The sequence below is a fragment of the Erythranthe guttata genome, chromosome 8 (assembly GCF_056151865.1).
Source record: "Erythranthe guttata isolate IM_541 chromosome 8, IM_541, whole genome shotgun sequence".
NCBI classification, from domain to species: domain Eukaryota; kingdom Viridiplantae; phylum Streptophyta; class Magnoliopsida; order Lamiales; family Phrymaceae; genus Erythranthe; species Erythranthe guttata.
In genome coordinates this window covers 8,796,517-8,940,695 of record NC_142540.1, presented here as the reverse complement: position 1 = coordinate 8,940,695, position 144,179 = coordinate 8,796,517, and the positions used below count along the sequence as shown (strand labels likewise).

The window sequence follows — 144,179 nt, the reverse complement described above, 5'->3', positions numbered from 1 at the left end:
CCGTTTTGCACATTGCCCCTCAAACAAATTTTGTTTGCACGTTTTTATCTAAACTCGTTTTTTTGGTGCAAGTTGCCAAAAAGTGGTATTTTCAGGCGGAATTAGGGGTGGTAAACGAGCCGAGCCGGCTCGCGAACTCGACGAGCCGGCTCGAAAAAAGCTCGAACTCGAGCTCGGGTTTTTTGAGCTCGAGCTCGAGCTCACGAGCTCGAGCTTCAGACGAGCTCGAGCTCGAGCCTAAAATTAGTTGTTTGGCTGCTCGCGAGCCGGCTCGCGAGCTGCCTTCTTTTTTTTTTCTTTATATATATATATATATATATATATATATATATATATATATATATATATATATATATATATATATATATATATATATATATATATATATATATATATATATATATTATTCTTATTCTTATTCTTCTTCTTCTTCTTCTTATTATTATTAACTAAATAGTAAATAGTCTATAATAATAAATATATCTAGTATTCTAGTATTTAGATAGAAACAAATCTATATTACTTAAATAATTCATAATAATATAAAATATAATAATAATAATAATAGAAAAAATAAAAAATATATATAACTAGAGTTCATTATTTATTTTATAATTTTTTTTTATTTTCCTATGAATAATTTTTGATAAAAAAATGATTTTAATAAAAACATGATTTTAATAAAAAAAAATAAAAAAAAATAAAAAAAAAATTAAATAAAAATAAAAAAATAAAAAAAAAAAAATTAAATAAGCTCGAGCTCGAGCCAAAAAAAATTGGCTCGATGAGCTCGAGCTCGAGCTGGGCAACATGGGCTCGAGCTCGAGCTCGAGCTGGCCAAAAGAGCCGAGCTCGGCTCGAGCTCGGCTCGTTCCCACCCCTATGCGGAATCCACCGGAAGTGTAAACATGCAGGGGAAAAATTGTCTTTTCACCCTTTATTTATTAGGGTAAATTACACCCACACCGCTGAGGTATGCTTAAATAACTGTAAGGTCCCTGTGGTATCGATAATTACACTCACCCCCCTGAAAGGTAGTTAAAAACTCTAACGGGATAATGCACTGGATACATTATTCCGATAGGGTTCTAATGTACTATTACTTTTAGCTAGTTGTGGAGATAACATAGAGTTATGGGGAGTTATGGGGTGACATGGCTCCCCCAATATTTTTTAAATCACCCATAACTCTTTGTTGTCTTCACCACTTCCTGAAACCAATAGTTCATTAGAACTCTATCGGAATAATGTATCCAATGCATTATCCCGTTAGAGTTTTTAACTACCTTTCAGGGGGGTGAGTGTAATTATCGATACCACAGGGACCTTACAGTTATTTAAGCATACCTCAGGGGTGTGGGTGTAATTTACCATATTTATTTTTTAGTGGGTTTAGTTTAATTTTCCCTTCTCTCTCCCCCATTTTAGTTAATTTATCCGACATTTGCCTTCTTTCCCACTATCTAGTTCTATCTTCCCCAAATCCTCTCTGGTTCGATTATTGTTGATATCACAGAAAGAGAGCGCTTCACATTTTAAATTCATTTAAGGGAAAGGACAAAAACCTTATTCAACCAAAAAAGAAGAGAACGGATCAAAGAAAGAGAGAAGAGATAAGGAAAAAAGATCTGTCAATTTTTTTAACAGCTTTAATCTATTCGCATCTCATTATCCCCATCACCTGGCCGGGAATCCCGTGGTTGACCTGTTGGAGTAGGTGACCAACAAGCCAACTTGTGGCTGTGGTCTTTCCTTTTATCTTGTAATAAAACAATCGTTTTTCGTTCGTAATAATAAATACTTCATTTGGCATTCTATATCTGTTATCCCATGCAAGCAGCATAGATATAGTCCTAACGAGTTACTCTATTACTGTGAGTTGATCTAGGAGAATCGTGAGATAACTCAGCAATGTAATGTAACTGTTAAACCTTGTTCCTAGTCGATGGGTTACGCCAATAATGAGGATACCAGCCTTTCCCTTTTGAGACTAGCACTTAGTGTATGTGTACTGCATCTCATCAGTCCTCGGTGTTGTGACATCGGCATACTTGAGTGGGTGCTCATATTAGATGAGTTCACTGAACTCCCTCGCCCTAGAAATCTATAAGTGGTTCTCATTCATCGAGTAATAGGTTTCTAAGATATAGTTGTACACCATTAGTCCTTAAGACCCAGACATCACCGTGACTTCACTAGAGGACCGATTGTATCGTGACCTGTCCCTGAGTCCCACCGCGGACCACTCCAAGGGCCAACGTTCGTGCAATCCGAAATCTAGTGTGAAGTCTGTGTATTGTAGTAGGGGATTCGAGCGCTTGAGTAGTCATGGATGTCCTGTGTGTTCTGACGGTTTATAATCCATGGAATCTCTGGCCAGAGTTGATAGTGGGGTGATTAGGGAAATGTGTTTCCCTAAGTCACACACGAACGGATTTATAATACCTAGAACGTTCGCACGGTTATTGAACTTTATAAGAGGTCTCGGTGAACCAATGCCTCTAGTTCAATCGGGACATGTGCTGCGAAAGGATCGTACTGTACGCTAACTATATCATAAGGTTCTTGCAGGCACTTCATTTGTATCTAGGGAATCATGATGCGTAGTTGCTAGACGCCAATCTTGATTCGTTGGGCACCGATTTGATCGGGGATTAGGTAAAATGAGTTTTACTCTAATCGGGACTCTTGGGAGGAGTTCGTATAAGAACAATGTGTTGTTCGAATCACAAAGAGTTGTGAGCCCACGGCTAGCATACACCTGAACCATTGAGGGTCACACTTCTCGTGTAATATAGATCCTTGATAACAACAAGCATAGATTAATGTGTTAATCTTTGAACGATTGGATATCGATATGATTGAATCCAAGATTCCTAATTGTGAATTGCGAATTGGAATAAACGTGGAGAAAGAGAGAAATGCGGAATTTAGTAAACTTTCTAAATTGGGAAGTTTCCCGATTTAGCAAGTCCACTAAAGTGGAAGTTTCCAATTTTGGAAATTGGAAATTTCGAAGAGGCACTCATATCGACGAGGACTTTGAGCTCGTCACAAATATAATTTTGTTATAATTTTGTGGACGATCGTTTATTAGAAACGAGGCCGACGAGGGAATGGGCTTAATGCATCAGTGGGTCAAGCCCAATGACTTAAACCCACTAGGGTTGAAAACCCTAAGTATAAATAGACCTCAAACAAGAGTTTGAGATCAGATTTTCTGGACCAAACCCTAGCCGCCCAAGCCCCAGCCGCTCTCCCCTTCGGCCGTTGCTGCCCCGCCGCACCACCGCCGACCACCGCCGGCAAACCGCCAGTTTTCTCCTCTCTTCTCCTTCGTTTACTTGTTGTTTATCTAACTCGTTTACATCTAGTGCTGTAGTTCGAGTGGGTCGAAAATACGAGGTGAAACCTAATTGGAGAGGAGCTGCTGCCCCGACGAATCCACGCACCGCCGCTGCACCGCCGCACGCGCCGCTACGCCGCTCACGCGCCGCCGCTGCTGCTGCCATTCACCGCCGTTCGTCGCTTGCTGGATCAGCTTATTCCAGCCGTGAGTTGCAGCCCCGAGGATTGGTAATTTGCAGCTTGTACGTGATTGGTTCTAGGTTTCGATTCGTCGAAATCTCACGCTACAAGAGGTAAATAAATCGAAACTATCGTAAATTAATTCAAGCATGTTTGTATGAATTATAATTTATGATTGTGAGTAATATGTGATTACGTGTTTCGATTTTATTGAATGATGAACAAGCATGTTTCGTAATTTTCGGTTTTACGTGTTTTTCAATTAAATCGATAATTACCATATGTATGGCGGAAGCGTTAAGGTACGTTGACTATGTGATTAGTTTATGCATGTAATCGAAACTAGTTCGATATAAAAAAATTTAAATTCCGCTGCGTATACATGCACGATCCCCAACATGACCACCTAGAAGAAACCCCACTCCGACGAGGCCTTAGTAATCTGCTTCTTGCAGGCTCTGACAACGAATTTTCCGAGCTCGAGCTGCCCCAATTCGACAATTGGCAAATCACATTCCTCCACCGATGGAAGCTCCGACAGGTTCATCTTCTGCGGCGGCACAATGGCGATCAAATTGTTGAAGAGATTCTTTTATGTTTTCTCGAACGGTGGGTCAGCTTGCCCAAATTAACAGTTAGAACAAGAAAATAAAAACAGAGGTCTGAGTGTTAATTCTCACAAAAATCACCATTGAATTCGAAATCAAAATCATGTAGAACAAGAAGAGGAGCAAGACAAATCAACACCACAAGAACCAACCTAGCTCGCTGCCCCATTTGTCCTCAATGATTTTGTTTGCCAGAGAACCGATATAAAAAGCAAAAAAAAAAAAAGGAGAGGGATGAATCGAAGAGAAGATGAATGCTAAAGTACAAGAAGAGGAGGAAGATAACCACTACCACCAAGAGGAGCAACACAAAAAAATGATGAGAATTTTTTACTAGGATATGGGTTGGCTTAGGGAGGGTGGTGGTCTGACGGGAGGACAACTCCTTCTTCTTTATCTTTTTTCTTTTTTTTTTATTTTTTTTTTATTTTTTAATGATTAAAATATAAAATGTAAGTGAAGGGACAAATTTGCCCCTGAAAATCTCATGTGCAACACACGTGTTGTAATATTACGGTCAAAATTGTCGGAATATTCCTTTTAGGAGGCACCGTGCAATGAATTAACGAGGTCAAGTAAAAACGTGTAATTTTTTTTTGTTTGGGGGGCAAAGTGCAAAACGGGCCATAGTTTAGGGGGCAAACTGTTTTTTACTCCTTAAACATTAATAATAAATATGCTATACGTAATAATGAAAATCAAAAAATAATATAATAATAACGAAATGATAATCATGATCATAACTTTTAGAAAAACAAAAATATAAATGAAACATACCGACCAATAAACATCTTAATAAGATTAACAAGATAAACTATAAGTATACATTAAAATTAATTAGACTTTTTTTTTTAACCAAATGTTGCATGAATAAAATGGGGCCTCCTTAAAACCTTATTTGGCCAGCCAAGGAAAGAGTACCCCCTGATGTTTAGTGATCAAGAAGTAGAATATTGTTCCCACAAGGAATGTGCAATTCCATCCCTAAATTGTGCGTGAGCTTGAACCATAGCTTGACTTGGATGACCTCTGTGGTAGAATGAATCCACATCTACGTCTTCCAGTTCAAGTTCCTTGTTGAAAATTTCATCAGCACGACTGAACTTTCGGAAATAATTGTGTAATGCGCAACAAGCAATGACCAATTGCACTTGCCTATGAATCTTGTAGCTTGGCATTCCCCATGCCAAAATTGGAAAACGCTTCTTCAAAATACCAAAACAACGTTCAATACAATTCCTTAAGCGTGCATGTGTATAATTAAATATCTCATTTGGTCCAGTCATTGCTCGAGTTCGTCTATTAAATTCTTCTATATGGCGCCTACAACCTCTATACGGCGCAAGAAAACACATGTAGTTCATATAACCAGCATCAACAAGGTAATATTTTCCTTTGAAACTTTAGACTTAGTATATATATTTTATTCTTATATAATATAAACGACATTATATTGAAAATAAATGAGTACCATGCGGCGGAAAAGGAAACTTTGGATCATTAGCAATGGCATTAGGAAGCACCAGAGCATCATTAGCACTTCCTTCCCATCCGGCATACACGTATGTAAACATGAGATCAAAATCACATATTCCAAAGACATTCTGCAATATGTGTGACTTTCTTGATCTATATGCATTGCGTTTAGAGGCAGGAACCCATGCTGACACTAATGTTCCATCTATTGCACCAATGGCATCCTGTTAAGTATGTATTTAAGGCTTAAATAATCAATATAATAAAATAATTGAAAAAATAATGATAAGATACCTCGAAGAACGCAAATCCGGCTCCTCGGCAATTATTGGATGTATTTGGTTGAAGTTTGGACGAGGAGTTATCACTCCAATTGCCAATTAGTTTAATGCCTTAATCACTCTGGAAATGTGATGATTTCTTGTTTCCAATGAATGTTGAAATCGTTCCATACTATCACGTTGTAGATGATGCATTCCAACAGTACGCAAAAATAAGGCCAACTCTTCGTTAACAGATACCCGAGCGTATTTCGACAATATTAAGTGGCCTCAACTTGTCAATGTATGAAGCAAGGACATGAAAGTTGGTTTGTTCATCCGACAATTATCGTAAAACCTTCTGTCGTGGTCGTGTAGTATCTCACCTACCCAATCATTTCCACGAAGCATAGACGTATTACGTAGAACCCGAGTAGGAAAAAAAATACGGTATCACAACTTCCATTATCAACTTATACACTTGAGATTCATTACTGAATTCTTCATCTGAATTATTTGTTGGACTTCGTGGGCTACTTGGGCTAGGGCTACCTTCACTCCCAGTAGACATTTTCCTTCATAAAATAATGATAAAATTCAAGAAGAAAATATGAATAATGCATAAATGTAAGAACATAAACAAACAATGAATTAAAATAGAAAATAACGTTAAGAATACACAGGCTAAAAATACTCATACAATCCGATGATTAAAACAATACTGGAAAATTTGTTTAATCGACCCTAATTAAAACAAAACCCTTCAACCCAACACTCTTGAAGCCATCACCTTGCAATCATCACCGCTACAAAGAATTCAACCAAACCAGTCTATCCTCACCATCCATGGTCATAAACAAACTCCTCATTGTCACACTTTAAATTTCTATTAATGCCCTCATACGACGCAATGAATTTGTACCAGTAAGCCTCTTGATGGCACTATAACATTCATCCATTTGGTCATTACAAGTCACTTGCCAATTGTTTTTCTTATCCTGCATCTGTCCACCAATTTGTTGCATCACCATGGTCATGGATTGTGTCTTCCCACTCTTACCCCTCTTGTAGTGCTTGTTGCTACGGTTGCTTGGTCCACAATCGGGATCCGTATTAACCATGAAGTCAGCGCTAGATCTTTTGCCTCCAGAATCTATTTTATAGAAACTCCTATAGTCTCAGTGTCATCATCATCACTATCAATGGGCCCCTGACATCCGGACCTTGCATGTGAACCTGTTGCATAAGTTCTATAAAACATCTCGGTGCAATTATCGTAATGGGGAATTCTATTACTAAGCATCTTAGCATACTCTTTGTTTCCCTATTCAATAGACAAAAGAAAATGTTACAAGGCAATTCATTTTAAACTAACAAAATTTTAAATTGAAAATATAAGTAAACTACACTTACATCAATAACTGCAGCCAGGCTTTCCGGCTCACCGGTAATCTTCTTTGTATGTTCATCAATTCCATATCCTGTTTATGTGTTCAACAATTAATAGTATAGTTCCATAGTGACCTTATTCTTGTGAATTTTTCCCGACACTGTTTGACAGTGTAGTTGAACTGGTAATTAGTGGACTCGTTCAACTGACCAGCATGTATACTCCAGATTAGCCCCGAAAAGGTTGAGTTTAATAAATGTCCTTGTAGGTAATACTCATAGAAATTTTGAATTAGAAATTCCTCATTAGCATATGGCCATTGAGCATTTTCAGACCTGGTTTGTTTCTGATTGTTAGTTTCTAATTACTTAAACCTCTATGCATCAAAATCATATAATCAAATAAAATTAGTTATATCAAATAGTAAGACGTATACAGTTAAATAAAATAGGTAAAAGTTTGATAATGGTGAAATACTTGACTATTAATTAGTCAAGTATCAAGTACCACATGTTATCCAATTTATGTTACGGGTTGCCACTGTTATGTACCTTCAAATCAGAGTTGAAGGAACAAAATATGCAAATAATTACGGTAAAGATGCACTAAACAAAACATTAACAGAGAACTTCACAAAAGACGCACTAAACTATACATTAAAGAGAGCATAAACAAAAACACATAGCACATGTAGAAATCTCAGATTAATTAGTATTCGACTGGTAACATAAACAGAGTACATGTAGAAATATTCGCCTGCTAATATTTCAAATTAAATTATATCAAGCTCCCAACATATCATTCGCTCAAGTGTGGAACTTCTCCTCGAAATCCAAAATAAAAAATTATAATTAGAAAAATAATTAACCAAAGACGATTACAGAAACTCAAACACATGTAAAAGGTCTCATGCGGATCTGAAATAATTTAGATATAATATTCTAGATTTAGAACAAACAAGTTTTAGAAAATTCATATACCAACTAAATCGAACAAACAAAAATATCTTCAAGCATCGATTTGAAGTTTTAACGAACAACCCACATCATTTCGTCTACAAACCATAACATAAACATCGATTTGCATAAATTAATTGAAGAACCATTACCTGCGATTTCCTTTTCTTTGAGAATCGATCCATTGGTATACTACTATCAACAGAAAAACAATGGTCGTTGGATGCAGTTTGGGAGTCGGAGTGAACGACAACAAGTGTTTTACAGGGAGATGAAGACATATAACCCTCAACAAATGCAATTCATAAGCATGTACATAAGAGTAAGCACAATCTTTATATATATATATATATATATATATATATATATATATATATATATATATATATATATATATATATATATATTAGAACACAATCATCAATCCCTTACACCATATCTAACATTTTCAAGAGGAAATAGTGACAACACAATACACTTCATAAATACCACAACATAATAAAGTCAATTAATTGAACAATCGAATTCCTTCTTGAATAAGATAATAGACTTTATCAGAAAATGAAGATGGGGAGAGAGGCTGGTATCGCTGCCGACGGAGAGAGAAAGAGATGAACTGTAGAGAGAGAGTGCGGTGGACAGAGAGAAGAATTTGTTTTTTCCTTTTTGGAGAGAGAGAGAGAGGGGAAATTTAATTGCAAATAAAATATTGGTGGACCAAGTCTGAATATTGGGCGGACAATTGGAGACAAAAATTGAATTATTTGCCCAAAAGAATATGAAAATTTGAATTTGAAAAGCGAACCAAACATTCTTGTATTTTCCCGAAATCCTGAAAACAATATGAGAAATTGTCCAAACATAGCCGAAGAATTTTGAACGCAAATAATCTTATCTATACGACAGATATATTTGAAAACTTAGATTAACATTGTATCTCAGGTTTATATGAAATCAAAATAACATAACAAGACTAAAAATCAAGCACCACAAGAATTTCATATAAAAACTCACCAAATAGTATATCAATAAAAACTCACTAGTACTAAATTCAAGAGTCACTTAAATCTAAAGCACTCAATGTCAAATAAAAAAGAACACCACGACCAAGAAAGGAAGACAATCTGACATGGTGAACGAACAAAGTGATCCAAGACGTTTTACGAACATTGATTAAAACATTCAAAGCTAGAACAAGTTGATTAAAGATTTGAACTTCACCCTTTGGAATAAAAATTATTCACAAGTTCATAAAAATGTGAACAAATAGAGAATTTTTTGGGTGGATTCTTTGACGGCTAGGTCTATCCATTAACAACTTTGTTAAATTAATGAGGTATATACTCAAATTTAAAATCCATTAATGAGCAGCATGTGTTAATTGTATTTTCTTGTAGGATGTTTTTATCTACCATGACTAGTATAGATTTTGACGTAGGTGATACCGGAAGTCGTTTTTGGTGTTGCACATTGCATCTTAATATGTTTTAATCAAATGTCAAATGTTTAAACTAGTGAAATAAGACTGACAAAATATTTTTCCATGAACTTCTCGTCATGTTAGCCCATGATTAATATGATAAGTCATTTGTCAAGGTCTTTGCTTGGGCAAATTAGAAGCTGGTTTGAATAATGATCTTACCTTGTTTTCTTAGTTGCATAAATTTGTCTATAGTTTCTGGTATTTATAAGAGCCTAAAATAGTTATCAAACAAATTCGAATATATTAGAATGTGTTGATTCTATCGACATTGTAACTAGACTGACTCATTTTGATTTGTACACTGAAACTTAAAGCCTCAAAATATTCTAGTCATTAAAGGTCAACCAACGCCTACAACAATTTTAGATATGGGAATCCACATTCACTTAATAAAGAAAGGCATTAAGTACTTCACGTGATAACAATCTATAATTTTATTTCTTCGAACGCTTTCAAATAATGAAAACATAGATTGAGTGAATCCATTCTTTTTGTTCTTTCATCCCGTCTCAGTAGGCCGTGGTAGTTCGTGATAGCAATATCAGAAAATAATCGTTAACATACGACAAACTTGTGCCGCAGACTCATTTAATCTAAAGTGAATTCTACTTTTCTGTATAACCAAAGGCCATCAATTATTTGGAGATTCATTTGAGTGTGACCATAAAATAGTGGATGGTTATATGAAAAAAAAAACATCTTGATATATCAGATATTAGAAGCTAGAGATTTCATTCCTCATAGGGATGGCAATTTGACCCGCCCCGATGGATACCCACCCCGAGCCGCCCGAAATTTTCAGGTATTACCCGCCCCGAAAATAAATGGCCGTATGGGGATTGATTTTTTTTTTTTTTTACCGGGTACAGGGACGGATTTGTCTATACCTGCCACGTGGACCCACCCCACATTATTTATATGTAATATATATATATATATATATATATATATATATATATATATATATATATATATATATATAGTAGTAATATATTAAATATTAGCTACAAATTGGGAATTTTAGGTTTTAATTATATAATGAAATATTAGTATTACAATTAAATATTGGTTTGTTTGTTGATAAGTTTTTATATTATAATTAGATTGCATATTTATTTATTAAAAAAAATAGACGGGGATTTTTACCCGCCCCGGGGATTTTATGGGGCGGGTATGGGGATTCATTTTATAAAGTTCGGGGGATTTTGATGGGGATGGGGATGGGGATTTCCATAATGGGGCAGGTATGGAGTTTACAAAACCCGCCCTATACCTATCCCATTGACATCCCTAATTCCTCATGTACTCGAAGTTGAAACAAGTTTGAGTTAATCTCACTAAAATACTTGCTCGACCGGCTATCAGGACCATATTTGTACATATTTAATTCTTTTATTTGATTGTTAAATAATCCAAATACTATATAAAATATTAAGTTAATCTCGATTTTGAGACATCGAAAATAGGTTCTTAGTTATCCGAGGAACTAGCGATAGACTCGAAACGGCGAAAATGTGATAGCCAACCATAAGCTCTCATTTCACCATTTCATGTATTCAGCTAGCGACTCAGATAAATAAAAGCCTTTATTCGACTTCCCAAGGAAATGACGATTTAGTACATGTTTAGCGTTTGGCCTATCTAACAATCAAACAAAATCAAAGATGTACAAAGTGCACTTAATCGAAATAAAATGAAACTATGGCACCAAAAGCGGGTAAAACGTGTAGTTAATGAGTAAGTAATAAGATCTATATCCCCTAGTATATGATTTATCAAAAAACTATTTCATACCACCATCAACTATTTCACCATCACGATTAACCTCTTATGCAAATGAGGTGTGGCCTTGGTTCATACAAAAAAAAATACTCACATCAAACTAAATGATTATGCAACATAACTTTCTTATGTTCATGATTATTTTGAGTTTGTCATCATGAACTACCACGTGCTACTGAGGCATAAATCAATGAAAAGAAAAGGAAACGCTCATGTATGTTTCATTATTTGAAATTGTCTAGAGGAACAAAATTGTATTTAATTGTCACGGAAGTTTTGTATGATCTCCTTATTTAAGGGCTTAATGATTCTTATATTTTATTTTTTTGCAGATATTAGTTGATCTTTAATTACACTAACATTTTGGGTATTTATGTACAAATATACAAATTCAATTGAACGTAAATGGGTCAGTCAGATATCAATGACGTTATTAACATATTATAATATATTTGCATTCTGATGAGATAACTATTTTATTTTCTTAATTTGTTTTCTTGAAAACAAGAAAGCAAATTAAGATCATTTTTCACGAATTCAAAGTCAACTTATAATTCATTTTAAGCAAAATCTTTGACAAGAGGAAACTTATCTACTCGATCATGGTCTAACATAACAAGAACGTCAAGCTCATGTATACGTAACTAATTTATAAATCTTAACCCCTTTAAATATTTGACATTTGATTCAAACATAGTTCCTATGTGCAAATACCAAAAGATTGTTACCATATTAACTACGTCAAATAAATACAAATCGTAAGTAAATAAAAACAGTTAAATGAAAAAAACATTCACGGCATGTTTGTTAATTAATGGATCTTGAACACGAGTAAACCTCATTAATATGAACACTACTATAACAATCTCTTGAAGTTTTCCAAATCGACCAGTCTGAATCGATGTTTGGCCTGCCCAGTACGTCACGAAATAAAAATCGGAAAATATGAAACTGACTAAAACACGGGTTTGACCGATAAGAATCGGTAAACCCGGAAACCGGATGAAGAATTGGGTTTTCGCTCGATAAGGTGCGTAGATGGCCGGATCTATGCGAAGGGTGGTCGTGGGTGATTAGATCCGAGCTGTTAAGGTCGTGGATGGACGGATCTAAGTAGGTGACCGTGATTCTAGTGGTGGACTGTCGGATCTTGGGCTGAAGCAAATAAAGAAAACAAGGAAAAAAGGATGTGAAGATGCAGAGGAAAATGAAGAAAAATAGGGGGAAAGAACGAAGAGGATGTGCGTGAAATGGAGCTCAGAAAGAAGAAAAAGAGGGAGTAGGGAGAGAATGGGGAGTGAGGGGTATGACTGGTGCGTGTGAGGAGGGGATGAAGAAGGAGTGGCGTGAAGATAGGAGCGGACGAAAGAAACATAATATGAGAGTGTGTAAATGAATTCTAAATTATTATAAGAAATAATAGAATGGATTTGGATTTTAAATGAAGAAAACAGGAGGGACAAATTAAAAGATATTGAAAAAAATCTATTTGAATTATTAAATTTAATAAAATAATTACAAAAAAAGTATTATAATCGAGTCAAACTATTCCAACCGTAGATCAGTTGGGGACAATTTTTTTAGGGTCATTTATAAAACGAGTAAATAAAATGGGGTTGTTTATATAGGTGTAAATGAATTAGATTAAGTCGCCGGTCTAGTTGGCGACTCCAAATGGTGTTGGCTCGGTCAATGGCGAATTCAAAGAAAAAATAATAAAATATTGTGAAGTCGCCATTGACGGTGGCGACTTCATACATTTTTTGTAATCTTTTATTTGTTTTTTCTATATTTTTAGTCATTTTTTTATTATTTTGTATTTTTCAAAAAAAACTTAACTTATTGCTATTAAAATAATGCACGTAAAACTCTTTTTGTTATTGTTTTTGTGATAATTATTTTGTATGACTATTTTATTTGGTAAAACACCATTTATTATTGTTTATGTATTTTTAAAATTGTACACTTTTATATTACATTACTTTCATAAATAAGATTTTTTATGGTTATAAATATGCAATGATTAATTTAATGATAACAAACAAAAATTACCTTGATATGTATTTTAACAGTAAGATGTTATGTTTTTTTATTACAAGACAATAAGAAATTGCTGGAAAGAAATGATGAAGTCGCCATTTTTACTGGCGACTTCATAATATTTTATTATTTTTTTCTTTTAATTCGCCGTTGACCGAGCCGACACCTTTTGGAGTCGCCAGCTAGACCGGCGACCAACTCTAATTCGTTTCACTTATCAAAACAACCCCATTTTATTTACTATTTTTTAAAACGACCCTACAACAAAAATTGCCCCGCTCAGTTGGTTCTGTGTAGGGGCATCCACAATGTTGGTTTTTAAATCCACTCTTCAAACTATGGGGACAACATACCACATACTCACATTCATCCTCCTATAACTACTCTCTAAAAATGAGTCTCACTTATAAACTCTCCAAATTATTTTTTGCTCCAATTGGTGCATTTTGATCATTTCTAAAATAGATCTTTAAATATTAAATTATAATAAAATATCCACTATTAACATAAAAATTGAAAAAATAATTATTTTAAACTAATATATTTAATTGATAAATCATATATAGTTCTTGATTAATTTAATTTTTAAATAACGATATCTTATCTAATATTTTATAATGTTTAATTATATTGTGAGTTTCATTAGTTTATTTGTTTGGTCTATTTTCATATACAACTTATTAATTATTAAATGTTATAAATTATTTAAAAAAACATAAATATTAAAAACATAAAATATGATAGCATACAAATGTTGGAACGTCCCTCCAACTATAGGCATAAACAAAATAAAACAAAAATTAAGAGAATGCATGAAAAATAATTATTAGAATCCGTAAATGTTGACTATTTTTTCGTTCACGACATACGATTTCTCTTTCTTGTTCAAGGATCCAAGTTTATTAATCAATAATCCATTTTTTTTCCCTCAAGTGTAGGTGTTGACTCGGGATCCATTATCATTACGTATTTCTCAAATCTTTTCTTTTCTTGTTCTTGCATTGCTACAATTATCATCTGCTCGGTTTCTTTTTTAGCGTGTAGCTACATTTGTTTTGCTTCCATTTTGGCTTGTAACTTTTGTTATTCTCTTGCAGTTCTTCTAATGGCTTCTTCTTCGAACTGACTTGAAGCCTCTTTTCTCATACTAGAAACTCCTCTACAAATAGGTCCATGGAAGGAAAAAAATTATGCTTTCTAGGACCTTTTACAGTTTTGCGACCAGTGGGACGTGCTAGTCCAGTTGAACCGTGATTAGATAGTTCATCTTCATTATCGGGACTCACTGTGGTTGGAGTCGTAGTAGGGGTAGATTGCTCAGTTGATGGAGTTTGTGCATTGGAAGACTCTCCCACATCATTTTATCTAAATTAATATCTGTCATTTTTCTTTGAGAAGTCTTTTTTTGTTTTCCTCGTTAGTCGTTGACATGATGGTACCATTTCTAAGCGTTCTTCAGAATAAGCCAACAAGAATCCCATTTAGAATGATGATTTTCATTATCGAAATATAAATTCTTCGCTGCCCCCATCTATAGATAAAACTTGAAATATAAATATAAATACTTGACTTAAATATATATATATATATATATATATATATATATATATATATATATATATATATATATATATATATATATATATATATAGACACACACATACGTGTGATTGAAATAATATTATATTTTTCTATTTACTTCCATTATCTTCTGCATTGTAGATATTTTTCTATGTGAATGAAATTTACGTGTGCGTTTGTACATTGTTGATTTGTATTTATTATCCACTTATAGGAGTTCGTTCAATCACTCGTAGATATCCCGAAAATTTGTTAACACTTTATTGAATGGTTGACCATCGATTCATTAGCCCACGTGAATTTCTACCAACATCGTGTTTTAAATTATTTATAAATTTCATTCTGATTTGGTCCCACAACCTCCCTCTCTGTTGATCTCTGCCAACTGATGCATTTTCAGAAATATGTAACCAAGCTTTGCACAATTCCTCATCCTCTTGTATACTCCAGTTTGGCATTCTCTCTCTTTGTATCTTTCATTTAGTTGCTTGATGTATTTGGACCAAGCATTTTCTCTTAATTTGGAATTTGAACAGAACATGCAAAAATGAAAGGTTTGAACGAAAATTGTGAAAATTGTAAATTGGAAGATAGAGATTAAATGTTTGAGACTCATTTTGTGGTGGTGGTTGACTACATAGTGGATTTTTATTAGGATTGAAATGATTGTATGGATCCATGATTTAGATGTAAGATGAAGATGAATGGTGAATTTACATCATCTGTATAAGCCTACTATTTATAGTGGAGAAAATAATCCACCCATTATCATAACACTTTGCCCGAAAAATAATATACATATTATCTTATCCTTGCCAAACTCATGGCACTTTTTCCCAAAAATCAATTCAATAAATACTCTACCCCTGCAAAATATTAAATTGCTATCTATCTTTGACTTTGCGGCAAAATAGCTTACTTCCTATGATAACACATTTCTGAAAAATCAATTCAATCAATATCTTATCCCTGAAAAAAAAAATTAAACTACTATCTATCTCTATCTCTGCAATTAAATAATTCGTCCACTATGATAACATTTGTTTCTCGAAATATCAATTAAATTAATATTTTATCCCTGCAAAAAATCAATTTAATCACTATCTACTATACCTCTGCAACAAAATAATTCAGCCACTTTGATAGCACTTTTCCCGAAAAATCAATTCAATCAATATTTTATCCCTGCAAACAATTAAATTACTATATATCTTTAACTCTGAAGCAAAATAACTTACTCCTTACGATAACATTTTTTTCTGAAAAAATCAATTCAATCAATATCTATTCCCTGCAAAAAAAAATTAAATTACTATCTATATTTATCTCTACAATTAAATAATTCATTCACTATGATAACACTTTTCCCGAAATATCAATTAAATTCATATTTTATCCCTACGAAAAATCAATTCAATCACTATCTACCATATCTCTGCAACGAAATAATTTAATGGCTATGACAACACTTTTCCTGCAAAACCAATTCAATCAATATCTTAACCTTGCAAAAAATTAAATTACTATCTATCTTTAACTCTGCAGCAAAATAGATTACTCCCTATAATAACACTTTTTCTAAAAAAACAATTCAATTAATATCTTATCCGTGTAAAAAAATTAAATTATTATCTATCTTTATCTCTGGAATTAAATAATTCATCCACTATGATAACACGTTTACCGAAATATCAATTAAATCAATATTTTATCCCTGCAAAAAATCAGTTCATTCACTATCTACCATATATGTGCAACAAAATAATTCACACACACTATCATAGCACTTTCCCTAAAAAATAATTTAATCAATATCTTATCCCTGCAAAAAAAAAAATTAAAAAATCATGCGCTTGTTCCCGATAAATTAATTCACTCTATAAAGTTTCACACATGGCTTTGTTCCCCATTCAAACCAGTTTAAATTCATTATAAATAGTTTCTTCATGTGAAAATTTATATAAAAAAAATAGTATGCTTCTTCATCTTGATGATTTCCAGAATATAAGTTAACATATTTTCAATCATCAAGTTCTTCATGCACATCCTCAGAGGATGAAGAGCATTTTCCATTCGTATGAGGAAAAAGACTTAAAATATGCTTAATTTTATTCCAATAATATATCAAGCACATGGAAACCAATCATCCCATCGACTGTATATTAATCGTGATCGAGAAAAAAGTCATGAACAATTATGGGAAGACTATTTTTCTGATAATTGCACTTTTCCACCTGATTTTTTTCGCAGACGTTTTATGATGCATAGAGAGTTATTTCTTCGCATCTCGAATGATATTAAAAATCATAACTCATACTTCATCCGAAAGAGAGATGCTCGTGGCCGCCTTGGTCTATTCATTACTCAAAAAATAACTGTTGCACTTCGTATACTTGCTTATAGATTTTTTCCAGATCATTGGGATGAATATTTAAAGATTGAAGAGACGACTTCAATAACGAAATTAAAGATATTTTGTTCTTCAATAATTAAATTGTACGAGGAACAATACATGCGCTGACCAAACGAACATGATATTGCCCGTTTACTTCAAGAAGGTAAATCGCAAGGATTTCCAGGTATGCTTGGTTCTTTAGATTGTATGCATTGGGAATAATGGAAATATTGTCCAACGGCTTGGCACGGCACATACTTATGCCGCCATCATAACCGACTTTAATTTTAGAAGCAGTTGCATCCCAAGACCTTTGGATTTAGCATTCATTTTTTGACATGGCAGGTGGTAAATGATATTAATTTCTTAGATCATTCTCCACGTTTTGACCAACTCATGCATGGTAGAGTGTCTCCAATTAATTATACATGGAATGGTCATTTATATAAAATGGGATATTACTTAACCGTTTGTTACCCCATGTATGCAACTCTGATTCAAACTATTCTTCATCTGACCACTTCAGAAGAAAAATTATTTGCTCGAAAACAAGAGGCTATCCGAAAAGATGTAGAACATGCATTTGGTGTTTTACATATTAGATGGGGCATAACACAAGGACCTATACGCTATAGGTCAAAAGAAAATCTATGTGAGAAATGAAAACTTGTATTATCCTTCATAATATGATTATTGAAGATGAATGAGAAACTGAATACGACGTATGGACACCTTTGCTAGAAGAAAACATTTTTCCTCCCGAATATGGTCTAGATCCATCAATTCTTGTGTCTCACATTTCGGCACGTCTCAGTCGAATTTGCAATCGCCGAACTAATGAAGTTTTGAGATCTGATCTTACGAACCATTTGTGGAGTATCTTTGGAGATGAGGAGGCTTAAATAATGTACTTTTCAATGTTGTCTTATTTTCATATGTGAGTCATAATTTCTTTACTTTTGTGTGCTTGTATCTAATTTATTTTGTAATGCTCCAATGGGCATAATTACAATATATAATTAGCTTAATTTATGACATTTTATCTCTTTTTCTTTTTACTAAATTCAAGTCGATTACAAGGAAAAACAGGGGAAGGGGGACTTGAACCCTAGATCTTTACCATATTGCTAAAGCTAGGTACCAACACTCCTAATAAGCGTTGGTTGGTACTTATCACAATTTATCTAGTAGTTACAATTTGCAATATTTTGTATTATAATAAAATATTCTAAAAGAAGTCATAGAACATTCCAAATTTAGTTTTTTAATTAGTAAATGAATGAAATATGAATTATTTTTTTGGAATCATAAAAAATAATCTTATTTTATTATAATATTCCTATTTTTTCAAATTAATCATATTTAAACATGTATATAAATAATAAAAATGAAACCTTTTTTTTTCTTTTCAAATAATAATAATCAAAAGGAAGAAAAAAAAACAATAAAGAATGACAAGGGAATACATAGCCCCACAAATGCTAGTTAAATGACTCTATAACTGTAGAGGGGAGTTTGACCACTTTCCAACTTTGGAGAGGGATAAGAGCATCCACAATGCGGCTCTCCAAATCTACTCTCCAAACTATGGGGTCCACATGCCACATATCCACATTCATCCTCCTTAACTCCTCTCTAAGACCTGGGTCCCACTTATACATATTATTTTTTCTCCATTGGGTACATTTTGATACTTTCTAAAATACCTTTCTAAATATTAAATTATAATAAAATATTCCTTAATAACATTAAAAATTAAATTAAAAAATCAATATTTATTTATTTTAATTAATAAATCTTTTATAACTCTTGATTAATTTAAATTTTAAATCATGTTATCTTATCTAATATTTTATAATATTTAATTATGTTATGAGTTGCATTAGTTTGTTTATTTTTATATACATAAATTAATTTTTAAAACTTGATTTCATTTTATGGATATATTACAAATTTTATTAAAATTTCATATTTTTAATACACAGATAGACAAAGCTTGTTATTTAATTATTATTATTATTATTTAAATATTATAAATGAAAAATAAGAAAACAATAAAAAATAGAAGGGAACACATGGTCTCATCATATGCTCGTTAAACAATTGTTAACTGTGGCGAGTCATCTAGCAATTCTCCAAATTTGGAGGGTCACAAAGAGGAGCACATTTGATCACTGCAGCACCACTCTCTCCCAAAATTCTGGAGAGGGTTAAAAATCTGACACTAACAATGCATTTAGAGAGACCATTGTGGATGCTCTAAAGAGCGAAAAAATTATCCACTGCGGCAGCTCCTCTCTCCAAATTTTGGAGATCTGACATTAGCAACCCCTTCAACGAAGCCACTGTGGATGCTCTAACTAATGCTAGTTAGATTTTAAAAATGTTGTTGTTATGTAAGGGAAAATTGGGTTTGATTTTTTATTTGTGTATTGTCGTGTTTTCTCGTTTGCAGCTCGCATAACACGGATTTTGCTTGTAAACTTGAACATTGTACACGCATTTGTGTTTAATCTTTTATGATTTGTGTTTATTTCTCTTTTTTATCTGAAGTTTGTATTAAACTTTCCATTAATTATAAATTGGTTGTAAAACTATGAATATTTATCAAAAATAATTCTCTTTTATTTTAACATAACATTATGATCATGTGATTAACCATTTAAAAATATTTTTTTTCCCAATACCATAATATTGCCTAAAGAAAGTTGTGTACCTCTGTGATAAAAAGAAAATTAATAATGCATAATTAATCCCACAAAAATGAGGTGCAATGCAAATAATTATACTCAATTATAATATTAGTGTCTTAGGCTTTTCTCAATGCTATCATAAAATCAGTCACTTTAGTCTCCCTTTTCTGTAAACAAAGATCTAAATCCAAAGCTTTCCACTCCATCCTTCACAAGGTCAATTCTAAATTATCTGGTTCGAGAGCCAAAAAAACTTTCCCAAGCTGGGTGATCTGTGTTAATCGAACTTGTTGTTCAAACCATCCTCTCCTATGTCATAACTGTCAAAAAATGGATGCTAGCATGAGAAATTTTAGCATGGAGAAAATGATAAAGAAAATGCTTTAATGCTAAAATCTTGAAACTTAATCTGTCTCCCCAGTTCTTTAGGAGGATTGGGCTTTAGGAGAATGAAACTTATCAACAAGGCTTTTTTTTCAAAAATCGGGGTACATGGAAGTTGTTAAAGAGTCAACACGGGTTTAAGCTCCATTCTCGTATCACTAGGCCAAAACGCAACACTATTAACGTTTTTTTGTGTCATTTACGGTTTCGTCGCACACTTGCAATGTTTCTTGCGATGAATCAACAAATTCATCACAAGCGAGCGACTGAAAATACAGAAAAGTCGCATTAGTAAAAAAAATTCCTTACTCCGGTTGCGACGATAATTAAGGAAACCCCTCAATAGTTAATAATCGAACAATTTTTAAAGTAAAATATTGCGACGAAATGACAAATACATCGCAAGAATTTTCATAAATTTTAATCCGTCCAAAAGAAACACGATCCGGTGTCACCCCTTGCAAGAGTGAAGATGGTCTGCAAAATAGGGACCGGACTGACGCCGGAGTTAGCACTCTGACGATCAAGTTAGTAAGAGATCAATATGATTCTCAAAGAGGATTAGTTCTATATTATATGTGTAAAGAATAAGTATGTATGTGTATGTGTCTCCCTTTTTGGCAAGTGTGTGCCTTATTTTATAGTATTCTCCAGCTCGCTTCCCTAGGAGTCCGTAAATCCGGGTCGGGAAGTCCCCTCGGTTGTCCTCCGGCATACTTTACCTACTTTTTTTCCGGGCGCTCGGATCATGATGATCCTTCTTGTATCTAGGACTCATTTCCATAGATTAAACAGGGAGTCCTACCCACGTTTTCTCAGTCTTTAAGCCGCGCCCAGTCATTCAAGCATTTAATGTCGTTGTCAGAGCATTTAATGTGCCGCTAAAGGCATAATGGGCATTGTCAGTGTCGTTATGGTTGTCCTTCCATACGCACTCTGACCCATAACGCTCACGACGGGACCCATCGGTCTTCTCCAGAGTGCCATAAGTGTGCTCGGGCAACCTTACAACATTCTTTCCCCGTTGTGGCCCTTAGGCTCCGGGCAGGTGAGCCTCTCCCTTCGCCTTCCTCCATGGGCCTTGTATTCCAATGGGTCATAAATGTGTCCTCCTTAATGGGCCTTCTAATTTAGGACTTTTGGGTCAGATTCTGATCTGGATCAACTAATCCCTCACTTCGGATTCTATACTACCGCCTCGGGCATGTTTGGGGCCCGGGGTCTCTATGACTCCCTCTAATTTTCTCTGCCAGCTGGCAGACATTCCACCTACCTTTTTTCCTTTCCAAGCGCCCCTCCGTCTTCTGCCTTTTTTGCGTGTATACCTAGGTAAGCTCTGTTCACGCGCGGTTTTCTTGTTTTCCGTGCGTATTTACTGTCGACGTTCTTTCGACTCTTGTCGTGGTCCCCTTTGTTTTGAATTATACCCCTTCATTTTCCTTCCTTATTTTCTTCTTCCCTCATACTCTACCTTCTCCCTCTCTCATTCTCCCCTTTTCTCTCATCTGCTTGTGCAAATCTATTTTACCTGGTATTCTCTTTTCCTTGATCTCCTTTTTTCCATTAATTTTTTCTTCATTATTTCTTCGATCATGGTTTCACAAGGCACTTCCGGTTCTTCCTCACAGAGGACAGGTTCTGCTATCGTTTGTGTTTCACCTCCTTGGCGGGGCCGAAATCGATCAGCCCCCAGAAAGGGGTCAGGTCCTTCTTCCTCCATTAAAGATGGGAAGAAGAAAGTAGTAGAGAAACCTGCTCATTCCTTAGTCGATTCCTTTGACCTCGAGGCCCTTTACGCCACCCATGGTGTGGACCCCTCCTTTCATCTTTTTGTTCCCTCTCGTTCCCAGATTCCCTCTAATCTGCCCTTGGGGTACCTCACATAGTACCTCGATCAATTTAGAGTTGGTCTAACATTCCCTTTGCACCCTTTTTATATAGATGTCAGTCGTATCTATAAGGTCCCCTTCATCTTTTCCACCCTAATGCCATAAAATTCATGTATTGCTTCTACATCATTTGCGTTGGTACCAGCGTCGATCCTTGCCCCGACTTCTTCTTCACTCTTTTATCTCACCCCCCCCCCCCCCCCCGGTTATTTCCACCTTTCTACTCGCGTCGGTCGCCTTTTTGCCGGTATGGTGATAAAAATCGATTCTAGCAGTGGAGGTTCTTTTTCGCTCGTCCTCCTTCCCCGTGGCCCTTTGAACCTACTCCTCCTACTAAATCTCCCAAACGTGCCGTCTTAAATGTCAATTACAACGACGAGATTGCCTGTTTTCTCGCTCGCGTTCATCCTTGAGCCTGGAACGTCGAGAAGATCATTAGCACCACCCATTTTTTTCTCCTGCTGGTATGTCGCGGATGCCATCCTTTGATCATCGTTCTTGGGGTATATATATTTTTTCTATTTATGAACTACTGGTCGTTGAAGCTTGATAAATTTACTTTTGATTTGGACTGTTTCTGATGATTTCCCTGTGTTTGCCTCAGTTTTGTCAGCTGAAATGATGCTCGATATGCTTATGAAGATGGTAGAGGCCGAGAAGAAAACCGCCGAGACCTCTGCGCATGAGGCTACTGAGGAGGCAGCAGCCGACATCCCCTCTCACAGCTTGAACTCCTCCATTAAGGCTATGTCCCCCTCCTCCGGTGTACCGCTGCTAGCTCCTGAGATCGTGATCAATCTTTTGGACAGTGAGACGGAGGCTCGTGACATGACCGTGCTCCCAATCCACGGCCTTGAGCTTGAAGAGGCTCAGGGTGAGTCACTAGGGGTGAGGTCGAAGCGCCCTGTCGTGGATGGTTCTGCTCCGCCCTCAAAGAAGGCCCGCATGGACCTGCCCTGTCTTTTCTTCGTCATTGATCCTGATGGCTTGGTAGATCTCATCCCACACCAAATGTCGAGTATCCAGACCTCCTGAGATGCGGTCTTCCTCAACTTTTCCCATTCCTCGCAGTGGGCGAAGCTTGCCCTTAGCTTGGCTCGGATATAGATTCTCCAAATTTGTACTTGTGTGTACTTTTCTGATCTTTGTACTTGCATCTTATTCATTTAATCTTCTCATTTATTTTTCAGGCGAGCTCTCTTGTCGCCTCAGGCTTTGGTGAGGAGGATCCATCTGCTTGCGCCCAGGCCTTTCAAGAGCTGAATGAGCGGGTCACAAATGCTCTTACTGCCCTCGAGCGCGCTTCCTCGTGCATATATGCCCTGATGGCAGAGAATGACACGCTGCTCAAGAGGTGAGATTGCCGAGGAGAAGCTTCAAGATGCACAGGCGAAGCATTGCGAGATGAGGTTGTTCGAGCTAGTAAGGAGCGGGTACGAACCCCGTAGAACTTGTCACGAGACCCAATACCTTATGCGGAAGCAAGATCGAAAACATCCAAAAAAAAAAGGAATCAACGGGGTGGAACCCCAAACCATTGCCTATAAAGAGGCAAGAATAATAGAGAGATTGATTGATAAGTCTGGGGGAACACACGGAATTCTCCAATATGTTCGAAAAGTTCTTAAAGAAATAGAGAGAATAATCTCAAATTTTTAATCAAAATTCGTCCATTAAAATAAGCCAAATCGGCAACCTATTTATAAGTGCTAAAAAGACTCTTTTTTCACAAGGAAAATGACTCATACCTAAAATAAACTTATAAATTAGCAAATCCTAACATAAAAGATTCTAAAATAATAAAATAAAACTAAAAATAATATTAAAACGTTCAAAATTAAAATATAAGCTCTAAAACTTCAAGTCGCTGACACGAGCACTCTTCATAACTCGAGTAGACATTTGGTTGTGCATGTGCAGAAACTTCAAGCTCGATTTCTATCTTTCACTCTGAATCTCTCTCTGATCAAAACAGTAAAGTTTTAGATCTTTAAGTTGGTGTGCCATAGCATTTTGAATCAAAGCAATCCGACATACGATAAGAGACTTATGACTCTATTGACAAACCTCCCACAAAGAAGCGAGAATTCAAATGCATGGAATTCGGCTAGTCCAATAAATTCTCTCTATATTTTTTTCCAATTATACACCATGGACTCTTCATCAACTCTCTGGGTCTGAATCTTGTTATTTTGAACACGAACAAATCCATTCAACTCACGCGCTTTCGCTTCTTCCAATTCCTAATCTTTGAGCTTGTGGGGATCGTATCATACTCCCCCTCTTTAAAAGGATTTGACCTCGAATCCGAACCCTATTTTTCTTCCCCATCGAACTCGACCTCAACATTCTCAATTACTTCTTCCTCAACTAGCGCATTTTCACTTCTGAAATCAGCTACATTGATCTCATTCTCAAAAGTTTTACGAGCATGTTCCTTTTTCAGGTGATGGTAAAGTATCACCCTTTCTTTTCAATTTCACGTAGTCCGACCACAAATTCATGAATGGCCTGTTCAAACAATCTGAAGTAACATGAAGAAAACCCAAACACCAAAAATATTAAGTTTCATAAGTTCTATAAGACTTTAAAATCGAGTTACCTTGTCCTTCCATCTCGAATTGAAGGTCAGTTTTGAATTTTTCCTTTTTGGGTTTTTGTAACGACTCTCCCACTCGGCTTGATGAAAACTCCACCATGAATTTTGACTCGGCGATCTTTTTTTTTTAAGTGAGTACCATAGGATGAATGAACTGAGGACTTTAGTTGATCTAGGATAATCAACCAACGCTCGCTCGTAATACTCGGAATTACCTCATCTAGGTCGATCGAATTGAGCCCTTCACCGCATATTAACTTCTCTTGGTGTTGCAGCTGTCATACCATATCATCCATATGCCTCCTTATCACGATTAGGTATAACAGGTTGGTGAATATCACGACGTACATACATATGGCCCTCGAACATGTTGATCTTTGCATAGTTCATATAATTGGTCTTGAATTCCTTACATTCGATTGTGGAGTCCCTTGAGCGAGTGCTTTAAATAAGGGATGGAAGTGTTTCTCTATTGCCGACATCCGAAGCTGCTCAATTTTTCTCCTTTATAATGGGCCTTCTCGGACATGATCAAAGCAATTTTTTTCTTTTTTACTTTTTTTTTTGACATTGATAAAATCCTAACTTGGGCTCTAAGGAACAGAAAACAACGAACAAAATTTTGAATTTATTTTTCTTTATTTTTTTCTTGGCACTAGAAAAACCTAACTTAGACTCTAAGCAATTGAAAATCAAAAGAACAAAAAATCGGTTTATTTTATTTTATTTTCTTATGGACTCAAAACAACAAAACAAAAAAAGGAAGAAGAAAAGAGACTAGAGACTGAAAAAGGGCACACGAAAGCAACAAAGATAAAGGCGACACAAACATAGACCGACTCAACAAATAACAATTAAGATAAGTGAAACCTGTTTTCTAGGTCTTATAAATAGGTTGCCAATTTGGCTTATTTTAAGGGACGAATTTTGATAAATAAATTGAGATTATTCTCTTTAGTTCTTTAAGAACTTTTCAAACATAGCGGAGTATTCCGTGCGTTCACCCCAACTTATCAATTAATCTTTCACAATTGATTGTGGCATCTTCACATACCAAGTTTCTTGTCTTTTTACAGACAACGGGTTACGGTTCCACCAGTTGATTTTTTTTTTTGGACGATCCGGGAATTAATATCCGAAATATTGTTATCGAACTCGTAACAAGTTCTATGGGGTTTGTTGCGTACTTGATATCCGAAATAATGATAATAGTGTTAGCCACTTTCCATTAACTACCCCTTCACTCAACAACTCTGGTATTTGTCTAAATGGAACTTCTATCCCCCTTATTTCGCACTTCTATTAAAGATTGGATTGGCCTTCTTCTTAACAAATCTCTGGAAAAAAAATTCCTTCAACTTCTATTAGGGTTGGCTTTGTTGTTTATATTGTTATTCTTCTTGACTTTTTGAAGAGCCAAAAGATTTTCTCCTATTAACTTGCATCAATTCAACTGATTTGGAGCATTGAAGAGCCAAAAGATTTTTTGCATTAAACTTAAAGTGATGTTGAATCATTCATGGTGTAAACCCATTCATGATTGAATAAAAGTTAATTATGATGTTTTTTTGTCTAATGGTGAATCTTCATGGGGTGTTACTTTCAGAAATTTTAATAGCTCAATCATTTTTGCTTACTCAAATAAATATTTATGCATGGAAACAATTGTGGTTGAGTCTCGTGCTCTTCTTGAAGCATGCAAACTCCTTACTCAAGCATGTATTAAAGAAGCAATTGTGGAATATGATTGCCATAATGCTATCATCTTTATTTGTAGGTGCTCTTCATTGGATTTTTGGAATGTTCGTTCAATCATTGAGGATAATCTTACATTTTGGGGCATTTGGCCAAAAGCGCCAATTTAATACTCTCAAAGAAACACAAATTTTGCGACTCATAATCTTGCCCGATAGATGGTTAATTAGCTTCAAAAGATTGCGATGGTTTTGTTTCAATTAATTTAATTCCATCTAGTTGGTTTTGCGATGGGATTTTTCCATCTTTGACTCTTACACTTGTTTTTTTGTTAATATACTTGGGCTGTTAACAAGGGGGGTTTGAATCTTAGACCCTAGTCTAAGGGTAAAAGCTAAGTATCAACTGGTCTTCTAACGAGGATTGATAGATATGAAAATAATTAAAAATCAATTGATATTACCACTTAAACAAAATTTTACCTAATTCATATTATATTTAATATGAGTCTTTTGATAGTGATATTGATTTCTAAATAACATTAAAACTTTATATATTGCCTTAAATTTAAATAAGTATCGAAAAATTATATTGGACTAATCAAAATTAAAAGAAACTTTATGATTTTACTTAAATATTAATAGAAGATACTTGGTGTATGTATGAAGTGAACTATGAAAATAATAATAATAATAATAATAATAATAATAATAATAATAATAATAATAATAATAATAATAATAATAATAATAATAATAATAATAATAATAATAATAATAATAATAATAATAATAATAATAATAATAATAATAATAATAATAATAATAATAATAATAATAATAATAATAATAATAATAATAATAATAATAATAATAATAATAATAATAATAATAATAATAATAATAATAATAATAATAATAATAATAATAATAATAATAATAATAATAATAATAATAATAATAATAATAATAATAATAATAATAATAATAATAATAATAATAATAATAATAATAATAATAATAATAATAATAATAATAATAATAATAATAATAATAATAATAATAATAATAATAATAATAATAATAATAATAATAATAATAATAATAATAATAATAATAATAATAATAATAATAATAATAATAATAATAATAATAATAATAATAATAATAATAATAATAATAATAATAATAATAATAATAATAATAATAATAATAATAATAATAATAATAATAATAATAATAATAATAATAATAATAATAATAATAATAATAATAATAATAATAATAATAATAATAATAATAATAATAATAATAATAATAATAATAATAATAATAATAATAATAATAATAATAATAATAATAATAATAATAATAATAATAATAATAATAATAATAATAATAATAATAATAATAATAATAATAATAATAATAATAATAATAATAATAATAATAATAATAATAATAATAATAATAATAATAATAATAATAATAATAATAATAATAATAATAATAATAGGTCATGTTATGTTATACTGATTTTCAAAAATCAAATCATTTTGCTAAGAAAATTTATTGAGAGAAATTTGATTGAATACATTGTATCAATATACATGTTTCAGAAAACAAACTAATATATATATATATATATATATATATATATATATATATATATATATATATATATATATATATATATATATATATATATCCTAGGGGTTAAAAAAGGATGACATGTCAAAGTGGGATTTATTATCGCATACGGAACCCAAGAAGGAGTTGACTGACATGCACGATGTACCCCGATACTGATCTCCAGATTATCGATCTTGAAACCGAATCGAAAATAATGTCCGACAAACAAAAGGCAGATGCCCCGCTATTTGAATACCTAGAAGCTCGAATTCATAGCCTAACTGCAGCCCTGAATGATAAGGCACATGTAACAGTTATCTAACAGCCCGACGACGACTTCGATGTGGATGAAGTTTTCGTCAAGCACGTGGAGAGAGAGAGAGGCCACATCTGTTTTTTCTAGGAGAACAAGGTCCAAACGAAATATCGTGATGCCTTATGAGAAAAACCATCTTCTTAGTACACTGAAAAAACTACAAGAAGTTCGGGGCTTACACGAAGCAGAGCCAGAAAAACCGGCAGTTCATTGATTCTATGGCAAAATCAGAAGAGACAATAAGGTAACAATTTATTATTAGTTTGTTCATATGTATAGTGGATTTTGTTATATTTTTTTTTTATCTTTATGCAGTTTTTTATAAGACCTAAATCTATGTTGCAGTTGGAATTTTTGATTTGTGTTCATATAATCTGAGATCAAGTTTACACCATTCTACATATTGTGGATGGTGTTGACTGATGTGGTTTTGATTTGTGTATGTATGTTACATATGTTATGTGGTTTCTCTGTTTTTTGAAACCCAAAAAAAAAATTATAGGTGGTTCTGAATTATGCACGTATTCTAAATAATTTTGTTTGTGTGGTTTTTATAAACAACTTAACTATAGTTGTTTAAACCACTTAATTTTGTTTTTTTGGCTCTGAATTATGCATATATTCTAAATAAGTTATTTTGTTCGTCCTGCATATACATATTAATATGGCTCTGAATTATTAGTTTGTTCATATGTGTAGTGGATTTGGTATTTTATTTATTTATATATTTATGCAGTTTGTTTTATTAGACGTATACCTATGTTGCTGAAAACATAAATAACATTGGCGTATTACGAATTCGCTTATACTTATTGTTTTACATATATTAATACTTGTGAGTAATGTATTTAAGGATGTACCTTTATTTATTGCAGCAAAGTACTTTGGCAAAACGATGAGAGGACAGTGTGCGGCCTGGCATCTAACTCGTTTGCTTGCATTCAGAATGAGAGCATTTCCAATGGTGTAATTAAATTATACGAGTTTTTGTTTTCGTGTATTCATTTCCAGTATATGTGTGTGTAATTCAACTTGTTCTGTTGTGTTTTAATGCCACAGCTCGTGGACGGCTACTGCCAAATTCTTTCGCTAGATCAGCAACGTTGCGCCGTCAAGAAGCTTGATTATACGAGCAATGATCGTAAAATATTCGTGTTCCCGTCTTGGTTGCCGGTACATATTATACACAGTTGCGTACTCTTTAATCACTTAATGAGAATTGTATAAATGATTTGTGCTTTGCAGGACTCAATCCGCAGAAGAGGTGATGGTATGTTCGATCCACCGGCCGACATCTGCAATTATGATATCCTGATATTCCCAATTCTGCAGATCAATACAAATGATAGGAGGGGTAATGATCACTGGACAGTTCTTGTGCTCGAGAAGTCCGAAAGTGATTATAAATTCTACAATCCCTTGATAGTAAATATGCAGGACGCAAATCTTCTAGTAATCCATAGAGATTTGTTAGCTTAACACAACATTTATGCAATTAAATTGCATTCGTTATCTATGAATTAGTAGGTTTAACCTGATATTTTTATTATGTAACCACAAAGCTACGGTGGATAAGACGGGGAGATATCACAAACTTGATATCGCGTATGACGAAGAAGTGGTTTTAATGAATGATGCTCCACAACAGAAGAGTGATAGTGTCGACTGTCGGGTCGTTGTTTGCTACATTGTGAGGCAGTACTTTGAAAATAAAATAATTATTACAAAAGCACAAGGCGTTAAGGATATTCCAAACACGAGAAAAGAGATCGTCGAGACTGTACTGGAATGGGGCAAAAATAAAGTATACAATAGATGTAAGGGGCGAAAATGGGTAATATTTTGGGATTTGTTTATCTGCATATTGTTTTTGTGATTTTTTGGAATTCAGTTTTTGGGCATACGCTTTATTTATCGTTTAGTCATGTGAAATATAGCCGTGGAGATTAATTAACGTATTGTTTGATTTTCTCGTTTTTGATGGGTTATTATGATTTTATTTTGGAATGAACCACGTTTGTTTTGCGTTATGTCGTTTGTTGATAAGTCCGTGTTATAAGTTCGTATGCAATTGGATTTTATGTATTCATAATAGCGTTATGAGTGTACTGTTATAAACCATATTTGTTTGTTAACTTAACTGGTTTTATTTGTATGATGGGTTTAAAAAAAATGGACACTAAATCCACACTGTATATCAATAATTTTGATATTTAATAGATGTTTTTTTAGAACTAAACCGGTCCTTTTATAGTGAAACAACGGTTTATGTATTTACAATGTTTTCGTGTTTCCATACTAATTTATACCCAAAAAGCTATTGTTTGAAAAAAATCCTCACAAATCGATCGTCAATTTGACGATATTTCGTTGTATAATGTGAGCTGCCAAAAACCACCAATAGTAGTTTTGAAAACACATTGTTGAACAGGTCAGGTAACAAAACAACCATAGTTGTTTTGTTTTGTTAAATTGATGCAAATTAAAAAAGGAGGAACAACAGGATTTGCAACATAATACTTAAACTGTTATAATCCGTTTATTAAATAACTGTACTTGCTGCTACTGCGGGGTATATGTTGTGCTTCAAAATTGTGTACCAAAACCATGTAGTGGTTTACTAAGAATTATTAATAAACAATGGTTTACAAGCTTTTCATGTTTCCATACTAATTTATACGCCAAAAAAAATTACCGTTTGAAATGTAAACTCATCACTGATCAAATGTTGATTTGATGATATTTCATTGTGTACTGTGACATTGATCTAAAACCACTACTAATAGTTGATAACACATTATTGAATAGGTGTGGTTTTAGAACTACAGTTTTTTTGTGTTGTGTAATTAATGAAATAAAAAAAGTACAAAAGTTTGCAACATAATAGTTTATGTTTTATAATCCATTTAGTAAATACCACTACTCACTCTTACACAGAGGTATGTATTGTGCTCATTGTGTACTAACTGAAGTAGTGGTGTAATGAGAATTTTATAGTTGAACGAAATTGGTTGTCTACATATGTTGTGACATGGCAAATGAAACAGAAAATACATCGTAATATAAAATTCCATTTGTTTTCCATGAAAACAAATTACAAATTAGCAGATTGTGCCTGATGGGGGTGAAGTTCAAAGTTGCATTATTGATCCACAAAACGCGTCTTAAACGACAGCATAATTATTAAAATATTGAGATGAAAAGTATAAACAAAAAATATATAGAGGCAACGCATCGATCATTATGCAACCATTTTGCAAGAGTTCTTGTTATGGTGGCCCATCCCCCTACATTTACTGCACATAATAGTACGGGGGACCAATTGGCCCCTACTCGGAATCCTCTTTCTCTTCAGCCTCCTTCGGCGAGTTCGAAGTTCAGGTGGGCCAATGAGTGCATCTACATCATCTGTCGTTGGCTGCACAATGAATGTCAATTTATGAAAACAGTGATCAACGTGTTGGTATGTGCCACCCATATGGTGATTTTTTTTTTTTTGTGGCAGCATGCACACACGGTATACCGTTTATTTGCCACATTCTGCAAGAGCACGTCCCAGATCGAACATCAACAATAGCCATTCGGGTCGTAAAACAGCTCCCACACATAATCAGACGACTTTTTCACCTGCCACGATCTGCCTTTATCAACCAACAACCTCATCTTTTTATCATACGTGTTGCACAACACGGTTGGCCAATCATATGCCTCACCTAGCCTACGTGACATCTGCGCCGTCACCAATATACGAGTACCATCAATTAAATTCGTTATCGGAAGTAATCTCCTCATCCTAATTTGTGAACTCCACAATTCATAATTGTTTGACGTCATCTGACCATACCGTTGTCCCACAAAATATGTGTAGGGCCACTTATCTTTAGGGGCATCTGCCAGAAATTTACAAACTTTGGGTCCGCCCGTTGCTCGCAGCTTCTCCACGTTTCTTCCGAATTCTTGTTTAGTAACAGCGTATGCAGTATTCAAACTATTTGAGAACTGCGTTACGATGATTCTTAGTAGCACCCCTAAATTTATATTTGAGATTCAAAGTTAAATGTTTGTAACAATAACCATGAACACAATCCGGGAACACGTTCTTGACATCTTGAAGAATGTCGTGGTTTCTGTCGGAAACGAAGGCTAGCGTTCTGTCCGTCCCTATTGCAACCTTAAAATGTTTTGAAAACCAATCCCAGTTGTCGTCTGTCTCTTCGCTAACTGTAACAACCCGCATTTTCATAAGCATTTATATATGATTATATTGAACATATAGTAAATACAAATATACGTGCATTTCATGAATCGAGTAGCAATTTATACGTTCTCTATGTGTTTATGTGATTTAGATACATTATAGTATTTTTTAGAAGTAGACATTATTATTAATTGAGTAGTTGATTCTAATTATGTGATTTAATGAATTATGTGCTTTAGTCCATGGATTTTAATGATGTGCTTTAATTGATAATTAATCTAGGATTGAGATGATGTGATTAATTGGTATCCTAATTATAATTTATGAATTATATGTTTTAGTGTGTGTGTATTGGCCGTGTGGCGTGTGTTGTGTGTGAGGGGAAAGTGGATTTCTCCCTAAGTTTATTAATTATTAAGGACTCCCCTCTTCTCTTCTATATTGCTAAGAAGCCCCAAAGGTATGTTCTTCCAAATTTCCAATAAAACCCCAATGTCTTTTATATTGCAAATAAGGGCTTCATCTCCCCTATAAATAAACCCCTCCTCTTCACAATCTCTTCACACCAAAACATCAGCCAAAAGGCCCCTCTCCTCTCCCTCTCCATCGATAAAAAACAGCCCCAAAGAAGAATTCTCTTCTTCCATCACCCCATCAAAGCCTCTCTCTCCTTCCTCTCTTCAATTCCTCTCCAAGAGAAACTCCCTCTTCTGCAATTCTGCTAAAAATCTTCAAGCAACAGCCCCTTCACATCCTTCAAACTTAGCCCCAAAGCCATCCAAGAACATCCAAGCTAAACCCGCCGAAAATCCACCGAGCCTTTGGTTTTCTTACTCCTACATCTTTGATTTGGTTTTCTTACTCCTTCATCTTTGATTTCTTGCTCTTGGGTAAGGACCTTGGTCTTTACTGAAATAATAACCTAATTAATATAAATTATATGGGTTTTAATGAATTATATGTTGTGGTTTTAATTTTGGGCTTTAGAAGATAAAGTTCTTGATGAACACTAATTGAATTTCAGTTTCGTAGCTTCTGATTGTATTGCATGTCTCATCGGGTAATCCCTAAGATAAAATTATTAAATTTTATGGTAGTCTATATCTTTCGGTTAGCTTCATGTGGATATAAATTATGCATAAATCGGATTTGTATTGAGTGAGTTATGAATCGTTTTCTGAATCTGCACAGTTTCGGAGTCATCCACGAATTATGTGTTAAATAGCTTTTTATACTACTCTTATTGAATTGATTTCACTCGAATATGATTATTTACTTATTAAACTAATATTCTACAGAATTGGGTAACTTTTAGATTAAGTGATGAATTATTTGGTATTTTTAAAGTTACTGGATCTGTTCTGAATTTCTGCTTATGTTACTGCACTAAACTGATTATATCTCTTACATAGACGAGTTTCTTCATAAACTGTTTTAACCCTATAAACTAGACTTAGTTATGAACATGTTTTCCAAATTTCATCAGGTTTGGATCTACGGTTTAGGAGATATGAATTTATGAATTTATAGTGCCTAAACTGCCAGATCTGTTTTGATCAAAGATGTAGATATAGATCACTAATGAATTTTCAGGTTTTCAGTCTCGGAGTTTACTGCATGTTTCACAGGTGCCCTGTTTTCCTAAACTCACGAAATTTCATGGGTAACTAGATCTTTCTGTTCTCTTTAATTTGATATATTTTAATCATCAATCGGATTTCAGATGATTAAGATATGAATTATTTACTAAACCTGCACAGTTTTTGAGTCAGCTGAGGATTTGCTTTTAAAATCGATGTTTTCCTAGTTTGGTTTCCTTTATTCCACTTGTAATGGATTTATAACTTATAAAACCAGTTTTCGACAAAGGTGTGCAGTGTTTTAACAAAAGGGTGATTTATTGGGTATTTTTAAAGTGGCTGGTTCTGTTTCTGAAAGTGTGACCATACTACTGTACTGTTTTACTTATTTCTCTTAGGCTACTGGTTATTTTGGAAAACTGTTTTAAAGGAGTCTTTTCCACTGATACAGGAGTATTTTGTTAAAGTTTCAGAATTGTTGGAGTTACGGTTTAAGAGAAATGTATTTTCAAAGTTAAAGTGTCAAAACTGTCCGATTTTCCTTAAAACGAATTACTTTGGATTAAAGGCGTCCTTTGTGGGCATGGTTTAAACTCTTGAGGCATGACTTAACATGGTAATAAATATAGATTACGTTTCTTAGATTATTATGTCCCCTCTAAGAACCATTATTAGAGTAGATATATGTAAGACAAAAAGACTAGTATATATTTAGAACGATACGTTGTTCTTGAAACCTTCTATGTGCTAGTACTTCTAATGAGATTTGATTTTCTATAGTCCCTTGAATAGGAATTATGTGAAATATTGAATTTCATGATGATTATTTGAATAATGTTTTTACTCTTATGAGGTATAAGTATGTATATATATATATAAGTATATATATGTATATCGATAGTTTAGACCTATGATGTTATGGGCGTACTCCCCTCGGGTTGAGGAAACTTATAACCCATAGTTATAAATTAGAGTATATACGTATATGTATAAGTATATAAATACGTATAAGTGCCTATGTGTATATACGTGTAAAAGTATATGTGTCTTTATTACTAATGTTTGATCTATATGTGCTTACTATTGTTTCGGAATTTGCTCCCAATTCATATGATTTGATTATCGAGTGATGTGATTTAACTCCTTTGAAATTATGTGAATGACGTACTTGAAATTATTACTGTTTATTTGAATGGTGTATTAAGATCTTTAAATTACGTGCATTCCTCGAGTCATTAAATGGTTGCATGGTCTAGTATAGAAGAGTCGAAACAGTGACGTTGCTCCGATGAATAGACACGGGATACGGCGGGCCGGTATCCCAAAATGACAAGTTACTATAGACTGCAGGGTGGGTAGCTCTCACCAAAGACCGGGCTCAGTATAAAAACGTCTATTGTCGATGCTTACGTTAGGGTTTTGATAGGGATCCCGTCATACGCATCTACGCATAAAAATGATTTTGGAAGAAAAATGATTTTCAAAAGATTTTAAAAGAAATTCCGTTTGTTTAAAAAGGGGAACTTCGTTCAAAGGGACTTTATGCCTAAATTGGATTCCCAAGTAAATTATGAATTAATTTTCATGAATTATTCCCATAATGATTTTCAAGTAGTTTTCGAAACAAAACCATACTTTTGTTATAATGCTCTCGATTTCAAGAAAAATATGTTATGTGCTTATATGTGTAATTATATGCTTGAATATGTGTGACGTGTTTGTAGAGAAAACAAATTAGTTGGAAAGGACATAGAGGAATACTTTAGGACTCCCATAGGTCGTGAGAGATACGATGAGAGAGGCGTGAGTTCGTCAGACTAAGACTAATGTCCTTACTGAGCCAGTGTTTGGGCTCATGCTTTTATGCAAATTATCTTTTCAGGTTCTCCAAGCTTTTTAGGAGGCCGGCGGAGTGGAGTTTGAGGAATCGCTAGCCTTGATGCCTTGGCTGTTTAACCCGGATTTTTATCACGTCAACGATTTCTAAAATATCTAGCCAAGATATCGAATTTTAATTTTGTACTCTGATTTGGGGAACCCAGTCTATTAAACGGGGGTATTTAAAAATAAAGTGTATTTCCTTCCGCTGTCTTACGAGTGTTTTCTAAACCCCGATAATGTTTTATGTGGATTATTCCGCCACATCAAGATTATTTTCAAAATCCCGTTCATGTTATGGTACACTCTCTATGAAAAATCTTATTTTCCGATTGTGGGTTAGATTTGAAGTAAAAGGAAATGGTTCTAAAATTGTAAAGTGGTTTTTCTCAAAGATCAAATTGGATCCAAAATTTTTCCAAGTCCGTCTTTCAAAATATCTTTCTAAAATTCTTTTAAATCATTGAGGGTGCTACACTAACAACTACGAATGTGATCGGGAATATACATGCAAGTCAATTATATATATGTAGGGTTTTTTATGATAATATTTTTAATAAATGCCGATGACAAAATAAATGAAGATTACCTTCGTCACCATCCTGTTTCACTGCACTTAGTAGAATTCCTTCATGCTTGCTTTTCAAAACCGTACCATCAATCATAACAACGGGATGACAGAGTTTGAAGCCTTCCAAGCAAGCAGCAAATGAAAAAAAACATCGACGAAAGATGTTTTTGACCTCATCGACTTCAAGGTGGAAAACACTTCCTTGATTTGCATGCTCGGCTTCTCGAAAATACGCGGGGAGGAACGAATATGAAAGCCCATGATCGCCAAAAATCTTGTCCCTCCCGCCATCGGTTGATCTCCACGACACGTAGTATGTTATGTCAAGCCCGTAATTTTCTTTTATCTGTGCTTGAATTTGCCAAGGAGTAATTGTCGGCATCGTTCGAATATAACCCTCGATCAGTTCCGTATTACATCAGAAGTGACAAGCTTCTTGCTAGCAGTGCCGAAAAACAATCCACATATGTGGTTATTGTTGTACTTACGAATGTAGAAGTAATTGTTAGACTTGTCTACGGACACATGTATCCTCCACGGGCATTGCTTTTCATCCTTGAATTGACATTCAGCCCGAACCCTGCATGTTTAATTCTTATAATGCACATATTCAAACCCAATCTCCACCGACAACTTCACAAGCGACTTCCTGAACTCATTAGCCCCTCCAGCAAATTCTTGGTCTTCATTTTTAATTATGTTAGCCCATTACGCACTCAACAATCTCTTGCCGTTACCTGTTGATATGTTTACAATGTTTTGTTGTTCACTAACGACTGCAGCCCTATCGTATTCGACCAATGTTATAATCGTCTGCACTGGTTGCATTTGGATACGATCACCAAGATTGGCATCCGCAATTTCCTGTTCCTTTACGGTTATCTCCACACGACCAGCACCAATCTCAAGCATGATGAACAACATTGATGTCAAATCATCGTTGTTCGCAAGGATGCAGTCGTCATACACGTCAAACTTATAAGTCAAAGTGAAGTTACGTCCGTTGATCGCTAGGGGTGGGTTTTTTTTTACCAAATTGCCCTACCAACCCGTTGCCCTACCGATTCTCTACCTAATTATTACCGTACCCTACCGAAATGTTTTCGCAGGGCAACGACACAGAGTATTATTAAAATGGTATTACCCTACCGTACCGAAACATTATAAATAAATAAAATTTTATTTTAATAATTCATTTATTATATATAAAAGGTGAACATAGTATCCTAACTAACTACTATTAGTTAAAATTAATTATACTCTTTAGGTATGTTAAAAATATTTTAAATTGCTTTTATTAATGATGATGTAATTGATGTTAAAAGTTTTTATGTTATAATTTTATTTATGAAATATTTTACATTGGGTAAATTTAGAACATATATTTAGGATACTTATATTTTACATTTTAAACATGTATACCTTGAATTTCTTTCAAAAAAATGATATACAATTTAGACTTAAATAGTAAATAATATAAATTGGTAATTACCATTACTATACCCTACCGTACCGAACTTTCAATATACCGAAGTTTTTGGTAGGACAATGGTAATGGATTTCATAATACCGAAATTTCGGTAATGGTAGTGATTCGAGGGGTTTGGTACGGTTGCTCTACCAAACCCACCTCTATTGATCACGTCCCACTTCGACCAAATATATTTATCAACGAATCAAAATTCATGCGATCAGACCATCACTTTATTGCAACAATCCCTCGAAACCTCAACACAAAGGTCATATTGGAATCCATGAAACTGCACAAATAATAACATGGTAATGTTTTAAAAAAAAATCATGTTATTAACAAGGGAAATAAAAGACATATTACCACGGTAGTGAAAATACAGTATAAATCTGACACATGTACGATAATAATACTTAAAACGGACATGTAACTTTGAAATCCGGCATTATGTCAAAACCACTATGTAATTTGAAAGGATCGATCGACTAGCTGCTAACAACCACTTAACAATAGAGGGGGAAAAATAACATGTGCATTCATATTAACATTATTTCGAATAGTGATCAAACCACGACTAGTATTCACTTACATAGTTTGCGTAAAAGCACGAAAGCCGCTATGTATCTTCTTGAGACGCCTTTTCTGCTCATGCAATGAGATCGGTAATAATGTGGAAAAAATACCGATTACGTTGAAACGGTTCTCTATAATCAAGGGACGGGAATCGTAGATTATTTGAGAAGGTGCGGTTACGGTATAATAGGAAAAAATATTACATATTTTTTTTTATTTTCAATCTTAAAACATACGTTATTTTAAGTTAGGGGTATAATTGTGATAATTTATTACTTTTAATTAATAAATGCTGAAATGGATTTATCTCAAAAAGTTGTAAAAAAATGGACTGATTATAATTACACTTGTGTGATGGGGATTTTGTCAAATAATCATATATATATATATATATATATATATATATATATATATATATATGTGTGTGTGTGTGTGTGTGTGTGTGTGATTTGTAAATTAAGTATTCGTATTGCGATTTAACAATAATGTTATATCACAAAACACTCATTGTTTGAAGAAATCCGATATCGACCACCTTCTTAACTTTTTAGCTTTATATGATTAATAACTAGCATTTTTTTTCTCGTGCGATGCACGAGATCGTATTTTAAAAGTGAAAAAAAATAATCAATTTAACAAATCAAATTTCTATCTTTTTTTTCTTAAGATTTGATATATATTGATGAAAAATAGGAGATTGAAACCGGATTCTTCACGGTTCAGTGTCAATTTTGACAATTGCTGAAAATATAGTAAGAAAATGAGTACAAAAAAATATTAAAAATAAATAATTACAGAAATGTCATTAGGGTTTGTTATGGTTACCCAGCGTTTCTTTCTTTTATATATATGATAGGGGCTTACTATTCGTAGTGCATTTTTTTCCAGTTGCAGTGCAATTTAATTCATTTGTTGAGAAACCTTTAACTTTTTTTTCAAATTCTCTCACGATCGAAGTTTTAAAACTTTGCAAATCGTCATTTTTTACTGAAATGCTATTCATATAATGTTTCTTACTTGCTTGCAGTGCGATTTATTTCATTTGTAACTTTCCCCAAAAAAAAACCCAAATTCGCCCGCTATTTCGTGGGTTATATTACGAAATGCATTAAACAGTTTCGTGTATTTTTACACGAAGTATACGTGTTCATCACTATAGAACTAGGAGGATGAAACTGGGGGATTGAAAACATTCTTTAGTTTTGTGACAAAAAACACGAAATGACAACTTATATTTTGTGGAATTTTACACAAAATTTAAGCTAATTCGTACAAAATAGTACGAAATCATTAATTGAGTTTTTTTTATTTAACCAACTTATTTGTTGACACTCAAATAAATACAATAAATTGACATAAATATTCGTAAACTCAAGTAAAAAAACAAATTGACCTAAAATTCAAATACAAATACAAATTGACCTAAAATTCAAATACAAATACAAATTGAACTAAAATTCAAATACAAATACAAATTGAACTACCGACCAGACTTTAATTGTTCGTACAAGAGTAGTCGGGATTTGAACATTTTGAGTAAGTGCCTCAGGTTTTTAGCTCTATGATGTACCCATGCCGGTTGGATATGTGGTAGAGGACTATTCGCAACCAAATTAACAAGCCTGAAATGATTGTTGTGTAATGTCACAACAATCATACATGATAAGTGACCATTGCCAAACATAGTAAGGTAAGTCATACTCCCTACTTGGGTCAAAAGTACCACCAATGCACTGTATTTGGTAGCAATGCCCAATCTCGTTTCATTCATGTCCATCCAATAAGCTTGTGGACAAGGCCCTGAGGACCAGTCACACTTGCGTATGACATCAACGTATCCAATACTGCCAAACATCGCCGTGTACACATTAGCATGCTCGTATAACTCAATAAGCAACTCCCCTCTCACTTGCGGCCATCTTTCTTGATCCCCGTACATGGCTTGAGCAATGCACCGGTACCCACAGTTGCCATCCGCCATCACGTTAACATAATCTTGAACAAGACGGACCATAAATGTGGGCACGAAAGAATAGAAGTCGATTCATTCATGTGCAGGTATTGTAGGGGCAGCAGATTCTTGTGTGGGAATACGAGAACCACGACCTTTCATCTTCGATTGAGGCATTCCATCAGTGCTTCTATCAACATTTTCTTTAGGAGTTTTTGCACCAGGGGAGGATTGGCGACCCTTGGAACCACAAGACGACTTAATTTTCTCCTCATCAATATGATACTGCCATCCGGAAGGGTCTCTCTTTATCGAGTTATTCTTTGGTCGTCTTTTGGTCTTAGCAAATGATGGCTCGGACAGATGCGACGTAGATGGATAAATGATGCCACGCAATGAGGCCACGACATTTATCTTGGTCGTGTAATTCATCTTCTTTAAATGGTAATTCAGGTCATCAATTTGTCTATCCACAATTGCCTCGCGGTTTACTTGATACTCAGGTAGCTCCGAAGGTTCAACTGCCATGGTACTCCAGAATGGATGCAAGTCTGAACTGACGAACGTGTCATTATCTTCCATTTTCTGCACAATTTTGCACGCGCAAGGGAGCCCATGAGTATTCCAAAGATAGTGTGTGCAAATACTCGGATCTTGTATCGTCGGGGACTCCACCTCTTGATCCAATTTCTCCAATGTCAGATGCGTAGCATAACAAATCAAACCCTGAAAACACGGCTACGCTATATTATGCTTCCTTATCTTGGGTGATAATGAAAAATCCCACTTCAGCTGACTAATTTGGATATAAACTTGGTCCCGAAGTTTGCCTTGCACGTTATCCAGACCTCCGGACGAAGCATTTAACCAACCCTTTGCAGAAGAATGAGCACTCTCTACCCTATCCGATTACAAAGACAATCAAAGTATACAACGACAATATAAATATTATTTTTATACAATATATTTTATCATTTAAATAATATCATTTAAATAGCTAAAATATGTAATACCTGTTGGTGCTCGTGTTAATAAAATGATACACATTGCGGCTATAGGCTCGGACAAACTTCTCCTTGTATATCAACCTCGTATCATTCAAATATTGTATCAGTCTAGGATATCATGCATACCGTCCAACAATTTCATTGTAATTGTAATGATACTCTGCTTCGGTTTCTGATTTCACCAGCTTAGCCCACAGCCCACGTCGGAATATTAGACATCGGTCTTTGTTGCCTCCCATAAATTCGTATTTGCCTCAATATTTGTGTTTATATGGCATATACACAACATATGATACGAAACTGGAAAGACATTTGGCAGTGCTTTTAAGAGACCCAACTCCCCGTCTGTCAAGATCGCATCAGGTTCGACACCATCTAACAACTCTCTCAAACAATTCAAAGTCCACTCATAGGTGTCTGCATCTTCATGCGACATAAATGCAAAAGCAATCGTAAAATTCCTCCCAACTGGAGTTATCCCAATTATTTCCAAAAGAGGCATTACATACCTACATCAATGTTTTTTTTTACATAATTAAACAATACAATACATTATAACACAACTATCATAATTTAAACAATCGTAATTTTTACTTACTTATTGGTTTTGTATGTGCAGTCCATCAATATAACATACGGGAACAGTCGTAGTAACTTAATAGATTCGGGACATGCAAACATAACATCCGTTATTGTGTTGTTCGTTTAACTATCGACGCGATGCCAATATCGATACTCGCCTTGTTGAAAGTTATGCATCAGAAACTGAATAACAGTCATGCCCTCCATTTCCTCAGATTTAATCTTGGCCAACTCATTGTAAACATGCTTCATAGAGGTTTGTATCGTCAAATCACCTTTCCTCAATCTATCCATGATTAGCATTGGCTTCACATGAGAATTTCTCAATTCTTTAATTATTGCTTTCTGTTGTGGAGTTATACGACTAGTCGTACCATGTCCGTGAGAAAACAAAGTCGGAGGATGCCATCGCTGACAGTCAACCGCCATATTCATCAAACCTTGACTTTTTGCCAATATAATCAATTTTGAACGGACAACCAAATTTTTGTGTTCCACTGTTTCTAGGATCTTCCACATCGATATTCGTTTATCGGCCATGTCCGTATTTGTCACACGTCAAATACTGTGCATTCTCCCTTCTAGATTGACAAATCAAACGGTGAGAATGACTAACTGCAGTTGTTTTGGCCCACTTGATTAATTCTTCCCTACTATCGAACACAATATCAACTTGGAAGAAGTGAGAGAAATCTTCATATTCGTTTCGCTCCAAAACTGCGGGATCAAAATACAAGTTGTCTTCATATCGCTGCGTAAAAAAAATATAAATATGTTAGATACTTGCACAAAAAAATAGGGATTTCGTGTATAAGTACACGAACTACGTGTGTACATTTTGTGTAAAATTGTACAAAACACACAATACAAACATTTTACTGTCTGTTTCGTATTATTTTATACGAAATACGAGTTAACATTTTGTAGTGTTTTGTACGAAATTATTGGAAACATGAATATGATGTTAATTTCGTATAGAACACCACGAAACGCGTTGAAGAATTTCGTGATATTTTACACGAAACGACTAAAAATCGAACAATATCAGACAATAACGTATTTTTTTTACCTCATTAACGGGATCGATATTGGTCATCTTGATAATTGTTGTGTTCTAACTGATTGTAACGAAAATAAATCACGATCTACAAAAGTCGGTATATTTGAAGGTTGAGAGGATTTGGAAAAAGGTTAAAGGGTTTCTTGACAATTGAATTATTTCGCACTGTAACCGGAAAAAAATGCACTATGAATAGTAAGCCCCTTTTTTTATGATAATATCAGTTAGAATTACAACAATTATCAATATGGACAAAACCAACTCCGACTATTTGGTAAAAAAAACACGCTTTTGTCGACTTTCATGTTTTTTTAATGAATGCAATGTTGCATTTCGTGTAATGCATTGCATTTTGTGTAATCCTACACGAAATGATTTTTTTAAATGTTGTTCCATTTCAGATTGTTTTGTAAAGATTTACATGAAATCGAAGCATGTGTTTCGTGTAAATCTACACGAAACACATGCTTCGATTTCATGTAAATCTTTACAAAACAATCTGAAAATTAAAAAATTCCTTTATTTCGTGCTACGAAGCACGAAATGAAGAAGTCAATTTCATGCTTCGTAGCGCGAAACAAATGGGATTTTTTTTCTTGTTTTCCGATTAATCATAAACTTATTCTAATGGATGTAATTTGTTAACGAAACAACAATAATAAAACGTTAAAAGTACATAAAGAAGCAATTTTTATCTCAAAGGGTTCGCTTAATTAGCGAGAGTTCAAAGAGGATTTGAGAGGATTTTGGTATTTTTGAACAAAAACTAAAAATGAAATAAAGTCACAAAAATAAATTTACAGCCTTTGGTTTTTTGTTTGTAGATGCATTTGCAAACCCTTTATTTTCGTTTTTAATTAATGAATAAACTGGACAGACTAGATCGCCCTCGAATATCCGTTTCCCCGCAGTCCGCGCTTTTCATCTTTTCCTCTTCTTTCTCCCATTTCAACAATTCTTATATCCATCCCTAAAAATTCAATAATTCATCTTTTATTTTGCTAATTCATTATGCAAGTTTTAACTCGATGGCGAAACCTTTTGATTTTCAACAACACCATTACTCAATCGGCGAGGATTGCCTCACCCACAACGAATTCTGCTCCGTTTCATTCAACTACTGCTTTTTTCGAGAAATGGAAAATTAATTTCAACTCTGTAAGATTCTTTTTTTTTTTTTTTTAAATTATATATATATATATATATATATATATATATATATATATATATATATATATATATATATATATATATATATATATATACCTATGACGGAATTGTATAAGTGTATTTGAACTTCTCGATTTTGTTCTTTAACTCTTTGGGTGTTATTTATGTTTCCTAATTTTGGATGGTAAATGGTAATGACCTTGAAACAAATTGGTTTATTTTTTTTCTATTGTATATATATTAACAAAGATACAGATTTGGATAGTAATGTAGATTGAATCCAAACGTCTGAAAGTTCGAAACTTTGCTCAGGGATTACAATTCGGAGTTAATTGTTCGTAACCGATTTGATGGATTGTGTTATATTCAAATTCATTTAGAAAAGAAACAAAGAAGAATGTTGTGTATGTATATTGATTTGAAAAGTAACTGATTATTAACTAATAAGAATTTATATTGTATAGTCGGACATTTGTTGTTTTACGAACGTCAGTAAGAACTTTGGAACTTGATAATTGATATTGTCCTATTGGTTATACTGAAATAAAAGTTATGACGATATTTTTGGCGGTTTATATTCTTTGTTATCGAAATGCAGTGGTTTAACAATTAATGTATGCTGCAGGATGTGAAACCAGATAAACAACCATCAAAGGTATGTAAGTTGCTATATTTTTTTTCTATGAAGTCGTTTGTCGAATTAAATTTTCATTATTGGATCCTATCTGTTAGATAGATGTTTTTATATTGTTAAATTAAAAGATGTTGCATGTACTCGTTTTTTGTCCAACTAATCAGACATTTCTTTCTAACACACTAGAATTTCTATTGGGCATTGATTCCCTTCTAGCTGGGGCGTACCCATGCCTTTGCCAGAAGGGACTTTTTTTCTTTCTAATAGTATTTTCTATGTAATTTTTTTTTTACATTAGATAAATACAGATAGTTCTCCTACCAATGGTTTTGAGTTTTAACCTTTATCTATTATTATGTTAACATTTTTCTTGGTTTAATTAGATTTATTTGAGTGTTTGAATTCATCTTATTTGGATTGATTTAAACTTTTTATAATTTTTGTATGATTCATTTACTCTATGTAGAAAAGTGTAGAAATATAATTGAGCTTGTGCTCGAGTCAATCTTGAATCATTTAAACAGTTGAAATTATAGGTTATAGTGTCATTTCGCACAATCTTAAAATAATACGATTAAGATTTATATTATTTTAGCTAGAATGTACAAATATTTTACTTGTTTTGGCTATTTCTTAATGAACACTCTCTTGAAAACTTGAAGGGCGTTGCCCCGAATCAAATGAAACCTTTAACTTTTGCTCGATAACATTCTCAACAAAATTCGCCCCCCAATTAAATTATCCTGGGTGGGTCCGCCCCTGCCTTCTAGATTCGTCAACTGACATAGTATTATTGGAACATTGTGTGACGTTTAGTCTTTGTTAGAGAATAGTAGCTTATGCATCATGTATGGTTCATTCTTTTAATATCAAGTATCGTTTAGAACTATATAAAATTTTCGGGAAAATTTCTGATATTGAGAAAATTTGTTCAGAACTATATAAGATATGCAGTACGGCAGAAGCGTTCTGATGCAAAAAAAGCTCTTAAACATATACTGTTCAATGGGGGATGCTCAACGTCGACAGCTGAGGTCTGCATTTTATTCACTAGTACTATGTGTACATGTAATATGCCTACGCCTACGTGTGTCAAATCAATATGAGTCAGCATTATATATATATTTTCATCCTGGAATTTCTTTGGGATACGGTTCTAATTTGAATCTCACTCCAAATTGTTAACAAGGAGAGCTATTCCCCCTCACTCCTCCATTTATAGATAATGGGGAGAGAAATTCCTCTCAGATCAATGCTATTACTTTCATTTATAATTCTAGTTACTTAAGATGTACGCACTTTCAAAAAGAATACATTTGTACCTGAAATCCAAGTTCACTATCAAAAACTTTCATCACTTCTCGAACATAGGATCAACTGCATGCGTTACATAGAATATAACTTCCCATTTTCTCTATATTGAACATAGTTTACATAAAGCGTATTTCGATGGGATTGCACCACACCCATCATACAGAAATATGTCAAGTAATTGAAAAATGAATATCAAGAGTTTATTTTTATTTTTCTCGTAACAAGTAGCCAAGACCTTGAAATAATCTGATTATACTTCTGCTTCTATGTCATGACTAATTAATTTATTTATTTTTGGAATAGACAAAAGTAGGAGTATGTTAGTTACAATTGGATTTGACCAACACATGTCCTTTTTCTTAAAAGGCTTTTCTATTTCCACATAACGTCATGGTTGTTTGAGATCTTTTTAAACTATTTTTATTCAGTTCGGTAGCTTTTGTTTTTCTATTTATGGTTCTTGCCCTTCTCTATGTTGGATTATTATTCCCCCTTCATTTTCTACGTACAGTCGTTCCCAAGGATAAAAGCTGACTACGAAGATCTGCTAAACAAGAAATCTCGAATAAAACCTGCTCGTCAAGCTAGGAGAGCTTACCACAAGAAAATGAAACGTAAGTTTCTCTTCAAACTTTTTTGCCTGAGTTATTGTGTCCGAGATCTCTTTTCAGATCATTTGCATGTTTTACCGTCTTAATGTAGCTATTTCCTTGCATTTAGATCGATGCTACAGAAATCCTGTTTTCCTGAATGTTCTTAAAATCACATAAAACCTCATGCCTTAATTTTGTTATCCTGGAGTATATTTACCATCTTCTGCTGAAAACAATTGTTCACATATCCTCAAATACGTTACTAGATTTTGATTTATTCTGTGATGGATTGCTAATTAGAATTAGCAGAGGTGACAAAAGGCTGTGGTCGAACACTCTACAATTATGAGGATAAGGTGTTGGGTTCGGGTCTTAATTGTAGTGTGGATACTTGTAAAATGTCATGTTGTTTCTTTGTTAAATAAGATATAGACGATCGATTAAATATGATTAAATACTAGTGAAGGCATTTTAGGAATCTCTTGCTTACAAATGATAATACCTGCCTTCCCCCGTCACACACACACACACCCAATAATATAAAAGACGTATAATTTATCTTAGTAATTAGGTTACTAAGATTATCTTAGTAATAATATAAAAGACGTATAGTTTAGCGTCTAAGGTTTAGAGCTAATTAGGTTAGATCGTTCTGTTTTTACTCAAATATTCAAGAAACCCATGGGGTTGTAGGAGGATATTGTGAAGGGTCTTTGGTGACACATGATATATACAAGGAATAGATGAAATCAAGTAAAATGACTAATTTGCCAGTGTTATTAAAAATTGTTGGTTTAATTTGTCTTCTATTCTCGTTTTTCTTTTTGTTTTCTTGTTTGTTATAAGTTTTTCCAATCTCTTTGTCTCCTTGTAACAATCACTGTCTGCCATTTGGTCCACCGTCACTACTCACCACTGCCCCTAAAAATGGCCATTCATGCGCTTTCCAACACACAAATGAACTCCAAATCTGCCCCTATATTTATCTAATACTCGAAGTCCACTGAATTGAGAAAATAGAGAGCAAATTTGGTCAAATGTGCAGTAGCAATTTTAAATTCCTTCCTCTGTTGTCTGTCAACCTTGGAATTCGTATAAAACATCATGGTACCAATTGGTTGAAGGATTGATGTCATCTCCTTAATAAGATTCTCTGAAAAGACATATTGAAGGATGAAAGACGTCGAGTTATATTTGTGCAGTGTCTCTGCTTATTGAAATGACATTTATAAAGATTTAACGTCCATCCGCTTCACTAGAATTCCATTCAAAATGTACGGAAAGATAATTATGATTTTCTGTCAGTAGTTATGACTTATGGGGGTGATTGAATCAATTTGTATTATTTACAAGGCTTCTTTGTATACACGAACAAAGAAGAGGAAATGATACACTTGCCACCAAGACTGGGCAATGCAACTTAAAGGTACATGCATATATAAATCTTAATCGGTTAGGAGTATCAATTTTCCTTTTTGAATTTTTTTTTGGGGGGTGATAGTTGCTGTCGTCATCGTCATTATCCATTTTAAAATCCAAAATGAAGATAGAAATTGGTTCATCAGTGAAATCCTTTTACATGCGATTCGTATTCTTGGGATTATCCTCTAAACATTTCCCCTGAAAAAATAAATGTCGTTCAATTTCAGGTAAGCATCGGAAAGAGAATTTTTCTGAAGATTATGATGTCAACCCTGATAGAATATTCCACGCTGCATTTGGGAATAGAGACTTTACTTGGACCTTCAGAGCCTCAGAAACGGGATTTGATTGGTCACAAAATTATAGATGGAGTAACGGTAGATTTAGTAAACATGGAAGTAGTACAGAATCGGGTGTTAAGTCTTTCACTATAGGAACATATGCTGATAGGAAAATCCTCGGTTTACCGGCAGCTGGTCCCTTGGAAATTGAAGATGTCAAGGCTGCGTAATTACTTTCTTCTCTTGCTTTATTTTATTAACCGGTCGATGGTTTGTAGGAGGTTTCATAATTCTAAGGATTTACTATATGATAATTGTGTTTCTTACAGATTTCGTGTGTCAGCTTTGAAGTGGCATCCTGACAAGCACCAAGATTCTTCTAAGGTAGTTATTCTCCTTTTTTCCTAATTAAAATGTCAAAGTCGACTTTTTTATAAAATTGTCATGATATGCTCAAGTTGTAGTTACAAGAAAACAGTGTCGTATATTTCACCTTAACTAAAAAATTGATATTTCGCACAGTCAGAACAATCGATATTTGATGGCAGTACTTTTGATATCAGTTGAATTTGGTATTAAAAAGTTGTGTATATTTCGTATGGCATTCAGATTCCAAAGTTGAATGAATATGTTTTTTTGCTTGACATATACAAATGTGAAATTTTGCAGGCTAATGCTGAAGAGAAATTCAAGGATTGTGTGAATGCATACAAATCACTGTGCAACACTCTCTCAGCGGCGGCCTAATTTTGTTCGTGTAATCCTCGAGCATTAAACTAACTTATATTTTTAGCCCCTCTTTGTTCCTTTTCGGCTTCAAGCTTAAAATTATTGATTTTTCGTTGTAACTTACAGATGTATGTAAAAAGCTTTCTTATTTTCTTCTTAATAATAGATAGATGCATGAATAAGATTCTTGAAACCCCATCATAACTTATTATATTGTATGTGGAACAATCATTATTCTTAAATTAGACCATCCACTGCTGCTAAGTTTCGGTTAGAAGTTAGTTGCACTTACTTCGCAGATCTGATATCCTTTGCTCGATCAAAAAATTGTCCGACTCTTGGATGTGGAAAAAATGGTTCCGTCTATCAACCCTTGTGATTCTTGCACGGCAATGAAATTTGTTCTTTACATGGCTTATCTTGCCTTCTAGTCATAATTTTTATTGGATCATCGAAGCTCCAATAATATAGTTTAGTTTCATTAAAAAAATAATAATAAATAAATAAATAAAAGGTTGAACAAGAAAATCTTTAAAAGAATCAAAACAACAACACCAATATTGAAGCAGGTCTGAATGTAACAACAAAAAATGAAAGAAATAGTACTGCCAAAACTCCTTCAACCCTATAAATAATAAACTTATCCAACCCACCTTTATTGAAACACAATCAATTACTCAGTGACATATCTATTCATTACTAGCAACAACATTAAACTCGAAACCAACCGATAACACAAGAATCGTTTCCTCAGGCCAAGGGTATTATTCCTCATTTATTTTAGGACATATTATTATTATTAGCAGCAACTACCTGATAACCATCACAACCGCTGACATCATCATCTTCTTGTTCTTGTCGATCGCTGTCACCATCGTCGTATTCTCCCCTTATTAACTGTTCTTGATTTTGCTGTTGCACTTGTCCCATCATTTGCATTAATATCTGTTCCGGCTTCAAATTACAACCACCGCCACTAACATCTGTGTTATTATTATTATCATTATTTCGAGCTTTCTTCGACTTGTTTGCGTAGATTGACTCGAGCATGCTAAAATAAGGGCACGTCTTCGAGTCTTGTGGCCTCTTCTTATTACCGTCTTTCACTCTCTTGTAGTACTTATTTATATTCTCCCATTTTTCTTTACACCTCTTAGCACTTCTCTCAAAACCGAGCTTCTTCATACAAGCCGAAATCTCCTCCCACAAAGGCCCCTTTGGCCCATTTTCTTCGTACTGCATATCAAGATCCGTTTTCAGCAATATCAAAGACTCCACTTCCGCTTTCGGCCATCTCGAAGAACTCGTTTGAACACTACTACTATTCTTCTCGCCGATGCTATTAACATTAACAATAGCATTCTCTTGTTCGTTATTGTCGCAAGGTTTGTTGTTGAATAACGGATCGAGAATTTCCGAAATGTGTGTAATTGGGAGATCCTGGTGAGTAATTTTCTTCAAGAAATCAAGAACATATGCATCCTTTGCCGACGCAGTCGATCTCTCTTGGGCTAGAATTTGCCGTTCTCTTTTTATAGTAGCCATTTCTTGCGACAACCAAGCTTCTGTTCTGGCCATCCGATCGTTCTGGCTCTTTTCGACGGCTTCTAAAAATTTGTTCTGCATTTCTTCTTGCTTCTCCAAAATATCTTTCACCAAACCCTCTAGATAATCTTCTAGCTTCCTCTTCTTCTTCTTCTTCTTCTTCTTCGAACTCCCTTGTGAGTCTTTTCCGGATGAAGAAGATGTCGATGTGGAGTCCGACATTAATTCGGACGGTATCGTAAAATCTTGAAATAAATTGGTTACGGGTTTTGGCAAAAGGGTCGTTGCGATTTGTGTCATTTCTGTTGCGTACGAGGGTATTTGGCTCAGGGGAGTTGATGGGACAGAGAATTGGGAGTCTAGAAGCTCTAATTGATCGAAGAATTTGTAGTTTTTGCCCTTGTGCCGAATGGATCTTCCATCTTTGGTTCTCTTGTGGTACTTGTATATGTTTTCGAACTTCTCTTTGCATTTCTTGGCGTTTCGGTTGTATCCAAGCTCACCTAGTTTCCTGATAACAACATGTCATATTTAACTAATTCAGTCCCTCAATTTCTTTTAGGGTTCATCAAATTAATAAATGAAACACACACAAAACAAAAGTAGGAACAACCCAATTTCAAAAACTGGTCAAACCCACAAATTCAAAAGGAGCAACCAACTCAGTCCAGCAGCAATTACAGATACACAAATGAATATAATTTAGATAAAACCAGAAAAAAAAATATTAATAAAAAGGAAAGTGAAGTTAGAAAATGAGACCTGGAAACTTCATCCCAAAGAGGAGCTTTAAGATTGGAGTCACGAAAAGCTGTGTCCATTTCAGACCTTATCTTCAGTAAAGCTAATGTTTCCTCACGCGGCCACCGCTTCCCGCCTGAATTCCGGCTACCTTCTTCTTCGCCGCCGCCGCCTTCATTTCCGAATTCAGCCGCCGCCGCATCTGAGGCAGAGCCACCACTAGCTCCACCGCCACTGTTTTCCAGGAAAACTGAACTTTCCAACATGACTTTAACTTAAATTGGAATCGGATAGTAAAACTGAAAATCTTAACTTTTTTTTTTTTTGATTTTTTTTTTTTTTAACTCAGTCTCTTAATTTTGAAGTTTTTTAGCAGTTCAGGTAAAAAATTAAAAAATGAAATAAAAAGGTTGGATTGAATTTATGGGCCTTTTGTTACTCTCTCTTTCTCTCTCTAGAATTTTCTCTTAACCCCATGAAATAAAAAAACAATATATGAATTTTAATTAAAGAAAAGAAAAAAAGAAAAGAGGGTGGTGAAGGTGAAGTAGGGCTTAGGGTTTCTTTTGGGGATAAAGATAAGACAGGCTGTGTTCAAGTAGGGTCAACTTGCTAATTATCTCCTCAAAAAAGAAAAACATAAAACTTGCTAATTAATTATTAATGATGTGGAGATACATAATTGGTTAAAAAATTGAAATTCAAATTTTGACTTTTTTTCTGGCCAAGTAAAATTTTGAAGAATGAGAGCAACTTTTTGTGACTATTTTGGAATATTGTGAAAAGTTTGAGGTCAAAAATGGGTGGAGTTAGAAGTCATTGAGGAGGCAACTACAAGTGTAAAAGGATAGGGATGAATATTAATATGAATATGAATTTGAATATGATGAGAGAGATAAAATGACAATACTCGGGTTGCATTGGAACCTAGTGTTTTATTTCCAATCTTTTTGGCTTATTAGTCCAATATTAAATACTTTTTTAATTTTAGGATTTTTTATGAGGAGGTTTGTGCAATTATTTTTGGGGGTCATTACAGAGAAATTCATCAATGGGTACTTATTCATAAATAGATTCACACAAAAAACTCCTTTACCAATAAGTCCATATATGGTCCAGATTTTTGTAAAGGACTAAAATAACCCCTCGTACTTTAATATGCTCCAATTTCATCATTAACTTAATTTAACTTCAATTTGACCCCAAATTTCACAAATTATTCAATTTTGACCCAAACTTTTTTTTTTCAAAAAAAAAAATTTCCAAATTTTTTTTTTTCCGCCGGAGACCGGCGTTGACTTTTCAATTTTTTTTTTATCCGGATTTTTTCGCCGGTTTCCGGCGTTGACTTTTTCGATTTTTTTTTTCTTTCTTTCTATCACTTTTTTTTTCGTTTAAACAGCAATATTGTTGTGATTGACGGTAATATTAACTATATTACTGTTAAACACAGTAAAATTAACTAAACTACAGTTTAACACTGTAATATTGCTATATTAATCTCTAGCACAGTAATATTAACACAACAAAACTCATTATTATTGTGTAATAGAGTAATATTTCTTACTATGTTGACCGTTCAACAAATGTAAACATAATAAAAAGCCAAAAGAATTAATATTATTGTGACTGACAGTAATATTACTATAACAACAGTAATATTACCGCCAACCACAGTAATATTACAATAATAGACAGTAATATTATTACGTTACTCCATGAATAACTCAAACAAACAAATAAATTCAAACAAAATAATAATATTGATGTGGTTGACAACAATATTACTATAACAACAGTAATATTACCGTCAACCACAGTAACATTATTGTGTTTACAATAATATTACAATAATAGACAGTAATATTATTACGTTACTCCGTGAATAACTCAAAAAAAACAAAAAACCAAAAAAAAAAATAATATTGATGTTGTTGACAGTAATATTATTGTGTTTACAGTTATTTTACTGTCAACGACAGTAATATAATTACGTTGACTTGTCAACAAATCAAAAAAAATAACAAAAAATAAAAAATAATAATATTACGTTAATTTACTCTCAACCGCAGTACAATTACATAAATGTATTGTCAACGGCAGTACAATTACGTTAATTAACTGTCATTGACAGTATAATTACGTTAATTTACTGTGAGTGACAGCACAATTACTGTCAACGTTTAGCGGCGGACGTAAAAAAAAAACAAAAAAAAAAGTCAACGCCGGAGACCGCCGGTAACCGGCGAAAAAATCCGGAAGAAAGAAGGGAAAAAAAAAAGTCAACGCCGGAAACCGGCGAAAAAATCCGGAAGAAAAAAAAATCGAAAAGTCAACGCCGGAATCCGGCGGCAAAAAAAAATTTGAAAAAAAAAAGTCAAAATTAGATTTTTGTGGTCAAAATTGGATTTTTGTGGACAAAATTGATTAAATTGGGGTTACAATTAAGAATTGGGTATAAAGGTTTGGGGTAATATTGGCATATACATGAATGTTTCCTTTATTTATAATAAATATTAAAGGGATGGCTTATTGGTGAAAGAGATATAGCCGATAAACCTAAAATAATAAAGATGCTTGGTTGGGGACTTATACACAAAAACACCTTATTTTTATTATTCTAAGTTTAGGCGTTATATTTTTTACTACTAAACTCATCCCTTTTAATATGTATTATAAATAAAAATGTACTTAATGTATATGACAAAATTATGCCCAACTCTTTAAACTCAATTTCTAATTATAATTTCAATTTAATTTCAATTTAATTTTAATTTCATCAATTTTGACCAAAAAAAATTCATTTTAACTTTTTCTTTTATAAACTTTTTTTATGCCACCGGCGTTTACCTTTTTTTTTTTTTTTTTATAAATTTGTTTCCCGCTCGCTGCTGAACGATGACAGTAATATTGTTGTCGTTGGCAATAATTGTACTGTCAACCACATCAATAATTTTTTCTTTCCTTTTTCATTTTGTTTGATTTGTTGACGGTCAACGTAATAATATTATTGTATAATATTATAATATTAATGTGTCTGACATTAAAATTACTGTAAATGTAATAATATTATTGTCAATCACATCAATATTTTTTTTTTTGGTTTTTTTTATTTTGTTTGATATGTTGATCGATCAACGTAATATTATTACAGTCTACTACTATTGTAATATTAATATGGTTGACAGTAAAATTACTGTAAACACAATAATATTATTGTCAACCCCCACATCAATATTAATTTTATTTTATTTTTTGTCTTTTTTTATTTTGTTTGATTTGTTGGCCGGTCAACGTAATAATATTACTGTGTACTATTGTAAAATTATTGTTTTTTATAGTAAAATTACTGTAAGAACAATAATATTACTTTCAAGCACATCAATATTATTATTTTTTTTACTTTTTTATTTTGTTTGATTTGTTGATTGGTCAACGTAATAATATAATTGTCTATCATTGTAACATTAATGTGGTTGTCATTAAAATTACAGTAAACACAATAATGTATTGTCAACCACATCAATATCATTTATTTATATTTTCCTTTTTTACTTTGTTTGATTTGTTTATCGATCAACGTAATAATATTAATGTCTACTATTGTAATATTAATATGGTTGACAACAAAATTACTGTGAACACAATAATATTATTGTCAGCCACATCAATATTATTATTATTATTATTATTTTGCTTTTTTTTTTTTTTTGATTTATTGACTAGTCAATGTAATGATATTATTGTCTAATATTGTAATATTACTGGCAAGAGTCGTCCGAGACAGAAACAAACAAGGTCCATTGGCGTGCATCCAGTAGGAATTGAACCTACGAATTCACCAATTATGAGTTGGGCGCTTGAGAATTGATGTGTATTCGAATCATAGGAGCTAGTAATCGTCGATATGCTCATATCGGTGAAGCAATACCAAACATGCCTCTAGAAAAATCGGAAGTAGTCAGAGTTGAAAATATTTTATCGGCTAGGGGCCGTAGAAAGTTGAGAATTCTAATTTGTTTCAATTCAAAAAAAATTGGCAGTAAAATTATTGCAAACACAATAATATTACTGTCAACTACATCAATATTATTTTATTTTTATTTTTTGGGCTTTTTATTCTGTTTGATTTGTTGCTGGTCAACGTAATAGTATTACTGTCTACTATTGTAATATTATTGTGGTTGACAGTAAAATCACTGTAAACACAATAATATTACTGTCAACCACATCAATATTATTATTTATTTATTTGGCTTTTTATTTTGTTTGATTTGTTAACCTGTCAACATAATAATATTATAACCACATAAAATTACTGTAAACACAATATATTACTGTGGTTGACAGTAATATTACTATATTACAAAATAATTTATTATGTAACATAGTGTTTTTGTGGTGTTCATATTATTGTGCTAGATAGTAATATAGCAATATGACTGTGTTAAACAATAATATGGTTAATATTACTATCAACCATAATAATATTACTGTATTTTTACGGGGCAAAAAAATGTTCAGGAAAAAAGAAAAAAAGAAAAAAAAAAAAAAAAAAAAAGTCAATGCCGCCGGTGATCGGCGCTGACCGCCGGTCCACATTGGCTGCAGCAGGGGAAAAAAAGAAAAGAACAAAATAAGGGGAAAAAAAAAGTCAACGTCGGAGACAGGAGGTCAACATCAGTCGACCGGCGGCGACGGTCAAAATTGGGTTAGGAATCAAAATTGATAATTGGTGAAATCTAGGGTCAGATTGAATTTAAATTGGGTTAAAAGGATATTGAAGCATATTGAATGCGAGTGAGTATTTTAGTCTTTTACACAGCTCTGGACTTTATCAAGACTTTTTTGTAAAATAGTTTTTGATTTGGACATCGTTATGAAGTAGCCCATGACGGACTTATTTGTAATAATCCATTAATTTTATGATACTTCAACTATTGTATAATTCTTATATGTTAATGAAGAATATATATATAATTCCTCTAACATCAAACTATTTTAGTCCTGCAGATGATGGCCTAGCAGCTAGCAAGTGAGCATGTGTCAATTGACTTAGATTCGAATCCCCTTGCCAACGGTCGTTACATCGAATTTGTCAGACATGGCTAGCCTAATGTGGTTTACGTCTCTCGGATGGTTTGCAAGCTATTAAACGAGAGTGTAGGTTTACCTAATTAACCTATATGGTTGGCGACGGGTTCCTTCTTTAAAATAGAAAAGGCGAAAAAAAAAAGAAAAAAACAAACTATTATACATTTTTGTGTTGCACATTTATAGCACCGTATAATTGTTGGATGTGCAAATTAAATAAAAATACTCATATATCATCTAAGTTTTGACTGATATTTGACCGATTTTTGGCACCGAATTTGACCCGCCTTAAAGGTTTGACCGCCTAAAACCGCCTCACAGGCAAAAAATCGATTTTTCAAACATTACACTAAAATCGTAAAGGTTTGGGACCGCCTCCGCCCCGGAGACCGATTGATCGGCCGCCTCGGTCGATTTTTAGAACACTAAAAAATTTATAGTATTACTTAGTTATCAATTACAACGGTAATCCGGAATGGGCTTCTTTTACATAGCCCCTAGAAACCAAATAAATTAGGGATAAATCCAAGCCAAAATCATCCTTTGACATACTCCCCTGGAGAGGCGAAAGTACTATACTACCCTTATATGCAATTTTCGGCCAAACTGCATTCAGCATTTCTGGTCCTGCATTTAGGATTTTCGCTGATTTATTTATTATTATTATTTTTTTTTTATATAAACTTGTTTGTTTAATTAATACTAGTAACCATGGCCCGTGCGTTGCACGTGGTTAAATTCAAAATAGAGGAAAGTAATTATTTAATAGTTGACATACATCTAATTATTGTTATGAGCTTTATTATTTTATGTTCAATATTTGTCTTAAGGAATATTATTTAGTTAAAGTAATTGGTCCATTAAAAGTTATGAGCGAAAATGTATCAATCAATGAAAAACTATAAGGAGACAATAAAATTTTAAAATTCATAATATTCGTCTATTATTAAAAGATAATGATTTTGTAAGCAACACCCCCTTTGATTGTGCTACTTATACCATGCAAATAGTTTTACAAAATAATTGATCGAGTTATACATAAAAACGTAAACTGTCAAATCAGTAAAAGAGGAGGATCATGAAACTCTAAAAATTCATACCAATAGTCTATTCATAAAAAAATTGTAAAAGTTGGCAGGAAATTTTATGTGTCAGTCTAATTTCAAATAGAAGTGGAATGCATAATATTTGAAAAGTATAGAAAATAATAAAAGAATCAATTCGCATCTAATGTCAAAACATGGCATTGAATTTTAATATAATTCAAACAATTTGTTGATGAGGCAAAATCACACGATCATTCTGTTAAGAGAACCTTCGATAAAGCTTTGTTAAAGAAAACAAATAAACATACAGTTCATAGAATAGATTATACATTCACAAACCAAAATGAACTTGTGATAAGTTCAAGAAACTATCTCGTGTATTTTCTGTATTATGGCCAAAACAATTCGATGTATGATTAAGTTTAAATATCTCTATCAAATAAACTTTTAATGGAGAAACCTTACAAATCCATTTTTCTCAAAACATGATTATAATACTTATAACCAACTATTCCCAATGAAATGTACCAATGTACTTGCAGTAATTTCTCTCCGTGTGTATGACTTGGCTTGGAGTTTTCAAAATTTTAAAACAGCAATAGAGGTTTTACCTAACTTTTGCTTCCTGCATAAATACAACCATTAGTGCAGAACTACTTGGGTAACCTAGTATCTTTCAAAAAAGTTGAGGCAAAAAAGTTGGTTACATTCTTAGCTCGGGCTTCAGTTTTCCTTTACTTTTGCATGAATTTCTTTTTCTAAGGAGGCTACTTTGACATCTTTGCTTCTTGTTTTGGGGAAGCACAGAGGAGAATTCTACAACTTCAAATAGCATTTGCGTATCAAATTGTGTCATAAATACAATGGATAAGAATATAAGTAATCTACAATTCTAATTGATTGTTAAGCAGGCCTCTATTAAAATTAGTACACGATCTCAAGTCCCATAAAACAAATTTCTTACAATGACGGCAACGGAATTGAGTCTAAAATGACAAAAATCTCATAGTAGAGCAACAATATAGTAATACTCATGGCCCCAGCAACTGCATTGCAGAAATAAGAATCAGTCATGAAATTTAGACATAAGTTCTATGAATAATTTTTCTTAAGTTGTATGAGTGGAAGTCATTTAGGTCATGTCCAAGGTCCCCTTGCGATGCACGCGACATATACGAAATGCAAGAATCTTGTAACTCAATTTATGGAGACAATCACGAATAGGATATCGGAATAAAAATAAAACTTAGTGGCATTATAAAAAAAGAGTGGTGTTATTTCCACCTCCAAAGTATCTCAATTCACCACCAAAACTATATAAAATGTCATAAATACCCTCAAATTTATAATCCACCACCCTTCCTTATATTCGCTTAATCCTCATATGTTCTAATTTATTTATATTTCTAATTTATTTTTTTAACTTTTTAATTTTTTTTAATTCCTACTATTTTTTACCTTGGGAAATATTTTTCTCTAACAGAAGTATTATTCGCTTGGTGGAGAGGGTGATATTTTGCGGTAAAGATTCCAGTGAAAATGGTGAGGTTTTTTTTATAAATATTTTAATTAATTTAGTGGTGGACGGTTTATAAATTTGTAAAAAATATAGATGAAAGTAGAAGAAATGGATAAAATGGGAAATACATTTAATTTCGTTGTGAAATAAGATATTTTAAGGGTGTAAATAGCACCTCTCGGTTAAATACAGTTTGCACCACTAATTGTACAGGGGGTAAATGCGACAATGGTCATAGTAAATGGGTGCAAATTGTATTTAACCCTAAAACAAATTAGGAAAAAAATCAGATTTACTCTCAAAATTCGATCAATTAAAACCCTGAAAGCTCAGCCCCAGATTCCAATAAAGGGAGGAGACACGAAAATAAAAGAAGAAATCACAAAAAAAAAACTTCCGAAAAAAAAAACTCACCCCTGAGTCATGAGGTACCCGGGATCACGAAAGAGGACTTCGGCTATTCAGCCCGACCCCAGATTTCTTTGTATCGCATCTCATTTTTCTTATGATTTGAGGGGTTAACATATGAGAGAATTGTTTCTAATCTCTCAGAAATTTTTTAACTGTTGAGTAGACTTGCGTTGCTAAGTGGGAGATTATGTTTTTCCGAGAAAGTGAAAAAACGCTACTACAACAAAAAACACAGAAATAGTGAGGTAATTTAAATAAATATCTACAAACTTGTTTAATAATAATAACTGAAACACCACCATATGAGGGTAAAAGCAGTTCGATGGGTTCAAACATTTCTACCTAAATCTATATGCACAGCTAACCCCGCTAAATGAATTAGAACTACAGTGCAAATTTGTGAGGAAAAAGAAATACATTTACAGAGACGGGTACATTTTTTTGGCCGGTTACATAAAAATGAAAATACAGGGAAAAAAGGAAATTCAAGAGAGTGAGAATAAATTGTATGAATTTCGGACAGAGAAATTGTGAGAATCTCTTCTTACTTTTTCTTCTCGGATGTTTTTTCGTACTCTTCTGACAAATGGTTGCTCTTTTAATTCAAGATATACCAAATGCCATAAATCTGCAAATTTTTTTTCGAAATGATAATATATGAAATTAGATTACCTCTTTCGACGGATTCCAGATGTGGTTCCGTAGCTAAACAAATTTATTCAAGACAATTGTTGGAGATGCCTGGATTACTACAAACAACAATGACCATAAATATTATTAATTAAAAAAAAAGTTGAAAACACCCCCCATTGTATTGAATATGGAGACCAAATTTAAGAAGTTGTTACCTTGAGTCTTTACTTAATGATTTGTGAGGAGGAGTTTTTTCTTCTAGTATATGATGGCGGAATCTTCCAAAAACCTGAAAAATATGGACAAATAAAGGGAAAAAACAAACACCGAATATAATCATACAAAATTACGTACATAATGAAGAAAAGTATTTCAAAATTGAACCGAGATTCAACTGTTTTCACCTTTGATAAAAAACGTGTGATATGTAATTTTCTTCCTAATTTTCACCTTTAACCGCCTCTGTCATCTTCTTCTTTTTCTCTAGTTTACTCACAAGTCACAACTGTAAATTATTTGTAAGAGGATGTTTTTTTTTTATTTTTTATGTGAGTTTTTTTATGATAAACCAAATTATTAGTGGAGGATGGTAGTGATAGAGGTGGAAGTATATATGGAATAATCACAAATAATTTATTTATATCGTCGGCGGTTTTATTTTAATTAATTTATTTATTATTTATTAACATAATTTATGAGACAATTGGTTAAGAAAACAAAAAACACGAATATTAAATATAATAATGGAATCAATTTTTATTACCGTAATTTATGAGACAATTAAATAAGAAAAAATAAAACACCAAAACTAAAGATAATTATGGAATCAATTTAATCCCTTATTAATAGGAATCCACTAATCACTAAAAACTTCACCCGTTTAAAATTGGGGAAACTACAGATAAATCCCTAATCCAAAACTTGAAACACAGATCAGTCCCTACGTAGTTTGCCCTAGCATTTCAGTCCCTACTCACACGCCTAACATGCAGATCAGTCCCTAATGTGAATTTTATATATTTTATTATATTTTCTTCTCACTCTCACCCTTTTCTCTCTCCTGCTTTTCTCTCTCCTGCTTTTCTCTCTCTTCATCTTCTCTTTCCTTCTTCTCTCTCTTCATTTCTATCTGCTTTCTTTCTTCTCTATTTCTTCTCCATTTCTCTCCTCTGGTTTCCCCTTTTTTCCGGCGAAAAAATCACTGTAAAACCCACCCACCCCACAATGGCTACAAATGATGTATCTAACGATGTACCCAGTGTGATTCTTGGAAGTTGTCGATACAAAAATCAACTTCACATTATTTCCATAAAAAGTAATTCGACATTAATGGAGATATATGGTGCTATTATCAACAAATGGAATCATATCCATCCAGATGCACTGATCCTCCAATACTTGGCTCCTCGGGAAAGATTGTATGTGACATTGGGCACTGATGAAGATGTGGAGAATATGGTTGCATTGCATCTGATAATGAAGATGAGTGTGGTGGACATTGTCGTGACCTGCAAAGATGAAGCTAATTCGCGTGGAAAGAGGGTTCGCACCGATGGCTGGTAGGTCTCCATCTTTTTCTGTACTGCTGAAATGCATTTCTTTATGGTTGTTAATTATTGTGTGATACATAGTATAAAATATGGCACATAATAGTATCATGCTAATATAAATATGGTATGGACGTATGATACTTACAGTACGTAACCTTGATCTGAGTAGTATGGGTGATAGGTAAATTTGGTACTGCTGGTGGGAAAACATAGTATCATATAATGAGGAAGATAGTACGTTACCTTCATCTGAATAGTATGGGTGATAGGTAAATTTGGTACTGTTAATGGGAAAACATAGTATCATATAATGGGGAAGATAGTACGTAACCTTCATCTGAATAGTATGGGTGATAGGTAAACTTGGTACTATTTGTGGGAAAACTTAGTATTATATAATGGATAAGATAGTATGGAACCAGTGCATTGTTATGATATTTTCATGTACATTGTTATTTGGATTCCACTCTATTGTAATCCATTTTTAAAATTTTTTTGAAACCAAAAGCGGCGATCAATCGATGGAAATCGAGGGTAATCCGCTTGGAAATTCAATTGATGCATGGAGACATTGCATCCGTGGGGAGAATCAGTTTTTTAAAGATCCTGATGATTTTAGGCATATGCTGAAAAACTATTCTATTGCTAATAATCGATCATTTAAGTACATGAAAAATGATCAACAAAAGATCATAGCAGTATGCATTCACGAAAACTGCAAATGGAGGGTTTATGCATCATTGTACAAGTCAGATAAGTTATTTAGCATTCGCAAGTGCAATCTTGAGCACACTTGTGGTGATGCTACTCTTCGTACAAGGGGTCATCCTAAAGCCGATGCTACATGGATTGCCCAAATTATGAAACGAAAATTGAGAACGCAGCCAGCTTACACACCATGTGGTATGTTAGAAGATATCCGAGACGATTATGGTCTGGAGCTTCAGTACTACACAGCATGGAGGGGTAAAGAAAAAGCAATGCGTGATATCCATGGTGATGAGACGACATGTTATGATAAACTGAGACGCTATTGTCGTGCATTAAAAATGCATAACCCTGGTAGCATGGCAGAGTATGAGATTGAACCTGCTACTCAAAAGTTTATTCGAATATTTATTAGTTTTGGGAGTTCTATTTCCGGCTTTTATCGGTGTAGGCCGATGATATGTTTGGATGGGACTCACATTAAAAATAAGTACAAAGGATGCTTGCTTTCTGCTGTGTGCAAGGATCCAAATGATTCCTTATATACATTGGCATACGCAGTTGTTGATGCTGAGAATGATAAAAACTGGGAGTGGTTTTGCATTAAACTGAAACAAATTCTAGATCTTCACAATGACAATAGATCTTTTACCATTTTCTCTGATCGTCATTCGGGGCTTCTTAAAGCCGTCCCGTTGGTATTTCCTAGTAGCCACCATGCATATTGTTTGCGACACTTGGTGGATAACTTTAGAACTCAGGTATTTTGTCACCTCATGTCATACTTTTGTATAACATGTTTCATACTTTTGTATAACATGTTTCATACATTTGTGTAACATGTGTCATACTTTTGTATAACACATTTCATACATTTGTATAGCATGTTTCATACATTTGTATAGCATGTTTCATACATTTGTATAACATGTTTCAAAATAATATAGGTCCTGAGGAAGTACCCATTGCACAACAAGTCATACTGGGCGAGTGTTTTACATAATGCTGCATATGCTCCTACTCGGCAGGAGTTCGATGCAACTATTTCTCGTATAGTGCAATCTATGCCTCTCGCGGCATCATTTATTTCGAATTCTGATCCAAATCATTGGGCGAATGCCTATTTTTCTCGAGAAAGATGGGGAATCGTGAACAATAATCAGGCAGAAAATTGGAATGGTTGGGTTAAAGATGCCCGATCTTTGCCTGTTCCATCCATGATTGATCACATACGGATCAAAGTAATGGAGATGCTAGTTAAACGACAAGGAAAAAGTTTGGCAATGACTGGCATATTGTGCAAGAAAATTCTAAAGAGATTAACAATCAATCATATGGCCTCTCGTTCCTTAAAATATTGTAGATCAAGTAGTACCGCTTTTGAGGTATATGATGAGGACAAGTCGTATAAGGTTGACTTGCAGCAGAAGACTTGTTCTTGTAAAGCATGGCAATTAGAGAAACTTCCATGCAAACATGCATGTGCATGTTTGGAGTCAAAAGGATACTCAGTATATGAGTTTGTGGATCCATGCTTTCATATTGATACGTACAAACAGGTATATCAATTCACGATTAACCCAATTCCCTCGTTTGATGAGGACTTTGACTTGTACGATGCGTGTAATGCTCCGCCCGATGTCTTTGTTAATGCACCTGATTCGAGAACTCGACCGGGACGTAGAAAGACAAAAAGAATTCCTTCACAAGTGCAAACTCGTAAACTGAATTGTACTCGGTGTGGGAAGCCTGGACACAATCGTCGTACTTGCACACAACCAATCTGACTACCAATTTTTTTTAATGTAAATACTGTCTGCATTTGTGTTAATTAAACTAACTAGTCTTGTTTCTAATGTAAATTTTATGTTTTTCATCAGGGAGGACAAGATGGAGGAGAGCTTACATGATTGCCCATTATGTTATTCAAGTGATTGAAGTGAATGAAAACTGGCTGTTTGTACTTTATTATTATGTGATTTGCACTATGTTGTTTTGAACTTTGTACTATGTTTCAATTTGCACTATGTTTTTGCTATTTGTAGTTTGTACTATGTATTAGGTACTCTGTTCATTGATGGTTTATCATTTTCAGTCTAATGGTACTATTTTTATTTACACATGGTATTGGATATGAGATAGGATGGTATGCCTATTGCTGGTTGATGGTTTATCATTTTCAGTCTAATAGTACTATTTTTATTTACACATGGTATTAGATATGCGATATGATGGTATGCTTGTTGCTGCTTGATGGTTTATCATTTTCAGTGTAAAGGTACTGATTTGATTTACGCATGGTATTATCTATGAGATAGGATGGTATGACTTACTCAATTTATGACCGTTACAATATAGCCGTTGCTTATAATATAGCCGTTGCTTATTGTCAGAACTAGTCAAGTCATAATATGACCATAAATGACACATAGGCTCATTTGTTTCTAATTCATGGCTTCTTTTAGTAGCACCACTCAAATGAGTGGGTTAAAATACAAAAAAGGGAAATGCAAGCGTCTTGATTGTGGGAAGAAAACAATAATCATGGTTTCAGAAACTATTTCGAATCCCGGAAGGTTATTTTACTGTTGCCCACACCATGGCTACTCCCATTGGTGTGAACCATTTGAAGTTGGGCAAACTTTTTCCAACTCAAATCGTGAAGAAAATGAAGCTACAAGTGCGTCGATGAACCAAGTCCATCAAGAAAGTGAAGTGAAGAATTGCAATTCTGAAGGTGGAGTAGTTCATAGTTTGATAGTGTTGAATCTAGTAATATTTGCAGTCTACATGCTATGTAAAACCTATGTACTGTTGTTTAATTAGTGAACATAAGAGTACAATGTATAAGCTGGTAAAGTTTGGGTTCTTCAGCATTTATAGTACGCTTTGTCTACCAATTAAGTATAATGTATAAGCTGGTAAAGTACAAGTGAGTCGTGACTACAGTACGATATGTTCACTGATAAAGTATATGTTTGCCATTCATATAGTATTTTTACACTCTATATATTATTGTCGGGCCAATGCATCCATATGATCGCATTTTAAGACACAACTCTTCAGTTTTAGACTATTAAGAATGAATGGAGACAATGTGGGAGTGGATCAACATCGACTATGGTAAGAATTGAGGAAAGTATTAGGTTTACACTTGAGCATTGTAGACTTGTATGAATATATTGTATAGTATATGAGTATCATGTATGAAATTCAACATATTTATGGGATCTTGTAATCCAAACGCAACAATAATGCTCACCTACCTTAAAATAATAATCTAAAACATAATTTATGCATCTCCCGTACTTATTGATCATTAAAACGTCAATGAAATTAGTGCAATTCAATTCATCAAAAAATATAGTACGCTTTGTTCACCAAATAAGTACAATGTATAAGCTGGTAAAGTACAAGTGAGTCATCACTATAGTACCATGTGTTCACTGATAAAGTATATGTTTGCCATTCATATAGTATTTTTACACTCTATATATTATTGTCGGGCCAATGCATCCATATGATCGCATTTTAAGACACAACTCTTCAGTTTTAGACTATTAAGAATGAATGGAGACAATGTGGGAGTGGATCAACATCGACTATGGTAAGAATTGAGGAAAGTATTAGGTTTACACTTGAGCATTGTAGACTTGTATGAATATATTGTATAGTATATGAGTATCATGTATGAAATTCAACATATTTATGGGATCTTGTAATCCAAACGCAACAATAATGCTCACCTACCTTAAAATAATGATCTAAAACATAATTTATGCATCTCCCGTACTTATTGATCATTAAAACGTCAATGAAATTAGTGCAATTCAATTCATCAAAAAATATAGTACGCTTTGTTCACCAAATAAGTATAATGTATAAGCTGGTAAAGTACAAGTGAGTCGTGACTACAGTACGATATGTTCACTGATAAAGTATATGTTTGCCATTCATATAGTATTTTTACACTCTATATATTATTGTCGGGCCAATGCATCCATATGATCGCATTTTAAGACACAACTCTTCAGTTTTAGACTATTAAGAATGAATGGTGACAATGTGGGAGTGGATCAACATCGACTATGGTAAGAATTGAGGAAAGTATTAGGTTTACACTTGAGCATTGTAGACTTGTATGAATATATTGTATAGTATATGAGTATCATGTATGAAATTCAACATATTTATGGGATCTTGTAATCCAAACGCAACAATAATGCTCACCTACCTTAAAATAATGATCTAAAACATAATTTATGCATCTCCCGTACTTATTGATCATTAAAACGTCAATGAAATTAGTGCAATTCAATTCATCAAAAAATATAGTACGCTTTGTTCACCAAATAAGTATAATGTATAAGCTGGTAAAGTACAAGTGAGTCATCACTATAGTACCATGTGTTCACTGATAAAGTATATGTTTGCCATTCATATAGTATTTTTACACTCTATATATTATTGTCGGGCCAATGCATCCATATGATCGCATTTTAAACAATAATGGAGACAATGTGGGAGTCGATCAACATCGATTATGGTAAGTTTTTCGTGAATACACATGTGAAGTACGCTTTGTTCATCAAATAAGTACAAGTCTATTGTTGACAAGGTATCTTCGAATGGACTAGAAAGTATTTGTTGCTCAGTTTTATGGTACGCTTATATTCTTTATACAAACTAATTAATCGCAAAATAAAGTACCATGTGTTCAAAAGGCAAGTACATTTCATCGAAACATATAGTACAATGTATACAATGAAAAAGTACGAGTAGAGCTAATCAATAGTATTATTAGCTCTACAACAAAAGGACAGATTGTTTATGGCATAAAAACACATTCACCTGTTCATTAATTAATTACAAAAAAACACAAGAACCCCAAAACACTTCCACTCCCAGTTTTTTCACAATAACGCCATATCTATTTCATATTTAGCTTCCACTTCTACTCCCCGATGCCTCAGAAAGATAGCTGCTAGTTTTGGGCGAAGTATTTTGATATCGCAAGTTTTTGCCTTAAACCAAATTTCTTCACTGTTTACAGCATGACAATATGCCCACATGCAGACAAACAAGCCGCAATCAAGGTTCCCATCCTGCTGCCTGCATCCATGAACCCATTTAGCTTCCGATTGTATCTCCAACCCAGACCTTCTTTCAACCACCTTGCTGTAAAACGAGGCCTACGAAAATAAAATATTATATTAGTCTACAACAATTCGCAAGAATAAAGAATAACTAATTACAAGAATATGGGCTTACGACATAATCCGCAATTCCTGGGAAATTCGGAGAATAGTCTATGGAGTTCCAATGGTAAATACATTTATCTATTGGGTTCAGAACAAGCAGGAACCAGTGTTCACTGGAATTGATAGGTATCATGACAAATGTTTTACTGAAGATATTTGCTGTGTTTAGCTTGTCAAAAGCCATCGTTCCAAAAATAGTAAAATCATTGAGAAGACGATCAAACATGGCATCGCTCATTCGTTCTACGTCCACCCGAGGTCGCGACATTAACTCTTGCTACGAAACATAATAGAGAATATTAGATAAACATTGTAATGTATGCAAAATTATTTGTTAAACCACTATATACCTGGGCAGGGGAGTCAAGGTAATCAATCTCATGTCCATGCTGGTTCATGATAGCTTCGGAACATAATAGATTCAAGTACAAATCTATGTGTTCTGCACTCAGCATTTCATCAAATAAAAGTTCGCACATATGCCTTCCCGTCAGCTGATGTGGGCCTCTCTCCACAATAATTTCACTACAGTAAGACATAACCACGTACTATTGGATAAGTAAACTTGTACTATGTACAAAGTTAATACATACTATAACATGTGGTCAACATATACTATTGGATAAGTAAACTTGTACTATGTACAAAGTTAATACATACTATAACATGCAGTCAACATGTACCATTGGATAAGTAAACTTATACTATGTACAAAGTTACTACATACTATAACATGCAGTCAACATGTACTATGTATTCACTTGACATATACCATATATGAAGGTGGTTGTGCTCTTACCCTAAATCAACACTTTCCAAGAACTGATCCAACAATATCCTATCTTCTTCGGATATTTGGTCACGACGTACGTAGTCCTTTCTTCCCCGGTAATAATCGGCATTCTATATAACGAATAAATCACACCAATTATGACAAAAAATAATAATAATGTAAAACTAATATTAGATAAAAATACCTTGATCCCAGGGACTGAAACAGGGACTGAAACCGGAACCTTGGACACAGGAACTTGTTTACGACCACGTCCTCGTCCTCGTCCTCGCACGCGTGGAACTTTGGCCTTTGACTTTGGCCTTTGACTTTGACTTTGACTTTCGTCTCCTTGATTTCTCTCTCTTTCTTCACTTCGTTCTCCTTCACCTTCCATCCCCTTTCCTCCTTCATTTTCTCCTTCCTTTTCCCTTTCCTCTATCTCTGCCTCTATCTCTATCTCTTTCTCTGTCTCCGTCTCTCTCTCTTTTTCTGTCTCTGTCTCTTTCTCTTTCTCCTTCTCTTTCTCCTGCTCTTTCTCTATCTCTATCTCCTTCTCTTTCTCTATCTCCTTTTCTTTCTTTCTCTTACTCTGCATTTTTTTTTCTTTATTTTTTTCTTCTGTTACATTCCCCCTCTTCCTTTTTAAGTTATTCATCATCTGCTGCAACTAAAAAAAACAATAGTACGAAACATGTTATACCATAGTATTATATTAGTTGACATATAGTATGTTCCAATGGGAATGGAAGTATGAATTTTAGGGTTTATTGTATTAATGACTTACAGATGTTGCTTCCACGTCTCCAATCTCATCTTCACTACTCTCAGAACTTATTTCCACAAATCTGTCAGCACTAATTCCAACAACTGGACCAGAAATTACTTCCAAAACCGGAGAAAGCAACGCTTTCTCTTTCGGGTACACAGAAAATGGTATAACCTAATAAACGTAAAAAATTTGTTAGCAAATACCTAATACATTATATATTTTGTAACTCAAAGTGTTACCTGCACTTGTTTTATCTGATCAAAAAGCAACCTAGCTGCTTCTTCATCGATTGGGATTTTGCTGTCTTGCCACCGGAAGAACCGGGGAAATTTGTAAACACTGGTGCTAACCCCTAGTGACGTGATCCTTTCATGCACCCATGCCTGCGTATTTTGGAATCAATATTAATTGGTATATTCAATATAACATAATATATATTCACTATTAGATATCACTTACCAATAAGCCGATAGTGCATCCATCAAAATACTTCAACCCCCCCTTCAGATACCCCTCCATATTCTCAACAAGAATATCATACACCAACTTTCCCCATGCAAAAGACCCTAAAACCTCCAAATCTTCTACATGCGGATAAACCCACCTTTCTAACGTTTTGTTCCCCTTTGGCAGTAGAATAGTATTTAACAGATAAATAGTGTACAATCTGCTGAAATCTTCAACAGATTGTTGATCGGTCATAACTGCATAGGCCTCCAGTTTATAACCAATATATGGCCTCGTCACTAAAGATAACTTACCATCAAAAATACGTGTGATGAAATCAGTGTCTCTACCATCCATATTCACATCCACCGGTACGCCTTCGTACTGCAGCCCTAATACGATAGATAATTGCTGCGGAGTGAATTCCAAGCGTATAGTATTTCCCCCAAACCAGAAGGCCCGATCTTCTGGATTGTACGCTTGCATGAGAGACACAACCCTATGGAAGCTGTGGTTTATTTTAGGCATGTCCATGTAGTGATAGAAGGGATTTTTCTTCAGTACTTCATGATGTTGTTTCTTCATCACTTTTTTCACACCTTCCATAGTTAGGTGAAAAGCGATCGGTGAGCACCTGCAGCCTATTGATAGCTTGCTGCAATCTTCTTTTACAACAATTCCTGCAATTACATACACATAAAACAAATACAATTATAACAAATACAACGTACTATAAAGTTCCACATGTCAATACCATCCGAAATCACTAGTAATACCATTCAAAGGCACTGGTAATACTATTATGGCATATGACTTATACTACAGGACCATCAAACATTATACTTCTAGTACCACAAGTCAATACCATCCGAAGTCACAAGTAATACCATTCAAAGGCACTAGTAATACTATTATGGCATATGACTTATCCTACAGGACCATCAACATTATACTTCTAGTACCACATGTCAATACCATCCGAAGTCACTAGTAATACCATTCAAAGTCACTGGTAATACTATTGTGGCATATGACACATGCTACAGAACCATCAAAGATTATACCATCTAAATGCACTATTAATACCATTACTGCGCATGACACATACTATAGAACCAGTACGAAAAATACAATAAGCCTCTTTCCCATATCCTATATGAAACCCTTGTTAGGACTCAAAATGCTTTGGGGACATGCTAATGTCACCGAAGAATAATACCCATGAGAAAACTGTTACAAAATCATGAAATTCGACAACAAATAAATGATCTTTGCAAACCCAAACAACAGAACAACAAATATTGGAACCGATTTAATGATTAGGGCAAACACCGAATAAAGTCGAGGCATAATACCCATGAGTGGATATGTTCAAAATCATGCAATTCTATAACAAATAAACCTTTTTGCCCTGCTTAAGCAACACCCAAATGGGTCTGTTTCCAAGAAAATGAAAAAAAATAAAAAATCAAACCTTGTTGTTTACCCTGCTTCACCATTGTTTATAAATGGGTTTGTTTATACTATTTTTCTGCGGTTTGTTGATTCTTCGTGTTTCGTAATTTCTTCCTTCTTTGTTGTTTCTCTGTTGCGTTTCTTCTTCGTTTCTTCTTCGTTTCTTCTTGGTCTGAAAATGGGTATTACTGAACGGTGGTTTTTTCTGCGCCTTTTTAGCTTCTTTTTTGTTGTTTGATTTTTGAAATGTAACGGGCAAAGAGCGTGTAATACAAACGGCGCGTGGGAAGTTGAAAAGAAGTTATGTAAAATTAGTATAAAGTAAAGGGTATTTTCGTATTTGCACATTTTATTAGGGACTGATCTGCATGTTAGGCGCGTGAGTAGGGACTGAAATGCTAGGGGAAACTACCTAGGGACTGATCTGTGATTGAAGTTTTGGATTAGGGATTTATCTGTAGTTTCCCCTTTAAAATTCCTTATCTATAGACAACCACTTTCATTAAAAATTTAAAATAAAAGAAACCTTTAAATTAAAAAACAAAAAAAAAAAGACTTTCATTACAATAGAGAAAACCAAAATCACCGAGAAAAGAAAAATTGAAAGTACGAAAAAAAATAAAAAATAAAAACAATTAATATAAGGAAAAGGAAAAAAAAACTGTCAAAATAGAAATGGGGAAAATTACAGTTTATGTCCCTAAACTTTACCACTAAAATGATTTATGTCCTCAAACATTTCAATCCACGAAATATGTCCTTAAACTTGCCACTTTTTATCACTTTATGTTCTGCCGTTAACGTCGGCAGCTAACTTGGACGAAATAGCACGCGTGGCTCACATGACATCTATGTGGCCGTTAAATGTCGAGCTGTACAACACCCAGTACATACTTGGTCGATGAAACATGATGTGGAGCGACACGTCATTTTATTTTTTCGGAATTGGTTCAGACATTTTGTCGAACACCTTCTGGGCAGGTTCTGAATCTGCTGAGTTGGGTAGAATTTGTGCCATCTTCACCATCCTTGTGCTCGCTTCATCAAGACCACAAGGGGCACAAACATCAGCAGGCGAAGAATCACACGACCCCAATGTTCTAGAGACAGAGTTGGGAGAAGAATTAAAGCTTACTCTAAAATATTTTTCAGAACCAGAAGAGGAGTCGCGTTTACCTTCTTCCTCTCGATTGCAGGCATGTGTTTGCACGTGAATCTGTTGTTCTTTGAGAAGGATAAAACTCTTCAAATGTGAGAATGTTTGGATTTTTTAAGGGTTTATGACTTCGATTTTAGTATGGGTTCGAACAAGAATGCAGATTGGATTGAAAATTTGGGAATGGGTTGACGTGATTGAAATTCTGGAGTGTGGGAAAATTAGGGTGTATGGGAATGAAACGTGATTTGGGATTTGGGATTTGGGAGAGTGTGTTAGAGAAAATTAGTATATTCTTGTGCCACGTCAACATTTAATATTCAATATATTATTCCACGTCAAATTTAATGGCCACATAGACGTCACGTGAGCCACGCGTGCTATTTCTGTCAAAGTTAGCTGCCGACGTTAACGGCAGAACATAAAGTGATCAAAAGTGGCAAGTTTGAAGACATATTTCATGGATTGAAATGTTTGAGGACATAAATCGTTTTAGTGGTAAAGTTTAGGGATATAAACTGTAATTTTCCCATAGAAATGTCTAAAATACCCCTAGGTTTAGGTTTAGGGTTATAGTTCAAAATATCTTCCTTTTATATATAAGATATTTTTATTACTTTTTTTTTACTTTTTTTTTAATTAATTTTTTTAATGTTTTTTAAATTTTTAAATTTGTTTTTATAATTTTATTTGTAAAATCAATATGTTTACTGTACTGAAAATAACTACATGTAACTGTACTAAACTATAGTAATTCGTGGTTATATTTTTTTTTACCCCACATTTTTAGTCGATCAATTATATATATATACGAGTATTGACTAATACAAAAGAAATTCATAAACCCCAACAACAAAAAATTACAAATTTGAATATTTATATTATAAATCACCTCAGACCCAATAAAATACAAATAGAAAATACACAAATATATGCATATGTAACTACATGTTAGTATATGTAACTAGTAATGTATAGTAATGTACAGTAATGTGTACAGTCTGTTGAACATTGTAAGTTGAAACAAATGTAACTTCAACCAAATTTTTGACACCTTCAAGAAGAGGATCAACGACTTTCATTGAGCTGCAGTTGCAAAATCAAAACAATATAAATTATTTTAATGCAAATCAACAAAAATTGTAGAAACATCAAAACACTCAAAAATCAACAAACACTACGAGATCGAGAAATATAGAGAAAGAGGCCATAGCTGCGAAATGCTACGAATTTAAACATAACCGCCAATGACTCATCACCTCAATCGCCTCCTACCAAAACCCTAGCCGCCCCTAACCACCCAAGGTTCCGCGCTCACAATTGAAAAAAATGATAGAAATAAATCTGACAAAAAAATGAACGAAATTACCATCAAAATATAGATCTCGACGAGAGGAATCCAACGGTGGGTAACCCATCTAATTCCGACTGGCGGAACACAAAATACCTCCGGCAAGACCCAACATCGTCGAAATACGCGTCGACTGAAAAACAATTGCAGAAAAAGATTCATCGCTCCAAGCTGAATGAAATCACCGCCAAAACAAAGAGCTCGACGAGAGGAATCCAACAGTAGTTAAACAATCGAATTCCGACCACCGGAGAAAGAGTTATGACTCCGAGAAGAAACTTCGACAGTTGAAGATCTATGGAGGCGGGATTTGAATCTGAGAGTTGAGAGAGGAAGAGAGAGACAACTGTAAGTGACTAGAGTTTAAAATTAATTTTGAAAGGGCATTATAAGGACTTCATGATAGGTGATGGGGGTCTGTCAAATTAATTTCAAAATGAAGAAGATATGTACAAGAATGTAATTAGTTTGGTGGTTAGTTATGTATAATTTCCATATCTGCCGTCTCTAAAATAATGCCTTCCACAATATACACTAGCTACTCGTAACTCGTGACTGTTGAGTCCGCACTCAAATTGTTTGCTTGGTTTATGTTATACTAATTATTGTTTCAAAATGTGTAATGACATATATAATATTAATAATTTATAATAATAATTCATGATAGCAAAATGAGAAAAATATTAATAATTTATAAGCTGGTTAACAGATCTGAGATCTTAACCATTAGTAGTAGGTTAACCTTTAAATATAGGTCTAATTCTCAACTGCAGCCTTTCTACTTACAAATGTGTAAGTAAACCATGTGAATCATTCCTGCGATAATAATTTAGATATATGTAAGTAGGCCTTGGCATGGTCGGTTTTATCGGTCAATTGATCCACTTTCGATTACTTTTTTTTTTTGGTCATTACAAATAAACCAATCAATGGGTACTTATTTATAAAGAGATCCAGACAAAAAACTCATTTACGAATAAGTCCACACTTTAATATGCTCCAATTTCATCATTAACTTAATTTAACCTCAATTTGACAATAAATTTCACAAATTATTCAATTTTGACCCAATTTTTTTTTTCAAAAAAAAATATTTCAAAATTTTTTTTCCCGCCGGATTCCGGCGTTGACTTTTCAAAAAAAAAATTTCTTCCGGATTTTTTCGCCGGTCTCCGGGTTGACTTTTTCGATTTTTTTTTTCTTTTCTTTCTTTCTGTAGCTTTTTTTTTTCGTTTAAACAGCAATATTGCTGTGATTGACAGTAATATTAACTATATTACTGTTAAACACAATAAAATTAACTAAACTACAGTTTAACACAGTAATATTGCTATATTAATCTCTAGCACAGTAATATTAACACAACAAAACTCATTATTATTGTGTAATAGAGTAATATTTCTTACTATGTTGATCGTTCAACAAATGTAAATATAATAAAAAGCCAAAAGAATTAATATTACTGTGACTGACAGTAATATTACTATAACAACAGTAATATTACCGTCAACCACAATAATATTACAATAATAGACAGTAATATTATTACGTTACTCCGTGAATAACTCAAACAAAAAAATAAATCCAAACAAAATAATAATATTGATGTGGTTGACAGCAATATTACTATAACAACAGTAATATTATCGTCAACCACAGTAATATTATTGTGTTTACAGTAATATTTTAATAATAGACAATAATATTATTACGTTACTCCGTGAATGACTCAAACAAAACAAAAAACCTAAAAAAATAATAATATTGATGTTGTTGACAGTAATATTATTGTGTTTACAGTTATTTTACTGTCAACGACAATAATATATTTACGTTGACTTGTCAACAAATCAAAAAAAAATAACAAAAAAATAAATAAATAATATTACGTTAATTTACTGTCAACCGCAGTACAATTACATAAATGTATTGTCAACGGCAGTACAATTACGTTAATTAACTGTTATTGACAGTATAATTACGTTAATTTACTGTCAGTGACAGCACAATTACGGTCAACGTTTAGCGGCAGACGTAAAAAAAAAAAAAAAAAAAAAAAAAAAAAAAAAAAAAAAATCAAAAAACACTAAAATAAGTCAACGCCGGAAACCGGCGAAAAAATCCGGAAGAAAAGAAAAGAAAGAAAAAAAAATCAACGCCGGAAACTGGCGAAAAAATCCGGAAGGAAAAAAAAATCGAAAAGTCAACGCCGGAATCCGGCGGCAAAAAAAAATTTGTGAAATTTTTTTTTTTTTGAAAAAAAGAGTCAAAATTGGATTTTTGTAGTAAAAATTGGATTTTTGTGGACAAAATTGATTAAATTGTGGTTACAATTAAGAATTGGGTATAAATGGTTGGGGGTAATATTGGCATATACATGAATGTTTCCTTTATTTATAATAAATATTAAAGGGATGGGCTTATTGGTGAAAGAAATATAGCCCCTAAACCTAAAATAATAATGATGCTTGGTTGGAGACTTATGCACAAAAACCCCTTTTTTTTATTTATAATATTTTTGGCCGATAATTTTTTTGATTAGGTTTTAACCAACTCATATATACAAATCGGTTGGTCTGTGATTTTAATTGTATGCATTGTTTTTAAAAGAAAAGAAATAGATTGAATATCATAATTTTGTACACAATTATTGTTGTACAAATTAAATAAAAAACATTGGACATTGAAATTAAAAAAATTATTTCAAATCAAAATTTTCAAATTCGAATAGACAAAAATATGAAATTTTGTTTCAATTATCAAGTCATGTGTGACAAAGAATGGCGCTTTGCCGCTTTAGATTGGGTGAGATAAATTTGACCAATCACTACATATATGCATAAACTATAGAACCTATTATTTATATAAATTGAATTATTTAAATATAATTCAATTTATTGTTACCTATGCTTTTCTTTTTGACGGCCCCATGTTGATGCAACTTCAAGGTAACTTTCTTGAAAGTATTACGTGAATAATTGAATTGGAAACTTTTGAATTTCAAATATTGCGGCATGTGGTCTAATTTTTTTTTACTTTTTTTTTTTTCTAATCTGTTTTTTCAGAAATGACATGTGGTCTAAATTGAACCGATTATAATTCTGAAAACAACCTAATGATTAAGCAATCATTTGAATTATTTGCTTTAGTCAATAAAAAATGTTTATACCCTTTAAAGTCAGGTAAAATATTTCTCATTTTACAAACTTTTTTAATTGAATTAATCTATCTATCTATATCTATCTATACTTCTTATAAAAATTCTTATAAAAATGGGAATAATAGGAAAGTTCTTCCATTTTTTATTGTTCAAAAATACCCTTTTAAAATGCTAATAGTTAAAGGACACTTTAAGGGTAAAAAGAAACTTCTACACGTTTGTAGCCCACACTCATAATTAACAACCAAATGTACCGTCTATTTGAATTTGTAACGCACATGAAATAATAAATCTTATGGATGGAAATATGAGAAAAAAATATTAGAAAAGACAAGAAATTACTAAAAGCAAACAAAATAAAAATAAAAATAAAAATACTACCTATTCGGATTCTCCACTAACCTATGCCACATTAACTCATATTAAAAATACTTATAACGTTCACCATTGCAATATCAGTATAGAAAACAAAATGTCAGATTCATCTTCTGGCATGTAAATGTTACATCTCAAAAAACACCCTTTCACATACAAGAACAACATTTCTCTTCCTCCTCTCTTCTCTGAAGTCTACAACAACTGTTTACAGGCTTCAATTTTTGCAGAATCGTAATGGTGAACAAACATCTTCTTCATCAATAAATCGTATCTAACCGACCGAATTTAAGGATTTCTCATTCAAGAAGATGGTTTTCACTTTTCAGGTACTGTAAATTCTGGGGTTTTTTGCAAAAACCACCCCTGTGTAATCTCGAATTGCTGAAAAACCCCTCGTGTTAAAAATATTAGCACAAAACCCCCTATGAAAAATAGTCAAAGTCAAAAAAGACCCTACGAGCTCGATGTGTTATACACTCGCGCTTTATGCAACTGGGCCTCGTATTTTGGAACGTGAAAGACCTAAATACCCTTTAAATCAATTTTTAAAATTTATAAATTTACCCAAAATATTTTTCATAAGCTCAAAATGAAGTTTTCAGAATTTTCAATTCAATCCCCACTGATTTCAGAAAAGCCCTCTCTCCAAATTGCATAGAACCAAATTGCAATTTTCATAATTTCACAAAACTTCATCATCTTCTTCCCCTCTCCAGATCTGCTCCTCACCAAATAAAATAAATAAATAAATAAATAAATAAAACAAACAAAAACCAGCAATTCATCTTCATAACCTTCCCATTTGCAAAAGAAGAAAAAAGGACCAAAGTTGTTTCCTCCATCTAATCTACCAAATTTTATTAGTATTTCAATTTCTAAACAATTAAAATAAAAAATATAATATTAAAAATAAGAAAAAAATCAGAAAAAGAAACAAAGAATGAAAATTCTGGAAAAACTTGGCCGCTCCATCTCCGACAACACCACCATCGTCTTCCCACTCTGAAATTGAATTCCAAAATACAATAAACCAAAAATTTCAATCTCCCTCTTTAATCAGATCGAGAAAAAGAAAAAAAAAATGGGAAAGATTTGAACTTCTGCAAAACCCAGCAACAACCCAAAAAAAAATTCCACAAAAATCCGTCGAATATCAACGCAGAAGGCAGGTGGTGATGCGGCGGTGGTGCCGCCGTGGTGGTGGTGATGCGGCGGAAGTGCGGCCGATGCGGCGGTGGTGCGGCCGTGGTTGTGGTGCGGCTGTGGTGCAGCCGTGGTTGTGGTGATGCGGTGGCGGAGGGCTCGATGGAAGAATTGGGTTGCGGGATAAAGAACGATGGCCTGGGTGATAATTTTATTTTTCTTTCTGCATTTTATTTATTTATTGGAACATAAATTATTAAAGAATATAAGGGTTAGTTTAGTCATTTCATGTAAGTCAACTGCTAATTTCCAAATAAGGGTCAGTGTGCTTTGTCAAAAATAATATAGGGGGGTCTATGCTAATATTTTTAACATGAGGGGGTTTTTAGCCATTCAAAATTTCACAGGGGGTCTATGCAATTAGCTCGTAAATTCTGATTGATGCGTAAATGCATTTAATGACTACACCAATAGCCGATATACTATATATACCACCTTAAACAATGTCATCTTCACCAATGATACAAACCGAGTACCGGCACTGAAGCATTTTACACATCAGATAACTATGTACACGTATAATATTATTGCTTGTGTTTTATAAATCCATAATTTCTTCATATCTAAGTCGTTTGTTACACGCCAAATTATTATATAGGGATGGTAGTGGAGTAGGCACCCTTGAAAAAATGTCCTAATTTTTTTTTCAGGGCACACGAAAATGTAAGCTCACGCCGTACCAAAATCCTAGCATCACCACTCTTAAAAAATGAAGAAATTCAAAATGACAAAAATAAAAGATTTTATTTGGAAAATTTAAGAAAATCTAAGCAATTAGATGTTTTGGAGAAAAAAAAAATAAAAATACCAAATTTTCCCAAGTAAAATCAATTTACAATGTTAAAAAATATAGTGGAATTTTCATCCATCTAAACCAACCAACAAACAGATTTTGGAAAAAATGTAACGCTAAGGGGGTTTTTATATTTATGTGTAAAACATGGGGTATATGATACAAAGTTCATAGTATAAGGGTGTTTTTGTATTAACCCTAAAACTAATTAATGATGATGACTGTTTCATTTGACGATAAATTTTAGGGGAAATTAGCTGGAATCCCCTAAAAAAAAAATTCTCTATAGATAAGTAGTGGCGAAGCCAGAATTTTATCATTGGAGGGACTGAATATACATTTAAAAAAAAAATTAATGACAACAATGATTGTTTCAAGAGTGGTGATGCTGGGATTTTGGTAAGGCGCGAGCTTACATTTTCGGGTGGCCCTAAAAAAAAGTTAGGACCTTTTTTTTTTCCGACAAAACCAGAAGATCGGGAAATAAAAATAAACTTTTAGAATTTTTTTAGAATTTAATTTGTATTTTAGGTGGACTAAATAAAAAAATTGAGTGGACTAAATAAATATATATGTATAATAATATAGTGATTTTTTTTTTTCAAGGTGCTATTACAAATAAGACCATCACATGCTACAATCATAATGTGAGGCAGATGAAAGACTCTTTTACAAAAAAATTCCTACAAAGTCCAGATGTGTGTAAATTAGGGGTGTGAACGAGCCGAGCTTGAGCTCGAGTTTATTTTGTCGAGCTCGAGCTCGAGCTCGTCGAGTTCCTCTTTTTTTGGCTCGAGCTCGAGCTCGTGTCAATTTTGTCGAGCTCGAGCTCGAGCCCATTGTCTTTTTTTTTTTTTTTTTTATAATTATTATTTTATTATTAAAAATTATTTAAAAAAATAAAAAATAAAAACTAAATTGTAATTATATATATTTTTAATATTTGTATTTATTTCTATAATATTTTATATTATTATACATTATTTAAATAAAAATAACATATAAAAAATAAAAATAAATAAAAAAATAATAATAAATCCGGCTCGCGAGCCGGCTCGCGAGCTCATGAACAACTGAAAACCGGCTCGAGCTCGGCTCGTCAGAAAGCTCGAGCTCGGCTCGTCAGAAAGCTCGAGCTCGAAAATCTCGAGTCCGAGTTCGAGCTTTTTACGAGCCGACTCGGCTCGTTTACACCCCTAGTGTAAATGACCAAAATACCCAATTTAACATCAATTTGACCCCAAATTTCACCAATTATTCAATTTTGACCGTCGCCGCCGTTAACCGACGCTGACCACTTTTTTTCTACTGCCGCCGGTTTCTGGCGTTAATCGGCGGGCAGTCAACGCCTGTCTTCGGCGGCGTTGACTTATTTATTTATTTAGTTTTTTTTTTTGATTTTTTTTTTCCTGAACATTTTTTGGCCCGCTTAAACAGTAATATTACTGGGTTTGACATTAATATGAACTATAATATTGTTTAACATAGTAATATTGCAATATTACTCTCTAGCACAGTAATATTAAAACAACAAAAATCACTATTATTGTGCAATAGAGTAATATTAATATGTTAGGCAAACATAATAAAAAGCCAAAAAAATTAATATTGATGTGGTTTACAGTAATATTAATGTCAATCACACTAATATTACTGTTCCGACAGTAGTATTACTGTCAATCATAGAAATTATGATTTAGTCCCTAATCTTTACATTTAGTCTCACTTTCGTCCCTCATTTTTTAATTGTCTCATTTTCATTCCTCATCTGTATGATTCATCTCATTATCATCCATTGGTGTATAAACATGTTAACTTTACCAGAATGTTTTTAGAAATGGATGGAATATTCCATTGTTAGACTATTTTTGATAAATTGTGATTTTATTTCAATAAATAATAATATTTGTAATTTAAAAATAATATTTGCAACTAACAAAAATATAACTTAAAAAATTATAATTTTTACGAAATATTAATTTATATTAATATAAAAAGAATCATTTATTTTGTGAATATATGACTTGAATTTAGAAACATATTTAATATAATTATAATATGTCATCTACATATATTCCCTATCAAAAAATTATTTATATTTGTTTCTGATCTTATGTTAATATTTAAAGAATTAATTCAATTATATATTTTTTTCTAGTATTTATTAATTTATTTATAGTTTATTACAAAAATTATAAGAATAGAATATTTCATCCAATAAATAAAAGATTCTGTTAAAGTTAACAAATTATACACCGGACTATATTGAGGTAGATTGTAGAGTTGGAGGATGATAATGAGACAATTGGGACATGAGGAACTAAAGTGAAACTCTACACTAAGATGAGGGACTATTAGTGAGATTTGGCCATTCTTTTTAAAGAATTTCTTTATGATGGGTTGTTCGTGCGAATTTAGAATCCGGGCCTATTATTTGGGGGTAGAGAATCTTGAATATAAAGCTTAAAGCCCACGCAGCCCTGCAATCAGCAACGCACAGGAGAGATGGCGGTAACAAAGGAGCAAGTTGAATCAACCCTAAATTCCAAGCTCAATCCTTCTCATATTGTAATCTTTCATTTACCCTTTTCCGCTATTCCTTAATTCCTGCAGTTTTCGTTTTTCTTCATTTTCTGAAATTGCAAAATTACTCCAAATTATCCGTACCATGTTTCAATTAGCTAATTAATCAGTCGTTAGTTATGTTAGAGTAAAGTTTTGATCTACTTCTCCATATGTGATTCTTTTGGATTTCTGTTTAAATTGAAAATCAGGTTTCATTTTGATTTACAGAAAGAATATCATGTATGTACCATTTGCTATCATAAACTCTTGGGTAGCAGGTCTTGGTTGACAATTTAATATGGAAACTGTGAAGCATGATTTTTTTTTTCCTTTTTCTTTTTCTTTTTCTTGTTGTGGTGTATTTTCGTCGTCGATTAGTAGGACAATCTATATATGTTTATATGTCCAAATTAACTGAATCTCCCAATTCATGTTTTCGGAAGAAATAACCGACTAAGATAGCTGACTATATTGTTTTGTTTGTCTCTCTCACATTGAAGTTCTTGAGGGGAAAGAAGTGAGTTTTTAACAAACGAATTATATGCATAATAGTGCCTTGCAGTTGGTTTAGTCTTTTATGATCACTCATCGGAAAATCGTCAGGTTATGTAGGATTTGTTATTCTCTTCCTTATTTGTTGAGTGAGAATCATCCAGAAACTAGTTGATTATTGAATCTGATTATTTTTTGTACTATTAATAACTGCTTGCATAGTGACTGAAACTCATATAATCTCTTTCCGACATGGAAGTCTATAGGAAAGAGCTCTAGTAATCTCGCTCAGATAATTTCTTTATCTTAAAGTTTGCAGATCTTTTGAACTTAAATTCAAAGGTTAGTAGTATTTTTGCCGTTTATTCGAGCACATAATCAACCAGACAATGAATGAGGATATATATAGTTGTTTGGTATGCCCTGCATAATTCAAGTTGTTTGGTATAAAAGTATGCGATAGTGGTAGCTTTATTAACCTTTTTGTCTTTAGAATGACATTATTCGGTTGGAATTTGTAATTGCCAGAACTTCATGCTGCATTAAGATGTGTGTCGTACAGTCTGAATACCATGAATCTTATCAGCATCAAATATGTGTTTTTTAAGTTTGTAAGTCAGTGATAGAGTGGAGATATCTTTAGTCCTCGTTTGGTTGGGGAGATTAGCCATGATTAACTAAATAGTTGGTGCACGTGTAGTTCTCTCTCTGTAAAATGAAACGTGACACCCAGTATAGAGTCTACAGTTATTTCGTTTTGCTTGCAAGTGTTTTTTGAACTATGCAGCAAAGTCAGTATGTGCATGTTTAACAAATACTATTTTTGAATCCGATGACAAGTATTGGCATTCTTGTAATCAAAGTCTTGGAATTTCACAAGAAGTTTGCTGGATCAAAGGGGGGTTTTTAATTTCAAACAAAGCAAATGCAGTAATTGACGATTGAGTTGTGGTCGCTTAACCATGTTGGAAAATTCATAAAGATGTGTCCCGAGTATGACTTTGTTTTGTAAGGGGCTAGCTAATCCTAGCCAAACATTCATTAGGCATCATTAGATTGCAGCACATGCTTAATTAAGTTTGGAAAACAAGCACTACGTCTGATGATGTGGTTATGATCTTTGGTTTAATTTATGATGGTGTTGCTGAATGGGCAGGATGTGAGTGACACGTCTGGGGGATGCGGTGCGAGTTACTGTGTAGAGATAGTGTCGGAGCAGTTTGAAGGGAAACGGTTGCTCGAGAGGCACAGAATGGTGAACACTGCTTTAGCTGAAGAGATGAAACAAATTCATGCTCTTTCCATTACTAAAGCCCTCACCCCTCAGCAGTGGGCCCTACAAAACCCCCCTCCTCCAAATCCTCAATCACCTCCTGCTGCTGCCTGAAATCAATCTATATCTATATATATATATATATATATATATCACTACTAAACTTGTGCTTCATTCATGCCTTTCATTCTGTTAAACCACCCTTGTGAGGTTTAAATTGCTGCTGCTGCTTTTATTCATACTGATACTGATACTAACTAGTAACTACTACTGGATATTAATTATTGCATTTGCATTTGACAATAATTTCCACACATCTTCTTCAACCTGTTTTTATTTATTTATTATTTATTTGGTTATGTGGTTTGGGTGTGGTGTGAAACCTGTGCCGCATGTTCTATAGATCCACGAAAACCACTGGACTAATAAAAGTCATGTTTGATCAGGACAACATTCGTTTAAACCCCACATAATTACAACCAAACCATTTTAAAACTAACATCCAAGAGTATAAATTACTTTGTACATGGATAGGTTTTAACCACCAATCAATCCATTTCGATCCATATTTTTTTGCGGATAATCAACCATCAACCAACACAGTTAAGTAGGGTCGATAATGATTTTTAATATGCTAAAAAGTTGGTTAATTGGGTAATATCGGCCAACAAACTTTATTTATCAATTTATTATTTATTAATTTTATTTAAAGTGTTTAATATTTTTAATTTTTAATTTCATTTTATATCACATTTATTTAATTATCTACTTTGAACTATTTTAATTTTGAGACATGGCCTAAATATTGGAAAATTATTATTTGTTGAATTATTTATGTTAAATTGCAATGCATATGGCTCGTAACGTTTTGCATTTTTTATTCGAATTTGTTGAACTACTCATGTTTAATTGTAAAAAAATGTTGTAACAATTAATAAAATTTAAAAAAAAAAAAAAAAAAAAAATATTTAGATGAATGGCCTATCAACCAAACCATCAACCGACCTACTAAATTGGTTATCAACCACCACCCAACTCATATAAATTGGGTCGATAATAGTTTTCAATATTTATAAAAGTTGGTGGGATGGATTGGGTTGACTTTATGGCTCGTTTTTAGCCAACTCAACCAACGCACAACCCTTTAAATTAGTCTTTGGCTCTTTGCTAATTTATTTTAATATTTTGTCATTGACGTTGACAGATCAATTAAGAAGAAAAAGAATATCATATTACATTAAAGGTTTAATAACAGTAAATTCAAAATAAAAATAAATAAATAAAAGAATTATGTGGTGAAGTATGGGAAGCTGATTTGTTCGACCCTACACCCGGTGAAAAACACCGGGTGGGTCTTCAGCTGCCACGTGTCTCTTTTTTGTATTTTATAATAGATTCTCCGCTACGGATTACCTATAGGAGTTTTAGAAAAATAAAAAAAATAGTATACTCTAATCTTCTCAATCTCAAGTGACAACTACCACCATCACTCCCAAAAATATGAAAAATACACCCAACAACCAAAGAACATAAATAATAAATATATACCTAAATATATTATAAATTTAAGCAAAAAAAAAAAAAGGAAAAAATAAAAAAAATGAAAAATGAAAGAGAGTTCCAAAACGAAGGCATACCATATGAAGTTGAAGTTTGTTGAAGGCATCATCGGATTGAGATATGGCTGCCACAACAAAGTTTATGCAACACCCAATCCCAGGTCCACACGTGTTCCCTCGGAAACCAGTTATTACCACCAAACTTGTTCAAACTCCCAATCTCAACAACAAGCCCATCATTATTGGATTCAAATCTCCACAAAATAGATTTATTAACAACCATATATCTGCTGCTGCTGCTGCTGCTGCTCTTCATAATGATTTGAGAGGAGAACCCACCGCCGCCATTAAAATACACCTTTTCGCTGCACTACAAGGTAACAACAACAACAACTACACCATTTCCTAGGGTTTCTTTCTTATTCGTTTCTCCTTCTTTTGATTTCAGGGATCAATAGAGGCATTTTTGGAGTGTCGTCGGAAAAGAAATCGGAAATTGAAAGCTTTGTTCACCTTCTCGAGTCTCTAAATCCCACTCCTCACCCTACTCTCTCCCTACATAAGGTATGTGTGTGTTTCTGTTTGTGAATGAATTGAATTGAATTGGTGATAAAATAAATTGATGTGTTTTTTTTTTCTTTTTATGAGTTTTGCTGGTGTGCAGATAGATGGAAATTGGAGGCTTATTTACACCACAATTACTATTCTCGGCTCCAAACGAACTAAATTGGGATTGCGCGATTTTATTACTTTGGGTGATCTTTTCCAGTCCATCAATTCTGCTCAGGTTGGTTGTTTTTTTTTTTTTTCTTTCCCTTGTTTCTTATTGATTGATGTTCTACAAATTGATTTTGGCCTAAATCGTCCGAAATATTACATTTTCTATAATTGAAAAAATGAATCTGAATTTGCACAATTATGTAATTCCTCTGCTCAAGAATTGAATACCTTCAAAATATATTCAATGTATAGCCGAACGTTCGTGTTTTCATTTCAGTAGATTGTAATGTACTAACACCGGGAGATTTTTATAAAGGGTAAAGCCGTTAACACGGCCAAGTTCAGTGCCAGAGGTCTGAGTTTGTTGAGTGGACATTTAACAATTGAAGCTTCATTCAAGGTCGCCTCAAATTCGGTCAGTCCTACATATATATATATATATATATATATATCCCTTGCATTTATTTATTTATTTATTTAGATTTTTCGATTGTTTGAACTCTCTGTAGCGAGTTGATATCACGTATAACAAGTCAGCGATCACTCCTGATCAGGTACAAAGCCACTGCCTAATCTTTAACTAGTACTTCAATAAATAGGCCTTTTGACAAAATCCCAGCTCAAAATAACCGAATCGAATCGATGGTGTTTTATGAGGTTAATTTGATTTTGCATGTTCTGTTACATTTCTCAGCTGATGAATGTGTTCCGCAAAAACTATGACCTTCTTCTTGGAATATTTAATCCGGAGGGCTGGCTTGAGATCACGTATGTTAATCTACTTATTTAAATTTAGTCTAGTAATTTAACAGAATTAATATTGGATCCTCGTGATTTTTCACTTTTGTGATCACACAGATATGTTGATGATTCTTTGAGAATCGGCAGAGATGACAAAGGGAATATCTTCATCTTAGAGAGACTACTGGAGGAGGGTGATAACCCCTGATCGATCGATACATTATTTGCTGACTTACGATTATTGGAACGGATCCGCATTTTTGGCTATGGTTAGCTAAAGATACGAAAATCCCATTTTTTTCGTTTTCTTTTCATTCATCTAGAATTATGTGGAACCATTATACTTCTATTCTTCCAGTTACATCTGGAGAGAAGCCACACCCGAAACTTCCTTTATTTATTGTACACTGTTGTTTCTGTATTGCCTCTGACCCTCTTATGTAAATATTGTATTAAACGAAAATAAACAGACTTCATTACTCTTGGTGCAAAATATACATACCTATGTTATTTACTTATTCTTTTCACAGATTTGTCACTAAATTGACGATGTTGACTTTGAGTTTTAAGGATTGTTGAAAACCAAAAGCCTCATCTTGGCTCTTTGAGGTGAGGAAGTGTGTGTGTGTGTGTGAAGTCCCTTCACTTGTTGCTCCGCCAAAACTTAGCTCTAAACGACTTGTGTGTTTTGTGGTTTTCGAACACACAATCTCTGTTTGGTTCATGGATTTTGAAATAAATAAAATGAAAATGCAAATGAAAATGGAGAATTTGAAAATTCCGTGTATGCTTGATGAGACCTAATAACAATATTTCGGATATCAATTCTTAGATAGTCCAAATCAAAGGGGTGGAAACCGCGACCTATTCCTTCAATACTAATCTCAATATTTATTCAACATTCGTCCATCAAAATATGCCAAATTGACAACCTATTTATAAAGCCTAAAAAGACTATTTTTTTCACTAGAAAATGACTCATGCCTAAACTATAATAAGGAAACTTATAATTAAGCTAATTCTAACCATAAAATATATCTAAAATAATAAAATATAATATATCATAAAATAAAGACGTGCATAACTAAACTAATTAACTCAAACTTCAAGTCGACTTCACAATCATCCTTCTAAATTTGTTGATGTTTGGTTGTGCACGTGCAGAAACTTCTAGTTTATTTCAACACTAATCCGATTGGAATCTCTCTTTTCTTCAAAACATGAAGGTTGTAGATCTTTCAATTGACTTTCCTCAGCAATTCGAATCAACTTAATTGGACGTCAAGTGGGAGAGTTATAATCCGAGTGGTAAAACCTGCCAGAATCACATGGGACTTTTGGGATGCATGAAATTCAATTTGTCTAAAGAATCCCTCTTTCTTTTCTCCCAATTCGAAACCATGGGCTCTTCAATCAACTCCCTTGTTTTGATTCTAGTCATTTCAAATACGAACAACTCCAATAAACTCGCGCACTTTATCTTCTTCCCCTTCTTCATGTTGAAGTTTGTCAAGAACGTATCATACTCCCCTTCTTCAAAAGGATTCGTACTCGAATCCGAACCAATACCCAAAGGAGCATATATAATCTCTCTTTTCATGGTCAACTCCTTTGGATGATTTAGAAATCTTTATACTTCTGTCCCTATAAACATGAATCAAAATAACTAGGCAGAGAAGAGCTAACATTAGAAATAAAACCAAACACCGCAATCATTTTCTTCTCGATGTATTTCCTTTCACCTCCACCAAATATCCATGGCTTATCAATACGATTTGCAAGCACAAGTGGAACTACCTCACAAAGAACTTAATCTTTGTACTTTTCAATGGATACTGATAGAAGTACTTGGCAGTGCACCTTGAATTCTCCATCCACCTAAAATCTTTGTAGCTCGTAGGATCTAGAATACTCCATTTGGAATGGAAGTGCAAGGTTCACATTCATGGAATGGGCTAGGAACAATATCATCTTCCCGTATTGCATCGCCATCTTCATCAACTTCAATAATGGAAGATTGTGCTCCGATTAGCTCGACATTAAGTTAGATACTTGGGTGGATTGTATCAATGGAGGTCATACTTCTTCCATGTCTCAATTGTCGCAGTCTCAACAACAGCCGCATTCACATGAAGAACATCATGATGTCTTTCTTTGAGCACATAGATACGCTCTTCAATAGTGAACACAAGTTTTGGATTAAGGATCCAATTCGGGTTGTTAGTGCCGGTGAGTTTGGTTTGGTCAAGGATCAAAGCTATTCGAGAAAGTTTTAAGAACATAATAGTTAAAGACAGTTTGTAATTAATGATTACAATTAATTTTTATGACTTTTGCTATTTAATTGTTCTGCTATTAATTATATTGAATTCTACATAAAGCGTGTTTTTGTAACGGGCTTTAGATCCAATAGGGCAAATGTAACCTCTAGTTAATCTAGCCCAATTACGTAATAGATCTTATCAATCACATCACTGTGTGACCCTAAATGTAGTTTACCTCACACTTGACAATGACATAAGTTAATCTCCCGAATATCAAAGTCTTCGTGTGTCAAGTCAACCCTACCTGTGTCAAGTCAATCCTACCAATATATGAGATGTCATAGATCCAACTCGATCAAACTAATACAGTCCCTAGTTAATCTGGCCGACCACGTTAATTCAGTAGACTTTTATATATAATCGTATGAACGACAATTAGGTTCTTCTTTATAGCTTGATTATTATTCTTAGGAATTAAGAATGCGAAATTTTAAGTTATGAGTATCTTACCGAAATTATGAATTAGTTTGATTGTGATTCCTACAACTATATTCTCTAAAATGTATATGGGATAACGCATATTGATCCTAAGAGACATAAGCAATAAATGCAAAAAAAAAATAAAAAAAATTGACAGGCCTCATTTATTAATAGGAGTTAGGACAACTAAGAGTGATACCCATTGATTATTGGGGTTATATGAGATAACCCCTTTATTTAATTTCCTAAGAGGGATAAGTCCAATTAATAATCCTACTTTTGGCATAACCCCCTTCCATAGCAAAATACTTATATTACCCTTGTGGTATATTTTTTAATTTTAATGAATTTTAATGTTTAATTTAATTTCTCAAAATAACTTCCCTAAAAATCCGCCTAATCCCCCAAAATCTCTCAAAAAATCTCAAACCGTTTCAATTACAATAAATTACTTTGTTTGATTCTGTTTTTAATTTAGGCCTTTTTTTGCGGATTTTTTTTTTTAAATTTTGATTAAATTGTGTTTTTTTTTAATTTATTTTTATTCTGAAGCTTTTTATAAGAAAATTATAAAATTTTGATTTTATGAAAAAAAAATATTTTCGTTATTAATATTGATTTTTAATATTGATTTTTTTTAAATTCTCTTTTTACATTTCGTTTTAAAAAACAAAGTTTTTAACAAATTGAAATTCACTATAAACTTATCGAAAACCACTATGTAATCAACGAAAACCACTATGTAATTAATGTATTCTATTACAAAAATTCATTATAAACTTATCGAAAACCACTATATATTAATGTAGTTCATTACGAAAATTCATTATAAGCTTATCGAAAACCACTAAATAATTAACATTATCTATTACGAATTCGAAAATTCATTATAAGCTTATCGAAACCACTAAATAATTAACATTATCTATTACGAAAATTCAATGTAAACTTATTGAAAATTTCAGTTTTTAAAAAATATATTTTACTTCCGGCAGGTTTACAAAAAAATGAAATTCACTACACATTTATCAAAATTTATCGACATTCATTATAAAAAAAATATTAAAAAATAAGTTAAATTGTCGTAATCCATTGTAAAATTAACGTAATTCACTATTCACTGTCTAAGTTTAAAATCCACTATTACGGTACACATCAAAATTTATGAACATTCTCTATCTAAAAAAAATAAACGTAATCCATTGTTTACTGCCTGAATTTGAAATCCACTGTTCAATGTCCCTCTAACGTAATCCACTATTTAATTCGCGTAAGAATTCGAAAACCACTATTTACGAAAACCACTATCCACTATTCATTGTCTAAATTTGAAATCCACTATTCACTGCCTAAATTTGAAATCCACTATATACTGTACGCATTGTCAACCCCATCCCTCTAACGTAATCCACTATTTAATGTCGAAAACCACTATTTACAAAAACCACTATTTACCGTAAGCGCATCGACACCGCCTCCTCTATTCCTCGCACCTGCAGCAGGTATATTTTGTCTGAAATCCAATACAAGTTCATCAAAAATCACTACAAAAATATATAAATCCACTACATAAGATCCCTTTACAAAGAGAAAACCCACAAAAAACTTGCCTAAATTCACAAAAAAAAAATCCCCTTTAATAAACTATGTCATTGCAGACAATAGTAGAGTCACCCGAGCATCACCTAACGTCGTCCTACTTGTTGCCATCAGTCCGTTTGTGCAAAAACCAGAACCAAAGAAAAAGAAGACAACAACGTGTAAATTTAATTCATTCAAAACAAAATCGGTTTACAAATCAAGAATTTAAAATTTACTACAATCTCATCCAAACCCACTACACAAAATTAGAAAGAGAAATAAATATATAAAACTTACTAAACATATGAAACTGACTAAACATTCTCCCTCACGAACAGAACATGAGTTTCCATTCGAATGGAAGGAAATACGATATTAAATTAAATTATTATTAAAAACTGTGCATTCCCATTTATTAAAAAAAAAAATTCAATTAAAATTGAAAGCCTCCGAAAAATCAAGTAGAAAAAATTGAACAAGAAATAATCAAATTTCTCCATACTTTTCAAATTACCCTTACATCTCGTCCATCCCATCGAAAAAAAAAACACAGGACACGAAATAATCAAAATTCTCCATACTTTTCAAATTACCCGTACATCTCATCGCTCCCATCACAAAAAAAACACCGGCTCTTTTTGTGTTGTCTGGGAAGATGGAGATCCCCGCCCTAGAGGATGAACGAACCGCGGCGGCTAATATGGTGGATGACAAGAAGGCAGACGCAGGCGGTCCATTAAGGCGGTGATGGTGACGAAGCGGTGGAGATCTCACGTCGGCGAAGATGACCGAAATTTGGAGGAAGATATCTCTGCTATTGTAGAGGAAGAGAGGGGGGGGGGGGGGGGGGGGGCGCGGGCGCTTGTTGAAAGAAAAAAGAATCGAGAAAAAACGTGTGGTAGAATTATGGTAAATGTAATTGATTTATTATAATTTAATATTAAATTATATGTTTTGTTAAATAAAAAATTAGATCTAGACAAGGAAATACTTAAGGGTATTATGGAAATATCGTAATTAAAATAATTAATAAATTAAATTTAGGATTTATCTCAAAAAGAAGAAAAAAAAATTGGATCTACACTAATTGTAAAAGGAATATGGGGTGTTTTATCAAATAATCCCTTGATTATTTGCCACACAATCATAATTTGTTTTCCATTAATTAAATTAATTCAACCATTAAACTTAATAAGTTAATCCAACACTTATTTATTGAACTATATTGATTAATGGATCAATTATTCAATTGAGCTTAATTGATAAATAATTTTAAAAATTAAAAAACAATTTATTTAAGGGGAAACTACAGATAAATCCCTAATCCAAAACTTGAAACACAGATCAGTCCCTAGGTAGTTTCCCCTAGCATTTAAGTCCCTATTCACGCGTCTGACATGCAGATCAGTCCCTAATGTGAATTTTATATATTTTATTATATTTTCTTCTCACTCTCACCCTTTTCTCTCTCCTGCCTTTCTCTCTCTTCATCTTCTATTTCTTTCTTCTCTCTCTTCATTTCTATCTGCTTTCTTTCTTCTCTATTTCTTCTCCATTTCTCTCCTCTGGTTTCCCCTTTTTTCCGGCGAAAAAATCACTGTAAAACCCACCCACCCCACAATGGCTACAAATGATGTATCTAACGATGTACCAAGTGTGATTCTTGGAAGTTGTCGATACAAAAATCAACTTCACATTATTTCCATAAAAAGTAATTCGACCTTAATGGAGATATATGGTGCTATTATCAACAAATGGAATCATATCCATCCAGATGCACTGATCCTCCAATACTTGGCTCCTCGGGAAAGATTGTATGTGACATTGGGCAGTGATGAAGATGTGGAGAATATGGTTGCATTGCATCTGATAATGAAGATGAGTGTGGTCGACATTGTCGTGACCTGCAAAGATGAAGCTAATTCGCGTGGAAAGAGGGTTCGCACCGATGGCTGGTAGGTCTCCATCTTTTTCTGTACTGCTGAAATGCATTTCTTTATGGTTGTTAATTATTGTGTGATACATAGTATAAAATATGGCACATAATAGTATCATGCTAATATAAATATGGTATGGACGTATGATACTTACAGTACGTAACCTTGATCTGAGTAGTATGGGTGATAGGTAAATTTGGTACTTCTAGTGGGAAAACATAGTATCATATAATGAGGAAGATAGTACGTTACCTTCATCTGAATAGTATGGGTGATAGGTAAATTTGGTACTGTTAATGGGAAAACATAGTATCATATAATGGGGAAGATAGTACGTAACCTTCATCTGCATAGTATGGGTGATAGGTAAACTTGGTACTATTTGTGGGAAAACTTAGTATTATATAATGGATAAGATAGTATGGAACCAGTGCATTGTTATGATATTTTCATGTACATTGTTATTTGGATTCCACTCTATTGTAATCCATTTTTAAAATTTTTTTGAAACCAAAAGCGGCGATCAATCGATGGAAATCGAGGGTAATCCGCTTGGAAATTCAATTGATGCATGGAGACATTGCATCCGTGGGGAGAATCAGCTTTTTAAAGATCCTGATGATTTTAGGCATATGCTGAACAACTATTCTATTGCTAATAATCGATCATTTAAGTACATGAAAAATGATCAACAAAAGATCATAGCAGTATGCATTCACGAAAACTGCAAATGGAGGGTTTATGCATCATTGTACAAGTCAGATAAGTTATTTAGCATTCGCAAGTGCAATCTTGAGCACACTTGTGGTGATGCTACTCTTCGTACAAGGGGTCATCCTAAAGCCGATGCTACATGGATTGCCCAAATTATGAAACGAAAATTGAGAACGCAGCCAGCTTACACACCATGTGGTATGTTAGAAGATATCCGAGACGATTATGGTCTGGAGCTTCAGTACTACACAGCATGGAGGGGTAAAGAAAAAGCAATGCGCGATATCCATGGTGATGAGACGACATGTTATGATAAACTGAGACGCTATTGTCGTGCATTAAAAATGCATAACCCTGGTAGCATGGCAGAGTATGAGATTGAACCTGCTACTCAAAAGTTTATTCGAATATTTATTAGTTTTGGGAGTTCTATCTCCGGCTTTCATCGGTGTAGGCCGATGATATGTTTGGATGGGACTCACATTAAAAATAAGTACAAATGATGCTTGCTTTCTGCTGTGTGCAAGGATCCAAATGATTCCTTGTATACATTGGCATACACAGTTGTTGATGCTGAGAATGATAAAAACTGGGAGTGGTTTTGCATTAAATTGAAACAAATTCTAGATCTTCACAATGACAATAGATCTTTTACCATTTTCTCTGATCGTCATTCGGGGCTTCTTAAAGCCGTCCCGATGGTATTTCCTAGTAGCCACCATGCATATTGTTTGCGACACTTGGTGGATAACTTTAGAACTCAGGTATTTTGATTCTCTTTAATATGCAAATTGGAACGTACCATTTGTCACCTCATGTCATACTTTTGTATAACATGTTTCATACTTTTGTATAACATGTTTCATACATTTGTGTAACATGTGTCATACTTTTGTATAACACATTTCATACATTTGTATAGCATGTTTCATACATTTGTATAGCATGTTTCATACATTTGTATAACATGTTTCAAAATAATATAGGTCCTGAGGAAGTACCCATTGCACAACAAGTCATATTGGGCGAGTGTTTTACATAATGCTGCATATGCTCCTACTCGGCAGGAGTTCGATGCAACTATTTCTCGTATAGTGCAATCTATGCCTCTCGCGGCATCATTTATTTCGAATTCTGATCCAAATCATTGGGCGAATGCCTATTTTTCTGGAGAAAGATGGGGAATCGTGAACAATAATCAGGCAGAAAATTGGAATGGTTGGGTTAAAGATGCCCGATCTTTGCCTGTTCCATCCATGATTGATCACATACGGATCAAAATAATGGAGATGCTAGTTAAACGACAAGGAAAAAGTTTGGCAATGACTAGCGTATTGTGCAAGAAAATTTTAAAGAGATTAACAATCAATCATATGGCCTCTCGTTCCTTAAAATATTGTAGATCAAGTAGTACCGCTTTTGAGGTATATGATGAGGACAAGTCGTATAAGGTTGACTTGCAGCAGAAGACTTGTTCTTGTAAAGCATGGCAATTAGAGAAACTTCCATGCAAACATGCATGTGCATGTTTGGAGTCAAAAGGATACTCAGTATATGAGTTTGTGGATCCATGCTTTCATATTGATGTTGGGTTTCGGGCACGCATACGCAGCGGAAAACAAAAATTTATGCGAATTAAACGAGTTTAAAACGCACATAGTACATGCCCGATAATTTAAATCAATTAATTGCGTACCTTTGCGCTTCCAGCGAAATTAAAAACAACACACATGCTAATAAATTTAACCGAATTTAAATCAATTAACATGCTCGCGTTTAAACCAAATAACATGCTTGCAATGATTTGATCGATTACACATAATCACATAAAATAATACGAAACAAACATGAATACATAGGTTTAAACAAAACTCAAATCGAAACTAGGGTTTCGCGTGTTTACCTCTTGAAGCGTGAGGTAGGAGCGTATAGCACGTCGAGATTGCTACGGAAACCAATCCGTACAATCGGGGCAGCAGCGGTGCAGCGGCAGCAGCGGCGCGTGAGGTCACGGCGGCGCGTGAGTTTCACGCGCGAACTTCCGGGCGGCGCGTGGGGCAGCGTGCGGCTTCGGCTCGTGCGTTGCTCCTCGATTCTTCGATCTACAGTCTTCCTCCTCTCGGATTTCACCTCGTATACTTCGATCAACTACAACGTGGCACTAGACACGAAGTAGTTAGAATAAAACGGAAGAAAAGAGAAGGAAAAACAATACCGAAAGGAGAACGGCCGATGGACGGCCGATTCCGGCGACGGAGGGGCGACGGCGGCGTGGTAGTGGCCGCGGAAAGAGAGGCCGAGAGAGAGAGGGGGTCGGCCGCTTAGGGTTAGGGTTTTTTGTGTGTTTGTGCAAGGCCTATAAATCATGTATTTATAGTCCCTTGCATAAAACCCTAGCGGGCTTAAGTTGGACCGGGCCCAACAGCTTAAGTTCGCTAGTACTTTTACTTGCTCGTTTCTCTCAATTCAATGACCGAAAAATTGCAACGATTACGTTTTCGGAATCATTATAATTCCCTCGTCATTACGAGTGCCATCTTTCATTTTCCAACTTTCCAAAAGTGGAAACCCTAGTTCAGTGCACTTTCTAAATTTGGAAACTTCCCGATTTAGAAAGTTCACTAACACGTTCGCCTATTCTTTTCCTTTTCTTATTCTCATTCATAATTCTAAATTATGAATGTTGGACTCAATCATATTGACTTCCAATCATGCAAAGATAAACTATTTTATCTCTGACCGTTTATTCAAAGATCTCATGTGCACGAGCAGTGTGACCCTCGATGGTTCAGGTGTAAGCTAGCCGTGGGCCCACAACCCTTTGTGGTCAAAACTCGTCCCCTTCGAGTTACGATTAAGATGAAGCTCGTTTCACCTTAATCACCCAACGAATCAAGATTGGCGTCTAGCAACTACGCGTCATGATTCCCTAGATACAAATGAAGTGCCTGCAAGAACCTTCAGATATAGTTAACGTACAGTACGGTCCCTTCGATTCATATGTCCCGATCGAACTAGAGGCATTGGTTCATCGAGACCTCTTTATATGTTCGATGACGGTGCGATCGTTCCAAGTGTTGTAATCGTCACGTGCATGACTTAGAGAATCGAATTCTCTAATCATCACTTAGTCAGCTCTGGCCAGAGACTTAGAATGATTACAAACTTTCAGAACACACAGGACATCCAAGACCATTCTAGCGATCGAATCCCCGACTACAATGCACAGACCTCCCACTAGATTTCGGACTGCACGAACACTGGCCCTTGGGATGGTCCTCGGTGGAACTCAGGGACAGGTCACGATACAGCTGGTCCTCTAGTGAAGTCACGGTGATGTCTAGGTCATAAGGACTAATGGTGTACAACTATACCATAGATATCTCTACTCGATTATTGGGAACCACTTAGAGATTTCTAGGGTGAGGTAGTTCAGTGAACTCGTCAACTTACGAGCACCCACTTATGCATGCCGATATCACAATACCGTATACTGATGAGATGCAGTACACATACACTAAGTGCTAGTCTTCATGGGAAAGGCCGATATCCTCATTAGTGGCGTAACCCTTCGACTAGGAACACGTTTAACAGTTATAATACTTAAGTAAATATCTCACGATCCTAACGATCAATTACTAGTACTTGTAATAACTGTAAGGACTATATCTATGCTTGTGACAAAGGGACAAAGATATAGAATGCCAAGGTGTTTTATCATTAATACGAATAAAGGTTCGTTTATTACAATAATAAATACGAAAGACCACAGCCACATGTTGGCTTGTTGGTCACCTACTCTAACAATTGATACGTACAAACAGGTATATCAATTCACGATTAACCCAATTCCCTCGTTTGATGAGGACTTTGACTTGTACGATGCGTGTAATGCTCAGCCCGATGTCTTTGTTAATGCACCTGATTCGAGAACTCGACCGGGACGTAGAAAGACAAAAATAATTCCTTCACAAGTGCAAACTCGTAAACTGAAGTGTACTCGGTGTGGGAAGCCTGGACACAATCGTCGTACTTGCACACAACCAATCTGACTAGCAATTTTTTTTAATGTAAATACTGTCTGCATTTGTGTTAATTAAACTAACTAGTCTTGTTTCTAATGTAAATTTTATGTTTTTCATCAGGGAGGACAAGATGGAGGAGAGCTTACATGATTGCCCATTATGTTATTCAAGTGATTGAAGTGAATGAAAACTGGCTGTTTGTACTTTATTATTATGTGATTTGCACTATGTTGTTTTGAACTTTGTACTATGTTTCAATTTGCACTATGTTTTTGCTATTTGTAGTTTGTACTATGTATTAGGTACTCTGTTCATTGATGGTTTATCATTTTCAGTCTAATGGTACTATTTTTATTTACACATGGTATTGGATATGAGATAGGATGGTATGCCTATTGTTGGTTGATGGTTTATCATTTTCAGTCTAATAGTACTATTTTTATTTACACATGGTATTAGATATGCGATATGATGGTATGCTTGTTGCTGCTTGATGGTTTATCATTTTCAGTATAAAGGTACTGATTTGATTTACGCATGGTATTATCTATGAGATAGGATGGTATGACTTACTCAATTTATGACCGTTACAATATAGCCGTTGCTTATAATATAGCCGTTGCTTATTGTCAGAACTAGTCAAGTCATAATATGACCATAAATGACACATAGGCTCATTTGTTTCTAATTCATGGCTTCTTCTAGTAGCACCACTCAAATGAGTGGGTTAAAATACAAAAAAGGGAAATGCAAGCGTCTTGATTGTGGGAAGTGTTGGGTTTCGGGCACGTGTACGCAGCGGAAAACAAAAATTTTATGCGATTTAAACGACTTTAAAGCACACAAGCACATGCCCGATAAATTAAATCAATTAATTGCGTACCTTTGCGCTTCCAGCGAAATTAAAACAACAACATGCTTAATTACTTAATCGAAATTAAATCAATTAGCATGCTCGCGTTTAAATCAAATAATCATGGTCGCAATAATAAAATCAATTTCATGTAGTCACATAAAATCATACAAGTTTCTTATTAAAACGAACATGCATATATTAATTTAAACGTAACCGAATCGAACGACAATAGATTCGAAACATTACCTCTTGTAGCGTGAGGTAGGCGCACTAAGCAAAGCTAGATTGCCACGGAAACCAATCCGTGCAATCCGGGGCAGCAACGGCAATGATCCGAGCTACGGCGGTGCATGTGATGCACGTGCTGTCCTTGAAGCATCAATCGAACGAAGACTCGAGAAGATGGCCAGCTGCTCTTCCCACTCTTATTGATCCAACCTGTTTGCTGATCTGAAATTACAGCCTTGCTCCGGCTTCAATATCTCCATGCTTATTTACTGGATGGACAATTCCTTCTGGACGAATGTAGATTTATGAGTCGTGAAGCTTCTATCAAAATTTCACGTCCATCCGATCACCGGTTGATTTATGGCGAATTTTCCCGCTGGACAGCGCAGAAAATCCGAGAGCAGTTTTCAGAATTGCCTTCTCGCATCTTCGATTCTTCGATCTTCCTCCTCTTGGATTTCACCTCGTATACTTCGATCTACTAAACACGTGGCACTAGACACGTAATAGTCAGAATAACGGAAGAAAAGAAAGAAGGAAAGGAATACCGAAAGAGATCGGCCAACGGGTGGCCGATTCCGGCGAATTTCCGGCGACGGCGCGGTGGTGGTGGCCGTGGGAGAGGGTGGCTGATCGAGAGAGGCAGCGGCTAGGGTTATGAACGTGTGTTCTCTTTGTTGTGTTTGTGCAAGACCTATAAATCAAGTATTTATATGTCTTGCATAAAACCCTAACGGGCTTAAGTTGGACCGGGCCCAACAGCTTAAGCTCGTTAGTTCCTTTACTCGCTCGTCTCTCTCAATTCAATGATCGGAAAATTGCAACAATTACATTTTCGGAATCATTATAATATCCTCGTCATTACGAGTGTCAACTCTCATTTTTCAACTTTCCAAAAGTGGAAACCCTAGTTCAGTGCACTTTCTAAATTTGGAAACTTCCCGATTTAGAAAGTTCACTAACACGTTCGCCTATTCTTTTCCTTTTCTTATTCTCATTCATAATTCCAAATTACGAATGTTGGATCCAATCATATTGACTTCCAATCATGCAAAGATAAACTATTTTATCTCTGACCGTTTATTCAAAGATCTCATGTACACGAGCAGTGTGACCCTCGATGGTTCAGGTGTAAGCTAGCCGTGGGCCCACAACCCTTTGTGGTCAAAACTCGTCCCCTTAGAGTTATGATTAAGATGAAACTCGTTTCACCTTAATCACCCAACGAATCAAGATTGGCGTCTAGCAACTACGCGTCATGATTCCCTAGATACAAATGAAGTGCCTGCAAGAACCTTCAGATATAGTTAACGTACAGTACGGTCCCTTCGATACATATGTCCCGATCGAACTAGAGGCATTGGTTCATCGAGACCTCTTTATGTGTTCGATGACGGTGCGATCGTTCCAAGTGTTGTAATCGTCACGTGCATGACTTAGAGAATCGAATTCTCTAATCATCACTTAGTCAGCTCTGGCCAGAGACTTAGAATGATTACAAACTTTCAGAACACACAGGACATCCAAGACTATTCTAGCGATCGAATCCCCGACTACAATGCACAGACCTCCCACTAGATTTCGGACTGCACGAACACTGGCCCTTGGGATGGTCCTCGGTGGAACTCAGAGACAGGTCACGATACAGCTGGTCCTCTAGTGAAGTCACGGTGATGTCTAGGTCATAAGGACTAATGGTGTACAACTATACCATAGATATCTCTACTCGATTATTGGGAACCACTTAGAGATTTCTAGGGTGAGGGAGTTCAGTGAACTCGTCAACTTACGAGCACCCACTTATGCATGCCGATATCACAATACCGTTTACTGATGAGATGCAGTACACATACACTAAGTGCTAGTCTTCTAATGGGAAAGGCCGATATCCTCATTGGTGGCGTAACCCTTCGACTAGGAACACGTTTAACAGTTATAATACTTAAGTAAATATCTCACGATCCTAACGATCAATTACTAGTACTTGTAATAACTGTAAGGACTATATCTATGCTTGTGACAAAGGGACAAAGATATAGAATGCCAAGGTGTTTTATCATTAATACGAATAAAGGTTCGTTTATTACCATAATAAATACGAAAGACCACAGCCAAAAGTTGGCTTGTTGGTCACCTACTCTAACAATCTCCCACTTGACCTAAAGCCAACTACCCATGAATCGCAATCCCATCGACTCTCGATGTTTCTCATGGACCGATCTCGGTAAAGGTTTCGTAAAGGGGTCTGCAACGTTCTCTTTCGAGGTGACTCGTTCTACTTTAACTTCACCTCTATCAATGATCTCTCGGATCACATGATACTTTCTCAGAATATGCTTCGACTTCTGATGAGATCTCGGCTCCCTAGCTTGCGCCAAGGCTCCGGTGTTATCACAGTACAACGGTACTGGATCACTAGCACAAGGAACGACACCCAACTCTTGGATGAACTTCCTTATCCAAGTCCCATCTTTTGCAGTTTCGGACGCTGCAATGTATTCCGCTTCGGTAGTGGAATCGGCCGTTGTGCTTTGCTTGGAACTCTTCCAACACACGGCACCACCATTAAGCGTGAATATAAATCCAGAATTCGACTTTGAGTCGTCCACATCCGATTGAAAACTAGAGTCAGTAAAACCCTCTAATTTCAACTCGGCACCCCCATAGACCAAAAATATATCCTTAGTTCTTCGCAAGTACTTGAGAATATCTTTCACGGCTTTCCAGTGAGCCGGGCCGGGGTTAGACTGATATCTGCTTGTGACACTCACAGCATACGCAATATCGGGTCTCGTACATAGCATGCCATACATTATGCTTCCTATGGAAGAAGCATAAGGCGTCTTTTTCATCTCCTCGATTTCACTAGGTGTTTGCGGACACATAGATTTAGAGAGACGAACCCCATGGGACATTGGCAAGAATCCCTTCTTGGATTCTTCCATGCTAAACCGTTTCATAACGGTGTCTATGTACAGGCTTTGGGATAAGCCAAGCATCTTCCTTGCTCTATCTCTATAGATGCGTATTCCCAATACGTAAGATGCTTCTCCCAAATCCTTCATTGAGAAACGTGTGGACAACCATGCTTTCGTTTGTTGCAGCATTCCTACGTCATTCCCAATGAGTAGAATGTCATCAACGTAAAGCACTAAAAATATCACTGCCCTCCCACTAACCTTCTTGTACACACAAGGTTCCTCCGGATTCTTCTCAAAATCAAACTCTTTGATAGTTGAGTCGAATCTAATGTTCCAACTACGGGATGCTTGCTTCAATCCATAAATGGATTGCTGGAGCTTGCAAACCTTTTGCTCACTTCCAGAAGATATGAAGCCTTCCGGCTGCGCCATGTAAATTTCTTCCTCAATATCTCCATTAAGGAAGGCGGTCTTCGCATCCATTTTCCATATCTCGCAGTCGTACCACACAGCTATGGCCAGCAAAATCCTAATGGACTTCAGCATCGCGACTGGCGAAAAGGTTTCCTCATAGTCAACACCTTGCCTTTGAGTGTATCCTTTTGCTACCAATCTAGCTTTATAGGTCGACACCTTTCCATCCACTCCAATTTTCTTCTTATAGATCCACTTGCAGCCTATAGGAACAATTCCTTTGGGTGGATCTACCAAGGTCCATACCTTGTTGGAGTACATGGAGTCCATTTCGGATTTCATGGCAGTTAGCCAATGTCCCATGTCCGCATCCGATACGGCCTCATTGTATGTTCTTGGATCTTGTCCAAGATCAACATGATCTTCATCATTTTCGAGGAGGAATAACCTATCCGGCATTTTCCGAACTCTTTCGGATCTACGTACCGTAGGTTCAGGAGGTATATTAGTGGTTTGTTGTATTGGTTCGATTACTTGTTCTTGCGTTTGAACTTCACTTTGTGGTTCTTGAACTACTTCAAGTTCTATCATGCTGCCCTTTCTATCGGATAGAAACTCCCTTTCCAAAAAGGTGGCATTTCTCGAAACAAACGTTTTTGCTTCTTTGACATAGTAGAACTCGTATCCCATCGAGTCTTCGGGATACCCCACAAAATAGCACAAGTCGGATTTACTATCCAACTTATCTCCCACTAATCGCTTCACATAAGCGGGACAACCCCATATCCTAATATGTTTGTAGTTGGGTTTCCGTGAATGCCAAAGTTCATAAGGTGTGGATTTAACTGCTTTGGTGTTAACTCTATTCAGCAAATACGCGGCAGTACGAAGTGCATGACCCCACAAGTATGCCGGTAAGTTTGTGAACCCCATCATTGATCGAACCATATCTAATAAAGTTCGATTCCGACGTTCGGAGACTCCATTAAGTTGAGGAGTTCCCGGTGGAGTCCATTGGGATTGTATCCCATTCTCTTTTAGATAGTCAATGAACTCGATGCTCAAGTATTCTCCACCACGATCGGATCGCAGCTTCTTAATACTTCTTCCGAGTTGCTTTTCTACTTCGTGTCTAAAATCTTTGAACCTTTCAAATGTTTCAGATTTGTACTTCATCAAGTACACATACCCATACCTAGAATAATCGTCGGTAAAGGTAGCGAAGTAGTTATATCCACCCTTCGCACTAACACTTAGTGGACCACATACGTCTGTATGGATCAAATCCAAAAGACCCTCGGCTCGTTCCATTTTCCCTTTGTAGGGTGACTTGGTCATTTTCCCTTTAAGGCAAGATTCACAAGTTTGTAGTGATTTCACGTCCTCCAAAGAGAACAATCCTTCACCGACAAAATCGTTCATCCTTCTTAAAGAGACATGACCTAATCTAGCGTGCCAAAGTTGTGCGGGGTTTTGACCTATCTCCTTACGTTTTGCTGAATTTCGCCTTAGGGGCCCCCACTACCTTCACCCACTTCGAACTTGCTGTTTGGAAAGGGAACTCTTTCATTTTTCTTCTTTTGGAAAGAACTCTTCTTTCCAGAAGTAGCAGCAATGAGAACAGACTTCTCTTTCTTAATGGTGGACTCGAAGCTGACCAACATGTTCATTAACTCATCCAAGGGAGGATCTAGTTTGTTCATGTTGAAGTTCACTACGAACGTTTCATAGGATCTAGGAAGAGACAACAGGATCAAATCCAACGAGAGCTCGGCCGGGAGGGTGACATCAAGATTCACTAGCTTTTCAAGGAGAGTGATCATTTTGAGACAGTGCTCGTGGACCGAAGTCCCTTCGCGCAGTCTCGCCGTGATCAACTCCTTTGTAGCAGCGTACCTCGATGCCCTAATATTCTCACTATACATGCTATCGAGATGAGCCTTTATATCGAAAGCATGCAAGTGAGACTCATATTTCCTCGCAAGCGCGGGCTCCATGGCGGCTATCATATAGCACCTAGCATGAGTGTCATCTTTCTTTCAAACTTCATAAGTTTCCTTTTTCAGCATCAGTCGCTGTGGCAGGTATAATGGCGGGAAGCCTCTCGTTCAAAACATAGAGACGCCCCTCAACAGTTAGCACAAGCTTAAGACTACGCAACCAATCTAGGTAATTAGGGCCATTGAGTTTATTGTCGAGGATTGACATTATGGGATTCTTAGACATGATTATCTGAGACATATAGAGAAGAGGATTATTAGAGATTCGCGTTAAATGATTGTTACAATTAAATGTTTGGCCTTGTGTTATTTAATTGTTCTCCCACTAATTTTATCGAGTTCCACTTCCCTCTAGTAGACAAACGAGAAAACTGATTTTTCTTAATGGGCTTTAGGTCCAATAGACAAATATAACCCGTAGTTAATCTAGCCCGATTATATTTGCCCAAAGGTAGATCACAATCAATCATATCCACAATATGACCCTAAATTAATTTTCCTCACACTTGATAATGACCTAAGTTAATCTCGCGAATATCAAAATCGTCGTGTGTCAAGTCTAACCTACCAATCAAAGATGCTCATAGAACTTGATTATGCCAAACTAATGCAGTCCCTAGTTAATCTAGCCGACCACGTTAATTCAACATAACCCTTTTCTATGGCTACCTTCATCAATATGTCAATTGAATTACAGCTTACTCTACCATAGCACTCCCCGCTAACACGGCTTACTGCACTACAGCAAAGGGCTACACATAATCCAACCGTTTGCAGAAGGAAAGAAATAACTCAACAGATTGGGTCATTCTTTATAGCTTGAAATGATTCTCAATTAAATTAAGAATGAGGGGTTTTATTAAAAGTTTTTTATCTCATCAGAAGGTTCGGATTGGTCTATGTGATTCCTACATCTATGTTCTCTAAAGGTATATGGAAGCGCATATTGTCCTAAGAGGAACATACGACCTAATTTCATAATTAATTACATTAATTAATTATCGAGTTTTCAAAATAATCATAGAACCTCAACTAGCATAAATCATTCATATAATGTTGAGGTACTACTAATTAAGTTGAACTATAATCAATATTATATATGTGTTCTATTAATTGAAATCAATTTAACAATTTAAATCAATTAATTAATCTAACACCTATTTACTAAAATAGATGATTGTCGATCCAATTATCTAATTGGGATTAATTGAAAATAATTTTCCAAAAATTAAAATCAATTTGTTTTAAGTTTAATTTTAGAAATCTGAAATAAATTTTTTTTTTTTTTTTTTTTTTTTATTTTCAGTGAACCGGTTCGGCCCAACCGGTCTGACCGGTTCGGACCGAAGCGGTCCGGTTCTGTCCGGTCCAGCTGACCCAAATCAGTGGGCCGGGTCAGTCGGACCGGGAACCGGTCTGACCGACCCGAATCCACGTGGATTCGGTCAACTAAATCGCACACAACCATCGAACCGGCCGGTTCGACCGGTTCGATCCGATTAAACAAAAACCGATGTTTTAAAAACATTTTCAGATCCGATTTTCCAATTTTAAACAATTTTAAAGCTGAAAAAATTCTAAACAATATTTCAAAAATATTTTAAACTTACGAAAACTCCCAATTACATAATACGACAATCACTACTTCAATAAATCGAACATGCATAAAATCATAGCATATTATACAACGCAATTAATTACGCAACGAGCTCTGATACCACTGTTGTGTTTCGGGCACGTGTACGCAGCGGAAAACAAAAATTTTATGCGATTTAAACGACTTTAAAGCACACAAGCACATGCCCGATAAATTAAATCAATTAATTGCGTACCTTTGCGCTTCCAGCGAAATTAAGACAACAACATGCTTAATTACTTAATCGAAATTAAATCAATTAGCATGCTCGCGTTTAAATCAAATAATCATGGTCGCAATAATAAAATCAATTTCATGTAGTCACATAAAATCATACAAGTTTCTTATTAAAACGAACATGCATATATTAATTTAAACGTAACCGAATCGAATGACAATAGATTCGAAACATTACCTCTTGGAGCGTGAGGTAGGCGCACTAAGCAAATTTAGATTGCCACGGAAACCAATCCGTGCAATCCGGGGCAGCAACGGCAATGATCCGAGCTACGGCGGTGCATGTGATGCACGTGCTGTCCTTGAAGCATCAATCGAACGAAGACTCGAGAAGATGGCCAGCTGCTCTTCCCACTCTTATTGATCCAACCTGTTTGCTGATCTGAAATTACAGCCTTGCTCCGGCTTCAATATCTCCATGCTTATTTACTGGATGGACAATTCCTTCTGGACGAATGTAGATTTATGAGTCGTGAAGCTTCTGTCAAAATTTCACGTCCATCCGATCACCGGTTGATTTATGGCGAATTTTCCCGCTGGACAGCGCAGAAAATCCGAGAGCAGTTTTCAGAATTGCCTTCTCGCATCTTCGATTCTTCGATCTTCCTCCTCTTGGATTTCACCTCGTATACTTCGATCTACTAAACACGTGGCACTAGACACGTAATAGTCAGAATAACGGAAGAAAAGAAAGAAGGAAAGGAATACCGAAAGAGATCGGCCAACGGGTGGCCGATTCCGGCGAATTTCCGGCGACGGCGCGGTGGTGGTGGCCGTGGGAGAGGGTGGCTGATCGAGAGAGGAAGCGGCTAGGGTTATGAACGTGTGTTCTCTTTGTTGTGTTTGTGCAAGACCTATAAATCAAGTATTTATATGTCTTGCATAAAACCCTAACGGGCTTAAGTTGGACCGGGCCCAACAGCTTAAGCTCGTTAGTTCCTTTACTCGCTCGTCTCTCTCAATTCAATGATCGGAAAATTGCAACAATTACATTTTCGGAATCATTATAATATCCTCGTCATTACGAGTGTCAACTCTCATTTTTCAACTTTCCAAAAGTGGAAACCCTAGTTCAGTGCACTTTCTAAATTTGGAAACTTCCCGATTTAGAAAGTTCACTAACACGTTCGCCTATTCTTTTCCTTTTCTTATTCTCATTCATAATTCCAAATTACGAATGTTGGATCCAATCATATTGACTTCCAATCATGCAAAGATAAACTTTTTTATCTCTGACCGTTTATTCAAAGATCTCATGTACACGAGCAGTGTGACCCTCGATGGTTCAGGTGTAAGCTAGCCGTGGGCCCACAACCCTTTGTGGTCAAAACTCGTCCCCTTAGAGTTACGATTAAGATGAAACTCGTTTCACCTTAATCACCCAACGAATCAAGATTGGCGTCTAGCAACTACGCGTCATGATTCCCTAGATACAAATGAAGTGCCTGCAAGAACCTTCAGATATAGTTAACGTACAGTACGGTCCCTTCGATACATATGTCCCGATCGAACTAGAGGCATTGGTTCATCGAGACCTCTTTATGTGTTCGATGACGGTGCGATCGTTCCAAGTGTTGTAATCGTCACGTGCATGACTTAGAGAATCGAATTCTCTAATCATCACTTAGTCAGCTCTGGCCAGAGACTTAGAATGATTACAAACTTTCAGAACACACAGGACATCCAAGACTATTCTAGCGATCGAATCCCCGACTACAATGCACAGACCTCCCACTAGATTTCGGACTGCACGAACACTGGCCCTTGGGATGGTCCTCGGTGGAACTCAGAGACAGGTCACGATACAGCTGGTCCTCTAGTGAAGTCACGGTGATGTCTAGGTCATAAGGACTAATGGTGTACAACTATACCATAGATATCTCTACTCGATTATTGGGAACCACTTAGAGATTTCTAGGGTGAGGGAGTTCAGTGAACTCGTCAACTTACGAGCACCCACTTATGCATGCCGATATCACAATACCGTTTACTGATGAGATGCAGTACACATACACTAAGTGCTAGTCTTCTAATGGGAAAGGCCGATATCCTCATTGGTGGCGTAACCCTTCGACTAGGAACACGTTTAACAATTATAATACTTAAGTAAATATCTCACGATCCTAACGATCAATTACTAGTACTTGTAATAACTGTAAGGACTATATCTATGCTTGTGACAAAGGGACAAAGATATAGAATGCCAAGGTGTTTTATCATTAATACGAATAAAGGTTCGTTTATTACCATAATAAATACGAAAGACCACAGCCAAAAGTTGGCTTGTTGGTCACCTACTCTAACAGGAAGAAAACAATAATCATGGTTTCAGAAACTATTTCGAATCCCGGAAGGTTATTTTACTGTTGCCCACACCATGGCTACTCCCATTGGTGTGAACCATTTGAAGTTGGGCAAACTTTTTCCAACTCAAATCGTGAAGAAAATGAAGCTACAAGTGCGTCGATGAACCAAGTCCATCAAGAAAGTGAAGTGAAGAATTGCAATTCTGAAGGTGGAGTAGTTCATTGTTTGTTAGTGTTGAATCTAGTAATATTTGCAGTCTACATGCTATGTAAAACCTATGTACTGTTGTTTAATTAGTGAACATAAGAGTACAATGTATAAGCTGGTAAAGTTTGGATTCTTCAGCATTTATAGTACGCTTTGTTCACCAAATAAGTACAATGTATAAGCTGGTAAAGTACAAGTGAGTCGTGAGTATAGTACCATGTGTTCACTGATAAAGTATATGTTTGCCATTCATATAGTATTTTTACACTCTATATATTATTGTCGGGCCAATGCATCCATATGATCGCATTTTAAGACACAACTCTTCAGTTTTAGACTATTAAGAATGAATGGAGACAATGTGGGAGTAGATCAACATCGACTATGGTAAAAATTGAGGAAAGTATTAGTTTTACACTTGAGCAATGTAGACTTGTATGAATATATTGTATAGTATATGAGTATCATGTATGAAATTCAACATATTTATGGGATCTTGTATTCCAAACGCAGCACTAATGCTACCTACCTTAAAATAATCATTTAAAACATAATTTATGCATCTCCCGTACTTATTGATCATTAAAACGTCGATGAAATTGGTACAATTCAATTCATCAAAAAATATAGTACGCTTTGTTCACCAATTAAGTATAATGTATAAGTTGGTAAAGTACAAGTGACTCGTGACTATAGTACGATTTGTTCACTGATAAAGTATATGTTTGCCATTCATATAGTATTTTTACACTCTATATATTATTGTCGGGCCAATGCATCCATATGATCGCATTTTAAGACACAACTCTTCAGTTTTAGACTATTAAGAATGAATGGAGACAATGTGGGAGTAGATCAACATCGACTATGGTAAGAATTGAGGAAAGTATTAGTTTTACACTTGAGCATTGTAGACTTGTATGAATATATTGTATAGTATATGAAATTCAACATATTTATGGGATCTTGTATTCCAAACGCAACAATAATGCTCACCTATCTTAAAATAATCATCTAAAACATAATTTATGCATCTCCCGTACTTATAGTACCATGTGTTCAAAAGGCAAGTACATTTCATCGAAACTTATAGTACAATGTATACAATGAAAAAGTACGAGTAGAGCTAATCAATAGTATTATTAGCTCTACAACAAAAGGACAGATTGTTTATGGCGTAAAAACACATTCACCTGTTCATTAATTAATTACAAAAAAACACAAAAACCCCAAACCACTTCCACTCCCAGTTTTTTCACAATAACGCCAGATCTATTTCATATTTAGCTTCCACTTCTACTCCCTGATGCCTCAGAAAGATAGCTGCTAGTTTTGGGCGAAGTGTTTTGATATCGCAAGTTTTTGCCTTAAACCAAATATCTTCACTGTCTACAGCATGACAATATGCCCACATGCAGACAAACAAGCCGCAATCAAGGTTCCCATCCTGCTGCCTGCATCCATGAACTCATTTAGCTTCCGATTCTATCTCCAACCCAGACCTTCTTTCAATCACCTTGCTGTAAAACGAGGCCTACGAAAATAAAATATTATATTAGTCTACAACAATTCGCAAGAATAAAGAATAACTAATTACAAGAATATGGGCTTACGACATAATTCGCAATTCCTGGGAAATTCGGAGAATAGTCTATGGAGTTCCAATGGTAAATACATTTATCTATTGGGTTCAGAACAAGCAGGAACCAGTGTTCACTGGAATTGAGAGGTATCATGACAAACTTTTTACTGAAGATATTTGCTGTGTTTAGCTTGTCAAAAGCCATCGTTCCAAAAATAGTAAAATCATTGAGAAGACTATCAAACTTGGCATCGCTCATTCGTTCTACGTCCACCCGAGGTCGCGACAGTAACTCTTGCTACGAAACATAATAGAGAATATTAGATAAACATTGTAATGTATGCAACATATTTGTTAAACCACTATATACCTGGGCAGGGGAGTCAAGGTAATCAATCTCATGTCCATGCTGGTTCATGATAGATTCGGAACATAATAGATTCAAGTACAAATCTACGTGTTCTGCACTCAGCATGTCATCAAATAAAAGTTCGCACATATGCCTTCCCGTCAGACAATGTGGGCCTCTCTCCACAATAGTTTCACTACAGTAAGACATAACCACGTACTATTGGATAAGTAAACTTGTACTATGTACAAAGTTACTACATACTATAACATGCAGTGAACTTATACTATTGGATAAGTAGACTTATACTATGTACAAAGTTACTACATACTATAACATGCAGTAAACATGTACTATTGGATAAGTAAACTTATACTATGTACAAAGTTACTACATACTATAACATGCAGTCAACATGTACCATTGGATAAGTAAACTTATACTATGTACAAAGTTACTACATACTATAACATGCAGTCAACATGTACTATGCATTCATTTGACATATACCATTAAAGACATTAACATGTACTATCAAGGTGGTTGTGCTCTTACCCTAAATCAACATTTTCCAAGAACTGATCCAACAATATCCTATCTTCTTCGGATATTTGGTCACGACGTACGTAGTCCTTTCTTCCCCGGTAATAATCGGCATTCTATATAACGAATAAATCACACCAATTATGACAAAAAATAATAATAATGTAATACTAATATTAGATAAAAATACCTTGGTCCCAGGGACTGAAACCGAAACCTTGGACACAGGAACTTGTTTACGGCCACGTCCTCGTCCTCGTCCTCGCACGCGTGGAACTTTGGCCTTTGACTTTGGCCTTTGACTTTGACTTTCGTCTCCTTGATTTCTCTCTCTTTCTTCATTTCGTTCTTCTTCACCTTCCATCCCCTTTCCTCCTTCATTTTCTCCTTCCTTTTCCCTTTCCTCTATCTCTATCTCTGCCTCTATCTCTATCTCTTTCTCTGTCTCCGTCTCTCTCTCTTTTTCTGTCTCTCTCTCATTCTCTCTCTCATTCACTCTCTCTGTCTCTTTCTCTTTCTCCTTCTCTTTCTCCTGCTCTTTCTCTATCTCTATCTCCTTCTCTTTCTCTATCTCCTTTTCTTTCTTTCTCTTACTCTGCATTTTTTTTTCTTTATTTTTTTCTTCTGTTACATTCCCCCTCTTCCTTTTTAAGTTATTCTTCTTCTGCTGCAACTAAAAAAAAACAATAGTACGAAACATGTTATACCATAGTATTATATTAGTTGACATATAGTATGTTCCAATGGGAATGGAAGTATGAATTTTAGGGTTTATTGTATTAATGACTTACAGGTGTTGCTTCCACGTCTCCAATCTCATCTTCACTACTCTCAGAACTTATTTCCACAAATCTGTCAGCACTAATTCCAACAACTGGACCAGAATTACTTCCAAAACCGGAGAAAGCAACGCTTTCTCTTTCGGGTACACAGAAAATGGTATAACCTAATAAACGTAAAAAATTTGTTAGCAAATACCTAATACATTATATATTTTGTAACTCAAAGTGTTACCTGCACTTGTTTTATCAGATCAAAAAGCAACCTAGCTGCTTCTTCATCGATCGGGATTTTGCTGTCTTGCCTCCGGAAGAACCGGGGAAATTTGTAAACACTGGTGCTAACCCCTAGTAACGTGATCCTTTCATGCACCCATGCCTGCGTATTTTGGAATCAATATTAATTGGTATATTCAATATAACATAATATATATTCACTATTAGATATCACTTACCAATAAGCCGATAGTGCATCCATCAAAATACTTCAACCCCCCCTTCAGATACCCCTCCATATTCTCAACAAGAATATCATACACCAACTTTCCCCATGCAAAAGACCCTAAAACCTCCAAATCTTCTACATGCGGATAAACCCACCTTTCTAACGTTTTGTTCCCCTTTGGCAGTAGAATAGTATTAAACAGATAAATAGTGTACAATCTGCTGAAATCTTCAACAGATTGTTGATCGGTCATAACTGCATAGGCCTCCAGTTTATAACCAATATATGGCCTCGTCACTAAAGATAACTTACCATCAAAAATACGTGTGATGAAATCAGTGTCTCTACCATCCATATTCACATCCACCGGTACGCCTTCGTACTGCAGCCCTAATACGATAGATAATTGCTGCGGAGTGAATTCCAAGCGTATAGTATTTCCCCCAAACCAGAAGGCCCGATCTTCTGGATTGTACGCTTGCATGAGAGACACAACCCTATGGAAGCTGTGGTTTATTTTAGGCATGTCCATGTAGTGATAGAAGGGATTTTTCTTCAGTACTTCATGATGTTGTTTCTTCATCACTTTTTTCACACCTTCCATAGTTGTTTGAAAGGCCCACGGTGAGCACCTGCAGCCTATTGATAGCTTGCTGCCTTGTTCTTTTACAACAATTCCTGCAATTACATACACATAAAACAAATACAATTATAACAAATACAACGTACTATAAAGTTCCACATGTCAATACCATCCGAAGTCACTAGTAATACCATTCAAAGGCACTAGTAATACTATTATGGCATATGACTTATACTACAGGACCATCAACAATTATACTTCTAGTACCGAATGTCAATACCATCCGAAGTCACACGTAATACCATTCAAAGGCACTAGTAATACTATTATGGCATATGACTTATACTACAGGACCATCAACATTATACTTCTAGTACCACATGTCAATACCATCCGAAGTCACAAGTAATACCATTCAAAGTCACTAGTAATACTATTGTGGCATATGACACATACTACAGAACCATCAAAGATTATACCATCTAAATGCACTATTAATACCATTACTGCGCATGACACATACTATAGAACCAGTACGAAAAATACAATAAGCCTCTTTCCCATATCCTATATGAAACCCTTGTTAGGACTCAAAATGCTTTGGGGACATGCTAATGTCACCGAAGAATAATACCCATGAGAAAACTGTTACAAAATCATGAAATTCGACAACAAATAAATGATCTTTGCAAACCCAAACAACAGAACAACAAATATTGGAACCGATTTAATGATTAGGGGAAACACCGAATAAAGTCGAGGCATAATACCCATGAGTGGATATGTTCAAAATCATGCAATTCTATAACAAATAAACCTTTTTGCCCTGCTTAAGCAACACCCAAATGGGTCTGTTTCCAAGAAAATGAAAAAAAAATAAAAAATCAAACCTTGTTGTTTACCCTGCTTCACCATTGTTTATAAATGGGTTTGTTTATACTATTTTTCTGCGGTTTGTTGATTCTTCGTGCTTCGTAATTTCTTCCTTCTTTGTTGTTTCTCTGTTGCGTTTCTTCTTCGTTTCTTCTTCGTTTCTCTGTTGCGTTTCTTCTTGGTCTGAAAATGGGTATAACTGAACGGTGGTTTTTTCTGCGCCTTTTTAGCTTCTTTTTTGTTGTTTGATTTTTGAAATGTAACGGGCAAAGAGCGTGTAATACAAACGGCGCGTTGGAAGTTGAAAAGAAGTTATGTAAAATTAGTATAAAGTAAAGGGTATTTTAGTATTTGCACATTTTATTAGGGACTGATCTGCATGTTAGGCGCGTGAGTAGGGACTTAAATACTAGGGGAAACTACCTAGGGACTGATCTGTGTTTCAAGTTTTGGATTAGGGATTTATCTGTAGTTTCCCCTTTATTTAAGTATTAATTTCAAATTCAAATAAAAATATTAGTTTATTTCAGCGGATCAGACCAGTCATACTGAACCTATCTAGTCCGAACAATGCAATGAACAAGAAAAATAATTTTTAAAAATTCCAAAAACATCTTTTCGAGCCTCGTTTTTCCAAACGGATAAAATCCGATTTTATAATTTCTGAAAATATTCATTAATATTTTATTAAAATTAAAACACCAATTAAACAACACAAAAAGTTAATGAAACAAATCAAAAACATGTTTTTAAGCGTTTAAACACGGAAGTAATTAATCGTTAACTATGGATCTAATACCACGTATACGCAGCGGAAAACAAATCATGGAATTTAATAATTCGTGATAAGAGTATACGCACATAAACAATTAATTGCATACCTTAATTCAATCGATCTAACGATCATATAATTTAATTCAAAATTAATTAACAACAATTGATTCAAAACATATAATCATGATAAGCAGTTTATCACTAATTTCACTTAATCTTTTTTTTTTTTTTTTTTGATAAAATGTAGAATTATAATTAGGCATCTTGGGCCAAAAGAGTTGGGAGACTATCCCCTTCCCTACCGATTACAGATGCAACAGATGTTGCTAGACAATGGGCTATTTTATTCCCATTTCGTTTCACAAAAGAGAACGAATGATTATCAAAGCAATTAAGGACACTACGACATTCCTGAATCAAAGCGCCGTACGTCGAGAAACTCTCTTCATCACACTTAAGTGCACTGATCACTTCAAGGCAGTCTCCTTCGAAAATTACCGATGGCCATGCCTTCTCTTTGGCCGTCATAATCGCATGTAAAGCTGCCCTAGCTTCGCCCTCAACTGGTCTTGGACGTCCAAGGAATTGTCGTCGACTCCACCAAACACACTCACCATTTGAATCCCTTGCTACTATAGCGACATTGTAGAGATTTTTGCCGACTGGAAATGCAGCGTCAAAATTCACCTTTATAGTGCCAGCGTTTGGAGGACGACATGAATCTGGAAAAGGTCTCGTCGTATCTTGTCGGACATAAAACTTTGCCCTATTGTATTCCTCGCGAAAGAGTTTTCCCCAGGCCAACATGTCTCCGGCGGCCATGCTCGTCGAATCATGCACATCCTGATTTCTGTTATGCCAAGCTTTCCAACTCAAGATTACCGCAAGCTCAACTTCGTCACTAGAACACTTTCCCATTAACTGTTCGAGCCATGTCGAGTAGTTAGAAATCTCTGGATCAAGACAAGATTTGTCAAAAGGTGGAGCGCTCCAAATACTATCCATCCCCTTACATACACTGATCACATGCATAATTGTTTCATTCATAATACCACACCGAATACATGCAGCACTATTACTTACTCTTCTCCGATATAATTCATGCGCTGTTGGTAAAATTCCATTACACGCCCGCCACACAAAAATACGAACTTTTGGGGGAAGTTTCATATTCCAAATAAGATTCCATTGTTTTCTCTCCACTCCACTTCCAGAACCATTAGCCCCACCATTAACATGATGAATAGCTGCAAATGTATTATGGTAACATGATTTGACATCAAAATTCCCATTCCGGGAGTAGTGCCAGACATAACGATCTTCCGCTTCAAAGTTACCTATCGGAATTCGCCAAATCCTCTCTTTATCAACTTGCCAAAACACTTTGTTTATAATATTTTCATTCCACACTTTCCGGCGATAATCTACAAGGTCCGACACTTTATCTGGGAAAGATGTGTGAATGGGGCGCTTTGTAATTATTTTGAAGGCCCCATCTGAGTGAAGCCAGGCATCTCCCCATATTGCCGTAGACTTACCGTTGCCGATCCTTTTCCTTAAACCATTTTCCAGAAAAGGTCTAGCATGGAGTATACTCCGCCAAATAGAGGAAGGTCGCACCCCTAGGTCTGCTTTCAGAAATTCCGTTGTTGGATAATAACGAGCTTTAAGAAGTCTCGCCGCTAAAGAGTCGGGGCACATAAGGAGACGCCATCCTTGTTTAGCTAGAAGTGCCAAGTTGAAACTCTTTAGATCTCTAAATCCCATTCCTCCAGCGTTTTTCGGGGCACATAGTCGACTCCATGAGATCCAGTTCATCTTGTTATTAGTACTACCATCACCCCACCAGAATCGCCTGATTGCCATTTCAATATCTCTAATCAGCGTACTGGGCAAAACAAAGCAACCCATTAAATATGTCGGAATGGATTGGAGAACGGCTTTAATAAGAACCTCTTTTCCCGCTATTGACAAATGTTTTTCACCCCAACCTTTGATTCTAGTCCATACCCTATCCCGAAGGAAACTAAAAATTTCCTTTTTTGAACGACCAACCATTGCCGGCATTCCTAAGTACTTGTCATGAGCCTCGACAATTTTAAAGCCAAGGATATGCTGAATGGAATGCTTCAAATCCTCCGAAGTTCCTCGGCTGAAATTCATAGAGGATTTATCCACATTAATAATCTGACCTGATATTCTAGCATACCTTTCCAGCACATATTTCAGCCTAGTTGCTGCATTCACTTTCGCGTGACAGAAGATGAGCGTATCGTCCGCAAAACAAAGGTTAGATATCACTGGAGCCCCCGGAGCAATTTTAATCCCTTCCAAGCCCCCCCTATTATTCTCGTGCTCAATCATCGTCACCAGAATCTCTGCACACATAATGAATAAATATGGCGACAGTGGGTCTCCTTGACGGAGGCCGCGGGACGGACGGATAAATCCACATTGCGAACCATTCACAAGAAAAGAGTAAGTAACAGTAGATACACAAAGCATTATAAGTTCGACAACAGAGTCATGGAAACCAAATCTCATCAAAACTTGACGAAGAAACCCCCATTCGATTCGATCATACGCTTTGCTGATATCCAATTTTACGGCCATAAAATTATGATTTTTCCTATTTTTAGTCCTAATAAAATGATTGACTTCAAAGGCGACAAGAATGTTATCGGTGATAAGCCGGTTTGGAACAAAAGCAGATTGGGTGGGAGAAATAATATTATTTAAGATAGACTTTATACGATTAGTAATCATTTTAGATCCAATCTTATAGATGACATTGCTAAGGCTAATGGGACGAAAATCAACGACACGTTTAGGATTTTTCACTTTAGGAATGAGCACAATGTGGGTGAAGTTAAGATTTTCAGGGATGCGCCTCTTATTTAAAAATTCAAGAATGCATTTAGTAACCTCTCGGCCAATAATACGCCAATATTTTTGGTAAAAAATAACTGGCATACCATCTGGTCCCGGAGATTTAAGAGGAGCCATCTGAGAGAGAGCTGTAGTTACCTCTTTAGAAGAATAAGGTTGGATCAACATTTGATTTGCCTCGTCTGATACTCTGGGGTTCATTAATTCCACAACCTCTCTCATCTCATCCGGGTTCGGGTTGCACGACTTAAATATATCCCCAAAATAATCTGTTACAATGTGCTCCAAGTCTGATGGATTTTTCTTCCATTCACCAAATTGGTTCTCAAGCCCCATTATCTTATTTGCACGATTTCTGGTTGAGGCCTTAGAATGGAAAAAAGATGTGTTACGGTCGCCCTCTTGAACCCACTGAATTCTACTTCTCTGTCTCCAATACATATCAAGGTCACCGTATAATTGCTCAAGTTGCTTCTGGAGGACAGAGATTTCCGCTTTACTTTGTACGGTCACGGGACCCAACTGTATAGCATGAAGTTTCTCCTGAATTTCAGCAATTCTATTTCTCGGCTTACTCAGCACATCTTTACTCCATCGGATCAATCCAATTCGACATGCATCTGATTTTTCTCTCCATTTCTCAAAGGGATTCGATGATGATGCGCCTTCCTCCCATGTCTCCTCGATAATCCTCGCACACTCGTCATGACGAATCCACATAGCTTCAAAACGATAGGGCCTCGAGTTTCTTGACCGATTTATCCTAGAAGGTATGCAAAGTTTGAGAACGAGTGGCTTATGGTTTGACATGATTCACCCGGTGATTAGGAAACATAGATATCCAGTCTGTGGATACACAAATTCTATCCAACCTACAGCGAATTGTATCAGGCTTCTCTCTGTTATTGTTCCACGTAAATGGATCTCCTTCAAAACCGATATCGGACAAGCCGCAATCTTCAAGCGCACTTCTAAAAGCCTCAATCATTGCAGGCAGCCTTGGAACTCCCCCCTCTTTCTCTGTGTTGGACAAAATCTCGTTGAAATCTCCCCCAATCACCCATGGCAAACTATTCCCCGCTGCTAGGTCTCTCAAAAGGTTCCAAGACTTATAACGTTGAGAATGATCGGCGAAACCGTAAAATCCAGTGAATCTCCACATTCATTCGTGCGTTGGTATCGAAACCCTCGCATCAATGTGATTGTGAGAGTAGTGTTGAATGTCAACCGTTATATCCTTTTTCCATAGGAGAGCCAATCCGCCGCCTCTCCCGACTTTATCAATACTTAACCCAAATAGATTCCATTTCCTTTTCAATGATTCTATCAATGGCTGATTACATTTTGTCTCTGATAGGAATACAAGATCAGGGTTATAAGATCGAAGAAGATCTCCGAGGCAATGAATTGTCAAGGGAACCCCGAGCCCTTGACAATTCCAGAAGAGACAACTCATTGCAATCTTACGAAGGTTGACACAGACACCTAAAACCGTGAGATCAAGAGAGAAGTTGTAGAATGATAGAGCCCCAGTGTAGCTGACGAAGAATGAAATCCAAACCTACTATCAGACATCAAAGAGAGAAAAGAAATAGGGGATTGACAATCAATAACACCAAATAGAATATTAGGGTAATGAAAAGAAGAAAAAAGACAGCGGCTAGGGTTTGAGAATATTGGAAGCTGACCAAAGGAAAAAAAACAACATTACACCTAAAAACCTTCACCAACATCACGAATGATCAAAACCATTTAACTCAATAATCTATGCCAGATCAGCCCGATGAAAACTCATCATAAAAGTAAAAAATTTCACGCCTCTCACACAGAGAGAAAAAAACCTCTCACGCAGAGAGAAAAACCACAAAATTCAATTCGAAACCGGAAAAGAGACGGAATTGAATCCACCAACAACAACGCGTAGGCAACAGAGGAGGTGCGTGACGACTATGTGCAAAAACATATGCGGTTGTCCAATCCTCGACGGCGGCGCGTGGGCTGGCTGGTGCTCAGTCCTCCGTCTATTTGGGTTTCACCTTGTATATTTGATCCAACAAATCTATAGCGCTAGATATAGGAAGGTTAGAGTACAACAGAATAAACGAGAAGGCAAGAAAAGGCAAACCAAAGATCAAATCTCAGCGGCGGCACAGTGGGCAAGGGGCAACCGAGAGGCGCATCAACGGCTAGGGTTTCTTGGAGTTAAAATTTTGATTTCAATACCCTTAAAACTCCTTTATATACTAGGATCTTTTAAACTCTAGTGGGCTTAAGTCTGATCCGGTCCGTTACGGTGCATATACTCTTTTTAATGTCTCGTTTCTAATAAACGAACACTCAAAAAATGTAACAATTACATAATTGTAACGAGCAAAACATTCTCATCAATTTGAGTGCCACTTGAAAATTTTCAATTTCCAAAATTGGAAACTTCCAATTTAGTGCACCTGTTCATCAGAAAAGTTTCTTAATTTAGAAAGTTCACTAAATTTCCGCAGAATTCTTTCTCTTTGTTTATTCTAATTTGTAATCAACAATTAGGAATCGTGGATCCAATCATATTAACATCCAATTAAGTAAAGAATCACAACTTAATCTTAGCTCGATGTATTCAAGGATCTCGAGTACACAAGAAGTGTGATCCTCAATGGTTCAGGAGTTTGCCAGTCGTGGCTCACAACTCTTTGAGATTCGAACAACACATTATTCTTATACGGACTCGTCTCTAGAGTACCGATTAAGTTAAATCCATTTTAACTTAATCGCCGATGAAATCGGTGAATGCCTAACAAATCAAGATTGTCATTTAGTAACTAAGCATCATAATTCCCTAGATACAGATGAAGTGCATGCAAGAACTGTGTGATATAGTTAACGTGCAAGACGATCCCGTCTACGCATATGTCCCTATTTAACTAGAGGCATTGGTCCACCGAGACCTCTAATATAGTTCAATAACGGTGTGAACATTCTAGGTAATATAATCCGTTCGTGTGTGACTTAGAGAAACTGGTTTCACTAATCACCATACTAGAACTCTGGCTAGAGACTCCATGGATTATAAACCGTAAGAATACCGAGGACATGCATGACTAATCAAGTGCTCGAATTCCCTACAACACTGTACATACTTCACACTAGATTTCGGAATGTGCGAATGTTGATCCATGAAGCGGTCTTCGAGGAGACTCATGGACAAGTCACGACGCAGGTGGTCCTCTAGTGAAGTCACGGTGATGTTGGGTCTTGAGGACTAATGTGTGCAATTATACCATAGAAACCTCTACTCGATAAGTGGGAACCACTTAGAGGTTTTTTGGGCTAGGGAGTTCGGGAACTCATCTATATGAGACTCGTGTATGCCAATGGGTCAACGGATTTTGTGAAAATTTTCAATATCACTTTTTGTCATAAGGCTAATTTTATTTCGAAACAAAATATTTTATCAACTTCTTCAAAATTTTACCAACAAAGTTGCGAGGTTTTATCAAAAAAAAATTTCCACATTTTAAAATTAAAAACCAGCTTCAACTATTTTCGAGAAGATATTCTTAAAGAAGTTTATACTTATAAACTCAAAATTTTCGAGTATCGCTCAAAGTATAATAATTTAATAAGAAACCTTAACTATACACATAGTTCACATAATTTCACATAATATAAATAACAAATATCAAGATTCTATAGACACATAGTTGGGTCTAAGCAAAATATTAATAAATTAAATTCATCAATCAAATGCATAGATTGGCATCTACAAAAATAATTTGGTCACACATGCAATTATCAAGAAAGTCGAACAATCATAAGTGCAATAGGATACAAGTATACTCTATATTATGAGATTAATTAAATTCACATGCGTAGAAAAATCATGTAATTAATGTCTATAAATTTAAATTACACACATACTTCATTTATAACAAAAGTGGATCATAATTTCACATATTTAAGTCACATAAAATTACCACTTATGTCACATGATATTAATAGTATACTTGGTCAATTATCTCATGAAATCGAACACATAAAATTGGGAAAATAGATCAACTAAGAAATTGAGCATATGATTAGAATCTATCGAGAAACCTATAGAATATGACATGATTCTCTTGTAACTTATATATTCACAAAATTGCAAAGTAATCACACATAATATTTAAACTTCCACGATTTAGACATGTAAGTCCTAAAGTTTAAAAAAAAAAAACTTTATCTTCCAAAATTAGTATAATTTGAAAGCTTGTCATTATACAATCATAATGGCTTAGATTTTCAGGTTAAGCAAACATGCATAATCAACAAACACAAAAGGAGAACATAAATTAGAATTCACCAATTCTACCAAAATATCAAATACTTCTAAAATTCTTAATAATTCATGATATTCTTTAATTAACAATATGATATGTCATATTGTTGATTTAAATGCCTATGAAAATCAGTTCGTTCTGTTGAGACATATTAAGTGTTGCGACATTACGTGTGGTAACAAAATTCTTGTGTTGTCACAGTAATTAACCTACTAAAAGCAGAATAAAGAACACAAGAATTTAATGTGGTTCGGATACAAATGTACCCTACATCCACGAGGACTTGCAAACTAGTTTAGATTTAAGTGTACAATATAGGACTTAATAAGAACACTAAAGACTCTCTCTTTATGTTATACGTCTTTCTTGCACACAACTCGAACTTGTTGATAATCAAAGCAATTCCTCCATCCGCACTCATGGACTCCTTCCAATGTTGAACTCCCTTCAAACGGCGGATCGACCTCTCCCGAGATCTTTTAAGCACTTCTCCTGAAACGCCGATCTTCTTTATGGCCTGGTAGAAGAAACATGTCCTGTTGCCACACCTGACGTGCAAACAAGGCAGCAGCACCGGCTGCACCCTTCAAAGCCTTTATGCTGGGATTTTTGATTAAAGCTCCATGGGACTCATATGAGGTTGAGGGCCTTATATATGCACGAAATTCACCACCCTAAAACTAACTTGAGTCCTAAAAAATCGATTTAACTAGATAATAGAATCCTAGTCGATTTTTACTTCTATTCTTGATAAGTACAAAAGATACCTAACTAGATATAATACATGGAAATAAATCTAAGTCCTAATAACAATATTACAAGAATAGGAATCTAAGTAATTCCAAAATAAACATGGAAAACAAATCTTTGCCAATCTTTAATTTCCACGTATGGCGGATTTCTTCAATCTTCACTAACAGAAATTTGGCGCCAACACTATCTTCTCTTTACCATCACATATGCACAATTAGGAAATTGTAAATCTTTATAGGATCAACTCGAGATACTAGCAATGAGTATAGTGACAAACATATATAAAATTCTAAGTTCTCTAATTCGGATAAGTCTAAATTAAATATGAATCATACCTCATGACTTAGGCTTGGAACTGGAGGAGGATCACATGTGTCTTGAACCGTAAATAGGAATCCAGTGTATTAAACACTGCTCTAATGCCACCTTGTAACACCCTCCATGAAATTTATTTAAACAACATATATTTTACTCTACGATTGAAAAAATAAACTATATTAAAAATTTCGGATTCAATTTGAATTTTGAGAAAACCAATTTAGAATTTATCAAAGTATTTTCATTTACTTTAAATATAACCCACAACTCAAAGTTACGATTTTCATAAATAGTGCCACCTAAAACATCATTGGAGTTTAGAAAAAAACTTGTAAGACAGCGGAAAGAAAATAAAATTTATTTACAGAACCCCGTTTAATAGACTAGTATAAAATTAAAATTATAAAAATCTCTATTTTTATATAAGACCTTTTTAAAAGTGAAAGTGAAAACATAATATTTTACGAAATCCGGGTAAGACATGCAAGGCATCAATGTTCGTGATTCCTCAAACTCTGCTATGTTGTACATTCGGATTACTTCAAGATCATGAAAAAGGAATTCGCGTAAAGCGTGAGCCCAACCACCGGCTCAGTAATAACTTCTGGTCTAACAATACTCACGCCTCTCTCAACGTGTCACTCACGTCCTAAAGGAGCCCTAAAGTCTTCGTCTCTATGTTATTGCGTATAGAGATAAGCCTAATGCTTATATGTATTCTATATTCAATTTATTCCTCTAGATCAAGATATTCTATCATATACGTGAAAGCACATATCCCCACATACAAATACATTACGTTTATTCTTTAAAGCTAAGAACAATGAAGCATGGAATATTATCATAGGTGATTACGGAATCACATAACATATAGTTCTACAGATAAACATATAATACCGTGTACCTCAACCTTTATATAGTGGATACACAGTCCCTTTTGTAATATACGGATACAAAATCCTTGTGTGACTTACAGACATAAAGTCCCTGAAGTATCAATTTAATACTTTACGCCTATAAATGTAGTGCAACAAGATCCTTATCAAAACTCAATGTAACCATCTAAACATTAGTTAATATAGGACCACACATACGTCACAAAAACACACCTCTTCCACATAAATCACACTTAAATGTCCTTGAATGCAATGCATGTTAAAATTTCCTTTTCCATTTTACCAGATCCGTGGAAAATTAATTTATGTGCTCAAGCAATAAACTGTAAAGCGTTTCGAGCCCGTTTCTTGGTGGGAGCTACCCACCTTTTCTATCCTAGATGGATACCGGCCCACCGTATCTGATTTGTTCACTCAAACATTCCATTAATTTCCAATTTTTAAAACACGTGATATACATGGACATGAACACTAAGACCATAATTCAATCACTATCCATAAATATCGATGAAGTGTGTCATAATATAATAACACAAACACTATCAGTCACGTATTATCGCATAGACTAATTAAATCATCATATATTACACAAACACATACACGTTTATGCACACACATTAGTTCACATAAATATAATGAATTTCACCTAATTCAATTAATCGAAACATATAGGTAGTAGCACGTAAAAATTTAATGAACATTTAAAATACACTTAATATATATACATAAACTTAATACTCTTACTAAATTAATCTATGTTCAATTTGTCTACTAAGTTCACCTCAAAGATTTAAATCATTCCTTCAAACATCTCTTTGTATTTTATAAAATTTGATAGTTTTGGTACTTTATCTATGAAATCCGTTTCTCTTAAACCGTAACTCCCCAAATTATGTACCTTTAACATAATTCTCTTTTATGAGTGTAAAAATCTCCATTAAAATAGTTTTCTAAAATAATTATTCGATTAAGAGAACTATTAAAACGGTACAGTAGTATGGTCACAATTTCAAATACAGAACCAGTCACTTTAAAAACACTCAATAAATTATCCCTTTCATAAAACACTGTAAACTTTTTAGAAAGCTAGTTTTATAAGTTATAAATCTATTCCAAGTGAAATCAGAGTAGAAACATTCATTTTAAATGCAAATCTTTAGCTTACTCAAAAATTGTGCAGGTTTAGTAAGCAATTCATAACTTAATCATATAAAATCCGATGTACGCTTGTCATATATCAACTTAAATAAAACAAAAATATTTAGTTACCCAAAAAATTTCGTGATTTATGAAAAATAGATCATTTGTGAAACATGCAGTAAACTTCGTGGCTGAAAATCTGAAATTCATTAATGTTTTATATCTAGATCCTAAATTTATAGATTCTATGATTCTACACATAAAACATATCACTTTATAAACATTTTAAATGCAAATCTTTAGCTTACTCAAAAACTGTGCAGGTTTAGTAAGCAATTCATAACTTAATCATATAAAATCCGATGTACGCTCGTCATATATCAACTTAAATAAAACAAAAATATTTAGTTACCCAAAAAATTTCGTGATTTATGAAAAATAGATCATTTGTGAAACATGCAGTAAACTTCGTGGCTGAAAATCTGAAATTCATTAATGTTTTATATCTAGATCCTAAATTTATAGATTCTATGATTCTACACATAAAACATATCACTTTATAAAAATAGTGGACCAAAAATTTACAATTTTAGGTGAATTGTGAAAATATTTAAAGAGAAAAAAGAAGAAAAATGTTAGAAATTTGAATAATAATCAAATTTTGAGAGGGTGGGGTATCGAACCCACGACCTATTAGTGAGTAAAAGTCTAACTTTACCACCTCAACCAATAGCCTTTATTTATCAACTTATGTATAAAAGTACTAATTACTTAAAATCAAGGGTGTGCAACTGCACACCCTAGACCATAGGTAGATCCGCCACTGCTCACCCCTATGGAAATTTTAGGGGTGGGTGTCGACATGGATGGTATTGGATAGCTTTGGAGCTGAGTTTTGAGATATTATATATATGGCTTTTTATTTGAAGGTATTAGGAGAATCTCGAAATTAGGGAAAATAGGTATTTTTTAAGGATTTTAGAAGAGAGAAAGAAGAACTTTTATGAAATATAGAGTTGGTGGAAGATGAATTTGTTCCACTTGAAGAATGTTTGGCCAATGGGAGAGGAGAGAGCGAGAGATTTTTTTACTGATGTTTGTGTGCTGAAAATGGTGAAGAAAAGGCTATTTATAGGAGAGTATATGGACTTCCTTGTAATATAGAAGAAAAGAGCGTGTAGATAGCAATTATGGAGGAACTTGGGCCATTTTTTTTTCTACAATAATCCGCCCAACTATTTTGAAAAATGGGGTGGTTTTTGGGATTATTTCAGAACTACAATAAAACGTTATTTTGAATAACGCATAATAACGGCCGTCGGATTGGACTTTGATCCACGGCCCACCGTCCCCTTTTGTCTTCTAAATCGAATGGCCAGATTTAAACTAGACGATCCGACGGCTCTTAGAAGGCGTCATTTGAAATGACAGCATTTGACCTGCCGCAAGATCAACACATCACTCACAATGACGCCTTTTAAGATCCGTTGATTTCGTTCATATCAAACGACTGGTTTTGAGCTGATTTTTTTTTTAAATTTTCCATAATTCTTTTTGTTGTTGTTAAATTGTAATACTTAGTTGACCTTTAATTTTAATTTAATTATATGTTGTAATTTAAATTTTTTCCCTCATTTATTTAGGTAATTTGTTTTATACCTAACTATAAAATAATACGGCCGGGTATGACTTTCAAAGCCAAATTCCAGCTCATGACTCTTTACTGTGGCGAGAATTATTCCCGCATCTACAACTCTTGGAGAATTATAGTAGATGGATCGTGGGAAAAGGGGATATCGGTTTTTGGAGAGATCGTTGGATTGACGAAGGTCTTGATGAAACTCAATCTCTCTCTTTCAGGGAGGCTAAGGAACAGCCGCAACAATTTACTCCTCAACTGCAGCCGGAGCAACAAATGATCTTTGATCTTATTGAGCTGGATGAGAGGGTTGAGGATAGATAAATCTTCACAAAATCGATTTCTGGGAATTTCAATGTGGCTGACTAGTGGGACTTGATCCTTTCCAAAGCTTCTCCGAATCCTTAGGCGAAAAAAAATTGGCATCCTAAAATTCCATATAACATAGGTGCATTTTTTCTGGAAACTGTCATATGGAGCGATCCCGGTGGACTTGGTTCTTCGAAGGAGGGGTTGCATGACTCCATCCAAATGTCGGTGTTGTGCTGCTCCCAAGCAAGAAAGTCTTTCTCGTTTATTCATTCAGTCGGATATTGCTCGTGGCGTTTGGAGTAATTACGCAAGGATTTGGCAGAAACCTTATGTTTATGGGTCTATGCAGCATCTAGTTGAAGTTTGGATGGTTGAAGCTAGTATTAACACTCAAGACGGTTTTATGGAGCTTGGTACTCTCATGTTCGGTTGTTGGGAGATCTGGAAAATTCGGTGCATGGCAATCTTCGAGAATACTCCGATGAATACGACCACTATTACTCGAAGTATATTCTCACATCTTCGAGCTTTGAATGATGCTTTCGTGGGAAAACACCCAATGAAAACGATGGGTTGTCTCATAATCCAACAATTAAATTTGGAGGTTAAGTCACCTCCATTGACTAGGGGCAGCTGGATAAAGTGGAACCCTCCAAATCCACTTCAAGTCAAGGTCAACGTGGATGGCTCAGGAAAAGGGGATGAATGTTCCGGTGGTGGGTTAATTCGGACTCACAATGGATCTTTTATTCGAGGCATTTCTATTTTTTACGGTCAAGGTACTCACATTCTTGCAGAAGCCCAGACAATTCTCGATAGGTTGCGAATTTGTCAAGAGATGGGTTTTACACAGGTTAAAGTAGAGTCAGATTCCAAATTAGTTATCGACATGATTTATCATAAAGCCACAGTTGCATGGGAGTTAATTTACGTCATCAGAGGCATTAGAAGACTTCTCAAGGACGATTGGCACGTGATGCATATTTATCGAGAGGGTAATCGGGTGGTAGATGGGCTAGCTAAGTTGGCTCATGAGCACGAAGAGAGGAAGCTATCTACAGTTGCAAACGAACTTCCTAGCTCGTTGTATTAGACCTTTATTACTTCACGATAGGATTGGAATTCCTCAGTTTCGTAGATTTTCAAGAAGCAAATGAGGGCGCAAATTAAAAGCAAGGCAGGCTGGTGAAATTGGCGAGCAAATGCATTTTCACTAGCAGCTTGGGTTGGGGTCATTCTAGCAATTCCAGCAAATATTGTGATAATGATGGTGAATAGGAAGAGCACTGTTCGACGGGTGATAATGGAAGTTGGCAAAGAAGATATTTTGGATAATTACATTAGTGGCAACAAATGGGGGCAATTCTGTTATTTTCGTTTTTTTAGCTTTATAGGCAGCTTTATAGTTTATTTCATTTTAGCCCCATTTTAGGGCCTTTTTGTATTAGAAAGGTTAGGGTTGCCCCAAACTTTTTATTACCATTGTAGGGGTACTTTTTTACCTTATGTAGGCCCCATAAGGTTTTTAACGAGGCCCCAAGTCTTTCGATTATAATGGAATAATAATGTTTTTTCGGCCAAAAAAACAAAAAACTATAAAATAATACAAAATTAATTAATTAACCTAACAAAATAATTAATATTTTCTAGCATAAGTTATAAATAAAGAAATATTTTTTTCAATTATGATATTTTTTTAAAAGTTTATATTTTATTAAATAAAAATAATAAAATGCTTAATTATTAGGAATTTATTTTTTCTCTCCAAATTCTTTAGTTTATTTAATTTATTTTAATTGAATAACTAAAATACTAAAAAGTTTTAATAATTAACCAACATAAAATACAATAATAATATCACCAATGACGGTGACCTCCGGTGCCACATTGGGTTCGATGTCACTACGAACATTTGGAAGATCAAGATTTTATGGATGTGGAGAGAAAAAAAATTAAAAAAATTAAAGTATTTGAAGAGAATTTTTTTTCCTAATAATTAGGCATTTTATTTCTTTTATTTAATAAAATATAAATTTTAAAAAAGTAATATAATTGACAAAATAGTTCTTTATTTAGAAATTATGCAAGAAAATATTAATTATTTTGTTAGGTTAATTAATTAATTTTGTATTAGTTTATAGTTAAATATAACGCAAATTACATAAATAAATGAAGGACAAAATTTAAATTACAACATATAACTAAATTAAAATTAAAGTTCAACAAAGTATTACAATTTAACAACAACAAAAAGAATTAAGCAAAATTAATAAAAATCAGCTGAATTCCAGCCGTTTGATATAAACGAAATCAACGGCTCTTAAAAGGCGTCATTGTGAGTGACGTGTGATCCTGTGTGGTAGGTCAATGGTTGTCATTTCAAATGTCGTCTTTTAAGAGCCGTCAAATCGTCCAGTTTAAATCTGGCCGTTCGATTTAGAAGACATAACTGGACAGTGGAACGTTGATCAAATTCCAATCCAACGGCTGTTATAAGGCGTTATTCAAAATAACGCTTTATTTTAGTTTTGAAATAATCTCAAAAACCCCCCATTTTTCAAAAAAGTTGGGTTATTAATTATTATAGAAAAAAAATGCCCCGGAGAAACTTGACACTTGGACACACACCACAAACCCAACACACACCACTTAGACACACGGCTCATTCACAAAACACAAGCACATGCGCACACAAAACTTATATACATATATATATATATATATAAATATATATATATATATATATATATATATATATATATATATATATATATATATATATATATATATATATATATATATATATATATATATATATATATATATATATATATATAAACATATATTAGTGATGCATAATGTAATTCATTTAAGCACCCCATACACACGACACATAAGACATATATACATAATTTATTAAATCATTTATATACAAACTCAGTTGGAGTTGTCTAGGGTCCGAGAGGGTTGTACTAATCGGACCCAAACGATTGAAAATCAACCAATAAAAATGTGACACGTATGATTTGTACGAATCCCATAAAAAAAGTACGATACCTACCTTATAAGTGAAATTACATAAAAACCCCTATAACTAAAACTTAAGTAACAATTAATAATTAGGGCCATGACAATGGATTTAAATGCACATTGATCCACATAAACAACAATCTTTCAAATAAACTCATCACCATGTCTTTACTCTAATATACACTCCATAATATATTTTTTATCAATTTCATCCATTATACTCTAACTTCCTTAATATTACACATTGACCCCGAATTTAAACAAATATATCACATTAACTCTCATTTTAATAATTTTTTGAAAAAAAAAATTTATTTAGAAAATAATTTTTTTTCTTAATTTTTTTTCCGGCCAGATTTCCGGCGTTGACCGGGCAGGCGGTGTCCGACATTGAATTTTTTTTTTTTTGAAAACTTTTTTTTTCTGAATTTTTTTTTCGGCCGGTCAACCGCAGTTGACCGCCGCTCTCCGGTGTTGACTTTTTTATTATTTCGTTTTTGAAAAAAATTCTTAGACAAAAATATTTTAATTAATATTACTATCTTGCCTACTAAATTACTGTCTCATACAATAGTATTACTGTTTCAGACAATAGTATTACTGTTTCAGACAATAATATTACTGTTTCGGACAATAATATTATGAATATTATTTTCTCGAACCGTAATATTACTAATATTACTGTCCCAAGTAGTGATATTATTGCTTGAGACAGTAATATTACGGTCGAAGAAAATAATATTACAGTCGAAGACAACAATAATGCAGGCCAAGACGATAAAATTGATTAATATAGTAATATTATTGTCTCAGACAGTTAAATTACTGTTGGAGACCGTAATTTTGAGCTAAGACAGTAATATTAATTAAAATATTTTTTTAAGAAAAAAAAATTCAAAAAAAAAAGTCAATTAACAGTTAAATTACTGTTGAAGACAGTAATGTAGCAGCCAAGACAGTAATATTAATTAAAATGTTTTTTTTAAGAAAAAAAAATCAATTAACAGTTAAAATACTGTCTCCGGCAGTTAAATAACTGTGGAGACAGTAATTTAGCAGTCAAGATAGTAATATTAATTAATATAATTTTTTAAGAAAAAAAAAGGTTAATTAACATTAAATTACTCTCTCCGACAGTTAAATAACTGTTGGAGACAGTAATTTAACAGTCAATATATTAATATTAAATATAATATTTTTTTTAGAAAAAACAAAATGTAAAAAACAAATAATCAAAGCCGGAGACCCTGCGATTGAGCTACCGGAAAAAAAATTCAGACAAAAAAAAAGTTTTGAAAAAAAAAAAGAGTCAACGCCGGAGACCGTGGGTCTCTGGCGGTCTCCGGTGGTGGCGAGTCAAAATTGGGGCCAAAATTGAAATTATGGTCAAAAATTGGTTAATTGGTGAAATTGGGCAAAATTAATTAGTCGAGGTATGATCGTAGAATTTTTTTTTTTATTTGGGGGGTAAAGAGCAAAAATGACCAAAGTTAGGGGCAAAGTACAGTTAACCCTACTTTTAATTCTCTGGTTTAATAATGTAAGGTTAATAATGTAATTTTACATGAAGTACGATGGAGTACGACCTTTGTATGATCTATTTTTACTGGGTTCGTACTTTAATTTATAAATTCATAGGTTCGTACTGGATCGTACTAGTTCGTACTTTAAATCAACGACTATAAATTTTTACTAAATATTTTCTATACACCAGATTAAATTGTTTGGGTCCGAGTAGTACAACCCCTCTCGGACCCTAGACAACCCCAACTCAGTTAATATGAATTACTTATTCTAATTATGTCATATACTTAATTATCATTCACATAATACATGGAGTTCATAAAATAGGTCTGTCACGTAATTCATTTACTCACATTATTGAAAATCACTTAATCAATTAATAAAACAATGACGTCTAGTTCTAAAATAATTACTAGAATGTACATATATCACATAAACACGTAGAGAGCATATACATTACCACTTGATTCATGAAATACAAGTACATTCGTACGTATTTATTATATATTCAAATCCTATATAAATGCTTGTGAAAATGCGCGGTGTTACATTGACGTAACCCATCGAGTAGAAACTGGTTTAACAGTTACATTACTTTTATATATATATATATATATATATATATATATATATCAATATTTATATCCTCGTTATTACATAAACTTTAATTATCTCACGATTCTAAAATCAATTCAAATCAATAGAGTAAATCATTAGGACTAATCTACTTTTTTGCATAGGATAACAAATATAGAATGCCAAAAAGATAAATTTCATTAATATGAATCAAACAGTTTTGCGAGAATACAGGAAAACCACAGTCACAAGTTGTCTTGTTGGCAGAGGCGGAACCAGGATTAAAACGTAGGGGGGGCAAACTAAAATTTAGGTTCACAAGACATTGCAAAAATATGTATGTATTGCGAAGTTTTAATTAAAATAACACACACACACACACACACACACACACACACACACACATATATATATATATATATATATATATATATATATATATATATATATATATATATATATATATATATATATATATATATATATATATATATATATATATATATATATATATATATATATATATATATATATATATATATATATATATATATATGATATGCCTAATTGGGCCAACCCAATGGGCCTACAATTTCTTTACCTACTGGGCTACGAGCCCAATATCGAAGACTAATATCACCGAGGCCCAAACACCTTCAAGTAAGGCTTGGGCCCAGCAAAACAAACCCAACCCAATAAATGACATATAAATAGAGGTTTTACTCATTTTATTGAGGTACGTCCTATTAACTGAGCAATACTACAATACGTATTCTCTGGACTATTTATATGATCAGCACGTCTGACTTGAGCGTCGGAGGGGTTTCCGCCGGATCAACCCCCGGCGTAGTTCATGTGTGCTCATTTTGCAGGGACCTCAGGATCATCAAGTTGTTAAGCTACTGATCTGCTTTGCTCTCCCAGCTCATTTTCTACACCACCCTAGGTGAGCTATATTTTAGCATCATCATTTTGGCGCCGTCTGTGGGAACGATGCAAACCAGATCACGTAGCCAACAAGATCCTCCTGAGGCGTCTGCTCGGAGAGAAAATGACACAGCTAACGACCTCCCACCTCGTGGAGGCTCTGGCTTGCCTCCTCCTCCACGTCCCATGGATCCGCCTCGCGAGGTTCAGGTGATCCCCCATCGGGATCCACCACTCGCCGATCCACCACTCCATGCTCCTCGAATGGTTCAAATAACCGATGAGGCCCTTCAACACTAGAAAGGGTTATCGACTCCCTTGGGCTTACATCGCCCCCAAAATATTTCGTTCGCCAAGGGTTATCGACCCCCTGGGGACTTACATCTGCCCCCAAAATATTTCGTTCGCCAAGGGTTATCGACTCCCTGGGGGTTCACAGTGCCCCCAAAACATTTCATTCGCCATGGGTCATCGACTCACTGGGGGTCTTCTTCCGCCCCCCTCGAACGGTTCAGATAACCGAAGAGGACCTTCAGCGTATGATCGCCAAACCTTCAACGAGATCAACTTCTACTTGCTCCTCTAACGGTTCAGATAACAGATAAGGACCTTTAGCGTATAATCGCGGAAGCTTCAACTTGTGCTACCACTGAAGCAGTGGCACCACACATCTTCATAGCAGGAGCCAACGCTCCTCCTCGTGAGGCCCCACTGGGTCCTCAACATGATCAATTTCTACTTACTTCTCGAACGGTTCAGATAACCGAAGAAGACCTTCAGCGTATGATCACGGAAGATTCAACTCGTGCTGCCACTGAATCAGTGGCACCATATATCGCCAAGGTTGGGCATCTCACCCCAGTGGTTCGTGATCGCCTCATCCTAAATGGGGGCCTATCCCATCCTAAAGTTGGGCATCTCATCTCAAGGGTGGTACATCCACTTACCTTTCAACCCCAAGGGGTTTCACATCCCATCAAGTGTTTCACGTCCCTACTTCAAAAAAAAAAAAAAAAAGGGGTCTGACGCGCACGCGCGAACCAATGGCACAACCGTGCGCATCTACCTCAGACCATAGGTCTCGAGCGCCTCATCCTACAGTGGGCAGTTATCCCCATCCTAAGGTTGGGCATCACCCTTACCTTTCAACCCCAAGTGGGTTCACATCACATCTCAAGAGACGAGTATAATCTCCCTACTCAAAAAATAGAACATCCCCAAGGGGTGCACATCTCATCTCAAGGAACGAGGATAATCTCCCAACTCAAAAAATAGAACATCCCTAAGGGGGTGAATATCAACCAAAAAAAAAAAGGGGGGGGTAAAATCGCGCACGCGAGACCCCAGAAGAAGATGAAAAAATAGAAAAAAAAAAGAAGATGAAAAAAGAGAAGAAGAAAAAAGAAGATGAAAAAAGAGAAGAAGAAAAAAAAAAGATGAAAAAATACAAGAACAAAGAAGAATAAAAAAAAAGAGTAAAAGAAGAAGAAAGAAAGAAGAAAGAAGAAGAAGAAGAAGAAGAAAGAAAGAAGAAAGAAAAAGAAGAAGAAAAAAGAGAATAAAAAATTAAAAGGAGTGAGACAATGCCGAGCCGCGCGCGCGAGCCGAGCCAAGCCGCGCGCGCGCGGCTCCATTAAAAAAAAAAAAAAAAAAAGGGTGAAGAAGTGCAGCCAAGCCGCGCCCGAGCCGAGCCGCGCGCCACCTCAAAAAAAAAAAAAAAAAAAAATTCAGTCAAGCCGCGCCCGAGCCGCGCGCGCGAGAGCCGAGCCGTGCGCGCGCGAGAGCCGAACCGCGCGCCACCTCAAAAAAAAAAAAAAAAAAAAAAAAATTCAGCTTAGCCGCGCCCGAGAGAACCGAGCCGTGCGCGCGCGAGAGCCGAGCCGCGAGCCACCTCACCTAAAAAAAAAAAAACTCGGGCACGATTCCCGAGGTGCGCGCGGGCAAGAATCCCAAAGGCGCACATCCGAAAGGGCACGTTTCCCGAGAAAAAAACGGGCACGTTTCCTGAGGCAAAAAAAAAACAAGCACGTTTCCCGAGGCAAAAAAAATTTGGGCACGCTTCCCGAGGCACGCTTCCCGAAAAAAAGAGAGGAAAAAACGGATAAAGCAACATGCTGCGTCACTCTCGAGGAAGTCCATATCAGCTCCTCATAAAATTCTTAACAGCTCCACACTCTCTCTCTCCGTGCAATACATGCGCGCATGCCCCCCCATGTGGGCTAGTGCGCGCACGGACCCCAAGTGCGCGCGAACTCAGGCACATCAGCGTCCTACAATGCGTGTCGCCCCTCCTACCTCGTAGCGCGCGCATACCTGAGGTCGCGTGCAACTCTCAAAATTCTACCTCAAATCACGTCAAGATTTTGACGCACTTTACTAAATCGCGCGAGAATTTTTGTGCGCTCCACCGAATCGCTTGATAGTTCCACCTCGCTTAACAAAATTGCGCGAGCTCTTCAACGCCCCTACCAAATCGCGCTCGCTATCAAACGGATAAATAAAAAGTATTATTTCTCCACGCCACGCCAACGATTAACAAAATATTACAGCACCGATCTACTCTCGACACGATCCGGTACCCTTTTCAACGTGGCTCCCACATCCTCTCGAGAGTGGGGGGCTTGCGAGACAACTCCCACGAGGAGCCAACTCGCTCAGTAATACAACTCGCTCGGCCATACAACCCGTTTCGAGATAACTCCCACGAGGAGACAATTCGCTCAGAGCGACCTCAGTCCGCGCGCTCCTCAGTCACACGCCATCCGATGCTCCTACAACTCCCTTGCGAGACAACTCCCACGAGGAGCCAACTCGCTCAGTAACACAACCCGCAGCGAGACAACTCCCACGAGGAGACAACTCGCTCGGCCATACAACCCGTTTCGAGATAACTCCCACGAGGAGACAACTCGCTCGGCCATACAACCCGTTTCGAGATAACTCCCACGATGAGACAATTCGCTCAGAGCGACCTCAGTTCGCGCGTTCCTCAGTCGCGCGCCATCCGATGCTCCTACAACTCCCTTGCGAGACAACTCCCACGAGGAGCCAACTCGCGCAGTAATACAACCCGCAGCGAGACAACTCCCACGAGGAGACAACTCGCTCGGTCCTACAACCCCTTACAAGGAAACTCCCACGAGGAGCCAACCCCCTCGGGTCTCAAAACCACAGCGAGATAACTCCCACGAGGAGACCATTCGCTCCGTCCTATAGCCCGTTGCGGGACAACTCCCACGAGGAGCTAACCCCTCTAGTCTCAAAACCACAGCGAGATAACTCCCACGAGGAGACCATTCGCTCCGTCCTATAGCCCGTTGCGGGACAACTCCCACGAGGAGCTAACCCCTCTAGTCTCAAAACTACAACGAGATAACTCACACGAGGAGTCCACTCGCTCAATCCTACAACCCGTTGCGAGGCAACTCCCACGAGGAACCAACTCTCTCAACACCACAGCGAGACAACTCCCACGAGGAGGCCATTCGCTCCGTCCTATAACCCGTTGCGAGGCAACTCCCACAAGGAGCCAACTCCCTCGGGTCTACGAAACCACAGCGAGACAACTCCCACGAGGAGCCAACTCGCTCGACACTACAAATTCGTTGCAAGACAACTCCCACGTGCAACCACCTCACTCGATAAATATTACTCACCGCGAGACAACTCCCATGAGGAGACAACTTGCCCGAAATTCACTATATAATCACAAGCTCAAGTTAGCACGATTACAACCCTAGAAGCATTTAGAGACATTATGAGAATCTATATAGCCTGGCCAGCTTGATTACTCCAATTTATCTACTTGTTTTCGATGGGTCATTCATTAAAACGTGGCCATGGTCCAAACATACTTAAGACCCAGGAGGTCTAACAAGGGGCACGACCCCCATAAAAAAAATCTTGAGAGTCTGATCCCCTCCTCAAGTACATCACGCACAAGGCTATATGTAAACACATATAAGCAACGCGTCAAAACATTGACAATGTCGAAAAATAACAACTCCCACGAGGAGAATACTAGCTCCGTGCTACTACATTATCGTGAGACAACTTCCACGAGGATGTAACTCGATCAACTCGATTACCCCAGAGACAACTCCCACGAGGAGATTACTTGATCCGTGCTACTACATTATCGCGAGACAATCCCACGAGGAGATAACTCGATCAACACTATTACCCCGCGACAAGACAACTCCCACGAGGAGATAATTCGCTACTACATCGTCGCGGGACAAAACCGACGACTCAATTAACTTACATCGCGACAACCTTGTCGCGCTATGCGCCAACGCGCATTCACGCCCCTCCGACACACGCTCCAACGCGTTTTCGCATACCATTAGGCCATACGCCAACGATCGACTTCTACAATTTTTACTCTCGACACGATCTGAGACCCATCACAACATGGCCCCCACATCGACTCGAGAGTGGGGGGCTTAATGATATGCCTAATTGGGCCAACCCAATGGGCCTACAATTTCTTTACCTACTGGGCTACGAGCCCAATATCGAAGACTAATATCACCGAGGCCCAAACACCTTCAAGTAAGGCTTGGGCCCAACAAAACAAACCCAACCCAATAAATGACATATAAATAGAGGTTTTACTCATTTTATTGAGGTACGTCCTATTAACTGAGCAATACTACAATACGTATTCTCTGGACTATTTATATGATCAGCACGTCTGACTTGAGCGTCAGAGGGGTTTCCGCCGGATCAACCCCCGACGTAGTTCATGTGTGCTCATTTTGCAGGGACCTCAGGATCATCAAGTTGTTAAGCTACTGATCTGCTTTGCTCTCCCAGCTCATTTTCTACACCACCCTAGGTGAGCTATATTTTAGCATCATCAATATATATATATATATATATATATATATATATATATATATATATATATATATATATATATATATATATATATATATATATATATATATATATATATATATATATATATATATATATATATATATATATATATATATAATTTTATCATATTTCAAGCATGACAAAAAATTTAAATTATTCTAAATATATATTGCACTTAGGATTTATGGCACCGTCTCATATTATTTTTTAGAGACGATATAAAAAAATCAAAGATCGGATAAGTAAATATTCATAAATTTTATTTAAAATAGTATAAGTTTTAACCATTTTATTTTATATTTTTATATTAAATATGATATACATCTATAATTTATATAAAATTATGGAGAATAAACAAAAAAAATTAAGGATTAAGATACATATTTACAAAACTTTTGGGGGGGCCAAAAGTAATATTCAAAAAATATAATGTCAAAATAGCTAAAAAAAATTTTTTTTTTTCTTAGGGGTCAACTGCCCCCCCCCTAGAAGTGCCGCCACTGCTTGTTGGTCACCTAATCTAACAAACACAACGAAAACTGACACCATATTTTTTCTCACATATAATAGTTGTTAGGACAAAGCAACCAATGAAGATTGTCATGAGATAGATTGATGCAACAGGAAGAATGATGAAGTGTGTTGTAGAGTTGGGCCGAATCGACATTTAGTACGAGCCACAAACTACTTTCAAGGGGCATGCTCTAGCTGTTTCTTTCAAGAAACAATAAGGCAGGAGGATCAAGACGGGTGGAGGGCATACGTGATCAACACAATAAGTCAAACAATAACTCCAAAAGTTATTCTTTGTTTATTATGATCAAAACCGATTACTTAAGTATTGTATTAGTAATATCTTTCAAGAAACAACAAGGCAGGAGGAGCAAAATGAGTGGAGGGTATGCGTGATCAATACAATAAGTTAAAACAATAACTCCAAAAGTTATTCTTTATTTATTGTGATCAAGACCAATCACTTAAATATTGCGCTACTATCTTTTTCAATGGTTGATGGTTAGACCAGTTCCCTCTAGATTTTGAATATTATGTTTATATTATATACAAACTTTCGAAATGATTTTAAGTGTGCATGTATCATTATCATCAAGCCATTTCCATACTATTAGAATAGGGGAAATTTGCTATACACCCCTGAGCACTAATATCCTTTCAAATTAGGACTGTGTAAATTTACAGTTATATCATATCAGTGGACAACTATAGTGGACTTTTTTCGTCGTTATTGTTGACGTGTTGAAAGTGAATTTTGTTGTAAGCCGCGCTTCAAATCTTTTTTCTTTTCAGTATGCCGCTCCCTGGGCAGAGCGAATGAAAAAAAAATATCCAACCTATGATGAATATCCTTCGACCATTATCTCATCATCTTCCTATTTATAAGCAATAGCTTACTTTGACGTTTCCAACTTCCCATAGAATCTCCAGAGCTTTCCTAACCACTATCATTTTTTTTTTTTTTTTATCTTCTTTGTCTGTAAATAGGTTTTATTTGCTTCACCTATGAGAATGTCTGCCATTTGATCTTTTATTCATCAAAGCTTATCCTATTCTCCGTCGAGATTACTGCCTTAGCCATGTCCTACCATATTTATAATGGAGTTTGTCATTTATTGACGGATATTTCTTGATTTGGACGAAAAAGATGGAAATGACTGTTAAAAATTTGCATTTATTTCAAAATTTTATTTTTTTATGAAATGCATTACCTATTATTATTAGCCTTAATTTCTTCTTTAAAGAAAGTTTATGCCGTATAAGCTGACATCAGGCTATTGGCCGTTTATCTACATTTTCCCGACCGAAAGGGGTTCACATTGTTTGGGATAAACTCGCAAAGACTCGACCTAGGTTCCCTCGTTGAGTGGCGTCTTTTATAAGACCCGACCTAGGTTCCCTCGTTGAATGTGCGACTAACACTACACTACGCAGGTACCTGTGCAAGTGAGACGTCGGTCGGTCCTACAAATTGCGACTGCGGCGCGAGGAGTTAACGACTGGACGTGCTGCAACCGCCTTCTTCTCCTCCTTTCTTACTCTCGACTTCTCTAGTTTCTCGTTGCCCAAGTCATGTCCAGAATCTTGTCCAGATTTTATGTTGGATACAGTAAAAATTAAGGATCACAAATTTTATTGTATCGGAGAAATCCAGACAAACAGGTGTTTTGTGGCCCTATTGGTGACTGGGATTGACTGTGGATAGTGATGAAAGTTTTCCAAAAACATTTTGACTTTTTCAGCACCTCATTCAACTCACTAGTGTATTGAAGTGTATTGAATGACGATCTCTACCAAAAGCTTAAACTGTTAGTGAAATGTATCATTTAATATTAATATCTTCAAGACGCCCCCTCAAGTGCAGACGAATTACATTTGAAGCCTTGCACTTGAAATATTTGAAATGGATAGCGGTGGTATTCGAACTCAGGATCTTTCATTTGTCCTGACTCTAATACCATATTGAATGACCATCTCTACCAAAAGCTTAAGTTGCTAGTAAAATGTATCATTTAATATTAATTTCTCCTATACCATGTGTCTTTATTTTCCTATAAAATCAATCATGGTCAATACATGGATCTGTTGCGCAATACTTGAATTTTGGTTTCAATTATGTGTTGGTAATTCATTAATTTTACATATCAAATTTTGATATGGTCGGTCAACAACAAATACTTCCAAAGCTCTATTTTTTTTCACAATACTTATAATGATGGTAGGAGTTGTATATATATGTCTTATATAGATCTTTTGAAATGTATATAAAGAGATGCTTGGAAGTAAAATTATTTTTCCAGCTAAACTTTCACTACGAATGCAACTATAATTTGTAAATAAAATCTTTGTTGAATTATTTTTAATTAAGCTTTCTAATTAACTTGTATAAGTAAGTTCTATGTTTATTTATTTTTAACGAAGATCTTTAACCAACTCTCTAACCGGGTCTCTAACATATTAGTTAAAATACATATTTTGTTCTACATTCTTCTCTGTGAATGTAACTAAGCTTGCAAATACGCTATGTATTGATTTTTTAGCTAACAAAAATACTCTAACTAAATCAGCAATTAAGCTATGTTTGATTATTTAGAACTAATTTCTATAACTAAACTTTTTAACAATACTCTTTGTTCAAATCTGATTAAGTAAGCTATATCTATAACTAAACGCTCTAACTAAGCTCTATGTTCACTTTGTTTATCTAACCTCTTTAACTAACAAACTAACTAAGCTCTCTAATTGAGCTATATATCTAAGTTCTTCTTTGACACCTTTTCAATTACATATTTATGCTAAGCTCATTATCTAAACTTTCTAACTAAGCTCTCTGTCTATAGATATTTTTTTTTCTATACTCCTTATTCAAGCTCTATAACTTCATAAAATTCTTGTTAAGCTCTGTCTAAGTTCTCTAACTAAACTCTTCTATAAAATTACTTGAAATATGCCTTTATTTTTTTAATCTCTAATTAACCTCTTTATCTAAACTCTCTTTTGCAACCTTTTGAAATGCATGGTTGTTTGAACCTTTTAACTAAGCTCTTTATCTGAACTCTACTTTAATTTTTTTAGAAATGCATGATTTTTTTTACCTAAAACTCTCTAACTAATTATCTAAGCTCTCTAACTAACTAACTAACTAAGTTGTCTTAGTGTGTTCTCTTAAGATTGACTGAAATCTATGTTTGTATCTAAGCTCCTTGTTTTATTCATTAGTTTTTTTCTAATTAAGTTCTCTCATTATGATCTGCAAGTTAGCTCTATGTTCAATTCTTTTTAATAAAGCTGTTTAACTAATTCTATATCTAAATTATCTAATTAAGTCAGCTATCTATTAAAATTATTTAATGTAATAAACTTTGCAAATAAACTCTTTACTCATTTCATTAACTAAGTAAATTCCATGACTAAACTAAAGATTACTTGGAATGAATATTTATTTGATAAGCTCTCTAATTAAGCTCATGTTTGGTAATCAGCCTATTATCTAATATCTCATTTGTTAAGCTCATATCTAGGCTCATGTATGTTCAATTTTTTTAACTAAACTCTCTTTCTAGGCTCATGTATTAAGTTCTTTCACTAAGTTCTCATTCAAAATTATTTGAAATGCAATTTTTTTTTGATAATACATCTAAATAAGCTATGTCAGTAAGTTGCATACTCATTTTTTTTTAATTAAGATCTCTAATTAAATTTTTAAACCAATTTTTTAGTTACTTAACCTCAATAACTGAACTCTAACTAAACTTTATATACAACTCTCTAACTAGGTTTTCTCTATCTTAACCATCATTTATAACTATTTGGAATGTATATTTGTCTGATAAACTCTTTGACTGTGTTATCGTTTGCTAAGATTCATATCTAAGCTCTCTTTAACTATGTTATCATGTAGTAATAAGTCATGAGTTTATGCTCTATGTGCAAGTTATATGTTGTGTACATTCATGTATTGCTTATTCCTCTTGGTTTGTGTTGCTAAGTTCTTAGTATGAGTTCCTCGTCTCAATGTGATGTTGAGTGAATATGTTCATGTATTGTTAAGTTCTCAGTTTAATCTCTTAAAATTGCATGATTGTTTTCTAACATCTCAAATCAAGCTATCTATCTAAGATCATTCTTAAAAGCTCTTAAAAATTGTGTTAAGTTTTCTAACTAATCTCTCGGCCTAAGCTCTCATTTAAAATATGTTCAACTATATGGTTGTTTACTAGACTTTATAGTTAAACTCATCTTTAAATCTCTTAAAATATATACTTGTGCTAAGCGATCTTTATCTCTTAAAATAAATATTTAAGCTCGATCTTCTTTAAAATCAACAACAATATTAAGACGATATTTTTATGTGATTTAGTAAATTGTGTTTTCTACATACGTTGGTAAACGGGATGGAGAAGAAGATAGTCTGCCAAAAATCAAGAAGTTACAAAATCAAATTGGAAGGAATAGTTTATTTTTCGGACAGAACATGAAGTCCACGTTCCTTCCCATTTTTCGAAGGTGTTCAAGTCAGAATATGGAAAATTAACATTTCACAGAAGTTGTAGACAATCAAGTCGACTTTCCAGATCATGCTAAATCGTCACAATCGGAGATCGTACGGAGGAGTTATGATGAAAACACGAAAGGGTGCAAGAACTGCTAATGCACATTTTCATGTAAAATACAACCGTTTGTGACCAATGCAACTTGTCGCATATTAACGCCTCACCAATGTCCAATGCACGAAATTTTGGTGAAAGAAGATCGAGTCGAAGAATAATGATGAGGTTTTATATTATTTCGATTCATGAATATTATTTAATATTTTTTGTGGTTCCATTGTAGATGCATTTTTACAACATACCTATTCCGACTTCGAGGCTTACGGTGATCGTGATCCAGTCCGAATCTCAAAAAACATAAAACATAAAAGTTGTAGAAAATTTTGTTGGCTATTCAGATAATATTGAATCAACAAAATCGGACTTCAGATGGTAGAGATATGAATAAGTCATTCAACACTGCCATAATATTGACACGATTTGGTGCTACCCACGAAATTTTGAATTGAGGAACATATAATGGTGGATTATTGCATGATAGTTTAATTTTCATATGTGGAAGCATGGTAAACCATATACAATATATATGCTTTGATGAATATTCATTATGTTTTGTATCTACATTAATGATATAAATAATTTTATCCTAAATGCAATAAAATGAGAGCGTATGTGTTAATTATTTGAATAAGTTTATCATAAACTGCATAATAACAAGTGCTATCCTACATGACATTTCTCATGAAAATACAATACTTATTTGCATAAACTACATATAGTTATGGTACGGGATTAGCTTTCTCCCAATTGTCATTTGATGTGGAGCCGTCTGGTTGATTGATTTTTGAATATGTTATTTTGAAATTTACGAGTACATGATCTTATAACATTTTTATTATTGTCTATGAACGATTATACTTGTCTTGTATATTAAATACGAGTTACTTAGTAAGAGGAATATTATTATACATATTATTATTTGCGTAAGCCATGCTAATTTCTTAGAATTGTGTTATTGCATATATTTATATAAATCAATTATGTTACATGAATTAATTTATGCCATGAAATAATATCCAAACACTTGATGTTATTATATACTCATGTGTATATTA

At 34.9% G+C, this 144,179-nt stretch overlaps 9 protein-coding genes, 2 long non-coding RNA genes and 1 pseudogene across 11 annotated transcripts; 8 read left to right on the top strand and 4 right to left on the bottom strand.

Moving 5' to 3' along the window:
* Positions 1-33,466: 33,466 nt before the first annotated feature.
* Positions 33,467-37,511, top strand: LOC148768468 (uncharacterized). The gene is made up of 2 exons (XR_016033111.1): positions 33,467-33,794; positions 36,367-37,511. It is a non-coding gene; the product is annotated as an uncharacterized LOC148768468 (long non-coding RNA).
* A 6,874-nt stretch (positions 37,512-44,385) lies between these two features.
* Positions 44,386-49,962, top strand: LOC105951109 (uncharacterized). Its single transcript, XM_012974501.2, has 7 exons — positions 44,386-44,735; positions 45,373-45,402; positions 46,317-46,415; positions 47,207-47,309; positions 48,938-49,217; positions 49,321-49,375; positions 49,661-49,962. The coding sequence occupies exons 1-7, from the start codon at positions 44,589-44,591 to the stop codon at positions 49,736-49,738; spliced, it is 792 nt and encodes a 263-aa protein (XP_012829955.2). The 5' UTR covers positions 44,386-44,588; the 3' UTR covers positions 49,739-49,962.
* A 288-nt stretch (positions 49,963-50,250) lies between these two features.
* Positions 50,251-52,861, bottom strand: LOC105951111 (trihelix transcription factor DF1). The gene is made up of 2 exons (XM_012974502.2): positions 52,028-52,861; positions 50,251-51,776 (listed from the first exon to the last, which is right to left on the bottom strand). The coding sequence occupies exons 1-2, from the start codon at positions 52,270-52,272 to the stop codon at positions 50,501-50,503; spliced, it is 1,521 nt and encodes a 506-aa protein (XP_012829956.2). The 5' UTR covers positions 52,273-52,861; the 3' UTR covers positions 50,251-50,500.
* Positions 52,862-61,605: 8,744 nt separating this feature from the next.
* On the top strand, positions 61,606-65,067 carry LOC148768466 (uncharacterized). The gene is made up of 2 exons (XR_016033110.1): positions 61,606-62,268; positions 64,848-65,067. It is a non-coding gene; the product is annotated as an uncharacterized LOC148768466 (long non-coding RNA).
* LOC148768467 (uncharacterized) lies at positions 62,267-64,087 on the top strand. Its single transcript, XM_088821893.1, has one exon. It carries the CDS (start codon positions 62,781-62,783, stop codon positions 63,804-63,806), a length of 1,026 nt encoding a protein of 341 aa, XP_088678019.1. The 5' UTR covers positions 62,267-62,780; the 3' UTR covers positions 63,807-64,087.
* A 3,765-nt stretch (positions 65,068-68,832) lies between the features above and the next one.
* On the bottom strand, positions 68,833-72,136 carry LOC105975517 (uncharacterized). Its single transcript, XM_088821894.1, has 3 exons — positions 70,232-72,136; positions 70,012-70,155; positions 68,833-69,943 (listed from the first exon to the last, which is right to left on the bottom strand). The coding sequence occupies exons 1-3, from the start codon at positions 70,823-70,825 to the stop codon at positions 69,776-69,778; spliced, it is 906 nt and encodes a 301-aa protein (XP_088678020.1). The 5' UTR covers positions 70,826-72,136; the 3' UTR covers positions 68,833-69,775.
* A 9,961-nt stretch (positions 72,137-82,097) lies between these two features.
* Positions 82,098-84,371, top strand: LOC105951112 (BolA-like family protein). Its single transcript, XM_012974503.2, has 2 exons — positions 82,098-82,283; positions 83,929-84,371. Exons 1-2 carry the CDS (start codon positions 82,221-82,223, stop codon positions 84,157-84,159), a joined length of 294 nt encoding a protein of 97 aa, XP_012829957.2. The 5' UTR covers positions 82,098-82,220; the 3' UTR covers positions 84,160-84,371.
* A 1,089-nt stretch (positions 84,372-85,460) lies between these two features.
* Positions 85,461-87,579, top strand: LOC105951113 (Plastid-lipid associated protein PAP / fibrillin family protein). The gene is made up of 7 exons (XM_012974504.2): positions 85,461-85,981; positions 86,053-86,168; positions 86,269-86,391; positions 86,641-86,739; positions 86,834-86,878; positions 87,019-87,092; positions 87,183-87,579. The coding sequence occupies exons 1-7, from the start codon at positions 85,726-85,728 to the stop codon at positions 87,271-87,273; spliced, it is 804 nt and encodes a 267-aa protein (XP_012829958.1). The 5' UTR covers positions 85,461-85,725; the 3' UTR covers positions 87,274-87,579.
* Positions 87,580-93,010: 5,431 nt separating this feature from the next.
* Positions 93,011-98,175, top strand: LOC105951114 (uncharacterized; annotated as a pseudogene).
* An 11,413-nt stretch (positions 98,176-109,588) lies between these two features.
* Positions 109,589-112,360, bottom strand: LOC148768465 (uncharacterized). The gene is made up of 6 exons (XM_088821892.1): positions 112,138-112,360; positions 111,537-112,019; positions 111,359-111,462; positions 110,825-110,999; positions 110,486-110,752; positions 109,589-110,406 (listed from the first exon to the last, which is right to left on the bottom strand). The coding sequence occupies exons 2-6, from the start codon at positions 111,945-111,947 to the stop codon at positions 110,341-110,343; spliced, it is 1,023 nt and encodes a 340-aa protein (XP_088678018.1). The 5' UTR covers positions 111,948-112,019; positions 112,138-112,360; the 3' UTR covers positions 109,589-110,340.
* LOC148768464 (uncharacterized) lies at positions 112,185-113,366 on the bottom strand. Its single transcript, XM_088821222.1, has 3 exons — positions 112,581-113,366; positions 112,361-112,504; positions 112,185-112,292 (listed from the first exon to the last, which is right to left on the bottom strand). Exons 1-3 carry the CDS (start codon positions 113,172-113,174, stop codon positions 112,185-112,187), a joined length of 846 nt encoding a protein of 281 aa, XP_088677348.1. The 5' UTR covers positions 113,175-113,366.
* Positions 113,367-127,265: 13,899 nt separating this feature from the next.
* On the top strand, positions 127,266-128,153 carry LOC105951132 (uncharacterized). The gene has a single exon (XM_012974522.1). The coding sequence runs from the start codon at positions 127,266-127,268 to the stop codon at positions 128,151-128,153; it is 888 nt and encodes a 295-aa protein (XP_012829976.1).
* The last annotated feature ends 16,026 nt before the right edge of the window (positions 128,154-144,179 follow it).

Excerpts from the sequence above, each read along its gene's own strand:
- LOC105951112 (XM_012974503.2), top strand. The coding sequence starts at position 82,221 with ATGGCGGTAACAAAGGAGCAAGTTGAATCAACCCTAAATTCCAAGCTC. Across the intron at positions 82,284-83,928 it reads AGCTCAATCCTTCTCATATT|GATGTGAGTGACACGTCTGG; the intron begins GTAATCTTTCAT and ends CTGAATGGGCAG.
- LOC105951132 (XM_012974522.1), top strand. The coding sequence starts at position 127,266 with ATGACTCCATCCAAATGTCGGTGTTGTGCTGCTCCCAAGCAAGAAAGT.
- LOC105951111 (XM_012974502.2), bottom strand. The coding sequence starts at position 52,272 with ATGTTGGAAAGTTCAGTTTTCCTGGAAAACAGTGGCGGTGGAGCTAGT. Across the intron at positions 51,777-52,027 it reads CTTTGGGATGAAGTTTCCAG|GAAACTAGGTGAGCTTGGAT; the intron begins GTCTCATTTTCT and ends TGTTGTTATCAG.
- LOC148768465 (XM_088821892.1), bottom strand. The coding sequence starts at position 111,947 with ATGCAGAGTAAGAGAAAGAAAGAAAAGGAGATAGAGAAAGAGAAGGAG. Across the intron at positions 110,753-110,824 it reads ACCTTGACTCCCCTGCCCAG|CAAGAGTTACTGTCGCGACC; the intron begins GTATATAGTGGT and ends TATGTTTCGTAG. Across the intron at positions 110,407-110,485 it reads CAGGAATTGCGAATTATGTC|GCCTCGTTTTACAGCAAGGT; the intron begins GTAAGCCCATAT and ends TTATTTTCGTAG.
- LOC105951113 (XM_012974504.2), top strand. The coding sequence starts at position 85,726 with ATGGCTGCCACAACAAAGTTTATGCAACACCCAATCCCAGGTCCACAC. Across the intron at positions 85,982-86,052 it reads CCTTTTCGCTGCACTACAAG|GGATCAATAGAGGCATTTTT; the intron begins GTAACAACAACA and ends TTTTGATTTCAG. Across the intron at positions 86,740-86,833 it reads TCAAGGTCGCCTCAAATTCG|CGAGTTGATATCACGTATAA; the intron begins GTCAGTCCTACA and ends AACTCTCTGTAG.
- LOC148768464 (XM_088821222.1), bottom strand. The coding sequence starts at position 113,174 with ATGGAAGGTGTGAAAAAAGTGATGAAGAAACAACATCATGAAGTACTG. Across the intron at positions 112,505-112,580 it reads GATGCACTATCGGCTTATTG|GCATGGGTGCATGAAAGGAT; the intron begins GTAAGTGATATC and ends CAAAATACGCAG. Across the intron at positions 112,293-112,360 it reads ATCTGATAAAACAAGTGCAG|GTTATACCATTTTCTGTGTA; the intron begins GTAACACTTTGA and ends TACGTTTATTAG.
- LOC105975517 (XM_088821894.1), bottom strand. The coding sequence starts at position 70,825 with ATGGAAGGTGTGAAAAAAGTGATGAAGAAACAACATCATGAAGTACTG. Across the intron at positions 70,156-70,231 it reads GATGCACTATCGGCTTATTG|GCATGGGTGCATGAAAGGAT; the intron begins GTAAGTGATATC and ends CAAAATACGCAG. Across the intron at positions 69,944-70,011 it reads ATCAGATAAAACAAGTGCAG|GTTATACCATTTTCTGTGTA; the intron begins GTAACACTTTGA and ends TACGTTTATTAG.
- LOC105951109 (XM_012974501.2), top strand. The coding sequence starts at position 44,589 with ATGCAAGTTTTAACTCGATGGCGAAACCTTTTGATTTTCAACAACACC. Across the intron at positions 44,736-45,372 it reads GGAAAATTAATTTCAACTCT|GATGTGAAACCAGATAAACA; the intron begins GTAAGATTCTTT and ends TGTATGCTGCAG. Across the intron at positions 47,310-48,937 it reads TTACCACAAGAAAATGAAAC|GTAAGCATCGGAAAGAGAAT; the intron begins GTAAGTTTCTCT and ends GTTCAATTTCAG.
- LOC148768467 (XM_088821893.1), top strand. The coding sequence starts at position 62,781 with ATGGAAATCGAGGGTAATCCGCTTGGAAATTCAATTGATGCATGGAGA.